The following is a 143563-nucleotide window of genomic DNA, read 5'->3' on the forward strand; positions in this document are numbered from 1 at the left end:
TCTGCTGGTTCAGGTACCCTTACTTTAGAACCAAACCACATATAGCGAGCCGTAAGAACCCACCGAGATAGAGCTATTCCAAACCCTAGTGCTTACCGAATAGATGCTTTATTTATTATTGTTTACTTTAAATCCTAGCTCTGATTTGCTTTGTCTGTGATTGCATGGCATTTTCATTTCAAAAGAGGTGTCGATTCACGTTCAGTATAGATAGAAAGCTTATCATGGAAAAGAGGTTTCTTGATAAAGTAGAAGACAATGCAGCTGTACGAGTGTGGGCTGAGACGATGTGGAGAGAGAAAGGCGATAGTCTTGCAGAAGGGTACGTATCAGAGTTATGGGACTTCACCCGTATCAGCATAATCCAAAATGATCTTCGAGAAATGAAGAAATATGGGATCAATGGGACGATGGGACCAAGCAGATGTTCTACTGTGACTATGGGGACTTGCCTTACCTACTTGGTGTCAAAGTGGACAAGCATTTATTCCGAGCCCTAGCCCAGTTTTGGAATCCTGCTTACAGTTGTTTCACTTTTGGAAAAGTGGACTTGGTGCCCACCGTGGAAGAATATACGACCTTGCTTCGGTGTCCAAAGATTCAAATTGACAAGGCCTATTCTAGAGCTGCTAGTGTCCCGACATTATTAAAAAAATTGATGAGCATTACAGGGATGAGCGAACAGTGGGTCGCTGCCCGAATCCAACAGAAAGGAGACAGTAAATGCGTTCCTTGGAAAAGCTTGCGAGATTTAGTATTAGTACACCCTGATGTGAAGAAAAGAGTGGATGTCTTCGCTCTAGGTATCTATGGATTGGTAATTTTCCCTAGAGCTTTAGGGCACATAGATGAGGCCGTCTCTGATTTGTTCGATCGGCTTAGTAAAGGAGTCACGCCCATCCCGGCAATCTTAGCAGAAACCTTCAGATCTCTAAGCGCATGTCGAAGAGCAGGGGAGGGAAGGTTCATCGGATGCGCACAGCTACTATTGGTGTGGTTCCATAGTCACTTTTGGAAGGTGGAAAATGTCTCCTATCGAGTCTTCTCAGAAGACTATTCCCCATTGAAGGAACAAGTTGCTACACCAAGACGAGACGACATCACGGAAGAGAAGTGGATGACGATTCTCCAAAATCTTCAGGAGGATGACGTTGAATGGAAAGCTCCTTGGATGGTACCCGACGAGATCCTGTATCGATGTGGGGATTTCGACTGGGTCCCTTTACTTGGAATTTGGGGAGCTGTCGGTTATGCCCTTTACTCGTATTAAGACAATATAGATCGAGACAGTTCATACCAGCAACACAAGGGCTGGCTCAATGTGAGTTTTCTTATAAGGATGAAAACTACAAGAGAAAAACTCGAGAAATATCTAACGCTTGGAAACAGGTTCACCGAATGAAAAGATTTACCGTAGGAGCGATGACAACTCCCGAATATTATGGGTGGTGGAGTAAAAGAGTCAATGACAACATCCCTAAGCCGAGGGAAGATTGGTTCAGTCTATAGAGGAGCATCTACAAGTAGCTCCGTCAGAATTAGAGATCATCAAACGAGACTTTGAGAAAAGAAATTCTGAGTTGGGAAAGAGGATAGAACAGCTAGAAGAAGAAAGAATGCATTTGGGATTAGACATCGATATCCACAAGCTAGAAGCCGAGAAATTAAGGAAGGGAAAGAACAAGGCTGAAGAGGATTTGGATAGTCTAAAACAGATTACAAGAAGCTGCGATTGTCAATGAGAACTGTCGGTTTGGGTAAAACGTCAGAGCAGTGGCGACAAGAGATCAATGAGGAAAAGAATAGGGCCGATCAGTGGGAAAAGAAATTTCAAGATGCTCGAGCTCGAGAAAACGCTTTGGAAAGGAGTTTGTTAGAGTGCCGAAATGAGAAGGCAGGATTAAAGGCCAAGGTGGCAGAGCTAGAAAAGTCACTTCACTCGTACCGTAGTCGCAACTCCATGATCGAATTAAGAGCAAGCTTAAATAAGATCGAAGAACTGAAAGGAAAGATAAGGGAGCTTGAGGACGCATTACACAATTCTGAGCTACGAATGGAGCTTCTTGAGAGGAGTAATGATCAATGGCAAGAGCAATTCCATCATTCTCAAAGTCAGATTAGAGATAGAGATTACGTTATGGGCGAAGCTGTGACTCAAGTGCGGGAAGTGGCTGATCATCTGCAAACATTAGCAGTTCAGGCCGAGGTATTGAGTTTAAAATATGAGTCAGAATCAAGCCGAGGTCGAGATTTAGCTTGGCTTCTTAGGAAGGTTAAGGCTTTGGGTATAAAGGCGAAGCCGTATATGTAATTTATTTTATGTAAAGAAATTTGCTTTCTAGTTGAGTTTTCTAATGAAATTGAATTCGAATCAATGCCTCTTTTTGCATTCATCTCATACATTTGCATTACATCATATGCAGTAAGTTTCATAAAATGACCCTAATAAAATTAAATTATGACAGTTACCCTGGAAACCAACAAAAATCTAATCAAATATCACTACGGTACTCGTCGCCAAACAAAAGCAATGGATCAAAGGTTGGAAAGATTGGAACAGTTGCAACGAGAGATGCAAGATCAGATGCATGAACGACTGGAAAAAATCCAGCAGGACATGTTAGAATCCCAGAACACTGTGATGAACCAATTAAAGCAGTTATTGGCTGGAGGGAATAACAAAGGAAAAGACCCCGTAGTTGATGCTGGGAGGATCACGATGACCCTGTTTATCCTCCAGGTTTCACCCCAACTAACATCCAAGCACAACCAGAGGTGTACCCACAGAGGGTACCGGTTACCATTGGACCTCAATATCTGGCTGGTGCCTCGGTACCAGTGCATTTTCAAATGGGCTCGGGTTCTAATCCCGGGGATAATCCCACTAATCCTGTGGTCCGGATCTCGATGACGTGGTAGAAACAGAAAAAACAAGAATGAACCTGCCAAAACAACTGGAGGACCGATGTAGATGGTTAGAGGAAAAATTTAGAGCCATGGAGAACATCGACTATCATCGCGGGGTTGACGCCAAGGATCTGAGTTTGGTCCCTGATTTAGTACTCCCACCTAAGTTCAAAATGCCGGAATTCGAAAAATATAATGGGACTAGTTGCCCTGAAGCTCATATAACTATGTTCTGTCGAAGAATGACAGGATACGTCAACAATGATCAGCTGTTAATCCACTGCTTCCAGGACAGTTTGATCGGATCTGCAGCCAAATGGTACAACCAACTGAGTCGTGCTAAAGTTGGTTCATGGAGAGACTTGGCGCAAGTTTTTATGAAGCAATACAGTCATGTAACGGATATAACACCCGATCGAATTACGTTACAAAACATGGAAAAAAAGCCTAGCGAGAATTTAGGCAATACGCCCAACGATGGAGAGAAGTGGCAACACAAGTCCAGCCACCCCTTTTGGAAAAAGAGGTCACCATGTTGTTTATCAACACTTTGAAAGCCCCGTTCATCAACCACATGTTGGGGAGTGCTACCAAGAGCTTCTCGGATATGGTAATGTCCGGTGAAATGATTGAGAACGCGGTAAGGAGCGGTAAAATTGACACGGGGGAAAACTTCAAAAGACCAGCCCCAAGGAAAAAAGAGGGCGAAGTAAACAACGTAAGCACATATAGCAAGAGCCATTCAAAACCGATTACTGTTGGCCCTCCAAAAATGATAACCACTAGTCACCAAGCCCCCTCAAGGCAGGAACCCAACACAAAGCCCAACACAAGGACTAACACAGAGAGACTTCAATTCACGCCCATTCCAATAACATACGGGGAACTGTATCAGAAGTTATTTGATGCACACATAGTATCTCCATTTTATCTAGAGCCCATGCAACCTCCATATCCAAATGGTATGACACGAATGCCCAATGTGAATACCATGCAGGGATACCAGGGCACTCAATTGAGAACTGCACTGGGTTTAAAAAGGCGGTGGAAAGGTTCATTAAGATGAGGATTGTGAAGTTTGACAACCCATTAGAACCAAACGTAGCAGCGAATCCGTTACCCAATCATGCTGATAAAGAGGTAAACACAATAATCGAAGGTGGGAGAAAGAGAATCAAAGCCAACATTGCAGAGATAAAAACCCCATTGAGTTGGGTTTGGAGACAAATGATAGAAGAGGTCTCATCAAACAAGATTCAAAGGAAAGGCCCGAAGGAACGAAGACGTACTGCAAGTTTCATGCTGAAGAAGACCATGACATTCAAAACTGCACTGAATTCAAGGCCATGGTACAAAATCTGATGAACAACAAAGAGCTAGAATTTTATGAAGAGATCAAAGGACTTGAAAAAGAGAAGTTTATGCCTCGGAGGAGGGGCCTACGGGAAAGGCCCAAAATCACCCGGTGGTGATTATTTCAAGGCCAACAAGCACAGGATCTGGAATACAACTGGCGCCAAGGGTCATAATCCAAAAACCTGTAGCCTTTCCTTACAAGGATAGCAAAAAGGTTCATTGGAATTATGACTGCAATGTGATGATCACGGGAGAGGAGAACCTGATAAATGCTTCAGAAGAGGGTAATGACGCAGGCTTCTATACGCGTAGTGGAAAACGTTACGACCCGGGAAATACAAAAAGGGAGCCTATAAAAGGAAAAGCCTTGGCGGTTGAACAAGATAAAACGAAGACGACTGGAATTGAACCGCATATTAACACACCGGTGACTGAAAATGAGGCTAGAGAATTCCTAAAATTCTTGAAGCATAGCGAGTATAGCGTGGTGGAACAACTGCATAAGCAACCGGCTCGCATCTCAGTACTCGAGTTACTTCTAAGTTCAGAGATACATCGTAATGCGTTGATAAAAGTGCTAAATGAGACTTATGTCGCTAAAGATATCTCAGTGAACAAATTGGATCGCCTGGTTAACAATATAAATGCCGATAACTTATCTTCTTCAACGATGATGAGATCCCGCCAGGTGGTATGGGATCTACCAAGGCCTTGCACATCACTGCCCGTTGCAAGGGGTGTATACTACCGGCGGTACTCGTTGACAATGGATCGGCCCTGAATGTTTTACCCCTGTCCACATTAAACAGGCTACCTGTGGATAGTTCTCACATGAAATCATGCCAAAATATAGTGAGAGCATTTGATGGCACTGAGAGAAAAGTGATGGGAAGAATCGAGATACCTCTATTGATTGGTCCAAATACATACGAGGTGGACTTTTTGGTAATGGATATTAAACCATCTTACAATTGCTTATTGGGGAGGCCTTGGATCCATTCTGCAGGGGCTGTACCATCGTCACTTCACCAAAAGTTAAAATTGGTGGTAAAGGGTCGATTGGTGACTATAGGTGCAGAAGAAGACATCATTGCATCAGTCACCGATGATATGCCATACATAGAGGCTGATAGTGAAGCGATAGAATGTTCATTCCGATCATTGGAATTCGTAAATGCCATATTTGTCATCGAGATGAGCAAAATCCCAGAGCCTAAGATATCCAAAGCTACGTCAATGAGCTTACAGCTAACGATGGGAAAGGGAGCATTGCCTGAAAGAGGATTTGGAAAATACCTCCAGGGAAGGGTCGAAGTACCGATCCTAGTTAACAAACAGGACCGTTATGGTTTGGGATATAAGCCTAATGCGAGGGAAAGGAAGAAGGAGATGGAGAAAAAGCAAGAAAAGAGAAGAGCACATTTGGGCGGGATAGAAGCCAAGTGGGGATCGATAACCTTTCCCCATATATCTAAGACTTTTGTTTCAGGGGGAATTGTCCACCCTGAAGAGAAGGATGAGGTTACAGAAGGAAGGATTGAGAGGTTGGACATCAATGCCATATCCGCGGAAGAAAGGGTGGAAAGGAATTTATCGGGCATTCGTCCTAACGAACCTGGAAGTGTTCTAAATAACTGGACTGCAGAAGAGATCCCTGTAACATTTAGAACTAATTCAGAGTAATATTCAGAACACTTGTTGCCCTAAGCCTGGGGGTGATAAGAATCTTTTGTAAAAGGCACATGTCCAAAATCCAATTTCAGTGAAAACTTATCATTCAGTTTCGTCTTGAGCAAATATTCTTTCATTCTTTTCATTCCGTTTATGATCATACTATGCATACAAGTATTCTTAGATTCTTTTATTTGGGCCTCCATTTGTTCCAATAACAGGTCTTCAGATATCAACGAGATGAGCGACGCTGTTACTAATTCAGAGTCTCTATTTGAACAAGACATGAGTATAGATGATCCTCAAGATTTTGAAGGTGACCAAGACAACGTTTTATCTCCGGATTTGTTAAGAATGATGGAAGAAGAAGAAAAACAAATTCTACCCTATAAGGAATCAGTAGAAGTTGTGATCTTAGAAGAGGGCAGAGAGGTAAAAATTGGCGCTTGCATTGCCAAGGAAACAAGGCAAGACCTTGTTGAGTTGCTTCAAGAGTTTAAAGATGTCTTCGCATGGTCCTACCAAGATATGCCAGGGTTAAGTACTGATATCGTGGTACACCGATTGCCTATAAAGGAAGAATGCAAACCAGTCCAACAAAAGCTCCGAAGGATGAGGCCTGATGTCTTGCTAAAAATAAAGGAAGAAGTTAAGAAGCAATTTGATGCTGGTTTCTTACAGCTGGTCAAGTACTCAAAATGGGTAGCCAATATAGTCCCTGTTCCTAAGAAAGATGGGAAGGTGCGAATGTGTGTGGACTACAGAGACTTGAATAAATCCAGCCCAAAAGATAATTTCCCACTGCCTCATATCGATACCTTGGTAGACAACACGGCCGGATACTCACTGTTCTCTTTCATGGATGGTTTCTCCGGGTACAACCAAATTAAGATGCTTTCTGAAGACAGGGAGAAGACCACATTCATAACGATGTGGGGGACGTTTTGTTATAAAGTGATGCCTTTTGGATTGAAAAATGCGGGAGCAACGTATCAGAGAGCCATGGTAGCATTATTCCATGATATGATGCATAAAGAGATAGAAGTTTATGTTGATGACATGATCGCAAAATCCAGAACAGAAGGGGAATACGTGCAAGTTCTGAGAAAACTGTTTCTAAGGTTAAGGAAGTTCCAGCTAAAACTTAACCCAGCCAAGTGTACTTTCGGGGCTATATCAGGAAAATTGCTAGGATTCTTAGTCAGCGAAAAGGGAATTGAAATTGACCCAGACAAAGTTAAGGCCATACAAGAATTACCTCCGCCAAGTACTCAAAAAGAAGTTCGGGGTTTCCTAGGAAGACTAAATTACATCGCTCGATTCATTCACAATTAACTAAGAAATGTGACCCCATATTCCGTCTTCTTAGGAAACACAATCCAGGTGTATGGGATAAGGAGTGCCAGAAAACTTTCGAAAGAGTTAAACATTACTTGTCCAACTCCCCAGTACTGATGCCACCTTGCCCTGACAAGCCACTGATACTATACTTGGCAGTATTTGAGAATTCCATGGGGTGCGTGCTCGGCCAACATGATGAGTCAGGACGAAAAGAAAGAGCGATCTATTATCTCAGTAAGAAGTTCACTGAATGCGAAACGAGATATTCGCCAATTGAAAAATTATGTTGCGCATTGGTTTGGACTACTCGGAGATTGAGACAATACATGTTGTACCATACGACTTAGTTAATCTCAAAGTTAGACCCTCTGAAATACATGATGGAGTCAACTGCTCTAAACGGAAGGATGGGCCGATGGCAAATTCTACTATCTGAATTTAACATAACCTATGTGAATCAAAAGGCTGTAAAAGGGAGCGCGATAGCAGATTTTCTAGCAAGTAGAGCCCTGGACGATTATGAGCCTTTGAACTTTGATTTCCCAAATGAGGATCTGATGTATGTGGCAACTACTGAAGCAAGCACACAAGAAGGCAATACTTGGAAATTAAATTTTGACGGAGCCTCAAATGCCATGGGCAACGGGATTGGGGCAGTCTTGGTATCTCCAAACGGTGATCATTATCCTTTCACCAGTAAACTAGATTTTGATTGTACAAATAACATGGCGGAATATGAAGCATGTATCATGGAATCCGCGCGGCTATAGAATGCAAAATCAAGGTACTTGAGGTATATGGGGATTCGGCATTGGTAATTTATCAGCTCAAAGGCGAATGGGAAACAAGAGACCCTAAGTTGATTAGTTACCGAAGGATAGTCCTAGAATTGATTGAGGAGTTTGACGACATCACTTTTTGTTATCTCCCACGAGACGAGAATCAGATGGCCGACGCTTTAGCTACATTGGCTTTCATGTCAAAGTAAATAGACCAGAGGATGTGAAGCCTATCCAAATGAGCATTTATGATGCTCCAGCCCACTGTTGTAACATTGACGAGGAAGAAGAAAAGGACGACAACCCTTGGTATCAGGACATATTGCGATACGTGAAAAATCGTGAATACCCAAACCAAGTAACTGAGAATGACAAGAGAATGTTGAGGAGGCTGGCCAGTGATTACGTCTTAGATGGAGAGATCCTGTACAAAAGAGGAAAAGATCAGGTGCTGTTAAGATGTGTGGACGCTGTGGAGGCCAAGCAGATCTTGGAAGAAGTCCATGATGGTATTTGTGGAACACACGCTAACGGTTTCACAATGGCCAGACAGATCATGAGATTTGGATATTATTGGTCTACCATGGAAGGAGACTGCATCAAATATGCTAAGAAGTGCCATAAATGCCAGATTTACGAAGACAAAATTCATGTGCCTCCATCACCTCTTCACGTCATGACTTCCCCATGGCCTTTCTCCATGTGGGGCATAGACGTCATTGGGCCGATATCGCCAAAGGCTTCAAACGGACATCGTTTCATTTTTGTAGTGATTGACTACTTTACTAAGTGGGTAGAGGCTACTTCTTACGCCAACGTCACAAAGGCAGCTGTCAGCAAGTTTTTAAAGAAGGAAATCATATGTCGGTATGGAATGCCCGAAAGGATTATATCTGACAACGCATTAAAATTTGAATAATAGCACGATAGCAGAGGTTTGTAGTCAATTCAAGATCAAGCACCACAACTCATCGCCATATCGTCCGAAGATGAATGGTGCGGTGGAGGCAGCCAATAAAATATCAAAAAGATTGTGGGGAAAATGACTGAGACCTATAGAGATTGGCACGAGAAGTTGCCATTTGCCCTCTATGCTTATCGAACGTCCGTCAGGACTTCTACCGGGACAACACCATTCTCTTTGGTTTATGGAATGGAGGCAGTGCTACCAATTGAGGTTGAAATTCTCTCTTCCGAGTTTTTTCAGAACTAGAGTTAGACGAAGCAGAATGGGTCCAATCCCGATATGATCAGCTGAACTTGATTGAAGAAAGGAGGTTAAGAGCTATCCGTCATGGTCAAATGTACCAGAAACGAATGATGCGAGCTTACAATAAGAAAGTTCGTCCTAGAAACTTCCATGAAGGGACTTGGTACTGAAGAAGATCCTTCCCATACAAAAGGACTTCAGAGGAAAGTGGATGCCAAACTGGAGGGACTTTATGTAGTAAAAAAGGCCTTTTCAGGAGGGGCATTAATTTTAACTGGGATGGATGGCAAAAGCTTGCCCAATCCTGTGAATTCGGATTCAGTGAAGAGGTACTTTGCCTAAAAAAAAAAAAGAGGAAGAGGCCAAGGCGAAAACCCGCAAAGGGCACCTTGAGACCAAAAGGGTTTTGAATTGAAAACCCAGGAATGGGCAATTCAAATTTTCGATCAAAGATGAGGCATAGAGTAGTTTTGTCTTCTCCGAATTAACAAGAAGGAGAGATGCTACATCTTGGGGCATCAACAAAGTCTTTTAGGACTTCTAAACACAGAGTTTGTGCAGAGAAGCTCATGCTGCGATATCTGGGGCACCTGTTTTTATCTTATTTACATCTTAGCAAAATTTGCTATTTGTTCATTTAGAGCTCTACTCTCAATAAAGTTCCATCTTATTCATTGTGATAATCTTTTTCATCATATCTCAGCAAAATTTGCTATCTTGATTGATTTATTCATTTCGAGCTTTGCTCTCAGCAAAATTTTATCTTGTCCATCTTGATAATCTTTTTCAAGCATTTTTCATTAAAATAATGATTACTGGACTGGTAATATTCAAGCAGAAGGAGTTCTACATATTACTCTGAAAGCTTCTAAATAGTACGAGGACCTGAAACAGGACTATTGTTTAGAACTGACCAAACTTAAGGGTTAGAAGCATTGGAGGAAGAATAGTCTAAATTGCAACTATTTCCTTGGTTTTTTCTGTCAAAGATACCAGCTGAACGAGAAGGGCGATGATAGAACCTTTAATAAATTTCGAGTAATGACAACCTAAGCATTTAAAAAGGGATCATTCTCATGACATTCTGCAAATATCATTCATACACATCTAGTTAGGAGCATTTGATCCACTCTGATCATGTCATCCTAAACACTAGGCGTAAATAGGTCCATAAAATTGATTTTATAGGTCATATTCCCCAGAGAACAGATCAAAGGAACAGATCCTATACCCTTGAAATTGCAATGGGATGGATTCAAGTCATTAAAGCAGATCTTGTCTTCATGTATTGGCATGAAGTAGATCGAGGATAGCAGGTCCTATCTTCCTATATTGGTAGGAAGTGGATCGAAGATGCAGATCTTGTCTTCCCATATTGGTGGCGAAGTAGATCGAAGAAAGCAAATCTTGTCTTCATGTATTGGCGTGAAGTGGATCGAAGATGCAGATCTTGTCTTCCCATATTGGTGGCGAAGTAGATCGAAGAAAGCAGATCTTGTCTCATGTATTGGCATGAAGTAGATCGAAGATGCAGATCTTGTCTTCCCATATTGGTGGCGAAGTAGATCGAAGAAAGCAGATCTTGTCTTCATGTATTGGCGTGAAGTAGATCGAAGGTAGCAGATCCTATCTTCCTATATTGGTAGGAAGTGGATCGAAGATGCAGATCTTGTCTTCCCATATTGGTGGCGAAGTAGATCGCAGAAAGCAGATCTTGTCTTCATGTATTGGCGTGAAGTAGATCGAAGATAGCAGGTCCTATCTTCCTATATTGATATGAAGTGGATCCAAGATACAGATCTTGCCTTCCCATACTGGTGGTGAAGTAGATCGAAGAAAGCAGATCTTGTCTTCATGTATTGGCGTGAAGTAGATCGAAGATAGCAGATCCTGCCTTCCTATATTGGTAGGAAGTGGATTGAAAAACAGATCCTATCTCCCTAAGCAGTTGTGGAGCAGATCGCATCCAGTCTTATCTCCCTAAGCAGTAGTGGAGTAGACTAAAATCACAAACCTCATCCTCATGGAGTTGCAGTAGAGTAGATTAAAGACGTATCTCTCTGAAGTGCAATAAAGTGGACTAAAGCAACGAGACACAGCAGAACAGAACGAGGCTACTTGAAGAAGAAAAGCACCAAAAGAAGCCAAGGCTCGGCAAGCCCGGGCAAATTTGGTCTTTCTTGGTCTTTGCTCTGTTTTCATTACTCGACAACGAGCAAAGAGGAGCAGCTGTAAAGCCCAAAATCTGCCCGGGCCCATACCAACAAGATAACCCAAATAATAAACCCAAAATTAACAGTCCATTTACAAACTCAAGCCCAAACCCAAATAATAAAAAAAACCTAGCCCAGGAAGCTAAAATTTTAGCAGCAGAAAACCTTGGCTTTTCTTTGCGCCGCATGCCGCCTCGTCTGCCACTCCCAGCGCCGCGTGCTCTGTCAGGCACCTCCTCGCATGCTCGCCGCCACCGTTCGCCTATCACTGGCCCTTCACACGTGTCAGACCTCCTGCAAGAACAAACAACAGTCCAAACAACAAAACGACAAAAGAAGAAATTTAAGTTTTTTTTAATCGGCTATAAAAGGCCGAATCAAACGATTGTATGGTTCTTCTACCTTTTTTATGAATACACAGATATTGAAAGAAAAGAAAATCAAGATTAAAGAACAAGGTTGATTTTGAATTGTCTTCTTCGTTTCTTTGTCTTTTCTTTCTTTTTTTTGATTTTGTTCATTTGTTCTATCTTTTTATTTTTATTTTTTATTTTTGCAAACCCATTCCAAATAACTAAAAATCTAAAGCCAAATAAAGGGGGAAGGGATCTCACCGGATGTGGCCTTGATTCCGTCGTCGGGGGGTCTCTCCTCTGTTGTCCAAATCGGGTCCAAGAGGCCGATAACCTCCTTTGTTTTCGACTCCCACGGGTGGAGAGAGTCTTGGCTCTCAAGGAGGCCGTGGGACGGTGGCTAACAGGCCCATTTTTCCAGCGCCGGTCGCTGGTTTTGTTGGTGGCGTGCCGGAGGTCTTAGGGCCATCGGTCATTTAAGAAAAAGGGGGAGTTGAGAAAGAAAGCTGAGGCTCCCCTGTTTTTTTTTAGAAAATCTGAAAAGTAAACTAAATAAAACCATTTTAGTTTTTATTATCCACTGAACGGCGCCATTTGATGGGGGAATATGCAAATGTTTTGCCCTAATAGGTAAATTGCGCAGTTAGTCCCCCATCTTGCATTGAGGTGCAATCTACCTTTTTCTTTTTTTTTCGATTTGGCCCGCGAGTTTTGTCTCTGCTTCAAGCAGGTCCTCTGACTATGTGCGATCACTCGCCTTGAAATGCCGCGTCTAAAGGGGTTTGGGATATTTTCTTCTTCGCTCCCTGATACTTTCAGCGCGTGGCGAATTGGTCCCTTTTTCCTCTTTGTTTTTTTATATTTATCCCCTTTGTTTTATTATGATTTCAATTGCACCCTTGATCCTTTTAACACTATTTTTGTATATTTTTAAACTGTCTTTTTTATTATTTAAGACTTTCTTTTATATATTTTATTTTAAACTATTTTAGATTAACTAGTATTTATCTCAAGTTTTTTATTTTATTTATTTATTTATTTGGTTTAAATTTATATGTCATCATCTTATATATTATTATATTAAAATATTTTAATATTCATAATTTCAAATTGTTGATACATTTTTATAATATATATTTACGTACATACTTTTCATTTATTATAAATATACTTTTTATATTTTTATATTTCATATTTTTATGTATACATAGATATAGGCATAAATACATACATCTTAATTCATATATATGTATATATACGTACTTATACATACTTAAATATATTTTTCATATTTCATAATTCTTATATACTTACATATATTTATACATATTTTACATCATATACATACTTATATATATATTCTTTATATTCTTAAAAATACTTTTTGTATATTTCACATATTTTATAATTCACATACATATATTTTATATTATCACAATTTGTAAATATATATAAACACATATTTACATTTTTATTTTTATAATACTTACCGATTTTTTATATATGTATATATTTATCTATGTTTTCATATTCTATAATTTATATGCATTTCTTATTTTTATGGCTTAAAATTATACATGCATATACATTTTTACATAATTGTATTTATTGTCATCATTGTTATTTGGTGTTTGTTTATTTATTCATGTACACTTGTGCTTTTTCTAAAATGTTAGTTCTATTTATTTATTTGTTTGCTTTGTTTATGTAATCGCCTCGTCATTTCATTTTGCCTATTGTATTGTTGTTACTCACTTTACTTTGCTTACCTTGTCGTATTCGTTATTGTTTTGTCAAGCATTAACACCAAACATCAAAAGGAAAATTTTTCTAAATAAGGCAATATTTCGCGTTTGGAAAATCGAGAAAACGTGCCCTAACGTGCTGGGTTTCGATTTCTCGTTCGACTAAATAGCCAAATATCCTCTTAAAGCTTCAAAGTATGGTTTCATTAAACTATAAGGTGATCTTGGTTTCGATGGTTTAGAGTATCGTGTCCTAACGTGCTGGATGTGATATTCCTTCGGAACTAGAGAATCTTATATTTCAATTCACGTTATCAGAGTTTCTTTTAAGGATCGTATTTTTAAAACTCTTCAAATTTTCAATTTTCGACACTAAGACACTAATTAATCAACTAGGTACCAATTTTGGGCGTATCGAGGGTGCTAATCCTTCCTCATGCGTAACCGACTCCCGAACCCGTTTTTTTTAATTTCATAGACCAAAATCTTTGTTTTAATAAAAATTAAATCGTTTATTAAAAACAACCACTTTTCGAGGTGACCCGATCACACCTTATCAAAAAAAAGATTGGTGGTGACTCCCGTTTTCATTCTATTTTTAAAATCCAAGTTGACCCCGTTTTCATCAAAGAAATGGTGTCAACACTTCTCATTTGAAACTTAGTGCTCAATTATCTCCGAAGACTGAAGATGAAAGAGAATATATGGCGAAAGTCCCATATGCTAATGCAGTTGGGAGTTTGATGTATGCGATGGTGTGTACGAGGCCTGACATTTCACAAGCTGTTGGAGTTGTGAGCAGGTATATGCATGATCCTGGAAAAGGACATTGGCAAGCTGTGAAATGGATTCTACGGTATCTTCGAAAAACCGTAGATGTTGGTTTAATTTTTGAACAGGATGGAGCACTTGGTCAGTTTGTAGTTGGATATGTTGATTCCGACTTTGCTGGTGATTTAGATAAACGTCGTTCAACTACGGGGTATCTGTTTACTCTTGCGAAAGCTCCAGTGAGTTGGAAGTCTACCTTACAGTCTACAGTAGCCGTGTCTACTACAGAGGCAGAATATATGGTAGTTACAGAAGCTATTAAGGAGGCTATTTGGCTTAATGGATTATTGAAAGACTTGGGAGTTGTTCAAAGTCACATTAGTCTATGTTGTGACAGTCACAGTGCTATTCATTTAGAGAAAAATCAAGTCTATCATTCAAGAACCAAGCATATCGACGTAAGATATCACTTTGTGCGGGAAGTCTTTGAAAAAGGAAAAATTCTACTTCAGAAGATTCCGACAACAGATAATCTCGCAGATATGATAACCAAAGTGGTAACAACAATCAAGTTTAATCATTGTTTGAACTTGATTAACATCCTGAGAATTTGAGCACCTACAGGTGTATGGCGCTCGAGAGCGCATTTAGAGGCACTACAAAAGATAACTTTATCGAATTTGGGGAGTTGAAGGAAGTGTGTGAAGATGTGATTATCCTAATCAAATCTTCAAGGTGGAGATTGTTGAAAGGTCAACAAAGGTAGGAAGCAACTTGTTAAAAAGGTTGAGCAAGTTGCACCGAATGTTGAAAAGTTGAATGGGATAATTGCAATTTTGGTCCCTAATTTTTTAGGCCATTTGCAAGTTAGTCCCTGAACTTCAACTATAAATAGGCCTTTTCATTTTTCATTTCAACCATCCCAACCAATCTTTCTCTCTTAGTTTTCTCTCTTCTCCCATTTGAGAATTCTTAAGGAATTCTATTTGTTTGTAATATTTTGGAGATAGTAAAGTTATCATCTGGTGTTAGTGCCCGAAGACGTAGGTATAATTTACCGAACCTCGTTAAAACTCTTATGTTCTTTTTGTCCTATTTTTCTTTCAATATTTGAGGGTATAATAGTAGTATTTAATTGTGCTATTAAATTACGTTAGAAGGAATATTCTGACTAAAGAAAGACTTGGTATTTAAGAGATCCTTGTGATGCACCTCTCTTCCCTGGGAATTGAACTTTGTGTGATTTTTTAGTACAATAATTTACACGCTTCCGACCCTTTTGGAACAACAATCTTCGCATTCTATAATTCTTTTTTCCAAAACATTGCCAGCATCCACATTCTATTTATTGAGAGCTCCCTTGAGTTTTCACAATTTGATAGCCATTTGCCCTTTTAAACTACCCATTCCTGACCATTCCTTCTTACAGTATTCCTTTTTAAACCATGCATTAACGAATTTGAAAGGTCTTGGTCCCTAGTCAATTGTTTCATTTACTTTATGTTATGTTAAGTACCTTATTTTTTAGAAGTTTAATAAAAGTATATAATCATAGTGAAATATTGGAGTTCACATCATCTTTCAAACATTAATCATACATTCAAAAATAATGTATTTCATAATTTGCTAAGCATCACCTCCTCTCTTCCCAATAACGATCTTGTAAAGAGGTCGTTCTATACTTTTCTACTAATCCCATAATTTCTCATACAATCAGCTATCATTCCTTTCTTTTTTCTTGCAAGGTGAAATAGCCTTGAAAATTCTTGTTTTAATGGACGATTACTACACCATATGTCCATCCAAAACATCGTCGTCCTACCATTCCCAATTCGCCAGCAAAAAGAATCCATCCCCACCCATTTAGACACATTGGCATCTTTAGAATTCTCAACAATACCTCTCTACACAGTTGACATTTCTTTTGGATGAGTCGCCCTAAAACACTACCCTTGCACTTTCGACCCATACTTAGCTAAGATGACCTTACACCACAATGCTTCTTTTTCGATCGCAAATCTCCAGCTCCATTAGCCAATAAAGCTCTGTTTTTTATTCCTAAATTTACCACACCCGCTCCTCCCTTCTCCTTTGGCTTACATACTATATTCCAATTTATCTTAGCCATCTTTTTTTTCCCTTCCGTATTCCCCCAAAGGAAATTCCTCCTTATCTTGTCAATCTTTTTTATTACTGTCACCGGAGCTTGGAATAATAACATGAAATAAATCGGTAAAGAAGTCAAAACAACGTTGATTAACACTATTTTCGCAGCCCATGAAAGCATACGACACTTCCATCCCGATAATTTCTTTCTGAATCTTTCTACAATAGGGTCCCAAGTGGTTATTCTCTTTGGGTTCGCTCCTAAAGGAATCCCCAAGTAATTGAAATGTAGAAATTCGATCTTGCATTTACAATTTGCTGCCATCCGAAATAACGTTTCTTATTTCACATCGTAGAATATACATCACATTGCTCACCTCTTTTTCATCCGCTCTCAAGAATAGAATAGTGTCATCCGCGAATTGTAGATGAGTAAAAATCAGACCAGAAATAACATTTTGAAAGCCTTCGATTAGCCTTATCTCCACAGCTTTGTCCAAAGCTAAATGAAGAACTTCTGTCACTAATGGAGATAGCGAATCTCCTTGACGAAGACCTCTACGGAAGCTGAATTCATTGGTAGTTGACCCATTAATGATTACTTCTGCTCGCATCGTAGATATGCATTCCATCACCCAACCTCTCCATTTTTCATCGAATCCCATCTGGAATAACACCAACTCTAGAAAATCCTATTGAACGCAATCATAAGCTTTAGAAAAACCTAATTTACAAATCAGATTGTCCTCTCTTCCATCTTTCTTCTTGATCGAGTGAATTATTTCATTTTCTATTAAAATCCCATCAAATATTTGTCTTCCTCTGATAAATGCACATTGTGTCGCTCACCACCTCTCCGACTACCTCCCTTATCCTTCGAGACAACACCTTTGACACAATCTTGTACAAAGAGCTCACCAAACAAATTGGCCTAAAATCTAATATTTCATTTGGATTTTCTACCTTGGGAATGAGTGTGATAAATGATGAATTGATACTCTTCTCAAGCTTTCCCGATATGAAAAAAATATCATGCATCAATCTAAATAGATCCTCCTTTAAAATCTCCCAACTTTTTCTAAAAGAACACAAATTAAAACCATCCGGTCCAGGTGCTTTTGATTCATCGCAACTCCAAACAGCCTCTTTAATCTCTTCCATCAAAAATGGTTCCTCCAATCTTAAAGCCATCTCCTCATTAAGCATTCTGAACTTCAGATCCAATTCCATTCTCCACTTTCTTGCAGGGCAATTAAAATAATTTTTGAAAAAATTGTACAGTCCCTCTTTAATCTCTTTAGGTTCCTTGTACCAATGACCCCCAATTTTCAAGCTATACACCATCTTTCTTTTAGCCTTGATTTTAACTTCTCCATGGAAAAAAGCACAATTAGCATCCCTTTCTTTTAACCATGTCATCCTTGATTTTTGACGCCAAATAGATTCTTTAAATTTTATTGCTTCCCAAAGTTCAACGTTCAACTTTTTCAATTCCTCCCTTTCCTGCTCGGTCAATTTTATGTGTTCGCTAGCTTCATCAATCTCCTTTATCCTACTCCGCTTTCTATAATTTTTTTTTCCAAAACATTGCCAGCATCCACATTCTATTTATTGAGAGCTCCCTTGAGTTTTCACAATTTTATTGCCATTTGCCCTTTTAAACTACCCATTCCTAACCATTCCTTCTTAATTAATCTCTTATAGTCTTCCTTTTTAAACCATGCATTAACGAACTTGAAAGGTCTTGGTCCCTAGTCTATTGTTTCATTTACTTTATGTTATGTTAAGTAACTTATTTTTTAGAAGTTTAATAAAAGTATATAATCATAGTGAAATATTGCAGTTCACATAAGAGGTGCTCATGGGTCGGGCGGCCCGGCCTGCCGGCCCTCCCGAAATATGGGAGGGTTCGGGTAAAAATATAGACCCAAAATATGGGTTTGGGCAAAAAAAATGAGGCCCGTTTAGAAAACGAGTCGTGCCTCGGATACCACTTTTTTGGCCCAGACCCGGCCCGAATATATAGTAAATATATATTTTTTATTTTTTAATTTTAAAATATTTTAAAATATTTTAAAATACTTTTTTTATTTTTTATTTTTAAAATAAATTTTTGGTGTTTATTAAAAAAATAGGCCAGGCCGGGCTCGAGCTTAAGAATTTTTTCCTGAGCCGGGCCTGGACAAAATTTTAGGCCCATAGTTTGGGCCGAGCTGGGCCCGAGCCTAGGACGCGGGCAGAAATTTTTTCTGGGCTCGACCCGAACCCGGTCTGGCCCATGAACACCTTTAGTTCACATCATCTTTCAAACATTAATCATACATTCAAAAACAATGTATTTCATAAAAACTTTTATATATAAAATACTTACGAGTAGATGTCAAGCTGAGCTAATTTGATTTTCCATAGAAAATTTTTAAATAATAATTCACAACAACCAATTAATAATATAAAAATCATAATACTTATCTCATCATTCAATTATTAATTAAGGGACAAAGGAAATAATAAAAATTAATTTCTCTACAGAACTATGAAGTTAGTGAAATATTAAAGAATTCATGATTTGTTTTCTATATATAGGGAGGGTTATTGCATATTGAGACCAAAAGTGTAGTCGAAGTTGATATCCAACTATCACTCTTTAGGTTTATTGCATTAAATAAATCATGAAATCTTTCCTTCCTTTCTTTGCATTCCTCTCACTTCTCCTGGTAAGCTCTTGCAATTTCGTATGTATTTGTACATACATATATTTATTGTTAATTTGTATGGTTAATTGCATATACTTTTATATGGATTCAGTTTGTAGACACCATTGCAGCAGCTAGGAAAGATGCTGGAGAGTACTGGGGAGCTGTAATGAAAGATCAGCCTATGCCTGAGGCACTCCAAGAGCTTGTTCGGATTGAGGCTGCCGTTGCCAACCCCGATGAGAAAACCAAGTGCCATACATCAGGTAACATTGAGCTTAAGGAAGAGAAGATTATTGTTAATGAGGAGTTCGAACCAAGGCCAAACATTTCAGCTTACGGTGATGACGCTAATCTAAAAGGAGATAAATCATCATCTTTTGCAGAAGATTTTGAACCGAGACCTAACATTTCGGCTTACGGGGGCGATGATGCTGGTCTTAAAGGACAGAAAGAATCATTCACTAAAGATTTCGATCCACAGCCAAATATCTCCGCTTACAATAACTAATTAAAAGCGAAACCCAAGTACCATTGGCTTAGACCCACATCTTCCATTAATTTCGTCATCAGATTGTGTGTGAAGCTTTATGTTTTATATTTGTGAAAAAAATAAGTGGGTTGTTATGAATATCTATGATTCTGTGACCACTATCATTACAGTAGAATGGCAAAGGAACTGTGACCACTATTGGGATCTTTGTGATGTTAACTCTTTGGAACATCAAATCAACTATTATTGCAACAATTATTCCATGCTGATTGTCAATAGAGACAGAGAGAATACTTTGCAGGTCTACAGGATATATAAAAGAATAAGTATAAAATAATAATATTTACAATACGATATTACATGTGATAATTAACATGGTATATTATTATATGTTTCAACTACTAAAACTTAGGTGAACTCTATCCATTATCGTTGTATATAATGGTAAGTTATATTATGCTCTCAAAAGAGATTATAAGTTCAAACTTTGGAGACAACATTATTAAGAATGATCATAAACTCCGGAATGAAAAATAGTAATAAAAAAATTGAGGTTTACTCTACCAACTCTTGCAATTAATGCCATCCTCTAGAAATGGTCGGGCTATCCGCTTAAATCCAAAAGTTTGTTCAAATTTTGGTAAAAATATTAAGTTAAAAAATGTGTTTGAGCAAAAAAATAAGCTCGTTTAAAATACGTGGAGGCTCGAGTCCGGCCCGACCAGACCTATTTTCTAAATTTATATTATATAATATTATTTTTATATATTAAGTAATTTCTACCACTTAAAAATTAAATTTATAGTAATAAACAATACTATAATGTAAACATGCTAAAAATGTTAAATTGCCTATATATATAATTTTAATTAATAAAAAATAAATTATTCAGTATTAAATTTAAAATAACATAAATATTTATAAAAAAAATTAAAAATAATATGGGTGGGCCTAAAATAGACTTGAGATAATCATTTACAAATATAAATAGCCTTGGTCAAAATTTAAGTCCATATTTCGAGTTAGGCCAAGTTTGGACAAATATAAAATATGCTAATATTATATTCAAAATGTAACACCCTATACCCAACCCGATCGTTAGGTCCGGGTACTAGATGCTACACTAACCTGAATGACTTAATAAGTACTTCTGTTTCTAATTTAATTACATACTTAAACAACTTAAAATTCTAAAATCTAACTACTATTAAAACTCGTACAAAACTGGTGAATAATTCTTACGACCTTGGTTCCAACGTCTATTTACAATATTTAGATTAAGACTCGAAAATGGATATAGTCAACTTAAACCCTAAGGCGTGGCCTTTACGAGTGCCCCTCTATATACTTGAACAGCTACCGCGCACCACTTAACTTTGGTGGAGTCTAACATGGTCTCTCTTGATTCTCAAGTCTTTTTCTAACATGCATTCAAGCAACAATTTTACAAGTTCCGCAAAACTTAGTGAGATTTGCACATAACTTTATGTAAATCTATATCCTTAATACTCATATTCATTACTCATGATTGGCGATGCTCAGTGTTTACCCAAATAATTGCCGTAAATGTGGGTCCTTACCCGAATACGATCTCTTTCTAATATTCTCTTTTCCTAGGGGAACGAGTACTTCCAATGCAACCCCCATAGCACCTGTTTTCTCAGTCTATTAACCTTAAAGAGACTATATTAGAATTACGGTTTCTACCTTTGGTAGATCAACAAGATCCTTACCATTTATCGTGGTCCTGATGGACCTCTATTTTTCATTATTATCTGATAGACTTTACTGGCCATTCAGCCCTAAACGGGCATTTTCTCCCACATCGATTCTGATTGGCCTACCCAATTTTTCGGCTGACCCTTTGTCGACTTACAAATTAGGATTTTATTCTTTCCATCCTCCTCTACATTTGCTTAACCAAAATGAATTTTGTGACTTCTTGGGCAGACTCTTATTAAAGAAAGTCATGATTACTATCTCGTTTAAGGAATTTCTCCCTCCTTTCACACGTGGCTAAGTTAGGACGCTTCTTAGGCTCCATTCGTCATTGCCCTTGGCGAATCCCCTAGGTATCCAGATATCTTGTGTTCCCAAATACGCCAGTCCATCTTGTTAAATGTTTGGTCACTCAAGTCCCTTTGCGACTCATCATTTATATCCTCGTAAATTTTTTGGTTAATGAGTTGCGGACTTTACATGTTGCCATAACTGAGTTATGTTCTTACTCAAGAATTCCCAAGTCCATCCTCTTAAATGCTTGGTCACTCAAGTCTCGTATTTTATATCTCGATGGACTATCTCGTGTTTATTGTCCCGATGGACTACCCCGTATTTACTATCCCAGTAGACTTTACTAGTTGCTATAATCGAACTATGGTTTTATACCTTATAATTCCCGTGTTTATTATTTCAAAGGACTCTATCGGTTGTCATAGCCGAGCTATGGTCTTACACTTTAAACCTCTTTGAGGTGTCACTCAAAAGACTTTACCGCCATCGCGATGTCGCCCCATAAAGCTTGTTGATTATCACCGCGGTGTTGCTCTATAGAACCTAATAACAGTTGTCACGGTGTCGCCCCGAAAGACCAGTCGATATCATTCCATTCCTTATTTAACCTTGATGCTCGAACACCATAGTGTCCACTCTGCAAGGCCAGGAGTTTCGCATATCACGACTTGCACCCAACAATAGCGTATGGTGGAATCTTAACGGAATTCCATTTCCTTGTCCATTTGCCCATTCCTCCAGTTTTCCATAACTACCTTAATGCTTGATCACCAAAGTGTCCCCTCTACAAAACCCAGAGCTTCGCACATTACAGTTTGCACCCAACAACACCCTATAGCAGTATACAGAGTGTCCATTCCTAGTCCTAACTTCATCTAACCCACCAATAATCTCTCCTTCATACCCCACCGTTCAAATATGCAATACATGACAATCATGAACGTATTATCATAGAGTACGTTACTTTTCAAACATAAAATCTCAACAATTTCATACATGCTGACACACTAACAGATACTCATATACCTACTCAACCTTATGCATGCTTAGCATTTACAACCAGTAGAGTTCATACATCATCACAATACTCAACACATAATCATGCCAGCATACAACATTTCAGGGATGGAGTACAAATACTCGCCTTGCTTTATTATCCTTGACAGTTTAGCTTGTCCTGGCAGCTAAGCATGACAACCATTTACAGGTTAAACTAAAGGTGTTCAACCTTTAAAACCTAGAATCCATAATTATTCAAAAGCTTTTAAGAGTTCTTACTTTACTTCTCTTTTCAATCTGCAAGTACAGAGAGGTAAGAAAACTTACTAGTTGTTTAATTTCTATACTACCAGACTTCAATTCACACGACTACTATGACATACGGTGCTTTCTTTCAGTTATATCATATTCTTCTTCAGAGCGATTGAAGAAGATGATGCTATGTTGAGATAAATTGGTAGATAGAATTGAGAAGATTATGTCTCCACACACACCTATTTATATACTCCTTTGGCACGATTTTCATTGACCGTCACAACATTTCATCCATAATAATTTTGTCTCCCACTATAGAACCAGAAGGTTCTCATCTAACTAAATCAGAATTGAAGTCCAACTAGTCACAATTCAACCCTTAAAAATTTTAAATTTCTCAATGGAGTTCAAAAATTTACTAATCCTTTCAATTTAGTCTTAACCTTCCTTAAATCTTGGGTTAATAGTGTAACTCCCCTTACCCGGTCCAATCACCGAACCTGAGTAATAAGATGCTATTAAAAACACCAAATAATTACATACAATTTGTAATTTAAAATCTCAATTAATTATCAAACAATTCATAAATAATCAAGTTAACATGTGATTCAAACAATTTCGGGTTAATATCGAACTTACAAAAGCTTAAAACCAACTCGATAACAAACAGGGACCATTTTGAAACTAAAACAAAAAGTTGGAAACAATCTATAAATAAAGGTCACACGGTTGTGTCCTCTGGCTGTGTGGAAATGCTAATGCCGTGTAGGATGAGACACATGGCCGTGTAGACAAACCATGTAACAAATTGATGTCATGTGGAGTTAAAGTCACATGGCCACGTGAACAACCGTGTACTCTAACTAAGGCCGTGTGGGTCAAAAGTCCAAATATTCTAAAATGTGTCACATAGCCGTGCCGTTGGGTCGTGTATCAGACTGTGTCCGTGTGCACCAAAATCACCTAAAAACTTATAAACAACACGGTCGTGCCATAGGTCCGTGTATGGTACTCGGCCGTGTGTACTTGGAATTACCTTTTAATGCAATATTTCTACCTTAGCTCACTTAAGCAACAAGTAATCATTCTAAACCACATTCAACCAAATCAAAAGCATCTAAATCAAACCAAAATTATCATTTAAAATAACTACCCTGAGTGCCTAACCAATATGCCACAATTGGCAACTCAATTCACAATTCAAAATCAACCAATTTATCACATTCATCCATACCAATATGCCTTCAAGGCACCTCAACAAGTTCGACCAAACGTAAGCCATTAAACCCTTTTTAATACATAATGAACCACTCAAGTTCAATCACAAATCATACACCAAAATTTACCAGTCAATACAAGATCAACAACAGCATACCATTATTCATCACTTTCAACTAAATACCAATCAACCACATCACCTAACATATTATCAAATCAACCTTTAAACCATGAATCACATATACCAAATTAATTTAGCAAGACATTAACAACATAACCTTTCTCATCATATACATAATCTCCAATTACCAATAAAATACAAAAGGATCATTATAGCCATAAAACATCCTAGGTACATGCCAAAACCAAAATGAACACATCAGTAACACTTGAGTTCAAGATTTCCGTTGGATGCTAAGTCGATGATCAAATCGTAAGGTACCTAACCTACGTACAAAAAAAAAACCAAACATTGAGTATAACTTAGTGGTATTTCTATAATCCAAACACTATAACATAACATAAGACATTTGAGTAGCATAAGTTAAAAATGCATGATGTTATTCCATTTAATATGTCATCTAACCATTTCTCATATTCTTGGATCAAAAAAATTATAACTTAGCAATATCTAAGCATGACCAACAACTTGAAATACCACAAATATACATTCATTTTCACATATCACTTCAAATTACTAACTATTTGTCATTTCAATATCAATTTCATATTTCTATTGATCATTCAATCACTTGAATTTTGAAGACTTATCCAACATCAACATTCCAATTATAAACCTTTCATTTTTATCATTTATGCAAATATATGATAGCATTGATCAACTCAACATGTATTCAATTTTTATTTATATAAATATACACATTTCTTCACATATGTTCAATTTAGTCCACATGAACATAAATCGATTCAAATTAATCTATTACATCTCATAATCACAAAGTGTCTCACCTTATGTTCTTACCATACACAAATAATTCAATATGCACTAATTTAGATGTAGTTCGGGTTGTAGAAACACAAACTGTAAACTCCAAGCTATTCGTTGACGACTTTGCCTTTTCCTTTCTTTTTCGAGAAATCTGGGTCGATGTTAATAAATTGAGGGACTAAGTATTGAAACCCTAGGAAAAACTCTCCCACCCGTTGAATTCCTTGAAGAATTTAGTGAAGGATAGATTTTGAAGAAGATAATGCCTTTTCTTTCTCTTTCTTTCCACTTTCAACATGTTTTACCTTATTTTAACTTATTTTATTATAATTTTTTTATATTTTCTTCAATTATAAGATACATTATTGTCCACTATAAATCCTACAATGGTTTAATTGCTTCATAGGTCCCTTAGTCTTTTTCTAATTAAAGATTCCTTAAAAATTACACTTTTGACACTTTTATGATTTAGTCCTTGTACCCTAATTAAGCACTAATTTGATAAAGTTACTTGACCAAAATTCAATTAACTTCTAATATACCTCCGTAAATATTAAATAAAAATATTTAAAGGTCTAATTTATGAAAACAGGGTCCCAAAGCCACACTTTCTGATACCACTGACTTTTGAGTCGTTACTCTTGTACCTTAATTAACTATCAATTAAAAAATTATTAAACAAAAATTTAATATATTTCTATTTTAGCCTTGTAAATATTAAATTTACGAACAAGTTTACAAAAATTACGTTTTGAAACTGGAGTTTCTGACACCACTAGAAATGGGGTTGTTACAAATAGAGATAGTCGGGTGTTACACAAAACCCGATTCAGTCTAACCCATGAACATCTTTACTTGGAAGTAATAGTTAAGGCACCCAGTCACAAAAAAAAGTTAGATTGAAAGAGGGAGATCCCTTTACCAATTATATTGTAACATCCGTGTTATGCCTCGGAGTTAGGTACAATGATATATCGGGTTAGGAAATAGTAGGAAATTTTTGAAATAGATAAAATAAGAATTTTAAGTGTCAATTTAGAAAACAGTTAGAGCCAATAAGAAATTAGGAAACGCTTATTAGATGAGAAAACTTGATTTAGGACATTGACTAAATTGTAGGAAAATAGAAATTGATGGGGCAAAAGTGAAAAAATCAAAAGTTTGAAATGATTACATGAAATTGGTGGAAAAGGAAGAAGGACTAGGGGTGAAATTTTACAAAATAAGGTGTGATTCACATATTATGAAAAAAGGTAAAAGACAAAATGGTAATTAGCTAAATTAGATAATTATGGAAACATATGATTAAATGATGAAATTTTTTTGAAATGGGATTGGTGGATTAATTTATAAATTAATAAAAAATGATTATTAAATTAAGAGATATTTTAGTGGAATTGTGTAGAAAATTGAAGAGAAAAGATGAAAATCATTCATCTTTCCCATTCCCATGCCACAACCATTTTTCTCCACCTTTTAGACTTTTATTTTTATTACATTTAGTTCCCTCTACCATTTTTGAACCTTTCTAAGTTTATTTCTTCAAGTTTCTTTCATGTTTCCTTAGCAAAATCAATATAGGAGTTTACTGGCTACCTTAATTTCATGAGAAGAGTCTTCATAAATGTATTGAAGGAGAGAGAAAGTAAGAATTAAGTTGTGATTTCAAGTGACTAAGGTAAGAGATGATGAAATCTTCATGACATACATGTTTATTTCAATAAATTAGCATAATAAAGTTATTTGATTGTGGTTTTAACATGAATGATTATATGTTTTGATATGAAATTGAAGAAAAAGAGAAGAAGTGTGAGGATCAAATTGAAGAAAAAGGAAAAAAGGTGATCAATGAATAAGAAGAAAGGAAACCTTATTATCTAAGCTTTGGTTGTAAGTACTTTAAGAATTTTGCCTTGTTTAGTTTTAATTTAGCTAAAAATTATGCTATTTAGACGTTTTAATTACTCATGTTATATGAATTTATGAAATAATTGTTGATGGAAATCTCTGTAAATTATGTATATTCTATTTTATGATGTGAAAATGAAGTAATTCATGCTACTGGTGAAAAAGAGACTAAATTGAAAAGAAAGAAAATATGTCATAAAAATTTGAAATGCTAAAAATAGGGTTTATATGAAAAATATTAAAGTTATGATGTTATGAATATTAATTATGTGATGAAATCTACAAGTTTGCATATATATGATCGAGGACTAAATGGTAAAAAGTGACAAATTACAGTGTATCTTTTGAAATGTATTAAATGCTACAATTCGTTGGAAGTAAAGCCCATGTAGACGAGATGTGAACTATTAGGATATAGATGACATGCCATTAAGGATATTTAGTGCGCCCTTTGTTCTATTAGCATTTCAGTGTCCTTTGTTTCGATTGCGCTACGGTGCCCTCCGCTCTGACATTACACTTCGATGCACATATGTTCTGTTAATGCACTTTGATGCAACTTTGCATTTATTTCCATATGTTCTAAATGTTCTATTTAGTCTACAGTGGGTTATTGAACAAAATGTGGTCTAAACGAACAGAAATGTAACACGGTAAGTTATTGTAAATGTTTGAAAGAAAAAGATTGAATTAATGATGGTGATGAACAAAACTTAATATATATAAATGCAATGTGTAGTAATTTATATAACTAATTTTTTTTAAATTCTTGATGTACTTACTAAGCTTTCACCGACTTAACGCGTTTATTTTTAACGCGTAGGTTGAAGATAGATTTGGAAAGTTAGAACTGAGGTCGTGATCAGCTCATCTCATCACATCGCCAAGCTTGGAGAAGAGTATGACACTAAATTTTGGTTTAGTTTGGCATGTAAATAGGCTAAATAGTGTGTGAATGTGATAAGTGTCAAAAGTAACATATTTTAGCCTAATTCTATGTATCTTTGGGTGATTACGTGGTGTTAGTTGTGAATTATATGCTCTTAATCCTTTAAGTTCATGTTTTGAAGCTTGATAGAGCATTTGGGAGCAATAAGAGCAAAAAAGGAGTGAAAATCAGAACATTGGAGAAGTCCGGAAGTTGCACATGGGCAATAGAGTTTTACACGACCATGTAGGCCACACAGGCGTGTAGAGCATGTGGATTTTGGGAACCATGTGTGTTGATAGCTAAAAGTTCTATTTTTTAGGTTTTTGGCACTTTAAGAAGGTATAAATAAGATAATAAAAAGGAAAGGCAGAAGCCGTCATAGAATAGCACAAAATTACCCAAAAGAACACCATTGAATGGGATTTCCAAGCAGTTCGCCATCAAGATTCAAGAGTCTAAGTTGATTTCTAATAGAGTTACATTGGTTGATTTTATTTTAGTGGTAATATTGTATTTTTGGTGTTTCTTCTTGCAAGTATGAACTAAATTTCTAAATACCTAAGGGAGATGAATCTTAGGATGTATTCTATTGTTTGATTTCTAGTTTTATGCAATAAAACATTAGTTCTTTGTTTTCAATTATGAATGCTTAATTGTTCTTGGGTTGATAATTCTAGGGTATTAATCCATGTTTTATGTGCATGAGTTTGAGGTTGAATAGACTCTTTTTATGATTAGATCTTGCATAATTGGATGGAGTTGCATGCAATCCTAGAAATAAGACGAGATAAATCTATCGGATTAGAGTCAAATCTAATATAGAGATCCATAGAGCTAATTAATGCAATAATAAGGGTTTTAATTAGAAAGAAATTTCAATTAATCAAGCTAGAGTTAGTTGCTCTTATGCTCGAAAAAGATATTAACATAAATTAGGGATTTCTATGGATCAAAGAACTAAGAACAAAAGTTGCATAAATTAGATAGAGAATTATATATGAAATCTAGGTAGATTCTTACCTAGGAATTGTTTTGTCACTTGATTGACATTTAATTATTTTTGTGATTTATTTCTTTGACGCACTTGTTAGTTAATTTAGTTAGTTAAGTTTAGTTTTAATTAATCTTTTGAATTATTAGGTTAAACGATAGGAAGACGATAAATACTGGTAATTGTAGTCCTTAAGGGAACAATATTTGTGCTCACCATAACTATACTATTAATTGATAGGTGCACTTGCCTTAGTCGATATATTAGTTAGTTTAGTGGACATTAAAATGGGTATGAAGGACTAAAATAAAAACTTTGCAAACTTTATAAATTCTGAGAACTTAAATAGAAACTCAATATGCTTGTGGTGTATAATAATAAGTGAGTGATATGAATAATTTATATGCTTAAATTTAAATTGGTTTGGTTGCATTTGAAAGTTGTATGCAGGGACTTAGAGGTAAAAGTTATAAAATTGGCAAAGAAAACTTAAATTTTCAAATAAGGACATGATTCTCGAAATTTACTCAGGCCAACCACACGGCAGTGTGGCAGACACGGGCTATGACATGGTCGTGTGAATACTGGAAGCAAATATTTTTGGAACCACACGGTTCCCGAGATCCACATAGCCCGAGGACACAACTGTGTGCCCTATTTTTCATAATAATCCTTATCTAACCTTAGAATATTATATTAAATGCAAATATGTTTTTAAAAGAAATTATTGAGCTCATCCCTAATCTTGGCAATTAATTAAAAATATTCAATAACTGATAATTTCACTTTGAACAAAAAATCAAAGTCTATTATTCTGACAATCAATGTAGCATTCCTATACTTGATTCGATTATAGTGCCGAGTATAAAGGTGTTATATATATGATGATTAAGAGATGTTCAATAATCTTAAGATATCGTTCAAAGAGAAACTATTGGGATCCATCGTTATGTCACAGACAACAAATGATTCTTATCATTGTGATTGGCGACACCATAAATAAGGTTATTAGGATTGATTATAATATTGATAGTGGCTCTAGAGGCCATTTTGCTCGAATGGAAATTTTCAAGAAGTGAAATATGAAGCTTTCAAAATTCAAATTAACAATAATGCACAACTTTATACAGGGTCTAATAGCAAAATTTGACCAAAACAATAACAATAATGGGCCACAGCTGAGCATTTCAAAATGCGGCCCAATTTATAACTACAATAATGCACACTATTATGCTTTCGGCTCAAATCAACCAAATTTTATACTGAACCGACTGAAAACCCTTTTCCCCATAGAACCAAACCCCGCGACCCGTGATGGAGGAGAAACGCCGGGATGCGGTTAACTCCCCGGCGGAACCGGAGCTGGCATCAACTCGCCGTCGGGGTGGAGCGCTGAAGAGAAAAGTTAATTCGCTTTCCGGGTCTAGTTCTTCATCAACTCCGTCGAAACGGGTTACTCGGGAGAAGTCAAACTTGATCTCCCACTCTCCCGTTAACCATTACGGTCCGTTAACCAGGGCTCGCCAAGGGGCCCCTAGTGGAAACCTAGCCTTGGGTTCGAGTTCGGGATCGGGTGGCGCAAAGCTTGAGGAGACGAATTTGGTGAAACAAAGTGTAAAGGCGGAAGATTTGGAAGAATTAAAGGCAAGTGAAGAGTTGGAGGCTTTGGAAGCTAAGATTGAGGCTGATTTTGAGGCTATTAGGTCTCGTGATAGTAATGCGCATGTTGTTCCTAATCATTGCGGTGAGTTTTTTCTTTTCCCCTTTTTCTTTTCCTTGTTTGGTTGATGGGAAAATGGGCAGGAAAGGGAATGAAGGGTGAACTTTTTGTTTTACAGCTTTAGTGATGTGAATTCTTTCTTGGGAGGTAGTGAATTGGAGAAATTATGTGGAATTTTTTTCGTTTTCTGTTGATTTAGAGTTCAATTTAGTTTGTATTGTAGTTTTTTTTGTCTCAATTGTGGAAAACAAGAAAAAAAATATTGGATGTGTTTTCTTGAATAGTTAATTTGAGAGTTTATTTCTTTATTTTTTTCTATATGCTATATGAATTCCAAGTCTTTTTTATGGTATTCACAATGAAATGGTACATAAGTATTCATCCAGTTTGTTCTGCTCATTTCTTATCAGCCATGCATGAGAATTAGACCTTGCAATATTAGACACGATATGCAAAACATAAGTAAAATATTACACAGAACCAAAAAAAAAAAAAAAAAATCCATACTACACAAATACATGAATGTCTCAGAATCCACTTAAACATGATTATGACATAGGAAAAAACACGATTAGGTCACAGTACTCAAGCTGCAATGAAAATGATGATCTTATTTTCATTAGCAGAGAGCAAACTAGGGCTAATAATTGACTTTATTGGAAGCATCTTATTTTGAAGCTATAAAGATTGAAAAAGAAGAAACTGAACTATTAGATTCTTTGGTGTTTCCTCATGTTGGTTTTTGTATTCATCTTCTCTTTGTATTTATAGGATGGTTTTCATGGACAAAAATTCACCATCTGGAAGAGAGTATCTTGCCTTCTTTCTTTAATGGGAAATCCCCAAATCGTACCCCTGATGCATACAAGGAGATTCGCAATTGGATTGTGAAGAAATTTCATGCAAATCCAAGCAAGCAGATTGAGTTGAAAGATCTGGAAGATCTTGAAGTCGGTGACTTGGATGCAAGGCAGGAGGTATTGGAGTTCCTGGACTACTGGGGTTTGATTAATTTTCATCCATTCCCTCCAGCTGGTTCTGCTGTGCCTAATCCCAATGGGGATGGGGATGGAGATGGGATGACAGAAAAGGATTCTTTGCTTGAAAATTTGTTTCACTTTGATGAAATTGAATCACGCCCACAAGTTGTTACCAAGCCTAACCTTTCAAGCCCATCTCTACCATCTGGGCTACTTCCAGAATCTGCGGTCGCTGAGGACTTGATGAATCCGGAGGGGCCATCTGTTGAGTACCATTGCAACTCTTGTTCAGCTGATTGCTCTAGGAAACGCTACCATTGCCAGAAGCAGGTTAGTTACTGAACACTGACTAATAAATAATTGTATGAGCCTCAAATTATTTAGATCACTATGAAGAGAAAAATAACTGCACTAATCTTTCTAAGTATCCTTATGGTGGTAGCCAATGTTTCTACATTTCCTGCATTGAACTCATACATGCTTACTTCTACGAAATCAATTTGTATGACATCTTCAGCTCAAGCCAAGTGATAAATAAAACTGGAAATCCACGAACTTTCTTTGCTATTGATCTTTGTCCAACAAATAAGAAATCAGCATAAATGGTTTGCGCCACCTGCACGATCTGATATGCATGGCTTTCAATCTTTGAATAATGTGAATGATTAAAATGGAAAGAATAACTAATTTAGTAAATCTGTTTTATTTATTGACTTATTGTTCCGTTCTTTATGATCCAAGTATGTTTGTATTTGGCAGGCAGATTTTGACTTATGTACTGATTGCTTTAACAATGGGACATTCGGTTCTGGCATGTCTTCATCGGATTTTATTCTCATGGAACCTGCTGACCCTGGTCTTAGTAGCAGCAAGTGGACAGATCAGGAAACCCTTCTCCTTCTTGAGGCACTTGAACTTTATAAAGAAAACTGGAATGAGATTGCAGAGCATGTTGCTACGAAAACAAAAGCACAATGCATACTGCATTTCGTTCAAATGCCAATTGCGGATGTATTTTTTAATTGTGATGATAATAACATAGACACGAATTCAAAAGAAACTGCTGGCCCAGCTGCCATGAATGATGAAACAACTGTCCCTAAAGATGTCTCGGAAACAACAGAGAGTAAGACTACTCAAGAAGATCAGGCCCAGACTATGCCGATGGAAACTTCAAAACCTGAAGATGAAAAAGAAGTCAGGGGTAGTGAGGAACCATCAGAAACCAAAACTGGAACTGATGCAAAAGGTGTTAAAGAAACATTAAAGCCAGAAGATATGAATGTACCAAAAGATGGACTAGAAGCAACTGAAAATTGTGCCCTTACAGCAATAAGGGAGGCATTTGAAGCTGTCGGTTATAATTTAACATCCGAAAGCAAACTTTCATTTGCTGATGTAGGAAATCCTGTCATGGCATTGGTAAGTTGAATGCGTAAGTATTTAGTTTAGGTTTTATTGATTGATGTATATGAAGGGAAAACTGAGTTCATTTACAGATCTAAATTTATCCATTTTGTACATGGCTTCTGAAATAGTATTCTCATCTTCGACTTATTTCACCATTCATCATTTACCTCATCTATTTGTTGGTGATATGGTACAAACATAGTGTTGCTCCATTTGCAGGCAGGATTCTTTGCACATCTGGTTGGACCCAACATTGCTGCTGCTTCATCCCAGAGTTCACTTAAATCATTATCTGGTACTTGTCCGAACATTCAACTGGCTGCCAGGAACTGCTTTGTTTTGGAAGATCCACCAGATGAGAAGGAACCAACATGTTCTAGGAGGTATGTTAACCTATGCCAAGCTTATATTTACTTAGCAATTTGTGAACGTTATCTGATGTCAGTTAGAGACACACAGTGTTGCCAATGATACGGGTAATCGGGGTGCTCAGAATGTGAAACACTCGGAAGACGAAAGCCTCAAGGGGGATCAGAAAAGTTCATTGAGCCACCATGGTGACGAAAACACTGAAGTCTCTCTTCGTGAAGAGAATGCGACATCGCCTTCACCCAATGACCTAACCACGGATAAAAAAGAGTCAAGCAATTTTGCCACTAATGAGGAAGATAAAAAAGCTAATTTGAATGAATCCAGCATTATTAATCAATCAAAGGATCATCAACCAAGTGTAACAAGGGTATCAAATAACTTAACATCCCAGGTTCTACCAAGTTCTCTAGAGGAGACAGATGGGAAGGAAACAGCTAAAGAACCTTCTCAGCCTCCAAAAGCAGTGAAGGAAGTAGATATGTCTGGTTCTGTTCAACTGAAAAAGAATGAGCCTTGTGATGCCGCTGCATCAAAGCCAGTGGGAGAGCTATCTGAACCAGCAAATGCATCAGAAAATCTAGAGACAGCTTCCTGCTCTCCATCCAGATCAAAGAATGAGCAAAAAACTGTTAAACCAATCTCTGATGGGGAATCTACGGAGCCTGCAGATGCATCAGATGATGTTCAACTGTTGTCTGTTTCACAACCATCTGAAAGGAGTGAACCTCCACAGCCAGTCACATCGAATTCAGTAAATGAAAATGGAGTAACGACAGGTTTCTCTCTTTTCTTCTATAAATATCTTGTTAGAAAGTGGAAGCCGCATTAACAGAATCTAACTCTACTGCAAATTGCTTAGCAATATCTTATGGGAATATGTAGGGATAGATAGCGTCTGATTTAAAATATACAAAGAAGGCTAAAAGGAACAGTTGGTTCTATAAGGTTGAGCGTTTGCTATCTTTATTGGTTTTACATAGAGCAGCTAGGAAAATTGAAACTTGATACATAATGTTGTTTCTACTAGGTTCTGTAGAGGTATGTATTCCAAGAACCACCTGCTGGCAAAATGCATAGATCAATTTTGGGTGTATCTTATTGTTCTTTGCAGACAAGATCGAAGAAGGTAAAAGCAAGAACCATGACTCTACAGAGAGAGAAGATAATAGTAGCATTGATAAATTAAAGAGAGCTGCAGTTACAGCACTCTCAGCAGCAGCAGTGAAGGCAAAACTTCTAGCAGACCAGGAAGAGGACCAAATCCGACAACTTACCACATCATTAATAGAAAAGCAGGTAGGTTAGTTGCTAAATATATGCACTCTGTTTTTCCTATGCACATCCAACTGGAGCAACGTCTAACGTTTTAGAAGCTTTAACTCAATCCAGTTACATAAGATGGAAGCCAAATTATCTTTCTTCAATGAGATGGAGGGAGTCGTAATGAGGGTGAAGGAGCAATTGGACAGGTCAAGGCAAAGGCTTTACCATGAGCGAACGCAGATAATTGCTGCTCGACTGGGCTTACCAGCTTCCTCCTCTAGAGCAATGCCGCCACCAAATGCTGCAAATAGAGTTGCAACAAACTTTGCAAACTCGGTTGCAAGGCCTCCAATGAGCATGAAAGCCCCAAGACCACCATTGTCGAGACCCATGGGTTCTATGACCCCTACCCCTTCCAACCCATATGTATCCAATACAGTTGCAGGGAGTTCAATTCGACCTGGTAGCCAAGACAATCTTTCCTCCGTTGGAACCAAGTAGTCTCTATTCATATTACTTGTGAATAGAATTTTTCAATCCATTCTTATACAAGGGTCATCCATCTTGAGATGCATCTGGTTAGTACCCCCTTTTTTTATTGTTGCAGTTTCTGTTCTTAACGCTGCCAGTCATCTTGGGTGCATTTAAGAACTTGAGAATATACTCAAGCTGAACTCATGGCATATTCATATCTGATGTTTTCTGCTAATTCCAGCCACACCACTGATTTATCTCCGGATACTGCGGCCTATATTACATAATTGACTGGCATCACATCATCATAGGAGGAAGGAGTAGATGGTTATTGTTCTCCCTTCAATCCTAATCTAGTCAACAACAGTCTATAGCCTATGTCTAACTTGGAATTTTCTTGAATGCTTTTGGGTTTTTGTAAGTCTAGTTTGTAGTTGATATTTTGAGACCTCAAATGATGAATTTAGGTACGGCAAAGTTAAACATCCGTAACCATACCAAATTCTTAGGTCATCTTTAAGGTCAGATATAACCAATGTATTCTATATTTATGGATGAACAGATGTGTTTTTGTTGTTACAAAATGGCGTAAATCTCTTGGTTTGAAGCTCCCTTTTCTCACCTGTAATGGCTTTCTTTAGTGTCATATATCCAACTACCCAAATTGCATAATATGCCTCTCCAAGAACACCACACAGCAGAGGCAGTAAAGTTATATCTGCTGAAATTAGGCTGCAAAATAATTTTAATTTTCTGAAAAACTGATATTTTCTTATGTTTGATTGTATGAAAAATATCCTTTGATAATTTTTTCTAAAATAATTTTTTAAATGTTTTTTTTGTAAAATAAAATCAACATAAGTATATTTGTTTTAGAAAATTGATTCTATAATAAGATAATATTTTGTAATAATTAATATATTATATAAATTTTAGAGAATGAATGGTGATAGTTTATTAATAAATATTTATAAAATGTAATATGTTTTTTTATTAAAATATTAATATAAATATCTTTCAATAACATATTAACGATTTAAAATTCAAAATTGTTGGTAAAATGTATTATTAAAATAAAATTTGTAATATTAAATAATTGATTAAAATATAAATTATATTAATTATATTATTGAATATAAATAATTTAATATGCATGTTTAATAATAATTGAATATTATACTATTTATATTAATATTTTAGTATTTTAAAAATTAAAAATTATATTAAATATATTAATAAAAGGCATGATTCAAGTAAACTATTATATAAAAATAAAATTACTTACAAATAAATTCTTTGCAAAAAATGACTTATGCTTTAAGTCAATTATCAAGAAAAATAGTTTATTTTCGTTGACTTGTAAATGATTTTTCTATTAATTAAGTTGTTTTCCATAAAAACAAATATATGAAAATAAAGAAAATATTTTACGTGAGTGAGTTATTTTTAATAAAACAAACGCATTCAAATTTTTACAATTAGATTAATGGTTGGATCCTGTCAAACCACGTATTCGACTAGTCTAACTAGTTGATTTGATTTAATTAAATAAATTATTAAAAACTCGTTAAAAATAAAAAAATAATAATTTAGTCGTCAAATCATGCTATAGGTCATCTTTTTCCAATGCCTTTTAGAGCTACAGTTTCCCAATCAAATAGAAACTTTTTCCAATATTGCTGAGTTAAAGGAGATGATTGTGTAAAGCAAGATGCATTGTTACAAATCTCAATTCTTCAACACAATCAATAACAGATTAACAGCTGAACCAACCTTTATATTCAAGCACAAGGAAAAATTATTTTAACTTAACACTAAATCAAATGTATAGCTTAGTACGAGACTCAACCTCTAAGGTAAAAAAAAAAAAAAACTCTACCTATAATTTTGAAATTATTTAAGAGAATACACATTTTAGTTTTTTTTATATTATTTATGTTCGTTTTATGATCTATATTCGAGGTTTATGGCTATATTTTTTAACAATATTGTCTTCAAAATTAAAACCTGTATCTTTTCCTTAAAAGTGCAACATATCTTTTCATTATACCTGACCACTTATCGCTCTTGTTTTGCTGAAAGTTATTAAAAAAATGTGTTTCGTTACTACGAATCAAAACTTCGTTTTAAGTGGTTATGTGTATCTCCTACTATTAAAAAAGTCTAGGCATTGTAATAGTACAAAATTTTATTTTTAATTATTAATTATAATAGTTTAATATTATTTTCAATAATGAATTAGGTTGCTGAACAGGTTTGGCTCAAATCTAGTTTATATTACCCTTAAAAGTAAATTAAATAATAGTTAAAATTCAATAATGTTGACGTTTATAATGATTTAAATTAGATGATGTCTCTATTTCATCTTCCTTGATAGTGACAACCCTCACCTTCTCCATTTTATAACCAATATGAATTACAGATGTTCATATATATATATATATAGTTAAACATACTTAAATATTATAATACTATTTATATTGATGGACTTAAATCTACGTAATTTATTACAATCAAGTCCCTAAAATCTGGCATGGTTCAAACTTAACGAAAGCAAAAAGGGAGCAACATTATTGATGGAATAAACAATCACTCGTAATCCATAGAAGAAGATAAAAAGCTAGCAAGATAATCATCTTAATCGTGAATTACAGTCACATTATACTCAACAATGGCATCGCCAGTCTTGAAATTCACGGAATAAGTCTTGAGTTGTGCATACCCTTTCGCCATCCTGAACTTCCCTTTCCCTCCGACCACCGCAAGCTCACGCTCCGATTCGGTAATTGGATTCCTCGACAAAACACTGATAGAGCTGCCGTTGAATTCACCTTTCGTAAACCCGATGTCCAAGTACGCCATCAGAGTCAAAACGTCTTTGCCTGTCGACACCCAGAGGCCTTGAGCGTTCCCTATGACCTCTGATGTTATGTCGGGGCCAACGGTGAGTGGATCATCGAAAGCTATCACGCCGCCGAAGCCCGTCGAGGTGGTGGTGTTTGGACTGACTATGGGGACTGCACTAGGATTGTTGCCGCTCCTAGTGTCGTGTAAAAAGAAGTGGAGATAGGTTACTTTTTGGGGAGGTGGAACGTATGGTCCGGCATGGGAGTAATAATCTTGGCAACGAGCTACTGCCATGGCGGTGCTGAGACTCAAAATCCAGGCTAATATCATATTTCTCTCCATTGGTAATGGTCAATGGGATTTCACTATTGTGTATATTGTATTATGGCACCTAATTCATAGGTTCCTAAGTTTATATAGAAAGATAAAATAAAACAAAACTAATATTTATATTTATATTTTTATCATTTTAATTTTTTAATTAAATTTAATCATTAATCTTTTAAAAAATAAGATAGTTTTCTTTTATCAAAAATACTAATTAAAACATTAATTTTTTAATCATGTCAGCATGATAACCAACATAATAGTTCACGTATATTTATCCTAATATGATACTATTGTTCTAATGAATAAAAATTTTAAAATTCAAAACAAATATAAAAAAGTTAAAAAAATTAGCATGATGTACGCGTTGATTACCATATGACTGTTATATTTAAATATTTAACAATTTAGTAAGTATTTATGTTTAAAAAAAGTAATTAGATTTAATGGTCAAATTAAACTCGTTTTAAAAGGTTTAGGATCAAATTTAATTAAAAGAGGATCAAAATTGATAAAAGAATATAAATATTAAAAAGTCTATAGGCCCTTCCGTTGGGTTAATTAAGATTCAGTAATACTAATGTATTTGTGCTATGTACAAAAATACAATTATAATATTATTGGTGGCAAAAAAAAAAGATAATACTAATGTATTTTATATAAAATTAATATAAAATAGATAAGTAAAATTTAGGATAAATTCATAAATCTATCAATTTTGAAAATAAAATAACTTCAATTTATGAGAAATAAGAATAATTAACAAATTATACTTCTAACTCAAACCAATCCGTACAATGCTAAGGCTGGTAGCTTTTGGTTATATTGCTTAAAAGCTTTCGCATTCTTAATCTGCATAAAACAACGAAGGATGAGAAGACTATCAGATCCTGCTTGATGGCTTAATCCAGCAACACGAGCCACGTTTAAAGTTTTTGCCACCTTTTCTAGTCCACCGTGTAAGTTAAAGATCTTGAAACTGTACTTGATGTCAAAAATCATACAACCAAAGTAATAAGTCAAATGTCGCATGAAAGACTTGAGATCAGGCGGTAATAGATTTTGAGTCAAAATCTTCAAAAAAAAACCCAAAATCATAAGCGCTGTGAAAAGTTACCAAAGTCAATTCACCGAAACCCAACCCGGAAATCAGAACCATCATGCCAAAATCTCTTGAACAGATGCCTTTTTCCTTATTCCTTGTAAAATCTATACCTTGTCGTTTAAGCAACTCAATAGACTCTTTATCGTAATGATCTTTTTCAATATCAAAATCTTTAAAATTAAACTCCCATATATAACAAAAAGGAGTTCCGAAATCTGGCAAATTACCTTCAGAATCAGAGAGTGTTAAACTGAGTTGAATGATCTTCAAAGCATCGACATTAACTTTCATGAACCTGTAATTGACTTCGGGATTTCCTAATTGAACAAATCTTTTGTCCGGTTTAAAAATTGTACCAGGAAATTCGGTATCCATAGAAACAAACGAATAGTTGTGGAGTGCACTTTGAATTAACATAAACTCGTATTCCAAATTATCAGCAAATACTTCCCTAACAATCACTGGTTTGTTGACAAAAATCGACATTTTTTTTTCTTGACTTATACTTTAAACTGAAACTATTGAACTCTAGATATACTTTTCGTGATCTTAAGTCAGTTCTAACTAAGATATATATATATATAATTTTCATAATCCTAATTCAATTCTAACTAATATAATTTTCGTAATCCTAATTAAGTTCTAAGATAGTGTATTAATATAAGGAGGGTACTCTGTTATATATAATTTCTTAATTTAATTTTTTTTACTAAATTCGTTTTAGGAAAGGAAAAAGAAAAACTTGTAGATTTTACTAATTTGCCCTTGAAAGTTACTGCAAGTTATATGTTTTGATGGGTGAGATTTAGGTTTAAGGTTTAGTGTTTACATTTTTAAGTTTATGTTTTATTATTAATAATAATATAAAAGGTGTCACAATTATATATTTCAAAAAATATAATTTAATATTTAGTTACACATTTAAAAATAATTATAATTTAATTAACCCCCAAGGCGGAATGATCAGTATCGAAAATATTCCATTGGTCGCGAAAACACGCGGACCTTAGGCCGGGTAGGGTCGGTCGGATTGAGTTGTATCAAAACGGCGCCGTTTTAGCATCGGAAATTAAAATTCAAAACGATGCCGTTTTACAACTCCTATTTAAGTAAAAAATTTTCAAAAAATATCATTTCAGCCTTCATTTAAAAAAAACGGAAACCTTCGTTTTTTTTCTCAAAGCTATCTCAGGCCGGTCATAGCTCTGGCGATCACCGTCATACCGGCCACCTGTCACCGGCGAGAGCTCCGCCATACACTGAGCCTTTAGTTTTTATTTATTTATTTGGGCTTGTTATTATTATTAATTTTTATTTTATTTCTTGGTTTATTTTTTGATGGGCCGGGCAAAAATGTCCCATTTCAGAGTAGAAGGTTATTGTTCTCCCTTCAATCCTAATTTAGTCAAAAACAGTCTATAGCCTACGTCTAACTTGGAATTTTCTTGAATGCTTTTGGGTTTTTGTAAGTCTAGTTTGTAGTTGATATTTTGAGACCTCAAATGATGAATTTAGGTACTGCAAAGTTAAACATCCGTAACCATACCAAATTCTTAGGTCATCTTTAAGGTCAGATATAACCAATGTATTCTATATTTATGGATGAACAGATGTGTTTTTGCTGTTACAAAATGGCGTAAACCTCTTGGTTTGAAGCTCCCTTTTCTCACCTGTATTGGCTTCCTTTAGTGTCATATATCCGACTACCCAAATTGCATTATATGCCTCTCGAGAACACACAGCACAGGCAGGAAAGTTAGATCAGCTGAAATCAGGCTGCAAAATAACTTCTAAAAATGGGTTAACTTTTAAATATTATAACAATTAAGTCCCTTAAGTCTGACACGTTTCAAACCTAACGAAAGCAACAGGGGGCCAACATTATTGGTGGAATAAACAATCACTCCTAATCCATAGAAGAAGAAAAAAAAACTAGCAAGATAATCATCTTAATAATGAATTACAGTCACATTATACTCAACAATGGCGTCGCCAGTCTTGAAATTTACGGAATAAGTCTTGAGTTGTGCATACCCTTTCGCCATCCTGAACTTCCCTTTCCCTCCGACCACCGCAAGCTCACGCTCCGATTCGGTAATTGGATTCCTCGACAAAACACTGATAGAGCTGCCGTTGAATTCACCTTTCGTAAACCCGATGTCCAGGTACGCCATCAGAGTCAAAACGTCTTTGCCTGTCGACACCCAGAGGCCTTGAGCGTTCCCTATGACCTCTGATGTTATGTCGGGGCCAACGGTGAGTGGATCATCGAAAGCTATCACGCCGCCGAACCCCGTCGAGGTGGTGATGTTTGGACTGACTATGGGGATTGCACTAGGGTTGTTGCCGCTCATAGTGTCGTGTAAAAAGAAGTGGAGATAGGTTACTTTTTGTGGAGGCGGAACATATGGTCCGGCATGGGAGTAAAAATCTTGGCAACGAGCTACTGCCATGGCGGAGCTGAGAATCAAAATCCAGGCTAATATCATATTTTTCTCCATTGGTAATGGTCAATGGGATTTCACTACTGTGATTATTGTATTATGGCAGCTAATCGATAGGTTCAATTTATCCTTTTTTTTAATTAATATTTTTCATTAAACTTTAAAAGGAAGTTAAATATTTTGTTTAACGAAGTACTACCTAAAATATTAATCTTTTAATTATGTTAGAGTCACAATTAATATGAAAATTTATGTGTATTTTATCTTATAAAAAAGTAAGTAAATTCTTTCTAAAATTTTAATAGTTAAATTAAATTATTTATAAAAAATTTAGGGCTAAATTTAAGTATAAAAAAAGGATAAATTAATAAAAGATATAAATATTAAAGAATAAATGGATGATTATGCAATTTAATTATAGAGAAGGCAATCTCTGCCCGAGCTCTCACTTAATGGAAGGCATCGTAATGACATTGTTATCGCAAAACGTAAGCAACCATCTATGGGCCTTCCCTAGGGTTAATTAAAATTCAATAATACTAATGTATTTGTGCTATGTACAAATATAAAATTATAATCTTATTGGTGGCCAAAATAAACGATAGTACTAATGTATTTTATATAAAATTAATATAAAGTAGATAAGTAAAATTTAGAATAAATTCATAAATCTATTAATTTTGAAAATAACATAACTTCAATGTATGAGAAACAAGAATAATTAACAAATTATATTTCTAACTCAAACTAGTCCGTACAATGCTAAGGCTGATAACTTTTGGTTACATTGCTTAAAAGCTTTCGCATTCTTAATCTGCATAAACGGAGGATGAGAAGACTATCAGATCCTGCTTGGTGGCTTAATCCAGCAACACGAGCCACATTTAAAGTTTTTGCCACCTTTTCTAGTCCACCGTGCAAGTTAAAGATCTTGAAACTGTACTTGATGTCAAAAATCATACAACCAAAGTAATAAGTCAAATGTCGCATGAAAGACTTGAGATCAGGCGGTAATAGATTTTGAGTCAAAATCTTCAAAAAAAACCCAAAATCATAAGCGCTGTGAAAAGTTACCAAAGTCAATTCACCGAAACTCAACCCGGAAATCAGAACCATCATGCCAAAATCTCTTGAACAGATGCCTTTTTCCTTATTCCTTGTAAAATCTATACCTTGTCGTTTAAGCAACTCAATAGACTCTTTATCGTAATGATCTTTTTCAATATCAAAATCTTTAAAATTAAACTCCCATATATAACAAAAAGGAGTTCCGAAATCTGGCAAATTACCTTCAGAATCAGAGAGTGTTAAACTGAGTTGAATGATCTTCAAAGCATCGACATTAACTTTCATGAACCTGTAATTGACTTCGGGATTTCCTAATTGAACAAATCTTTTGTCCGGTTTAAAAATTGTACCAGGAAATTCGGTATCCATAGAAACAAACGAATAGTTGTGGAGTGCACTTTGAATTAACATAAACTCGTATTCCAAATTATCAGCAAATACTTCCCTAACAATCACTGGTTTGTCGACAAAAATCGACATTTTTTTTCTGGACTTATACTTTAAACTGAAACTATTGAACTCTAGATATACTTTTCGTGATCTTAAGTCAGTTCTAACTAAGATATATATATAAATATAATTTTCATAATCCTAATTCAATTCTAACTAATATAATTTTCGTAATCCTAATTAAGTTCTAAGATAGTGTATTAATATAAGGAGGGTACTCTGTTATATATAATTTCTTAATTTAATTTTTTTTACTAAATTCGTTTTAGGAAAGGAAAAAGAAAAACTTGTGGATTTTACTAATTTGCCCTTGAAAGTTACGGCAAGTTTTATGTTTTGATGGGTGAGATTTAGGTTTAAGGTTTAGTGTTTACATTTTTAAGTTTATGTTTTATTATTAATAATAATATAAAAGGTGTCACAATTATATATTTTAAAAATATATAATTTAATATTTAGTTACACATTTAAAAATAATTATAATTTAATTCACAATTATTAATTAAAATAATTGTGTTAATTTTAAAACAAAGTTCTATCAGAATAAAATTTTAAACATAAAATGTAGGAAAAAAATTGCAATAATTATAATTATAAGTTAAATCACAATTATTAGTTAAAAAGAGTTTGACGTAAACAAAAAGTTGCACTAGCTTTATCGAAGTAGAATTCTAATAATCTTAATTATTACTTAAATTAATATTAGGGTTGTACAAGCCCAATTTCGCCCGGCCCATACCAACAAAACAAAAATGGCCCATTTACAAAATTTTAACCCAAATCAAAACAACCAACAGGCCCAACACCAATTTGCCTAACCCTAGGGCCTTCGTCCACCTGCTCTGCCACCACCAACTCACCTGCTCCACCTCGCCGCACGCCACCAACTCTCTGCCATCGCCCAACTGCCCACCTGCCAACAAGAGAAGAAAGCAGCAACAACAAGCAAGTAATAGAAAAATTGTAAAATGACTATTTAAAAGCCATTCGAGCATTACCAAAAGGGGGGAATCGGTTGTAAAAAACCGATCTTTGCATCTGTAAAAGCTCTCTCTTTCACGTTTTAAAAGAAATAAAAAAAGTAGATTCAAAACCCTTTTTCGGTATATCTATTTTCCTTTTCTGTTTTTTATTTCTTTTCTCTTTATTTTTTTCGAAGCTATTTGTATTTGATTTTGGCTTCTTTTATTTTTTTAAACTATATATATAACGTATAACATATAAAAAAAAGGGGCAAAAAAAAACCTTCTTTTGAACACGGTGGCCAGCGCGGCGGCGGCTCTCCTGGCCAGATCTCTGGCCGGCGTTTGGAAAATGGGGAGAGGGTTTGAGAGAATTTTGGTTTTTTTTAAGGAAAAGGGAGAAAATGAAATTTTAAGAAAAATGGATTTATATAGGATATTAAAACGGCGCCATTTTGGAGGAGTTCAGAAAGCCTCAAAACGACGTCGTTTTGACATGGATCAAACCGACCCAACCCGAACCGCCTAGGATCCGCGTGTTTCTAGATAAAAGGGGTTATTTGCGCTCCTGGTCCTTCCGCTTTTGAGGCTATTTACGATCGGGTCCTATTTTGTTTCTATTTTTCAATTTGGCCACAAAATTTCATTTTTCTCTCGATTTGGTCCTCAATGAAGTTGCGCGTTTTAGAGGAGAAGGGACAATTTCCCTTCCAGCCCCTCTAAGTTATTCGCGTGCTCAATATAACCCCTCCCCTTTGATTTTATTTGCGATTCAGCCTCAAGTTTTTTTATTTATTCAATTTAGTCTAACTCTTTTTATTATCTATTACCATGTTAATTTATATTTGTAGTTTATGTACATACCTATACATATATTATTTATTTCCTCTTGTTTTATTTTTTTATTTTTTTTATAAACGTAAATATATGTTTGAATTTATGCAATTATATATATATGTATATACATTTTTATGTTTCTTGTAACCATGCATATACATGTTCTTATATATGAATATATGCAATGTATGTTTTACAATTTATTTTATACACATGCACGTCTATATGTATATTACTACTTTATTTCTTTACACGTATCTATATACATATACATATCTAAATTTACGTACATGCATATGTATAAACGCATTTTTTTTATATTACATAATTTTTTTTATATATACATATACATATCTTTTATTTTCATGAATACACACATATATCTTTTATATTTTTATAGTTATACATTTTCTTTGTCTATTTCTTTATTCATATTTTCATTATTATTTTGAATGAATGCTTCAATTTTATTTCCCTATGTGTATTGCTATTTTGTATGTTATTTGTTTACCCTCTTATCTAATTTATTTTCATTGCTATTACTCATATTATTTATGCTACATCATCGTATTCATTTTTGTTCGCATTTTGACACCGTGTTTTATTTTGTGTTAAGATTAATTTTATTTGATGTATAAATTATGATTTTATTTGAATAAGCAAAATCTCGTGTTTAGATTTGTGAAGGTCGTACCCTAACTTACTGGGTTTCGATTTTCACAATAAATCTAAATACGTGAAAATTTTTTAAACTCAAGTTTTAAATGATCTCGGGAATTAAGAAAAGATCGTGTCCTAACTTACTGGGCATGATCCCTTTTCTAAACCCGAGATAATTAAATGTCTTTTTAAATAAGTAAATTTTTTGGCATGTATTCTCGTATCGGGAATTCGATACGTTGTGTCCTAATGCATTGGATATGACATGTCGTTTTCTCGATATGAGGATTTTCCTTTTAAAAAAATTTTTCAAAATAAGGCAATGTTTTGCGTTTGGAAATTCGAGAAACGTGCCCTAAGGTGTTGGGTTTCGATTTATCGTTTAACCAAATTGCCAAATATCCTCTTGAATTTTAATCCATGCCATTCGAGTTTTTTTTAAGGATCATATTTTAAATTTCTTTAAAGTTTTTAGTTTTTCGACACTAAGACATTAAGTAATCAACTAGGTACCAATTTTGGGCGTATCGAGGGTGCTAATCCTTCCTCGTGCGTAACCGACTCCCGAACCCATTTTTCTAAATTTCGTTGACCAAACCTATTGTTTTAATAAAATCAAATTGTTTATTAAAAACAACCATTTTTCGAGGTGATCCGATCACACCTCATCAAAAAGGATCGGTGGCGACTCCCATTTTCGTTTTTATTTTTTAAAACCCAATTCGATCCCGTTTTTATCCAAAAAATGGTGTCAACAAGGGTTAATTAGTTATTGTTTTGAATAATGTTATTTTAAATTAAGCGAAACTACGTTACATATTGAATATGTTAATAATGCTTTAATTATGATTTGGAAATTTTCTATTCTAATATTTGAACTGATAATTTTTTTTTGAAATAAAAGAAACACACATTTGGCAATAATGTAACTAAAAAAATAACATTATAATGGATCTGAATTTAACAAAATAATTCTAACAGTGTTAACAGTTGGACTTAAGTTTTGAAATCTAAAAAATAAATTCTAAATTCTAAATTTAGATTATTTAAACTCTAAAAAATAACATTGAACCAGTATTTGCAAACTATGTTTATTAGATACGAGCATGTGTCTAATACGAAAATAGTCAATTATTTAAACTCCGAGTGACAAAATGGGATTAAAATAGTATCAATTTTCTGCAAAGAAGTAACCCTTTTATGACCTTCATTTGCCTTATACTCTGCTATCGAATCCACCATCGGCATTGAATTGCATTTTTTCGTTTCATCCGTAAAATTCTAGTTAATAAAATTGCACTCCCCATGAAAGACCTTACGACATGGACCTCAATTGATAGTTTGTTCATCATGTTAGGATCGCCCCGATTAAGCAACAAGTAAAAACATAGCGGAATAAATTGAGAAATCGAACACACAAATTTAACGCGGTAAAACTCCTCCAAAGAGGATAAAAAAATCACGGATAAAGAGTATAAAAGATGGAAATAAAAACTAAACCCCGAAAACAAAGAACCCTCAAAACGTAAACACAAAATTCTCTAAATGTGTTATGAGTTCTAATCTCTAATGGGTGTATTTTCTAATATTGTAAAAGAACCTATTTATAAGGCTAAATTAGTAGCTCAAATAAACTATACTAATAAATGCTAAATATATTATACTAATAAATACTAAATCTTCTAGAAAGAAAATATATTTTGTTTAACTTGACTTGCAAACAATCTCTTAGAATTTAAGTCACACAACTCTAACACATAGCATTTTCACAATTCATGTTCCAAGTTCGGTCACTTCCAATTGGATCTTTAGTACAATTATTGAAGTCTATAACCCCATATAGTATAAGAGTATCCTTATTAAAAAGCCTTATATTATCTGTGCTCACAAAAATGGCTTCTTGGATCCTTTTATCAACCCGATCCCTTCGAAGAAGGGTCCATGTATCACCGTTTACTTCAAGAAATGCATTAGGAATTAATGGGACATGGTTGAGAGTGAGGTATTTGAGAATTGAAGTTGAATCATAGTTCTCAAACTCGTCTATATTGACATAGAAAACTCTTAAATCAAGCCAAGATAATGGCTTGTAAGGAGAGTGGGGATTGACCATTCAATGATGGTTCATAAACCCTATCCATCAAAGAGGTCTTAGAGATTATGAAATTGAAAAGAGAATCAGACAGCAAATTCAAGCATTGGGTTTATATAGACAATATATATATATATACATGATAGGTGTACAGAATTATATTAAAATAAAGTCATCAAAAACAAATTATGTGTAAGATAATTAAGGAAAGAGTGGAGTTTTTGGTGTCTGTTTTTGGAGAAAGGATCAAATGAAAACAATAATAACTCAATTCTTGGTCACAAATACACGAACGAAAACAAAACTTTAATAATAGAACTCTAATAACATGAGCAACTATGGAAAAAAAAAAAAAAACTAGAACACTGCTACAAACAAGACCATGTTTAACAAAATCCAATGCCAAGTAATACTGCATTTGACAGTAATAACAATCACAACAAAACATTAAAAAAAAAGTCTCATCTAAAACTCAACATCTGGAAGACATCCAAAAAAGTTCAAATGAAGCTCTTCTTCTCCCTTTCTATGGACCTATGCTTGGCATTTGTCAGTGTCTATCTTCAATTCTCTGCAACATGGCCATTCTCCGATTTCTCGGCACTGGATGTCATAAGGGAAACAAGATCATAATTAGCAATGTCATTTTGCTGAGACACACAATTGACAACTCAAGCAGAACTCAACAGAGGGATCTAACAGGCATGGTATTTCACGGGGTTGAAACCAAGCAACGTTTAGTTACTTTCTAATGCTTCGTGAATATAAAGTAAAATAACTACCAAGTTCTCAAACTCTTCCATATACAAGGGACTTTTGACACAAGAAGTTCTCGGACTCTTTCGCAAACCGCATTCTCCATACTTTGGACTTGGTCATGTAGGTCAAACAGTAAGAGCAGGCTGCAGGAGAGATGAAAAAGATGCATGGTTATTGCTCGAGTTAAATCACTATGGGGCCTGAACTAACTGTATCACATCGGGGGCTTGAACTTTCTTTTTGTCCAAGTTAATCCCTGAACTTGACAAATATATATAAACACTTTATAATGAATCAACATGAGAAAAACAACAAATAAAGCAATATTCTAAAATTAACCAAGCAATGAAAATCCAGTTAATTGAAGAGACCTTTGGGTTGATGATCAGCATCAGCTGTAGCTTCAACAGGGTCACTCTTCCTCAAGCTCTTGTCATGGCCATTACCGAAGCTTGCCTTTGCTCATCTCTCTTTCTCTGTAACAGCTACTGTCCCTTTAATCTTCATAGCTTCAAGCTTTTCATCAATCTCCTTCCAGTCTTTCCCCTTTTCCTTCAACACCTCCTCTCTCGGCCTTGCCTCGCCGAAAGAAGGGAAATCGGAGAGTAATTAAAGGCATCCTCAATTGGCGGAAAGAGAAAGCAATCTCTGCCCAAGGTCTCACTTAATTGAAGGCATTGTAATGACATTGTTATAGCAAAACGTAAGCAGCCATCTATAGGCCCCTTCCCAAGATTTAATTAAGATTCAGTAATACTAATGTATTTGTGCTATGTACAAAAATATACAATTATAATATTATTGGTGGCCAAAAAAATGATTATATTAATGTATTTTATATAAAAATAATGTAAATTTTAGTATTTGACAAATCTATCAAATTTGAAAATAATATAATTACAATATATGAGAAATAAGAATAGCTAACAAATTATACTTCTAACTCAAACCAATCCGTACAATGCTAAGGCCGGTAAATTTTGATTACATTGCTTAAAAGCTTTCATATTTTTAATCCGCATAAAACAATGGAGGATGAGAAGGCTATCAGATCCTGCTTGATGGCTTAATCCAGCAACACGAGCCACATTTAAAGTTTTTGCCACCTTTTCTAGCCCACCATGTAAGTTAAAGATCTTGAAATTGTACTTAATGTCAAAAATCCTACAACCGAAGTAATAAGTCATATGTCGCATGAAAGACTTGAGATCAGGCGGCAATGGATGTTGAGTCAAAATCTTCAACAAAAAAATCATAAGCGCTGTGAAAAGTTACCCAAGTCAATTCACCGAAACCCAACCCGGAAATAAGAAACATCATGCCGAAATCTCTCGAATAAATACCTTTTTCCTTATTCCTCGTCAAATCTATACCTTGTCGTTTAAGTAACTCAATAGACTCTTTATCGTACCGATCTTTTTCAATATCAAAATCTCTAAAATTAAACTCCCATATATAACAAAAAGGAGTTTCGAAATCTGGCAAATTACCTTCAGAATCAGAGAGTGTTAAACTGAGTTGAATGATCTTCAAAGCATCGACATTAACTTTCATGAACCTATAATTGATTTTAGGATTTCCTAGTTGAACGATATTTTTGTCTGGTTTGAAAATCGTACCAGGAAATTCGGTATCCATAGAAACAAAAGGATAATTGTTGAGTGCACTTTGAATTAACATAAACTCGTATTCCAAATTGTCAGCAAATACTTCCCTAACAATCACTGGTTTGTCGACAAAAATCGACATTTTTTTTCTGGACTTATACTTTAAACTGAAACTATTGAACTCTATATATAATTTTCGTGATCTTAATTCAGTTCTAACTAGAATATATATAAATATAATTTTCCTAATCCTAATTCAATTCTAGCTAATATATATTTATAAAATATAATTTTCATAATCCTAATTAAGTTATGCGTTCGGACTAAGATATATTGTGTATTAATACAAGGAGGGAACTACGTTATTTATAATTTTCTAATTTAAAATTTATTTTTTAATATTATTATTTTACTAAATTTTACAGGTGGACTCTAATCTTATTTGTATCCTTTAAAGAAATAAAAGATAATGGAGAGTGGGTCTTGACCGTTTGGCCCTTCAACGATGGCTCATAAACCCTTTCCATTAAAGAGAAACAAACAGCAAATCCAAGCATTTGAATAGGTTTTATCGACTTTTAAAAAATTAAATTAAATTTTTATCATTTTTAAGAAGACTAAAGTATAATTTTATCATTATTTATTTAAAATTTTAAAAAATTTAAAGAACCTAAATAAAAAAATTTTCATTTTAAAAGAGGTCGGGCCTGACACCCTCTCCCCCGGGGCTACAAAATTATATTAAAAACAAAAGGGCTGTGTAATATTTAAATAAAGCCATTGAAGACAAATTGTGTGTAAGATAATCAAGGAAAGAGTGGTGTTTTTTCGTGTCTGTTTTAACGGAAATTATTGTATGAAACAGTGATATTATTATTTTTCAATAGTTTAATGTCATGTCAGCAATTTCATCTTAAATTTCAAGATTTTCATTTCAGGATAAATATATTGATACGACATTAAACTATTAAAAAAAGATATAGATGACGTGGTATCCCAATTACATACAATAATTTCCCCTATTTTAGCAGTTTTCGTATAACACAGTATTAATCTTGTATTTGTGACTCTCAATGACTTGGCCAAAAGTGATCCATTGTCTTCTTTATGTTGCTTTATAGGACTTTTTGGAGTTCTCTTTGAGGAGTTGATAGGTTCATGTTGGATGATTTTGTATTGGTGCTTGTTTGCTGCAGCTGGCCTGATCAGACACAAGCCTTCAGGAGAGGCCACAACAGACGTGAAACCCAAGAGGAGACGTCGGAATCTCTATGGTGTCGAAGGCTGAATCATCACCCTTTAGACATTGATCATAAAAATAAAATTTTCAATCATAAAATTTAAACTCGAACTGTTTGAAGTAAACTAAATCCGAGCCTATAATGTTGTACAATAAGAGTTAGTCTTCACACATACGACATGAATATACCAACACCACACAAGCACACATTACATTCAAAGAGAACTACTTAAATAAAAACTTACCATTTACTCTCGAAAAATAATATGGAAGCACAAAAACACAAATAATGTCTACATTACCACGTGAAAAGCACATGCAGCAGCACTCCCTATTTACAAAACCCACATGTCGTCACTCTTCTTAAAGATAGACCCGTTGACAAGAATATTATTTAGTGGGATATATGTAAGGGACCAATTTCATCCGGTCCAACAAAAGTCAAACAAATAAATAAAAATAATAAAAAGTTCATTTACAAAAAAAATAATAGCCCAAATACAAAAAAAAATTCTAAATGTACGAGCCCATTTTGCCCGGGCCCATACCAGCAAACCAACCCAAACAAACCAGACTAATAAAACACTTCCAGTCCATTACAACAAAAATTAACCCAAAAATGCCCAAACCCAAATTCAAGCCCAAACCTAATAGCCCATAACAAACTTTCAGCAACAGCAAACCCTAGCCCCAACTACCCATGAGCGCCGCATGTGTGCCGCTCCACCTCCTCGTCTGCCACGCCTCCAGCCCACACCTCCACTCACACACTTCTGCCACCACTGTCGGCCATGGCCACCTGCAAGAAGCCAAATATCAAAGTGACAAAAAAATAGAAACTAAAAGGCTGTAAATCGGCTATAAAAGCCGAAAATCAGACGATTGTAAGGGGGCTTCCTCTCTTTTACGAACACTAGAAAATCAAAAGGAAACAAAGAAATATTGAAAGGTTGATTTTAATCTTCAAACTGCTTGCTATCCATTTATTTACTTATTCATTCTTTTTTATTTCTCAAGATCTCCATTTATTTACTTATTCACGCTTTTTTTTTATTTCTTAAGAATCAATCTCAATCAGACGATTGTTTTGTGAACAAGACATACCAAAAGCAGAACGATTTTTAGGGGATTTTTCCTTTTTGTTTTTTTTTTGCATTATAATTTCAGCATATTTTATTTCACCTTTTTTTCTCTTCTTGTGCATTCAAAAATGAAAAATGTAAGAAAAGAGAAATACGAGAAACTTACCTCTGTGGTCGCTTGTCGTCGGCCACCGGCGATAGTGGTGGTGCGGCGAAGTCGGCGACGGGGTTCGTAGTCTTGGAACCTTGGAACAGAAAAGGGAACCCCCTTCATTTTTTTGGGATTCTTAGATTGTCTGAAAGAAGAGAGAAAGAAGTGGGGGCTAATTTCTTTTTTAGGGTTCTATTTATTTATTTATTTTTTGTTTTCTATTTATAATATTCCATAGGGCGTCGTTAATGGAAGAAAGACCTGTGCACTATTGCCCTAATGGGTAATTTGTGCCTTTAGTCCCCCCAAATTCTGCGGCACCCTCAATGAAACCTTTTGTTTCCTTTAATTTTGGCCATCGAATTTTGCGCCCTTTTCAACCTGGTCCCGCGCAAAACGATGCGCATACGGGACGGGAATATTCGCAATCGATCCCCCATATCCTCAATGCCTTTTATTTCAGCCCTTAGCCACCTGTTATATTTATTTACAGTTTCAATCCCCAGATTCTGTTCCGTTTCCATTTTCATCCTTAGTTCTTTATTTCATAAATATATATATATTTACTTTTCTTTCAAATTATTTTGTTTATTATTATTAGTCTCCTTGTTCATTTTGATTTCATCTTATTTTCTTTTTTAAATTGTGTAGATTTTTATGTCATTTCATCTAAGCGGTTTTATTATTATTATTCTTTCTTTCTCGTATCATTTATATTAGATAATTTTATTTACATATATATATTATTTTAAGTTTACTGACATTTCAAATTTTTTTATATGTATATCGATTTGCTTTTATTATTGTTTGTTTTATTTTATGTTTAAGATGTATTATATATGTTAAATATTATAAACTGCTTTCTATTGTTTCCTTTTAAATTGTCATTTTTATCTTCATTTTGAACCCATTTTATGTATTATTTAGTTAAAATTGTTTTATTATTTACACTTGTTTTACATATCTTTTAAACGCAACTTATTTATTTAAAAATGTTTTATTTGTTTTTCGTTTCAAAGATTTTTCTTTTCCTTCGTATTACTTTATATACATTATTTGTTTTATCTTATATATATATATACCATTTTTTTGTGTACATTATTAACCTTAAATCTCTTGTTTTGCATTATCTATTTTAAACTCATCACTATCATTTTAACATCGTTGTTATTTTTATAATACTCACCGATTTTTTTTATATATGTATACATTTATCTATGTTCTCATATTCTGTAATTTACATGCATTTCTTATTTTATGGCTTTAAATCATACATGCATACACATTTTTACATAATTGTATTTATTGTCATCATTGTTATTTGGTGTTTGTTTATTTATTCATATACCCTTGTGCTTTTTCTAAAATGTTAGTTCTATTTATTTGTATGCTTTGTTTATGTAATCGCCTCGTCATTCCATTTTGCCTATTGTATTGTTGTTACTCACTTTATTTTGCTCACTTTGTCGCATTCGTTATTGTTTTGTCAAGCATTGACACTAAACACCAAAAGGAAAATTTTTCTAAATAAGGCAATATTTCGCGTTTGGAAAATCGAGATAACGTACCCTAACGTGCTGGGTTTCGATTTCTCGTTTGACTAAATAGCCAAATATCCTCTTAAAGCTTCAAAGTATGGTTTCATTAAACTATAAGGTGATCTTGGTTTCGATGGTTTAGAGTATCGTGTCCTAACGTGCTGGATGTGATATTCCTTCGGAACAAGAGAATCTTATATTTCAATTCATGTTATCAGAGTTTCTTTTAAGGATCGTATTTTTAAAACTCTTCAAATTTTCAATTTTCGACACTAAGACACTAATTAATCAACTAGGTACCAATTTTGGGCGTATCGAGGGTGCTAATCCTTCCTCGTGCGTAACCGACTCCCGAATTCATTTTTCTGAATTTCGTAGACCAAAATCGTTGTTTCAATAAAATTAAATCATTTATTAAAAACAATCACTTTTTGAGGTGACCCGATCACACCTCGTCAAAAAAGGATTGGTGGCGACTCCCGTTTTCATTCTTTTTTTTAAAATCCAAGTCGACCCCGTTTTTCAATCAAAAAAATTGTGTCAACACTAAAAATCAAAGCCCAACCCACGACCTAAACTCTTTTTTAGAAAAAAAAATCCTAGACCCCTACGTGACGTTGCTCCTAACCACGTCAATAGATGCATCGCCTGAGGATTGCCTCCCTTGCCATCGTTTCACCGAAATGGCAAGGGTGCGACTCCCATCGTCGTTGACCGCCATGAGTACCTTCAAAGAAGAAAGAAAAGCATAGAAATGGAAAGCAGAACAGAAACAAAAAGAAAAGAAAAAATGAAATACTGTAATGGCTGTAAAAGCCAAACTATTGTAAGATTCAAACAAGCAATCAAATAGAATACAAAAAAGGCTTAACTTTCAGACGCCAAAACGGCGTCGTTTCAAGCTAGACTTGCCGACCCAATCCGGATCCCCTAAGATCCGCGTGTTTTCACGAAAAGGGTCTAATTGCGACCCTAGTCCTTCCTCTTTTTAAACACTTTTCAATATAGTCCTATTTCAGTTTTTTTTCTTTCTTTTTTTTAAATTTATACCATTTAATTTTAGATTTTTTATTTTGGTCCCTCTTGGAAACGGTGCGTTTAATGGGTTTGGGAATAATTTCCCATTTGATCACTACTCCTTTTCGCGCGTTCTATTTTGGTCCTTTATTCTGCCTTATTAATTTATTTATTTATTTTATTATGATTTATGCTTTTAATTTCATTTAAATTCCAATTCAATCCTTTATTTATTTAATTTCACCCTTTTATGAACTGTTTTTATTTATTTATGTATTATTTCTTTACCTTTTTTAATACTTAAAATTTATGTTATTCATATTTCCTTTTTATTGTGCATTTTTTGCCCTCATTATTATTATTATTTCATTATTCACATTAATATTATGATAGTAATCATGACATGATATTGTTACCACAAATTGAAGTTTTTACTTTCATTATATTTGTATTATTATTGCTCATTAGCATGGCACTTCTATTTTACCTTTTATTCGTTTTTCTCTTTATTCATTTATTTTTTTATTATTCTAATATTATTTTGCTTTATTTTCATTAATTATCATGCCATCATGTTAAAATAGATTTATTCATTTTTACACTATGCCTAAATAAATTAAATGTATATCGTTTTAAAAAGTTACCTTCGTTTTATTTAACATATAGAAAACACTTAAAACCGAGGCAATGTTCATTATTTTTGGAATTCGAGCAGTTGTGCTCTTAACTTACGGAGTATGACATCTTCCTAAAACCGAAGTAATCAAATATCCTATTTAAAATAACGAGAAGCAAGATTCAGGTAACAATCAAATGGCGATTATTCTGATTTTTGAGAATTAGAGGCATCGTCTCCTAACTCACGGGGCATGGTCCTTTTTCTCGATTAACTCAAAATAAGGCCTTTTCCATTGAATTTAATTTAGTTAAGTAATATCTTAATCAAATGATATTATACAAAGAGGGATCGTGTTTTAAATTCTCTTCAAATTTTCAGTTCTCGACACTAAGATATCAAGTAATCAATTAGGTACCAATTTTGGGCGTTATAAGGGTGCTAATCCTTCCTCATATGTAACTGACTCCCGAACCTATTTCCTGGATTTTGTAAGACTGAAAATAATTTTAATAAATCTAACATTTTATTAAAATGATAAAGTTTTGAGGTGATCCAATCACACCTAATTAAAAAGGATTGATGACGACTCTATTTTCGTTTTTTGAAAATAAAAGTCGATTTCACAAAAGGTTGCACAATATACATGCACTAATTAATACCTACCATACACAGATTTATTGTCACAATTTGACATAAAATCAATGACAATATGGAACCGAAATAGGATAGTAAAACTCAAACATTTTATAAATTTTCGAATCAATCCGTTTCGAGTGGAGTAATTTTTTTCTTTTTGAAAATGAATCTGGGATAAGGTGGATTTTTTTTAATAGTGAGTATGGAGCGGTTATGGTAATAACTTGTCTCACCCCGCTCCATTATATGAAATTACAAATTTATCATTGTATTTACAATTATTAAAAGAGTAAAAATGTACTAATGTATTATAGAAAAACCCATATTTTTATGTTCAAATATGTTTTTAAGAATTATGTTTAAATAATTATTTACCTCAAAAAAGCTTGAAAATATTAAAGATAAGTATAAAAAATTAGATTGAAGCGGAGTGAAGATGGATGCATCCAACATTCATGAACTGGTAGTGATTTTTAAAATTCTACATCCATGATAGATCGGAGTAGATGGTGGAGCAAGGCATGCCAACTATGGAGTAAACATAAGTTTCGCAAAATAATCTATGACTTTTTTTATCACTATAATGAAATCTCGAACATGTATGTTTATGTTTTCTACAGCTAAATCAAAATCAAACCTTGCAAATTTTGATACTAGTAAAAATGATCACATAAATAATTTATAAAAATTATTAATAAATGCGGAATTAAAATAAACCAACTTATTGATAATGAAGTTGTTTGTGGTAATTCTTGTGACTACATGGCTGATTAGGTTTCTGTCTTAGTTTCGTGAGTAATACGTTAAAATAATAAATTTGTATTACTCATATGATAATATATTTACCGCATCCAAATTTATAAAGTAAGTCTTAGTTTGTATGTACCCTTTTCCATCTTGAATTTCCCTCTCCCTCCAATCACCGCAAGCTCACGCACCCGTTTCGGCAGTTGGATTCCTCGAGAATATATTCATAGAGTAGCCATTGAGCTCCCCTTTCGTGAACCCCCGAAGTCCATGTAGAGTACCAGTGTTAAAACATCTTGGTCGGTCGACACCCAGAGGCCCCGAGCATTCCTAACAACCTTCGATGTTAAGTTGGGACCGACGGTGACTGGGTATCGGGATGTCATTGAAGGCAGTCATCATGTTGGCACGGGCTACAACGACTGCACTAGAGTTTCCGCCGCTCATTGTGCCGTGTAAAAGAAGCGGAGATTGGTTCTTTTTGTGGAGGTGGAACATATGGCTTACTTTGGGAGTAATAAGTTTATAGCAAACCTTGAAATTTAGTTTAAATTTTATAGCAAACCTTCCCCAAATCTAACTTTTTTAAATAAAAAAATTTATTCATAAATATATAAATAAAGACAACATATAATATAAATGAATGATGAATATATATTATTCAATCAATAAGTGTAGAGTGAATGGTAAGACATTATATTTTTAAGGAGAGAATTTGAGTAGGAAATTGTTGAGAAGAACAATTACAAACTCTAAAAGAACGAGTATTTTATGAATCATAAAACATATATATATGGAGGATACATTGATTCACAATAAAAAAGAATATATTCAGTTTTCAGACTTTAAATATGTTATTTTCAAAATATGTTCTTTTTAAGAATATCTTGATACCCATGATTGTTGAGTTTGGTGTGTATGTTAACGCCGCCAAGTTTCCTTCTTGCCTTTTGAATGAAGGTAATTATTATGATATGATTATTGTACCTCAACATCTATAGGTGTCAAGTTTATTGTGAAATATTTGAAAATCAAACAATAATAATTTTTAATAAATATATTTGTTACACAATTTAATAAATATATATATATTCTCCCATATCATGACATGAGTATGATACAATCTAATATACTAATATTTAATTGAAAAAAAATGTTGATGGAAGCAGTCTCTTTAGGAGAAGTATTCGAAATGTTGCCTATCAAGTAGTCAACGATCCCCTAACAATCGAAGGTATTGTCTCTCGAGAGATTATCCCCTGTACTTTATTGAGAGCCAGCATGTTGTGAATAGCTTTCCTAAGAGCTTGGTTAACAGAACCGACAGTGCTTCAGCCATACGTTAGCATACAATCATCCACCAACAGAACGTTTACATCGAAACTAAATTTATTATTATGTCAATCAAATTTATGTAAAATTGATAATAATAATAATAATAATAATAATAATAATAAAATATTAACATTGTAATTAAACGATCTCTAATTGCCCACTTTCAAAATTTCCCATTCCTTTTAGAGGGATCAAATTGATCTGTTAAAATTGAGATGGATCGAAAAAGTCTTTCACTTAAATATTATTATAAGTTAAAATATGTCACAAGTCGATGTATTCTTCAAAATGTTGATTCTTGTACCTTTATTTACATTTAGTCCTTCTATTTTTCATGTTTCAGAAATTCAAATTCAACTGTTAACACTATTAAAATTATTTTGTTAAATTTAAGTTCGTTACATTATTTTTTAATTACATAACTACTAATATTTTTTTATTTCAAAATATTACACCAACAAATTTAACAAACAGAACAATAAGATTAATAATTAAAAGTATTCAAAGTACAAAAACCTGTAACATATTTTAATCATTATTAAATAAATAAAATCCATGCAAATTGATTTTGCAATACAATTTAAAGAAGAGAGATGTTAACACCAAAACTAAAACCCTAGACATTGTATTAAGTAATCAATAAACATAAATGTATTATATCATGTCATGCTTGTATTAAGTAATCAATAATCACACTTGCATGTATCCTCCCCCAAAAAATTGCCATATCACAATCATACTTGTATTATGTTATTGCGTCCGTGTTCGCGTGTATCCGTTTAATTGGTCACCGATACAAACAATTCTTGGTCACAAATGAATGAACACAAAACTTTAACAATAAAAAATTAATAATAAAACTCTAAGAAAATGAGCAACTATGAAAAAAATAACAAAAACACTGCTACAAACAAGACCATGTTTAACAAAAGCCAATGCCAACTCATTCAAGGCCTATCAAAATTGTTCAAATACTGCATTTGACAGTAATAACAATCACAACAAAACATTAAAAAAACACAAGTCTCATCTAAAACTCAACATCTGAAAGACATCCAAAAAAGTTCAAATGAAGCTCTTCTTCTCCCTTTCTATGGACCTATGCTTCGCATTTGTCAGTGTCTATCTTCAATTCTCTGCAACATGGCCATTCTCCGATTCCTCAGCACTGGATTTCATAACGGAAACAAGATCACAATTAGCAACGTCTTTTTGCTGAGACACACAATTAACAACTCAAGCAGAACTCAACAGAGGGATCTAACACGCATAGTATTTCACCAGGTTGAAACCAAGCAACGTTTAGTTAATTTCTAATGCTTCGTGAATATAAAGTAAAATAACTACCAAGTTCTCAAACTCTTCCATACACAGGGGACTTTTGAGACAAGAAGTTCTCGGACTCTTGCGCAAACCACATTCTCCATAATTTGGACTTTGTCATGTATGCCAGTGGTCAAACGGTAGGAGCAGGAGAGATGAAAAGATGCATACTTATTGTTCGAGTTAAATCACTATCGGGCCAAAACTTGACAATTACTACTACATTTGACAACAACTCCAACATTGGGGCCTAAACTTTTTTTGTCCAAGTTAGTCCCTGAACTTGGTAATTATTCCCAAATTGAGGCCTAAACTAACTGTTATCACATTGGGACTTGAACTTTCCTTTTGTCCAAGTTAGTCCCTGAACTTGGCAATTGTTCCCATATTGAGACCGAATAATATCAGGGCTAACTTGGACCAAAAATTAGTTTAAGCCCCAATGTGGAAATAGTTGCCGAGTTCAGGCCCCAAAAAGTGATTTAACCCTATTTATTCTTTAGCTAATTAAAGCCTCTATTCCATTCCCTATAATCCCTAGCCTAAATGAATTCAAATACTGCTATATGCATAAGGAAATTTGTTCTATAATGCAATTGTGGAAAGCAAAAGAATTCACATACACTACTATTCTGTTTCTAAAGAACCAAGCATATATATAAACACTTTATAGTGAATCAACATGAGAAAAGCAACAAATAAAGCAATATTCTAAAATTAACCAAGCATGAAAATCCAGTTAATTGAAGAGACCTTTGGGGTTGATGATCAGCATCAGCTGTAGCTTCAACAGGTTCACTCTTCCTCCAGCTCTTGTCAGCCGGGATATGGCCATTACCGAAGCTTGCCTTTGCCCCTCTCTCTTTCTCTGTAACAGCTACTGCCTCTTTAATCTTCATAGCTTCAAGCTTTTCATCGATCTCCTTCCAGTCTTTCCCCTTTTCCTTCAACACCTCCTCTCTCGGCCTTGCCTGGCCGAAAGGATTTGCCCCTTTGGGCTTGGCCACCGTCGAGTCCTTTTTACACTCCTCCATCACGGGAACCGTACGTGGTTGAAGCACAAGCTTTGGCCTCACCCCACCACCACCAGCACTGTTGATCTCTTCCTTTTTCTTTCCCCAGTTATCCAAATCCCTTGGGGAATCCCTGGATTGAAGTGAATCGAAACTGCTTCTTTTCTCAAAACCCCCACCAAATCTCCGAGGCGGCGGTGCTCCATTAGGGCTTTTATTACTCTTACTAGCTGCCCAGTTATCTACTTCATCTGCTTTCGATTGAGAATCGAAAAACCCTCCTTCACCTCTCTCTCGCCTCTCAAACCCACCGCGGAATCCATTCCCGGTAGGAGCCGATTTCTTAACCGACGCCCAATTATCGATCTCATCAGCGCGTGAGGGAGCAATTTCTCTATTCGAATCTCTATTCGAAACCCTAGAAGATCCCCATCTACTATTGCTCGACGAATCATCCCCGTTAGAATTGTACCTGTTCGACCCGTACGATTTAAAACCGCCGCCGAGCTGGTTACGATCGAGCTCCTCGGCGGAACGCTGGCGAGGACCGGTCGGTAGAACGAGCAGGTCCTCATGAGTGCGCCCTGTCGGCTCGCTCGGCTTAGCCGAACCGTGAGTAAATTCAGCAAGAGATACGGTTTGGCCCTTCTTTTTCTTGGTTTTGGTGGCCGCGGCGGCGGATAAAGAAGGGAAATCGGCGAGCTTTCCGGTCGAAGAATCTACGCCGCTTTCCTGTTCTTGTTGGAGTTCAGCTTCGTGCTCTTCGGCGTCTAGAGCCCACGCGCCGGCTTTGCCCCAAGGTGACGAGACAGTTGCCGCCATGATCTTTTGTTTCTTTTGCCTTTTTAGTGCTTTGGCGCCGTTTCGAAGCTTACGTTTTCAGTTGTGCAGCGAAAGGAGAGGGAAGGGTTTTTTTATATAGTGATATGATCGGCCTTCATCGGACGGTGTAGAATAATTCATAAATAAAAGAAGTTTTAACTTAAAAAATATACTCAACTAAGAGTTGGATTGTATTTTATCTTCTCTATTAAAAAAATTAGAAAATTAATCCTTATATTTTAGACCAAATAGCAAACTAGTCATCCACTTTTAATGTTAAAAACGGGTCATCGTACTTCAGCATAACACGGCATGTGTCACTGTTTGGTTATACTATTAATCACGCTAGTTTTTAACCGTACAAGCAAATGAAATTTTTAACAAAAATAACCAATTTACTCTTTAATCTAACATGCATAGACTAATTTACTTATTTTTAAATGGAGGGATAAAATACAATCTGACTCCTAACACAAAGACCTCTATGATAGTTTTACCAAAACTATATTATAACTTATAAGAGTCACTAGTAAAAATTTATCAATTTATTTATTATATCTAAATTTATTTTAATAAATATATAGACAATAAATATATGAAGTACTTGATAAATAATCAATTTTTTATTAATTTAATAAAAGATAATAAACTAAATATAAATAAAATGTTTTTTTTATATCATTGAAGAGGAGAACTGATTACTTAGGATACTTGATATCGAATCCGAACTCTTTCGTATCCACAACATAATACTCTTATCATTGAGTTAAAAAAATTGTTTACATAAAATATATTATTTTATTTACAAATTTTAATATTTATCTGATAAATGATATAAAGGTAGTCTTATATCTTTCAAAAATAGTATACTTAATAACCATTTAGGTATTATCATTTTACCAAAAATAATATATATACATATATGTTTATCTGTATTTTGCGATAAAAGTACTATGAAACCTTTATGGTAAGAGGTGGATTGCATCATGTCTATTTACTTAAAAAAATGGGTAATTAGTCTTTGCATGTTAGATTAAAGAGCAAACTGATCGTTTTTTTTTAAATTTAATTTATTTCTACGGTTAAAAATTAGTCTATATACATTAGAATAAGGTACATGGAACACCACATGTAACTATTTGGTTGTTTTATCAATCACATCGGTTTTTAACAATAGAAATAGATGAAAATTTTAATCGAAATGATCAGTTTACTCTTTGATCTACTAATTTAAATATTTTTTAATTATTTATTTAACATCATTTTATTGTTGATAAAAATAAATTTTGAATTATTTGGAAACATATTCAATTATATATTTATAAATGTATTAGTTTAATTTAATGGATATAAACATAATTTTAGAAATTTTAAAGAGAAATTAAAAATAATCCTAAATTTTAATCATATAATAATAACAATGAAAATGAAAATTCTGATTCGGTAAAAAGGTCATAGCAGTTGGTTCTAAGCCACTCTTTTGAAAAAGCTGCTTATTACTAAAGCTGAATCCAAAGGTCTGAACTTTGCAACGTTATGGACAACGTAACCAAACATAACCAAGATATTCATGGGATTCCAAAATCCAAATAGCTTTAAAAAATAATAATAATAAACAGGTCAAGTTTCGAGTAAGGCTTTTTACTACTGGCCCAACTCGATTTTGCAAAACCAAAAAGTTATGTTGTTTTCTTCTTGTTTTCTGCTACTTTGTTGTTGTTTTCTTACTACTTTCTCACTGGCTTCTGTCATTTCACTATTATGTTGTTACTATTTTGTTATTATTGTTTGAATGTTGTATAACTCTTATTTTATTTTAATTTTGCTACTATTTTAAAGACATTTACTTGTTAAGTTGCACATATCTTAGTGTTATTTAGTGAAATATATATATTTTTAAAAATTCAATTTATTGGAAAAACATTTATTTTAATGTTTTTAGTGATTTTGATATATTATATATATTTTTAAAATCATATAAAAATTTAATATGGGTGGGTCAGGCCAAGTTGTTGCATACTTTCGGGTCAGGCTTGGGCAAAATTTTAAGCCCATTTTTTGGGCTAAGTCGAGCCTGGGCCTATCAAACGAACCTAAATTTTGTCAAGGCTCAACCCATGGACAAGTATATAAATTTATTTCAACATATAAAATTTACTTATTAATAAATTGTAACACATCTAACCCGAATCCATCGCCGGGGTTACAGAGCATTACCGGAGTTTATAAATCAAACAAACAGAAAATGCAAACATTTCATGGCATATAGCATTCAAGTCAAAAACCAATCAAAATCATACATATTATCCTTTATACGAGCCCTCAGGTCCCAAAATACACATTAGAAACAAATCGGGACTAAATTGGAAACTCAAAAAAAATTTCGAAAAACTTTTAAATTTTTTCAAAGGTGCGGAGGACACACGCCCATGTGACCAGGCTGTGTGTCTCACACGGTCAAGAGACACGCCCGTGTCTCAGGCCATGTGGATATTCGAAGTAGGGACACACGGCCGTGTCCCAATCTGTGTCCAAAATTAGGTGCTTACTGACTTAGGTCACACGGACAAGCCACACGCTCGTCTGCTAGGTCGTGTGAACATTCTGTTTTGCTCAATTTAATAGATACAGAGGACACACGATCATGTCACCTGGTCGTGTGTCACACACGACTGAGACACACACCCATGCCTTTGCCCAAGTGGACGAAATTAGGTCATTTTTAGGCCACATTTCTCACCCCATTTGTCATCAACCTAACTCAACACTTTTACACATCAACAGTCTATATCATAGCATTCAAATCAAGCTAAATCCAAGTTTTATACATATATTATCATCACATGTACTCTAGTATTCAAACTTATCAAATTGACCAAATTCACATGTATGCATACTTGTACTAAGTATTAACAAATCTATAAGATTATCATCATTCAACTATACCAAACACTCACATCTAACATGATATAGCCTCTTATATGCACATCAAAACATGTTCATCACAAGTCATCCCTATGGCTAGATATAACAAAACATTAATAAGCCAACATTGGCCAAATTAACTTATACATGCCATTATAATCAGAATCAAATCATCCAAAATTACCAATAGAACCAATGGATAATGTGATATAACTCCGACAAGCTTCCAACCAGTTCGAGCTTCCCATAATCTGTAAGGTAAATAAAAACAAATACGTAAGCAATGAATGCTTAGTAAACTCATGTAATCTTTAATCATATTAATTCATTTCAAATATGAAATCTATACATATCAAGAATAATCCAATTTTGATACCACAATATTCATGAAATTATATTCATCAACTCACAAGGTGAATAAATCCACAACATCACTTATACATATTATCCCAAGCTTAGTAGGATTTTATATAACTTTAACTCTTCCAAATTTCTTTATTTTCATTTGCATTTCTTTACTTTCCACACTTATTCCATATGCATGACACACAAGTCATAAACATATTATTCAACCATGGCCAGCATTTAACCAAAGCCTTTTTCGAATTAATCACATGATAAGTCATTTTATAAGAAATTGCATAATTTAAACCTTACCACTATTTCATGAGCACTAGCATATTTTCGCTTAAATACTTACCAATTCAATGCATCATATAAATAAACATATTACCATTCAACCAATAGCTTGGCACTTGCCTAAGCATCAAGCAACAACACTGGTTAGCGTAATTGCACATATTACATATAAATTCAACATTGTTAAACTTATTTTCTCGACATGTCACATTTGAGTTTATTACCCATCTCAACATACATAATTTCCTTATATCAACAAAACAAAGATAGTCACATATTTACATATCATGATACATATCATTCTCTTGCCGTTTCTTCATAAATATATATCATTCATTTCATTATATGAATATTTCATGTACCATCATTTTCATGAATTTCGTGAATATTTATTCTGGTAACAGTTCATAATCATGAATATTGATGCAATCGGGCCCCATGAGTTATCAAATGCGAATGATGTTTCCCTCGAGCTGCCTAAAGGACCTATTACCAGAGCTAGGGCTAAGAAGTTTAAAGACACAATTTCAGCTTTGGTTGATCGGGTTTGGGGTGAATCCGTGGCCAGTCTACTTGAAAACTCATGGACCAGCAAGATGAGCAAACCGTGCACTTTACTTCAAGCTCTTCCAGCTTAATTTTTAACAAGCTCGTTTTTAGCTTATTCATTTTTTTTTGAAATAATTAATTAAATTGTCTTAGTTGCTGTTAAGTTTAATTTGAGTCTTAGTTAAATATTTCTTGGTTCAGCCGAATTAATGTGTGAGATTTAAGCTAAGTAAATTTGTTGAATTTGCTAGGACAATGTACATGGACGGCAAAGAAGAGGTGGACAACATCATGCATAATTTGTGGAACAAATTAAGGAAGCATTTGACCAACATCATGCATAATTCATGGAAGAATTTGAGGAAGCATTTGACCAATATCATGCATAATTCATGGAAGAATTTGAGGAAGCATTTGGCCAACATCATGCATAATTCATGGAAGAATTTGAGGAAGCATTTGACCAACATCATGCATAATTCATGGAAGAATTTAAGGAAGCATTTGGCCAACATCATGCATAATTTAAGGAACAAATTGAGGAAGCACCCTGGCCGAATTTGGCTTCCAATTTTACCCATTCGGCTACCCTTTTGTTTTGCCTATAAATATGTGTTAAATTTCATTGTAAGGAGAAGAACCTTGAATTAATGTTTTTTACATTTTGTGAGATTGTTTACAACTCTCATTGTTCTCCAAAGACTCGTTTGACTTATCAAGTAACCCTTGTGGCGTCAACCCATTCTTCTTATCCGAACTTATCACTTTGCATCCAAAGTGTGGCGTTCAAGTTATACCGAGGTTCCTATCATCTTTGATAGTGGGTCAAGGTTCCATTTTATTCGTTTTCCATCCATACAACATTTAACCTTTCCTAAGTATTCGTATAAGTCCCGGGTTAACACACTTATATTGTGTTGGTTCAACTTGAATACTTGGTTTTCATTCACCTATCATCCTCAATACACTTCATAACCCCTTTTGAACTAAATTTGAGCATTTATCCCTTCTTTCTTAACCTATCTTCGACAAACCTTGATATTACTCCAATTCACGATCGGGTACATCAATGACTCGACTCTCATCACCGAGGCCAGGGCGTATCATCTGGTATCAGAGCTAGCCGAATCGGAGTAAGAATCATCATCTTTGATATTATGGTTTTGTAAAAAAAATCAAAAAAAAAAATTTGCCTACGGTCTAGGCGCGGACAAAAAGAACGTGAAAGATCCGTAAAAAAAAAAGAGTCTGGAAACCCTTCAACAATTTTTTTTTTGAATCATAATCTACACTCCTTTATACCCCTTTGAATGAATTTTCACGTTTTCAAAAAAAAAATTATCCAATTTATTATTTTTTCTTTCTTCTTTTGTATTCGGTATTAAAAAAAGAGAAATTCAAAAAAAAATTCGGAATTAAAAAAAAAGTGATTGAAATTCATTTTAAGTTTTGTTTGATAGCCTACAATTTCCGACATCATTGCCCACCAAGCCAACTCAATTTTGTAAGCCGACGACAAACGGTATTGATTCGTCTATCTAGTTTGCGGAGAACTTCGAGAGGCGAAAATCGAGTGGTAAAAGGCAAGAGCGATTGGTGAGACCATTAGAGAGGAGTAAAAGCCAAATTGTGTGAAATTTTCTTTGTGAGGAATTGGTGAGAATTTTGTGGTGAGGTATTTAATTTTCTGTTATTATTATTATTTTAACATTTCTTCTTTTAGTATATAATCATGTCTCAAGATACCGAGCAAAACGTGGTGGGAAGAGAAGGAGTTCCCGATTTAGGCCAACAAGCCCTCTTAAGAGAATTTCAACGAATGCTCCGTAACGAGCTTGAATCCATCAATGAGAGGCTAGATCGAGTGGAAGGAGGGCCAACACGAGAAGGAACCCCTCAAGGACTGAGAAGGGAGCGAGGGGGAGCAAGACCTTTTGTGGATGATCCCTTCGAGCCAAGCGAGGAGGAAAGTGACCAAGCATTGGATCAAAACGAAAGACGACGAGGTCAAAGGAATAGGGGTCCTAGAGATCGAGGCCAAGTTGATGGTGATTTAAAAGGTATTAAACTATCCATTCCTCCCTTTCATGGGAAATCTGATCCGGAAGCCTATCTAGAATGGGAGAGAAAAATAGAGGTGATCTTCGAGTGTCACAACTACTCGGAGAGCAAAAAGGTGAAATTGGCGGCAATCGAGTTCTCCGATTACGCAATGGTATGGTGGGATCAACTCACAACGAGTCGAAGAAGGAACGGGGAGCGGCCAATCTCATCTTGGACCGAAATGAAAGACGTAATGCGTAAGCGATTTATACCCTCTTACTATTATCGTGAACTTTATCAAAAATTGCAGAATCTTACGCAAGGAAATCGAAGTGTGGAGGACTACTTCAAAGAAATGGAAATTGCCATGATTCGAGCAAACGTGGATGAAGATCGTGAAGCAACCATGGCTCGATTCTTAGCCGGCCTTAATCGTGACATAGCTAACGTGGTGGAACTTCAACACTATGTTGAAGTTGTTGATATGGTACATGTTGCCATCAAAGTCGAAAAACAATTGAAGAGAAAAGGACCTAGCCGAACCTTTCCTAGCACTAATAATTTTCAAAGGTGGAACCAAGGCACGGGTAAGAAAGACTTCTCTAATCGCACTAAAGATCACCCTTTGTCTTCTAAGGTGAGCAAACCCGTTGGTGAAACAAGCAAAGGTAAAGAAGTTGTCATGCCGAATCGATCACGAGAAATAAAGTGTTTCAAGTGTTTAGGGAGGGGCCATATTGCAAGTCAATGCCCTAACCGAACTAACATGATATTGCGGGCTAATGGAGAGATCGAATCGGAGGAAGACGATGATGAAAACCCCGATGAAGCCGCCGAAGAAGAAGACGAACTTGAATATGCTGTTGATGGCGAAATCCTCGTCATTAAACGAAGTCTTAGTCTTCAAAGCGTTGAAAACGAACAGCAAAGGGAGAACATTTTCCATACACGTTGCCATGTCCAAGGCAAGGTGTGCAGCTTGATCGTTGATGGCGGGAGTTGTACAAATGTGGCCAGCACCTTAATGGTTGAAAAACTCGGCTTGCCAACAACTAAGCACCCTCAACCTTACAAACTTCAATGGCTTAATGATGGAGGGGAGTTGAAGATAACTAAGCAAGTTTTGGTGCCGTTCACTATCGGAAAATATTCCGACAAAGTTTTATGCGACGTAGTACCTATGCATGCTGGTCATATGTTATTGGGTCGTCCATGGCAATTCGACCGTAAAGCTACTCATAATGGTTTTACAAACCGCTACACTTTCAAGTTTGAAGGCAAGAATGTCACCTTAGTCCCGATAACACCGAGGCAGGTTTATGAAGACCAATTGAAGTTAAGAGAGTCTTTTGAAAAATTTCGAGAGAATGAAAAAGAAAGCGAAAAACACACTGAGAAAAAAAAGAAAAACTTTTGAAAAGTGTGAGAGAAAATAATAAATCGATTGAACAAAAAAATAGAGAAGAAAAAGAGCAAAAGAAAATGAGTGTTTCTGCGAAAGAGAGTGATTTTAGAAAGTCTTATTTGATGCAGCAATCGGTTCTTATACTTATGTACAAGGAAACTCTTTTGAATACTAACGAGTTGGATCCAAATCTGCCCTCTTCGATTGTTTCTCTTTTGCAGGAATTTGAGGACGTGTTTCCGGAAGACATTCCTAATGGGTTACCGCCCATTCAAAGAATAGAACATCAAATTGATTTCATTCCCGGAGCCTCCATTCCCAATCGACCAGCTTATCATACAAATCTCGAAGAGACCAAAGAATTGCAAAAACAAGTCAATGAACTTATGGAGAAGGGATATATACGAGAAAGTCTTAGTCCTTGCGCCGTACCGATTTTATTGGTACCAAAAAAGGATGGAACATGGCGTATGTGCGTAGATTGTCGCGCGGTAAATAAGATCACTATTAAGTATCGACATCCGATACCGCGACTCGATGATATGTTGGATGAATTGAGTGGTGCTCGAATATTTTCTAAAATTGATCTAAAGAGCGGATACCACCAAATTCGGATGCGTGAGGGGGACGAGTGGAAAACCGCTTTTAAGATGAAACATGGACTCTACGAGTGGTTGGTTATGCCATTCGGGCTTACCAATGCGCCTAGCACTTTCTTGCGGTTGATGAACCATGTTCTTCGTTCTTTTATTGAAAAATTTTGCGTTGTCTATTTTGATGATATACTTATCTATAGCAATTCCTTAGAAGATCATTTGTTGCATTTAAAATCTGTTTTGGATGTGCTTAGAAAAGAATCCTTGTTTGCTAATCTTAAGAAATGTACTTTTTATACTAACAAGGTTATTTTCTTAGGATTCGTGGTCAGCTCGGAAGGATTGGAGGTTGATCAAGAAAAGGTGAAAGCCATTCAAGAATGGCCTAGACCCACGAGCATTAGCCAAGTGAGGAGCTTCCACGAATTGGCAAGCTTCTATCGACGATTTGTTCCAAATTTTAGCACCTTGGCAGCACCTTTAACTAGTGTGATCAAGAAGTCTTCTGCCTTCTATTGGAATGAGGAACAAGAAAAATCTTTCATTGCTCTTAAACCTTGCTTAACTAATGCTCCCTTACTTGTGTTACCTGATTTTGCTAAAATGTTTGAAGTTGAATGTGATGCATCAGGTGTCGGAATTGGAGCCGTTCTAATGCAAGATGGAAGGCCCGTGGCATACTTTAGTGAGAAGTTAAATGGATCCGTTCTCAACTATCCGACGTATGACAAAGAAATGTATGCTCTAATTCGAGCTCTCGAGACTTGGCAGCACTACTTATGGCCAAAAGAGTTTGTCATACACTCGGATCATGAGGCATTGAAGCATATCAAGGGACAAGCAAAATTAAATAAACGACACGCCAAATGGGTAGAGTATTTAGAATCTTTTCCTTACCTCATCAAATATAAAAAGGGTAAGGAAAACATTGTGGCTGACGCGTTATCTCGACGATATACTTTGCTATCATATTTAGATTCAAAATTGCTCGGATTTGCCTTTTTGAAGGAATTGTATAATGATGATGTTAATTTTGGTGATATTTATAAATCTTGTGAAAACAAAGCTGTTGATAAGTTTTACAGGTTTGATGGATTTCTTTTTCGCGAAGGTAAGCTTTGTATTCCGCAAAGTTCAATACGGAAATTGTTGGTGATCGAGGCACATGGTGGTAGACTCATGGGCCATTTTGGGGTGGCTAAGACGTTTTCAACCCTCCAAGAACATTTCTTTTGGCCTGGAATGAGAAAAGAAGTTGAACAAATTTGTAGTCACTGCATAACTTGCAAGAAGGCCAAGTCCAAGATTAATCCACATGGGCTCTACAAACCGTTGCCCATACCTGACGCACCATGGGTCGATCTTTCTATGGATTTTATCCTAGGACTTCTAAGGACTAAAACGGGGAAGGATTCAATTTTTGTTGTTGTAGATAGATTCTCCAAAATGTCACATTTTATAGCTTGTTCTAAAACTGACGATGCCGTTCATATTGCTAATTTGTTCTTTAGGGAGGTTGTACGACTTCACGGAATTCCAAAAACCATCGTATCCGATCGAGACGCAAAGTTCCTAAGTCATTTTTGGAGGTCTCTATGGGGAAAGCTAGGAACGAAACTGTTGTTTTCAACAACCTGTCATCCCCAAACGGATGGACAAACGGAGGTTGTGAATCACGTGCTATCAACCTTATTACGAGCAATTATTCAAAAGAATCTCAAAGCGTGGGAGGAATGTTTACCGCATGTGGAATTCGCTTACAATAGATCCGTCCATTCTGCTACTAAACATTCACCATTTGAGGTTGTGTATGGATTCAATCCTCTAACTCCATTAGATTTGCTTCCTTTGCCCCGTGATCAACTTGTTCATACCGATGCAAAACGAAAAGCCGATTATGTGAAGCAACTTCATCAAAAGGTGAGAACCAACATTGAAGTGCGAACCGAACAATATATGCGAGCTGCAAACAAAGGAAGGAAGCAAATAGTGTTTGAACCCGGAGATTGGGTTTGGGTTCACATGAGGAAGGAAAGGTTCCCGGCCCAACGAAGGTCAAAGCTGTTGCCAAGAGGAGACGGACCCTTTCAAGTGTTGGAACGAATTAATGAGAACTCTTACAAGCTTGATCTCCTAGGTAATTACAATATTAGCGCAAGCTTTAATGTGGCTGATTTATCTCCCTTTGATGCAGGTAGCGATTTGGGGACAAATCGCCTCGAAGAGGGAGGGAATGATGCAATCGGGCCCCATGAGTTATCAAATGCGAATGATGTTTCCCTCGAGCTGCCTAAAGGACCTATTACCAGAGCTAGGGCTAAGAAGTTTAAAGACACAATTTCAGCTTTGGTTGATCGGGTTTGGGGTGAATCCGTGGCCAGTCTACTTGAAAACTCATGGACCAGCAAGATGAGCAAACCGTGCACTTTACTTCAAGCTCTTCCAGCTTAATTTTTAACAAGCTCGTTTTTAGCTTATTCATTTTTTTTTGAAATAATTAATTAAATTGTCTTAGTTGCTGTTAAGTTTAATTTGAGTCTTAGTTAAATATTTCTTGGTTCAGCCGAATTAATGTGTGAGATTTAAGCTAAGTAAATTTGTTGAATTTGCTAGGACAATGTACATGGACGGCAAAGAAGAGGTGGACAACATCATGCATAATTTGTGGAACAAATTAAGGAAGCATTTGACCAACATCATGCATAATTCATGGAAGAATTTGAGGAAGCATTTGACCAACATCATGCATAATTCATGGAAAAATTTGAGGAAGCATTTGGCCAACATCATGCATAATTCATGGAAGAATTTGAGGAAGCATTTGACCAACATCATGCATAATTCATGGAAGAATTTAAGGAAGCATTTGGCCAACATCATGCATAATTTAAGGAACAAATTGAGGAAGCACCATGGCCGAATTTGGCTTCCAATTTTACCCATTCGGCTACCCTTTTGTTTTGCCTATAAATATGTGTTAAATTTCATTGTAAGGAGAAGAACCTTGAATTAATGTTTTTTTACATTTTGTGAGATTGTTTACAACTCTCATTGTTCTCCAAAGACTCGTTTGACTTATCAAGTAACCCTTGTGGCGTCAACCCATTCTTCTTATCCGAACTTATCACTTTGCATCCAAAGTGTGGCATTCAAGTTATACCGAGGTTCCTATCATCTTTGATAGTGGGTCAAGGTTCCATTTTATTCGTTTTCCATCCATACAACATTTAACCTTTCCTAAGTATTAGTATAAGTCTCGGGTTAACACACTTATATTGTGTTGGTTCAACTTGAATACTTGGTTTTCATTCACCTATCATCCTCAATACACTTCATAACCCCTTTTGAACTAAATTTGAGCCTTTATCCCTTCTTTCTTAACCTATCTTCGACAAACCTTGATATTACTCCAATTCACGATCGGGTACATCAACGACTCGACTCTCATCACCGAGGCCGGGGCGTATCAAATATACATAATTATCAGGCAAGTTTCATATACATGTATTTTCTATGTTATGTTTCAATATATCAAATAAATATCATTTCCATGTATTTCAGGTATACATCGGTAATAGTTCATTTCAAACTCATGTTATCTCATATTAGAACTTTACCCGTTGAATCATTTAAAATATCGATGGATACAAGGGTAGTACACATGAAGTGTAAGAATTCGGAATTCGTCAATTCATATTCAAGGGTACTCCTTAGAGCACATAATTGGGAAGCCATCTCTCGAGCCATATAACGGGAAGCTCATGTGAGCCATGTAACTGGAAGCTTATCCGGGCTGTATAACGGGAAGCTCATAAGAGTCATATTCATGAAGCTCATACGAGTCAATAACGGGTAGCTCAGAAAAGAGCCATTAACGGGAAGCTCCGGATAGCCATTAATTAGGAAGCTCACAAAGAGCCTTTAATCGGGAAGCTCACGAAGAGCCATATAACGGGACGCTCATAAGAGCTGCGGTGTGCCCACAACACATGCAGGATCACAACCGATCCGGATGCTCCGAAGAGCTATTAACGAGAAGCTCATAAGAACCATATAACGGGAAGCTCGAGAGGGCTAATATAGGGAAACTCTTTTGAACTGTGGTGTGTCCGCAACATATGCAGGACCACAACAAATACGGGAAATCTGGTATCCATCGAATTTCATTTATTCAAACGGGACTTGACATTTATCGGGTTTATCGGATATGTGATTGTTTTTATATGCATGGCACATATACATTTCAAATACATAAAATTCAATTTAAAACATATAAATAGACAATTTAGTTACACGAACTTACTTGGCTAAATTGCAGAAATACCAGGATTTAGGGGCATTTTGGTAATTCTCTATTTTCCTATATTTTCCACCCGATCTTGATCTAAATTAATAATTTCATTCAGTTTATTAATTTATATAATAAAATAATCCATTTCATGCAATTTGGTCTTTTTTACATTTTTACAAAATTACCTCTAAAGTTTTACTTTTATTCAATTTAATCCCTAAACTCAAAACATGCAAATTAACCATTTTTTATACAAATTCAAGCTATACAAATATTCATGGCATTAAATACAGCCCATTTTTACAATAAATTCACAACAAACTCTTGTATTTTTATTATTTCAACAATTTAATCCTTAATCGAAAAATTCATCAAAATCACTTAACAAAATATTTTTAAATAACAACTAATATATCAAATTCATAATTTAACATCAAGAATCATAATATTCATCAATGCCAACATCCAAAACCTTTAACAAAATAAAAAACAAAGATAAAATTTAATTGGACTAAATTGTAATAATCTCAAAAATATAAAAATTACAATAATCGAGTAAAAATTAAACTTACATGAAGCAAAATTAAAAGCCCTAACTTAAGCTCTCTTCCATGGCGTTTTTGGGAAGAGAATTGAGGAAAGAAATGTCTAGAAATCTTTATATTTAATTTGTTTCCTTTTAATTTTGCCGAAATTACAATTTTGCCACCCATGGCTTTATTTTATTATTTTTCTCTTATTATGCAGCCTCATCCATTAAATTTAGGCATATTTGCTTCTTAAGTCCTCTCTCATTTATTAATCAAGTCATTTAATTACTTAAATATTATAATTAGTAAGTTTTACACCTTTTCAATTTAGTTCTTTTTAATTAATTAACTATCGAAATGTTAAAATTTTTCAACGAAACTTTAATACTACCTTAATGACACTCTGTAAATATTTATAAAAATATTTACGGCTCGGTTTAATAGAAACGAGGTCTAGATACCTCATTTTTAAAACCACTTAACCGAATAATTTTTTATAAAATACAAATTACTAATTCAAAAACCTTTCTAAAACTATATTTGACTCTTAAATATTAAATAATAATATTTACAAACTTACTTGCCGAATTTGGTGGCCTCGAACCACTATTTTTGGTACCACTGAAAATCAGGTTGTTACATAAATAAATTGTAATAAAAATAAAATAATTATTATAGTTTAACATAATTTTATAGAAATTGAGATTAAAAAAAAATATTAAAGTAATTGAACTTTAAAAAAAAAATATTCTATAACAATAACAATTTAGTAAAATATGTCATAGATCCTTATAGTCTTCACAAATTTAAATTTTAGTCTCTGTATTTTTATTTCCAATAATTGAAACCCTTTAATTTTTAGATTAAAATACAGAAAATACAGAGACTTATGACATTATATAGAAAGTTTTTTTTTTTTGAATAATCTCCCTCCCCAACCCATAAATAGGAGATCAATGCGCTTCAGCGCACTCGAACTCACATCCTCTTATATTGACAACAATGTTCATACCAATCGAGTTAAAATTCAATTAGCGAAAATTTTGTTTTTTAAAAGAAAATAAAAAGTTTACCCTTGACTTGTCCTTTATTACTAGTTTAGTTCTTATCCATATCCAATGTTTTAATTACCAAGTGTGCAACTGGTTTTTTCCCCCACAATTGAATATGACATTACAAACATAGCTTATAGCACCCGTTCGGCGTTCGGTGTTCGGTGACCCAAAATCAACACCACCGATCGAGTAGTCTATAGAACATGCGTTGATATTCCACTATAACACGGCCAAGATTTAGATTACGTAGCCAGGAGAGAGCTTCTCTGGTAACATATGCCTTGTCTGAATGAGGTGCCACCCTGATAAAATTTTATGGTTATAATCAGAATGTAAAATAGTAGTATAAGAAGTAGGGTCTAGGATGTGTGATGGGCAGTTTTCATGTCTACGACGCCTGATAATTTGTACGATAAATAAAAAAGGATTAAATCTGGCTATAATAAAATAAATAAATAAGCGGTAGAATAAGTAAAACGAAATTAAATTGAGTAAATTGATAAGACAATGGTCTAGCTTCAGAGCTGATTTTGGTTCCAATTTCGAACTAATCCCGGACAATAGATTTTTTCCTCCAATCAATAAGTCAGTTGTAGCCTCAAACCATCAGCCTGTCTGTATGTAAATTAATTGTAGGAACAGTCCAACAATTAACCCTTACCAAACGAACAATCTTGAAATCAGCTCCCATAATTTAATTCCTTATCAGCCTTGAAAACTAAAAGGACTCGACTAGAATCAACGACCATAATTGCGCGAGTCGTTTAAGCTCAATCATTAATTTCTTTGACAAATCCAACCACTCATGCAATTTGTCATGTCAATTTGTTATTCGATAGACTGAATACAGCAATTATGGATCATATCGGTTTTCCAATTATACGTCGCAAGAACTCTTTTTAATTTGATGCTATAATGACATTGTGAGACAACTAAGTTTATCTCCTAAATCGAAAAATTAATAAATACCGAAATGAAGAATTTAAGTACAAAAAAAGAAAATTCAATTAATGATAATGAAATTTTTAATTCACTCTAATGCCAAAGAAAATTGTGAAAATTTTAATTTAGTAGTCGCATTTGGGTAATATATATTGTAGTTATAGATATATAATAAATATTGAGTTTATATATAATATTAGACTTATAGCAATATAATATATATTATTAATTTCAATTAATCCGTTGGTTCAATTAATTATCTGTTTTTGAACTAAATTAATCAATAGTTAATTTAATTAATCAAACTAACTTAATTTGATTGGTTAATTTGATTTTAATAGAGCTATACACACCTTTTTTTTGGTCTTCTTATAAGTTATCCAAAGTGTGTACATATATAGGGAAACATGTCAATTTTGATGTAAATTAAAAAAATTTAAATATTTGTTTTAAATAAAAAAATTCAACCGTTACATACATGACAAGTAAAATCATATTAATAAATCTAACGGTTGCATCGTTAAAATAGTAATAGCAATTATATTGATAAATCCAACAGTGTAAATAGATCCCTCCCGATATATATTATATTGACTTTTTTACCTAAATAATACAAAAAATAAAATTAATAACTGAAATGGCATGCCCATTAGATTATTTACCAAAATAGTATGGTTTTACTGGCGGCACCGAACTGAAATGTAATGATCTAAAGTATTCAGGGACCTGATATGCAAATTTACCATGTTGATTGACTGCTGAAAAAAGAGTGAAAGGGTGCCGCCTGACAGTTTGGCGGCACCAAAGCTTAAATATGGCTATTGCCTTCTAAGCCCTCATTATTTATTATTTTATTTTTATTCCCATTCATCTCACTACATTGTGTTTAAACAAGCCCTCAACTTATTTTTGTAGTTAAACACAATGTAGTAAGTTGAAGAGGAATAAAAATAAAATAATAAATAAGGAGGGTTTAGAAGGCAATTAGCCACATTTAAGCTTTGGTGCCGCTACACTGTCAAGCTGCACTTTTCACTTTTTTTTTCAGCAGTCACTCAACATGGTAAATTTGCATATCAGGTCCCTAAATACTTTAGATCATTATATTTTAGTACGGTGCCGCCAATTTGACAGGCAACACCAATAAAATCATACCATTTTGGTAAATAATCTTATGGACATCTCATTTCAGTTATTAATTTTATTTTTTGTATTATTTACCTATTATATTTATATAAGTAAAATGGGAGGATTTTGGTTTTGAGATATGTAAGGCCCAATTTTATGCCCAGGCCCGAATATTAAAACAATATAAACAACAGTCCAATTACGAAGGAAAATAACAAGCCCAATGTAGCCCATGGCCCGAAACAAAAATTAAAACCCAGCCCAGACAGCATTAACATTTTCGGCAGAAAGATGCCCCCAAACCCTAGCGCCGCATGCCTCGCGTGGCCTCCTCGTCTGCCACGCCCAGCTCTCCATGCCACCATGTCGGCCACCTGCTCCTCCTGCACTACCAGCACCTCCATACCCTGCAAGATCAAGACAAAAAACAGGATAGAATAATAGAAAAAGGATGTAAAAATGGGTTATAAAACCCGAAATGAAGGACGGAAACGGGGGTTTTTTTTTGTGTTTGTTTTCGGGTATTTTAGAAAACAGAAGCTAGAACTAAAAGAAACATAGATCTCAGTACTGAGATAGCAAGCATTCGGGAAAAAGGAAAGGCAAACGAAAAGGTTATCTTTTTTCATACATTTTCTTTCGATTTCTATAAACATATCTATACCTTTCTATTAATATAAACCTAAGATCTATACATTTTAAGACCAAGAATAAATAACAAAAAAATATAAAAAATTTTACGCGGTGGCCGGCGCCGGCGCCGGCGAGCCTCCGGTGGCCGTCCGGTGACCCCCTCCCTTGGCCGGAAATCGCTCCGAGCTCCCCTCTCCTCTCTCCCTTTTCTTTTTTTTTTCCTTTCAGCTCTACAAATGTTTTTTTTGAAAATTTTTTTGACTTTTATAGGGGGTCAAAACGCACCGTTTTGGACCCCCAGTTTAAACAAATAAAACGACGTCGTTTTGAACGCGGGTCGGGTCGACCCGACCCGCACCAGGGAGGATCCGCGTGTTTTTCTTTGAAAGGGCTAATTACGCTTTTAGCCCTTCCGCTTTTTCGGGAGTTTACAATCAAGCTTTTTCTTTATTTTTAATTTGGCTCCATGGTTTCGCCCCGAATTCATTCTGGCCCCCCATGCTGCGCAGCGTTTTAATACTTGGGTTTATTGCGCTTTTGACCCTCCAAGTTGCACGCGCGTTACAATTAAGTCCCTTTCCTTTGTTTTCATTTTAAATTGGCCCTACAACTTTGTTTTTAATTCGATTTTAATCCTTTTTTTCGTTTATTTTTGTATCTTTATCAAATACCCTTATTATTTTAATATTATTAGTATTATTAGTATTACTATTATTATAATTATGTGCTAGTGTATATTTTTATTACGTATGTGTATACACATATATTTTTTTGTATTTAATATTTTTCATTTCACTTTATTTTAATATTTTATTAATTTTATGTACGTTTCTTTTATATTCCAATGTTATTATTATTATTATTATTATTATTATTATTATTATTAGTTTATGCTTTGTCATATATTTATATATTTATAATATGTATATATACGTACTTATACATACTTAAATATATTTTTTCACATTTCATAATTCTTATATACTTACATATATTTATGCATATTTTACATCATATACATACTTATATATTTTATACTCTTAAAAATGCTTTTCGTATATTTCACATATTTTATAATTCACATACATATATTTTATATAATCACGATTTGTAAATATATAAATACACATTTACATTTTTTATAATGTTTACCGATTATATATATATGTACATACTTATCTATGTTTTCATATTCTGTAATTTATATATTTCTTATTTTATGGCTTTAAATTATACATGCATATATATATATATATATATTTACATAATTGTATTTATTGTCATCATTGTTATTTGGTGTATGTTTATTTATCCATGTACACTAGTGCTTTTTTTCTAAAATGTTAGTTCTATTTATTTAGTTGTATGCTTTGTTTATGTAATCGCCTCGTCATTTCATTTTGCCTATTGCATTGTTGTTACTCATTTTACTTTGCTCACCTTGTTGTATTCGTTATTGTTTTGTCAAGCATCGACACTAAACACCAAAAGGAAAATTTTTCTAAATAAGGCAATATTTCGCGTTTGGAAACTCGAGAAAACGTGCCCTAACGTGCTGGGTTTCGATTTCTCGTTTGACTAAATAGCCAAATATCCTCTTAAAGCTTCAAAGTATGGTTTCATTAAACTATAAGGTGATCTTGGTTTCGATGGTTAGAGTATCGTGTCCTAACGTGCTGGATGTGATATTCCTTCGGAGCAAGAGAATCTTATGTTTCAATTCACGATATCAGATTTTCTTTTCAGGATCGCATTTTTTAAAACTCTTCAAATTTTCAATTTTCGACACTAAGACACTAATTAATCAACTAGGTACCAATTTTGGGCGTATCGAGGGTGCTAATCCTTCCTCGTGCGTAACCGGCTCCCGAACTCATTTTTCTGAATTTCGTAGACCAAAATCGTTGTTTTAATAAAATTAAATCATTTATTAAAAACAATCACTTTTTGAGGTGACCCGATCACACCTCGTCAAAAAAGGATTGGTGGCGACTCCCGTTTTCATTCTTTTTTAAATCCAAGTCGACCCCATTTTCATCCAAAAAATGGTGTCAACAAGATAAATATACAAGTTTTTTAAAGTAAATTATTATATCCTTTTTTAAAGTTTTTTTAATATAGTATATTCATAAATATAATATAAGTATAAATATATATTTAAGTAATTTAAATTAGAGGTGTTTATGAGTCGGGTCGGGCCGAACTTAAACATGATAGTAACATATTTTATGCTTGTCTAAGTTTGACTCGACCCGAAATCTGTTTCTAAATTTTTGCCCAATCCTACCCATATTTTCAAAAGACTAACTCAAGCCCATTTTAGACCCAACTATATTATTTTTTTAATTTTTAAAAAATACTTATATTATTTTGTTTTAATATTTAGTAATTTTATACCTTTTTTATTTATTGAAAATTTTTATATAGGCATCTTAACATTTTTTTAATGTTTACATTAGAATAGTATTATATATTTAATATAGTTTTATTTTTTTAATGTGTTCTAAATTACATAATATAAAATATTATAAACTTAAAACGGGCTGGGTCAGGCTGGACTCGGGGCCTAATTTTTTGCCCAAACCCATTTTTTGAGCCAAATATTTTTACCTAAACCCTCTCGAATTTCGAACAAGCCTTCAAATCTAGACAAATAGCCCGACCCATAAATAGGTCTAATTTAAATATAAAATACCATCAATGAAGAATAGAAAATAATCAAATAAAATTCATCCATAATATATCCATATACTAAGATCGGACACCCATACATCATGATTATATATATATAAACTAAATATTAAAATCCACCTAGGTAGTCTTCTTTCTCTTGCAAGGAAGCTTCATATCTCCAATTACATAGAGGAATAAACTAAATTCCCAATGTAATTATCAAAGGCTTTTTTAATTTTCTTTTTAGGGTTGGATTGAAATCCTTGTTAAAAATCAAGAAATCCCATGAGATCAAATGTTTTTTTTTATTGGAAATTGTTTTCTTTTCAACCTTGGGTTGCATTTTTCTTCAATTTAATCCTTAAATATAATACGTTTTTCTCAGTTTTAGTTATGTGATGGCGTGGCACGTTAATATTATGTCACATTATAATCAAAACAACCATAATTTTTAATGAAAATTTTAAGTAATGATGCGACACAATAACATAATATTGTTTATTTTCAATTAAAAAATGTTAACTATTTTTTTTAATCATTCAATAAGAACTCACACACACAATTATATTACACGTAAGTTAAATTTGCGAATCGATAGCATATGTTAAAGATCGGGTGAACTCAATGTTAAAATTCAAATGTTAACAATCTCAATTCATTTAAAATATAATTTAGTATAAAATTAGAGTAAAATAAATAATTTATTAACTTCAAATTTTATTTATTTAAAATTATATATTTATTAAACATAAAAAAGTATATGTATATATATATATAAATCCACAAATATGACATACATCGTATTTTGTTTTTACTAAATAAGAATATTCTTAGTAAATTATGTTTTATAAAAATAGTGGATTGCGATTAGATTTGTTTATGGGTTGGGCTGAGTCGGGCCTTGAGAAAAATTTTAGGCCCATTTGATATGTTCGGGTTCGATCCAAAAAATTGGTCTAAAATTTTGCTCAGCCGGGCCCGCCTATATTAAAAAAATGTATATAATTTTTTTAAAAATATAATACATCAAAAACATTAAAATTAATGTTTCCCAAAAAATTTAACATAAATTTTAAAAAAAAATTATACTTAAATAACACTAACATAAGTACAACTTGACAAAACAAATGCCTCTAAAATAGTAACGAAATTAATAATAAAATAAGAGTTATATAATATCCAAATAATAACAACAAAATAATAGCAACATAATAGTGAAATGACAACAAAATAGTAAAAAAAATAAAAAGAAACATCAAAAAAGCAACAAGATAACAACAGGAAAACAATAGCTTTTTTTTTTTGCAAATTTGGGTCAAGTCCAGGCCAAAAAAGTCTTATCCGAGTCCCAACCCATTTTCTAAACGGGCCTTATTTTTTTATCCAAGCTCATTTTTTGAATATCCCAACCCATGGATAAATCTAATTGCAATTTAATTTTCTTAGTTGTTTATGTTTTATTACACGTAAAACCTCTTTTTATTTACAAATAGATAATTATGTTTTATTACAAGTAAAACCTAATTAACATGACTTTAGAAACATAGCTGAATACTAAGGAATACATATAAATGAAATTTTAAGACATGAAACACATTCAAGACCAAAGGCAAACATAAGCAAATTCCTACTTTTTGTTGTTGTTTTTTAAGTACTCTGTCCACAATCGGCAATAACAACCGGCTTCGTAGTCTTTCCACGGCTAGAGCCAACTTTCTCAATGTCTCTAACTACCTTCATGCCTTCGACCACTCGTCCGAAAACAACGTGCTTTCCATCGAGCCACTCGGCTTTAGTGGTGCAGATGAAGAACTGAGATTTGTTAGTACCCGGTCCAGCATTCGCCATGGATAGTACGCCGGGTCCAATATGTTTCTTGATGAAGTTCTCGTCGGCGAAGTTGGATCCGTATATAGATTCACCTCCGGTGCCGTTTCCAGCTGTGAAGTCACCTCCTTGGCAAATAAAATTAGGGATCACACGATGGAACTTCGAGCCTTTGTAGTGGAGTGGTTTACCGGAACGACCTACGCCTTTCTCGCCGGTACATAGTGCACGGAAGTTCTCGGCAGTGCGAGGGGTAACATCGGCAAAAAGCTCCATCATGATCCGACCAGCCGGTTCGCCTCCGATCGTCACGTCGAAGAATACTTTAGGATTGGAAACCATTGCTGAATATTGGATTTTGTATTGTTTTGATAGGTCAATAGGGTACGTAAAGGGGAGGGACTATGTTTATATAGGATAAGGGGAGGCTCGAAAGTTGACGGGATAGATTCTAAATCTAATTCTTTCGGTTTAAAATGATCAAATGCGAGTTAAAATTGAATTCCATTCACATTTTGTGATAAATACGAATATATATAACATTTTAAAATGATAAAACAAAGGTGGCTGTTTCTGCCAAATCTATTGGCTGTCTCTAGCACCATATTTAGTATTTAAAGTGTGTTTCTGTTTGAGACACTTTCTGCTTTTCTCTATGTATACTATGAAAAGTTATTCTTTGCTTAAAGGAGCTTACATAGATGGAATATGGTATAATAATTTTTTATGCAAGATGTAGGGCAGGTAAAGTGATGTTCACATTGTAGGTGGTGTGCACAGCTATTAACCATGAAGGTTTTGAATTTGTATTTGAATAGAGTGAGGGTTGTATTATATATCTCGTGCCTTTACGTTGGTGCTGGAGGATATTATTTATAAACGAAGGTTGGTTTGGTATGGGTTTCAATCATCTATTGTTGTATTCTATAGATGTAGGTAGTAGAATGATCAACTAGGAACACTTTTGGAGTTGATATGAGGGGACTTTGTGAGGTGACTGGTTATAATATTATCAGTTCGAAGAGGTGATAGATAGATGGGTGTTGATAGGAACACTTATCCATGTATATTCTAGGGATTGTGTGGGATCATCTCATTTAATGCGGTGTTTGGTGAAGCGAGATTGGGACTATGCTTCTAGCAAGGCCGAGCTTCATCAAATTTTACCTTCAAGTATAAGCATCAGGTGGTTCGATGAGAGGTGATATGGTGAGGGTATAATAATTGCCCCTAAATGAAATGCAGGTTATAAAGTGACCTACCTTGAGTGAAATATCTAGTGAAACACTAAAACGACTTTTGAAATGTCATGCTTAATATCCAATCATTGTGCCCTTTCATTAATTACTCTATGCTAGCTTTGATTTATAAAACTTTTTATATAATAACATTTAAGATATTTTTTTTTCATATTATTGCTTAAGTCATTTATGTTTTAAAACAAAATAAATATTTTAGAAAATATTTTCTAATCCAAAGCAAGCTTAAAGAATGCTGGTTTAAATTGATTTTACTCATATCTTGTGCTCTTAAGTTAACTGAAAAGCTTTGAAAATATTTTAAAGTGTGTTTTTGAAACAAAAATAACCATTTTAATAGCTAAGTGTCGATACCCCTAGGCTAGTATCCATAGGCCTTTCTAGAGGGGTAAGATAATACTTGTTCTTGAGGTACCGATACACACCCAAGTATCGTATTTTACGTAAAGTATCAGCCTTGAAATGTCAATAGCCAAAACTTTTTTTCTAGATGGGCAAGGTATCGATACCTTGATACCTGTTATTGAGGTATCGATACCTAACCCAAAAAGTATCAATACCTCATTATTTATAATGACTATTTTTTTTAGAAGTATGGATACCCTCTTCATAGGTAATGATACATTAGGATGTAGGGTTGTTTCAACTTGAATTTTTAATGCTTCTAACGGCTCTTTTTCATCCCCTACGACCATAAATAGCTAGAATTCACTTCATTGACATAAAGAGAGGTCGATGAATGAAGAGATATCATGTAACACCCCTAACCCGTATCCGTCACCGAATTAGGGTTACGAGGCATTACCGAACAAATTCAACATTTTTAAAACCAAACTGATCACAACGTAAAAATTTAATTACTTTCGCATAGCTATTATAATTTACAATCAAAATGTAATTAACATCGTACTCAAACCTATACATGCCATAAGATTGAGTTCAAATATTTAACAAAATACCAAAAGAAGTCGATAGTGTGATGGACTATGCTAATGATCCCCGAGCTCGTAACGCGTCTCCAAAATCTATAAAAGCAAATGGACGAAAACAAACAAAATAAGCTTTTATAGCTTAGTAAGTCTACAGCATAACTAAATGTATATAAATATATAAATAAAGTTACTTTTTAATCTATTTCACTGAGATTTCAATTAACACGAATAACTAATATTTATATGTTATTGTACTCAGCCCATTTCATTTATAGACAGATATGCATACCTGTCGAAAGCGATCAATTGAATATATATTTTTATACCAAACACATTACAACGAATGTATACAACCGCTCATATATATATTATACACATATCATAATCGAATGTGTATGAATACTCATTTTAAACTTTAAACCAATACAAATCTAATACATATGAACGAATGCATTTATTTTCATCAAATACTTATAAACCAAGGTATATATATATATCTCGATTGCATATATAGTTACTAATCAAATATGTGTACCGAATATTTAAAAGTATATATTTATCAAATGCATAATCCCAGAGCATATATATATTTCTCAATTGTATAAGCCGGATATATATAATCATCAAACGCACTTAGCCAATTGTATATATATAAATATACTTATCAATTAAATATATCCAAAATCATATAATTGTACACCTAATCACATACTTAAAACAGATTCACCGGCATTTAGCCTGCTAGGCTTTAAGCCTGATTCAGTACACCGGCACTTAGCCTGCTAGACATATAGTCTGAAATATTTCACCGGCATTAAGTCTGCTAGACATATAGTCTGAAGTGTTTCACTGGCAATAAGCCTGCTAAGCGCTATGCTTGAAAATCTCAATTTTCCCATATACAGAATAATTTCCTCAAATACTTATTAACAGCAAACACACATTCATTGTAGTCCATATTCAATCACAAAAGAGTTTGCGAATCATACATTCGATTCAATTCAAGAATCTGTACACAAATATACATTTAGATATATTCAAACTCCCAAGTACGTTTTTAACATTTATACCTTAAAATATAATCAAGACTTATTCATATATATATATAGATGTTCCAACTCCATATACTTACTTATTCGAAATTATATGTACAATTACAACATACATACTTTTAATCAAACCCAAATGTTTTTACATACATCTATATGTTCGAAACTTATGTATACATATGTATTATACATATCTTTAATTTAAGCAAGAATTTATACATGTATTTACTTACATATATTTGAATCTTAAGTGCACATATATATAACTCTCATACAACCAACCAAATTCAAGTATATGTATACATATAGATACATATATAATTATTTGAATTTATATATATAACTTTATACTATTCATACTTTAAATTAGTTCAAAAATTTATATAAGCATATACCTATATATTTGAACGTTGTATATACATATTTATACCATTTATAATTTGAATTTATTCAATTAAATTACTTTTAACTATAGCTCAACAACAACATAATAGATATTCATGCATATATATATATTGATTTAATAACATTAAATAGCTAATAGACTTACCTCGGACGATGGAAAATCGAAGTCGGACGATTATTCGACTAATTTGGCTTTTCCCCGATCTAACTCCAATTTCTTTGGTTCTCGATCTTGAATTAAGCTTGTTAATGACCGAATACCTCAAAGCTTTTAAACCCTATTTGTTTTTCTAAGTTTTGGCAAAGGAAGAAAGAAAATAATGGCTTCAATTGATTTATTATATCATATGTTTATTTAATTATTAGTTTACTATATTAACCTTTAATACAAAATATATAAACCTTATAATATAAGGTCATTTTTGACCATTATCACCCACTCACTACTTTATGGTCTTATTGCATCATAAATCCTTCCATTTAAAAAGACAACAACAATTAGGTGCTTTTATAATTAACCCCTAAATTTTTATTTTTCGCGATTTAGTCCTTTTATTTAATCGGACACTCAAACAACAAAATTAAAATACGAAAATTTCACACAATCAAATGCACACAAATTAAACACACAAAATAATATTGAAATATTTTTAGGACTCGGATTTGTGGTCCCGAAACCACTATTCCGATTAGAGTCAAACCGGGTTGTAACATATCAACGCATTCAAGCAAGCAAATTTTTAGTTCATTTCTTTCCTCTTTTCTTGTTTATTATTTATTGAGCTTTATTGAAAATCATTATACAAGGGTTTATTGTACTTTTAAGAGCTTAATTTTGTAAACACTCACTTACTAGAGGTTGATCATGTGTTTCCTCAAATATTCTCTTTCTATTAAAAAGCGAACTTTAAGGTTTTTATGCAGAAAGCATTAATGGATTAGAGGTTCTTGTTTAGCCTTGAATGCTAGGAGAAGGCTTTTGTCTAAGCCTTGCTAGATAGAGAGTTTTAAAGGTTATACTTGTCTTTGAAACGTATCAATTCAAGTTAATGAATTTGGAAAATTCTTGTCGGCAAAAGATAAAGGAGGTAGCCAATTAAGGCCAAACCATTGAGTCAATATTTTCTATCCTTTCTCACCTTAGTGAAAACAAGTTAGATTACCAATTCACTCCTCCTCTCGGTAGAATTCGATTCGTTAAGACTTTACACTCCCTAAACAAGCGTTGATTTTTTATTAGGGCTTTTCTATTTCTTGATTTCCTACTTAGATACTGATAAGTAGGGCTCTTTTGTGATTTCTGAGCTTGTATCTTCTTCTTCTTCAAGGATAACCGCTTAGTAAAGCAAAAAACCCAACCTCTTGGCATGGAACAAAATGTTGCTCAACAATCAGTGGGTGAAGGAGGTGACAAGAACAAAGGCAAAATGCCTTTCAAGAAAGAAGGTGCACGAGCTTTGTAGGAAAAATAAAAAACCGGGGTACCTCTATACACATTTCTCTCAAGACAAAGGGAGAATACTCTGCCAATGCTAAGAAAAGTGACGTCATGTTAGGCACATGAAAAAGCCAAGGCACCAGGAGGAAACATCGCGATAGATTCCCTCTTTAAATCTCCTTACTGGAACAAGAATGCCTAATAGTGCTTTGGGAAGTGATTTAGTGGGATAAAAGATAATCAAAAGTGAAGTCAGCTTTCTCGATACAATAAAATGAAGGCCTTCCTTGAATAGGAGGCAATAAAAGGGTCCATTGATGATTACGTTTTTCTAGACATGGTGGCTCTTCAGATCTACTTACTGTCTGTACTTGTCACAAACACTACATCTTATCATCGCCAATTAGAATGACATGAGAAGAACCAACTAGGTGGAAGCAAGACAGCAGTTAAAATAAGAAGAAGAACAACTTGTCTTACTAAAAGTTTCATCCCGTATCAAGTTCGCATATGCAACCATTTGACACAATATCTTATTCTTGCAAGAGCGAGTAGAAAAGTTTCAAAAAGTTGGCGTATGACCAAATTGCCATACTGTACTTTTTACCCCTAGTCAATTATTTAGGGTTTCTTGGTGACAAATGGTACTGTACTTTTTAGATTGAAAGAACCATGGAACCTGTCTTACTATCCCCACAATCGAGGACAAGTTGGAGGTTTATTTTTATCCTCAAGTGGGTTATTCCTTCATCCCTTTAGCTTGTTTCAGGCCGCGATAGGGAGCCATTCTGTTTGAGGATAGAACTAGTGAAGTTTAGCGAGATATGGTCCCTACATGGTTTTTGGCGATTATATTTCGAAGGGCATAACCTAAATGGTGCAACTCTAGCAGAAATAGCATTGTTTTGTTATGTGACGAGTTTTGGTGCTTGGTCTTCATCATACAATGCTTGGCCTTGGAAGAGTGGAGATCCTTTAGCAAAGTTAATGCTCGAAGAGGAGCGGTAACCTCCATATTTCGTTTGCCAATATGTGCATAAACATTTGAATGCTAAACTTCCTGTCACTCAGCCCAAAGAATGAGGGAAACACGTCACTAAAAGCCTTACGAAGACCCTTGATACATGTATATGTAGGCCTTTCTCTTGTTTGCAACATTTCGTGCCTTCTATTATTCTGACATCTTTCTTATTAATGCTTCCTATGCCTTAGTGCTGATGGAACCGTCTTCATACCAAATTATGAGGCTTGTACAACTATCAGCAAAGGCTAAGCGGTTGAAGCAAATCAATTAGAGGCTCTCTGAGGGATCAAAAGCAAAGAGTTGCTAGTTGGAAGGAGGGATAATGCTAATAGCTATGCTTATGTGAAGGAAGCTCACCTGGTTGAAAATTAGGTTCCATATCTAGAGGTCGAGATAAAAAATTTGAAAGGCAATCTCATGAAGTTGCTAGAAAAATTGAAAGTAAAGGAATCTTAGAAGTATGACTGAAGGTCTAAATTTTTGAATACTTAAAAGTTAAAATCTCACCATACACAAATATATATATAAATAGAAAAAGATAGAATAGAATTCGCATCTATTATATCATGTCAATGGCAATATAAAAATAGAATTGAGATCTAGATGGAATATATTGGTCATGGGTTGAGAACGGAAGTTATAATTACGATATATGAATTTTCAATCTCATAAATGTGCATACATCATGTGTGAATTTTGTCTGATTCTTTCTAATCATTTGTCATATATTTTTACTTGCACTGATAATATTGAAATCACTTATACAATCCTTTTCTCCAAATATAGACAATACTTTTTTTTGAACAATCTCAAGTTTAGGCCTTTCTCAACTCGTGCTTCAATATATTTGAATTCACTTATATTAATAACAATACACATATCCCTAAACCATAAATTCAATCGGTTACACAAAACCTTTTCTTTATCAGTATTTAAGAAGAATAAAATTATTCAGCAGTTTTCTTTTTGACTTTTCCTTGTAATAAAACAAGAAATATAGATTGTATTGCAAAAACAACAAAAAGGGTATGTAATAACTCAATTATATGGTCAAATATGATGATAAATAGCGTACATTATTTATGGCAGTCATGTTCTTAGAGAACAACCTAAGCCAAATCCAGTAACCAGCAAAAGAAAACACATAAAAATGATAAATTTCAGACATGAATCACCATTCATAGACCAGAGTCAACATTATTCCATTTCTTGTTCTTGTTCTTGTTCTTAACAAAGCTGTCCACAATCTGCAATAACGACAGGCTTAGCAGTCCTTCCACTGCTAGACCCAACTTTTTCAATGGCTTTAACCACATCCATACCTTCAACAACTTGACCAAACACCACATGCATCCCATCGAGCCACTCGGTCTTAGCGGTACAAATAAAGAACTGAGATCCATTCGTTCCGGGACCGGCGTTCGCCATGGATAGTATGCCGGGTCCGGTGTGCTTCTTGATGAAGTTCTCGTCGGCGAACTTAGACCCGTATATCGATTCACCTCCGGTTCCGTTTCCGGCTGTGAAATCACCTCCTTGGCACATGAAATCAGGGATCACGCGGTGGAACTTAGAGCCTTTGTAGTGGAGTGGTTTACCGGAACGACCGACGCCTTTCTCGCCGGTACAGAGTGCCCGGAAGTTCTCGGCGGTACGAGGAGTGACGTCTGCGAAAAGCTCCATCACGATCCGGCCGGCCGGTTGACCTCCGATCGTCATGTCGAAGAAAACCTTGGGATTTGAAGCCATAGTTAAAAAAATTGAAAATTGGCTTATTTTTGGATTTTGTTTTGGTGGGTTAGTGTGAGATTTAAGCTAAAGAGAGACTGGTTTATATAGAGAAGATGAATGAGGGTTGACCTGCAAACGGGTCGGGTTGATTTTTTAATGGATCTAATTCGGGTTGAATTGTGATCATCCATTTTCTTTTTAGTCCTTCAGTTTTACTTTAATGTTCAATTTGGTACTTATGTATTTTTTTGTACTTAACTAAGACAAGAAAAAATCAATTTTAAGTACTTAATTTGAATAAACAAAAGCCAAATTCAAGAATCAAACTCATCAGAAAAATTTAGATACCAAATTAAACATTAAAATGAAACTCATGTACCAAATAATATATTAACTCTTTTGTAGTCAAGCTAAAAATTTAGGTAGGTTCTTTTTATAGAAAAAAATAGGTAAATCAATTGAGTCTTAACTCGATTAGCATGGTGTTAATGTAAGAAAACGTAAGTTCGAGTGGGCTAACTTTTTTTTTTAAAAACTAAATATAATTAGAACCTATTTATGGGTTGGAGAGGGACTATGGGTAGTTTTAAACATTATGTCAAAAAAAAACAGATATGATCAAAATCTATAACGAGATTAATAAAAAAATTGAGTAAAGCTTGAAAATTATTATATAACTTAATTTTATTGGAAAATTATTATATGATATTTAAATTATTTTTAAATATCAATTAAAAATATATCATAATTATTTAATTCATATATAGAATTAAAATATTTTCCTATTGATGTACCAAATAATTAGGTTATACTATTATCTCTTTAAAAATGACAAATTTAATTAACATTAAATATAAGATAAATACCTTAAAAAACTCTCCTACGAAATAATTATATTTTATATTTAAAAAATTAAATGATAAAAATGTGGGTCAAAATTGGATTCGATTCACATTAAATTTGAAATAAATTCTATATACGAAAAATAAGAATAATTATTTTTTAGAAAAAAAAAAGAAGTATCAGATGCGATACGGCAGAGTTTTGTTGGACCATTTTTCCACTATAAAATAATTTTAATAATAAAGTAAGTTATAATTATTGTTAAAATGCATAAATAAAGTTACATAAATGTTGATTAAGACCGAGATGCCCCTTCTATTCTAGCGTTATACACACGCACGCTAAATGCGGTCCATTTTTTTTTTTTTGAGATTTTTTTTTTGTTTTTACTCCACGTTGAATATTATAGAAATTCGAGCCAAATTTAAATAAAATTGATCATGACCCACGTAGAGTTAAGCTCAATCAAAATCTTAGGTTCATTTGTTAGGTTTGTGTTCGGCTTGGGCCCGAAAAATGGGCTTGAAAGAATTTGCTTAAGTTCAATCTAAATAAAAAATATTAATTTTTTTAAAAAAATATAATACATCAAAAATACTAAAAGTATTAAAATATACGTTTCCTAATAAATTGATAATAAATTAAAATATATATACACTTAAATAACACTAATATAGGTACAACTTAACAAGTAAATGCCTCTGAAATCAGAGGTGAAGCTAAGGTGTTGACAGGGGCCCGACCCCCCTAAAATGAAAAAATATTATTTAGGCCCTTCAAAAAATTTTAAAATTTTTAATTAATAAAGGTAAAATTACACTTTAGTTCCCCTAAAATTATAAAAATTTAATTTAATCCTTTAAAATTTATAAAGATATATTATAGACTATAAAAAACTAAAATTTCATTCGGCCCCCTAAAAAATTGTTCTGCCTTCGCCCCTGTCTAAAATAGTGACAAAATTAACAATAAACCAATAATTATACAATATCCAAATAATAACAACAAAATAGTTACAACATGATAGGGAAACAATAACAAAATAGTAAGAAAATAATAGCAAAATAGTAAAAAACAACAACAAGAAGAAAACAACAAAAACACAACAGTTTTTTTTTTTTTTACAAATTCGGGCTAGGTCGAGTCGAGTTCAAGCCAAAAAAGCATTACTCGAGACTCAACCCATTTTCTAAACAATGCCTTATTTTTTGTTGCCCAAGCCTATTTTTTGAGCCTATATATTTATTCAAACCCTCCCACTTTTTGAGTCGGGCCACAAGTCTAGGACCAAGCTACTTTGTTTAATTTTTTTTCTCTAGTATAATGATTTATTTTACCTTTTAATTTAATTTTAGTCCTTTATTTTATTTTTTACTTTTTAATTTTTTTTAGCCTTTAAACTTGTATTATTTGTTAAATCACCCAAAATAGATGAAAAATTAACATCAATTAAAATTTTAAGTTTTAAATATTTCAAAAAAAATTAGTAAAATTATTAAAAATATATAAAACATCTTTATTTAAAAAAACTAATTGCTAACATGGCAATCCACGTGTTTGCCACATTAGCAAAGTTAACAAACGTTAACTTTTCCATACATTTTTGGGTGATTTGACAAATAATAAAAAATGAAGTGCTAAAATGATTTTTTTTTGTAAAGTTAAAGGGTCAAATAAGTTATTATGTCTTTTTAAAAAAAATTAAATAGAGTAAACAACCTTACTTGTTAACTCAATCCTTAAGGCACTTTCATTTGGATCATATAAAAAAAAATTCTTTCAGTTTCATAACGGTTGTTAGAGAAAATTTTTATTTTAGTCACTCAACCATTAACTTTATTACAACTTCCGACTTAACCCTTAATAATTGAGTGAATAAAATAAAATAAAAATTCTAAAGGGGATGACGAAATCGAAAGGATTTATTTATGAGTGGCTAAAATGAAAGTGCCTAATATATCTTAAAATTATTTTTAACACATAATATTAATACATTTTATTGGATTATAGTAGTTTTTTTTTTTGAATAATCTCATTATAGGTTCTGATAATATCTGTTCTTTTAGACATAATACCAAGAACTACTCATACTCCTTCCCCAACCCATAAATAGGAGGATAATGAGCTTGGCTACACTCGAATTCACTTTCTCTTACATTGACAATAATACACATATCAATCGAATTAAGCCTCAATCGGTATTTATATTGGCCCTAACATAATATTATTATTGCAATAAAAATGACAGTTTTATAATCAGCAAGTAAAGAAAAAGATTCAACAAACACGTCCAACTTAATTAATTTAAACATTTACTTAATTTATCTCCCCTACGAAGATAGACCTTTTTTATTGCATGCAATGCTTCATTAAATATTGCATATAACACTTCATTTTACAGTACACCCTACGTACTTCAAGGATGATGTGGAGCAAACGGCGGCAACGGCGGCCATTTTCCGAACTTGGGGTGGTGGAAATACTTGGGAGGAAGCTTGGGAAGCGGAGGGCACGGCTTCTTCGTAAATGGAGGAATCTTCGGAAGAGGAGGAAGTGGCTTGTGAGGAATAGGAGGGAAGGGTTTCGGTTTGTAAATAGGAACCGGCGGTGGAAGCGGCTTCTTATAAACCGGCACCGGATGAGGCTTATAAACCGGTGGTTTGTAGACAGGAACCGGCGGTGGAAGCGGCTTCTTGTAGACCGGCACCGGATGAGGCTTATAAACCGGTGGTTTGTAGACAGGAACCGGCGGAGGGAGTGGTTTCTTGTAGACCGGCACCGGGTGAGGCTTATAAACCGGTGGTGGAAGAGGTTTCTTGTAGATGGGAGGGTGAGGGTAATGATGGTGGAAGCTTTTCAATGGCGGAAGTGGTGGAAGCTTAGGCAATGGAGGGAAGTTGTGGTGGTGGTGAGGCCAAAAGGAGGCTGAGACACATGTTATTGGTGAGAATTTGAGGTTCTCTTTTAACCCAAACTGGTGTTTCTGGTCGGTGGTGGATTTGAAAACTAGCTTAGAGGATTCTAAGCCATTAATGGAAGGGCAAGGTTGAGGTGATGATACAGTGCGAAGCTGTGCGTAGCAATGTTCATTCAATTTGCCATCTTTGAACAAGTGTTGTGGAAGAGAGACTTTGAAATTGCCTTGTTTGTCAAGCTTTCCAGACCCTCTGGTTTTGAAATGGTCACCATTTTCTGGCTTGCAATCTATGGTTACACGAAGACCTAGAAAGAGAAAACGCCATTATCATAACATCATAAATATTGCTTCAAATTAAAGAAAGGGAGAATACACCATTAACATAACATCATAAAGTTTAATTCTCTAATGTTAACAAAATGTTAGTGTGATGGTTCACTGGTAGATTTATACACTAATAATGACTCAAACAAAAACCTCTTTTTACTATTTTTTAGAGCTTTTGCCTTACTCGTGACTAAAATTTTTAAATTTTTGGGGAGAAGTGTATCTTTATTTAAGCAGCTTTTTGTTTTATGTATAAGGTGTAATGCAGATTTATCCCTATCATGAGTGCTTGAGTATCAACTCTTTAATTGACCATCGTCAATACAAAAGTATGTACATATAATTGAGTTTGAACTTGGATATGTATGTATATCAATCTTAGTGTAATAATATGTGTGTTGAGGAGAGGTCGCGCTTTGGGCCAATCTTGGACCCTCAATGAAGGTATTGTTCTCTGGATTTCTATACTCGGTTTTAACTTTGAGTTTTTGTCTCATAACTTTGAAGGGAGTCCAAAAGGGTTCGCGAAATTTGATGGAGCGCCTACTCCACCAAAGAAATGTTTAACATTTGGCCTTAATGGGTTTTGAACTCATGCCCTTATATGGCATTAGTGGGTAAGAACTAGATCTATTCATGGGTCGGGTTATCCGCTTAAGCCTAAAGGCCCATCAGAAATTTGAAAGGGTTTGAGTAAAAAATTAGGCCTGAAAAATAGATTTGGACAAAAAAATAGGCCAATTTATAATATGGGTCGGGCTCGAGGCTTGAACATTCAAGGCCTGAGCCTGACCCGACCCATTTTTAAGTTTATAATATTTTATATTATGTTATTTTTATATATTATATAATTTAGAACACATTAAAAAAAATAAACCTATACTAAATATATAATACTACTCTAATGTAAATATTAAAATAAAGTTCAGATGACTATATAAAAATTTTCAATAAATTAAAAAAAGTATAAAATTATTAAATATTAAAATAATATAATATAAATATTTTTAAAAAATTTAAAAAATAATATGGGTGGACCTAAAATAGGCTTGGGTTAGTCTTTTGCAAATATGGGCTTGTTTGAGTAAAATTTTAAGCCTATATTCCGGGTCGGACCAGGCTTGGACAAGCATAAAGTATGTTAATATCATGCCTAAGCCCGACTCGAACCTATGAACACCTCTAATAAGAACATTACCGTGAACTTTCTTAGGCTCTCCTTAAAATACAAGTGACAAAACTCAGATAATCAAACATAAACACCCACAAACAATACTTCTGAGGATCCGGAACCGACCCAAACAACTAACTCCCCCCAGCAATATAGGCCACTACAACATGCAAGGAATGGCCTCGAAATTAATTGAGCAGCTTAGATGAAAACAATACCTGAAAATGCTTGGGTGGAGTCCAAGTTATTCTCTTTGCAATCTGTGCATTCACCAACCCCGACCACTTCAACTGTTTTACCATCACCGTTAGCATTGCAAAATGTGGTCACAAATAATAATGACCATACTGTGAACGCCACAAGTGCTCTTCCTCGAAACTCGAGGTTCTCCATTGTTATTGCTTCTGAGGTAGTGATATGATATCAGAGATTGGATACCAAAGCCTTATTATATAATGGTGTTCAAAAGGGATCATGGGATCACCATTTTCAATGGCTTACCGACACCACACTTAAATGCCTCACATAAGGTTAGGGAACGGGACCCTCACCACCTCTTTGAGATGACTTTGGTGTAGACACGTAGTTTAAACTTTGGTTTGATATGATCATCATAAAAAAAATTAATAATTTAAATTTGAAATGATTTTGTTGAGTATTTTTATTGTGTATTTTCTTAATGGGTGAAACAGATATTTATTTGATATGGTTACTGTTCATGGAATTGACGTTCTAGGTAAGCTCCATGCATATCGACACGTATTCTACTCTAGACTTAACACGTGTTTGTTGGTCCAGGTGCTCGCCAGTTCATTCATTTAGCTTTGTACCCTGTGCGAACTGTGCTCGCAAGCCCTCCCCGTGAGCCCCTTAACGACTCCACCTGGTGGGGTCCAAACTCGGGTCGTAGGTCGGCAGCTCGGGTTATATTCGAGTTTCAGGTTGGCAATTGGATATCCCACAATAGATCTAATTCGAAAATTGAGCTTCAAATTTAAATGATTTGAACCTAAAACAACCCGAAATTGAAATGGCTCGAACTTAAAACAAGTTAAACTCAAAATGATTCAAACCCAGAATTAATTTGAAAAATCGAGATAACTCAATCTAGACTGATTGGTCTAAAACTGATCCAACCCACTCAATTTATAAGTGAATTCGGTGTAATGGTTTGAAAAAGATTGTGATGTTACCTGAATGACCCGAACCCAAAATAACTGGAAATTAAAATGGCTCGAACTTAAAATTGTTCGAATCTAAAATTGATTCAAACCCAAAATTAACATGAACTGAAATAATTTTAAAATTTTAAAATTCGAATTAACCCGATCTGAATTTGCTTTGATCTAAAACTAATTCAACCCACTTAAATTACAAGTGAATTTAGTGTAATAGTTTGAAACCAAAACAACTTTAAATTAAAATGATTTGGACCTAAAATAATTCGAATTCAAAGTAATTTAAACTCAAAATTAATCTGAAAATTGATACGATTTAAATTAATTTGATCCAAAACTAACCCGACCCACCTAATTGACAGTGTTTAGTGTAATGGTTTGAAAAAGATAGTAATGTGCCACAACCCCACAACCCCACAACCATTTGTTGAATTAAGCTAATGATAGTATCTTTCATTGAATGAGCCCTCAACTGCACAACGAACAGCTAAATTATGCTTTGTGTTTTCTCATCTGCATTTTAAAACCTACTTACTAACTTTCATAAATAATTTTTTCTATATTTACACAATTCTTTGTTGAATTACAAAAATGGTCCTTCAATATTCATCTTAATTTGAATTATTTAAATTGTGCAACATATGAATTTCGAATAAATCAACCACACAAATGCCAACCAATTTAATTATTACTCAAAAAAACCACTTGCTTTCTAAGTTGTTCTTAGTCATCACTATCATAATTAAGCTCATTTTGTGAGACAACCCTTTGACTATTTTTCATCTAATAAATATGGGGTTCATCCATGTGGCCATGAATTTGCAAGTCCCCCCCCCTCCCCGCCTTTGATCCAAACTTGGGCCAAACCCTAATCCTTGAATTTTACTTTTATTATTGAAAGCACATGGTGGAGGTGGACCCTTTCTTTGACCATCAAAGATAATCTAGTAACTTTGCCAAAAGAGGTCTCTAGAAATGAAACCATTTGTTGTAGATTGAAGGTAGATAGGGTAACCTCAGATAATATTATAATTCACCCTAATGGTTTAAAGAAAATCATTCTTCTTGAATTTGATTTTCAAAGCATACTCCGAAGTTTAAGTGAGAGTCGGAGAGAGATAAGAAACAAACTAACTAGTGCCGGTACGTTTAATATCGTCTTATTTTTTTGTGAACCGTCTCATTTTACTCTAAAACATAATGTCAACTAATAAGGATGTGACACGTAGCACGTTTACATTGGACGTCATACACTTTTAGGGTAAAATGAAAAGAAATTGATAGTTTAGATATCACTTTTGATTAAAAAAAATTAGGTACTTAACTGAGGAAAACGATATAAATTGAGAGTCAATTTTGTAATTAAGCAAAAAGAAAAATATCTTTCACATAAATTAATGGCAATGCTGGATTTAGTTACACTTCTTTTTCACAAATCGGTTTTCAAGTGATGTGATTACCATGTGATTAAAAGGAAAAACAAAATCAATCATGGATTTAAATGTTGAAAATGTAGTTATAGGTCACATACAAAAATGTAGGGTCAAACATTACTTAAATATTTTTCAATTAAGGACAACATTATGCACCTTAATATTTGGTGAGATGGAGTTTCCCTATCAAGCTTGCTAATTAGTAGGGTAAAGGTGTATTCATGTAATCTTATATTTTAACAAAAGTTGTGAATATAGACCAATAAATCTATTTATAAATTGAGTTGGGTCAAATTTCGTAATAAAATCTTGATGAAAGTTATTACTTATAGGTTTTCATACCAAGGGCACAATCAAATTAAGCTCGTAAGGTCTACCAATTTCGTTATTAAGATCTCATTAAGATACCTTTCTCCCTCCTTTCCCCTCCTTTCATTTGTTTACTTTCTTTTGTTTATTTATTGGCTTTGTTTTGATGTGAAACTGTTGAATTTAGTAGATATAGATACAGATTCTTATATCGAAGGGTCTTTACCTATTTTGTTTTGTTTGTTTATCATCTTTCGTCCCTATCAGAGACCCATATTTATTTTTATTTGGTCCAATCAGAAAACATTTTATCATTTCTGTATTCGCAATTCAATATAGATAGATATTCCATAACATATCTATGTCCCTCTTACTCTCAATTTTCTCAGGCAATTTGGTGGAATACTCGAACGGTCGATTTTTTTTTTTCGTCTTAGCTTCTGTCTTTATGATCTGGATTTCATTTCTATGGGTTGCAATTTTTTTTCTTTAATGTCATTTTTATTCTTATATATAACCATAACAAGAATAGGATAACTAAAAAAAATAAAAATAAAAATTGAATTTATTATTATTTCTTTATTTCTTTATAGTATAATAGCTAGAACTAATTATTTATATTTAATAAATACAACTAATTATCCATTCATTTCTATTTCAAATTCGAAAATAATTCAAATTTTTTAGTTTAAAAAGAGTTCCCATTCTAATTATCTATACTTATAACGTATCATTTTATTTATATAATGATAATATATATAAATACATAAAAATATTTGGACTCTAATTATATCTATGCAGAACTCTAAGCTAAATAAAAATAAATTTAATCTATATTAAATCTATTAAATTGATCGATTAAATAAATTCTATATAATTTAGAAAATAAGAATAGAGTCAGTAATATTAGGAATAATTAATATAGAATATACTAATAGAACCAAGATATCATTTGTTTCTAAATTTAAATGGAATTTGAGATTTAATATTTGTAATTAAAATTTAAAAAAAATTAAATCATCCCATTTTTTACTAAAAATATTTGTAATTCAATAATTGACGTGGACAATATTTTCTATTTAAATTTTAAATTCAAAAAATATATACTTGATAGTAAATATTAATAATGTGAATGATTGAAGTGAGACTAGCCACATATTTTAAAATTTAAGTTGATATTAATATTTATACATTTTAAATAATTAATAATAATTGGACGGAGGAAGTCTAGTGACTAGTCTTTTGAGTTTTGACTTATAGATCTGCCCCTTAAGGGGGGGTTTTAATGTATGACTAATATAATGCCGAAAAGTTAGGTGATAAGAAAAAAGAATTTCTTTTAGCCCAACTTATTGTCTAATTCAATACAAATAAATCAATATATTTCAGATAAAAATATTAATATATTTGGAATTTAGATAAGGCTTAGTGACATGGATAAAGCTAGAAAATTGTTTCAAGAGGAATTAGAGATGAATAGTAAATTATTAAAGGGTTAAGATGTAATTTTATCATTATAATAATATGTAATTTTTATAAAAAAAAATTTTGAAGGGATTAAATGACAAAGGCCTCTTCGTCCTGCTGGAACTTAAATTCAGATTAATCTAAAAGAGAATCTAGGCCAGACATTTGTATCAGATGATATTCGAATCTAAACCACCGACTTCAACCTGACCAACTATGACACATTATTCGTATGTCTATAAATTGGAGTGGTAATAAAGTTGAAAATTATGTGTTGTGATTGGACCTATCTTTGGGGTTGCTTTTTTTGCCTACGTGAGGGAATCCTTAATAGAGAAAGCTTCGGGCAGTATTCGGGTATAAGGTGGGGATTGTTTTGGTACTTTTGCTTCGTAGGGTTCACGGTGGATTTCAGAACATGATTTAATTTGCCTGATTTGAATGATTTTTCTAAAATAAAATAATGACTTTTTGCTGTTTCGGTATAAGTATTTTTCTTTTTTTCTTTTTCTTTGAGTTGATTTAGAATTAGATGAAATTGATTTTGAATTTAAATCTATTTCTAATTTAAATTTAAAAAGGTTCAAACTGTTTCGAATTCAATTTAAGACTTGCTTTTTCGGATCAATTCAAATCCATTTGAGTTCAAGTTCAATAGGTTCTAATTTGTTGATTTTTTTTTATCACTAAATTGATTGTGAAATTTAGGTTCAAATTCCAAATTCGATAATTGATCACTAGAAATGTAAGTTAAAAAATCAACATGTTTAAACCTGAAATCGATTACAAAAGGAACATAACAAGGGAATTTAATGTATACTTCCCAATAGCAGTGAAAACGTGACAGCGGCTGTGACCAAGGTTTCTAACACACCACCACCACACTGATAATACTTAAGTTTAACCCAGAAACCAAAAATCTGAAATCCGATGAACAAAGAAACCGAGAAAAAAAAAAGAAGTAAAATTAGTCCTGCCTCGTATCACAGTTAGTTTCGCTTCTACAAGCCTCGATTTAAGCATCCTCAAGAAAAGATGTAGTGAAAACCGAAAAAGTTCAAATGCTACAACAGCAAAGGTATATATGTCTATTTTCCTGGCCTAATTCTCAGAACTACCTGCGCCCTCACTTACAATTTTTCCAAATGCCTTGGCAAGAGTTACAATAGCCCGAATTTAGCGATCACTTTTCTCATCTACTTCTTCTTTGATTTGGAAGCCGACTGAGTGTAAGCAGTTCCCTGAAAATTATGACGACCAAAACCAGAAATTGTCAGTAACACTCCTATATAGATCATTATTTGATGAAGTCCCATGGTGAACTCATGAATAACCTCAATCATATCCATTGAATAAACAGATAACGAGCTCTTGGGGACAAGAGCAGTGAAAAGAAAATCTAGCTAAAATAGAAAGAATGGGAAGTGATGATGATGATGATGTGATGCATAAGCCAAGACATAACCTGAAGCCATTCATCCAGTGAAGCATCGGGAGCCCTGGTCCCAACTTCCACCTTTGGAGCCCTCTTAGTTTTCTAGCAAAATAAATAAGTCAAAACACATTAGCTTTATTCCACAAAAAGAAGCATAAAACACATAAAGTAACACTGCAAATTGAAGCTTTCTTCAATTTAAGAACAAAATATCACGGATATTTAACATTTTCACAGCAAAACAGCTTGCTGAAAACTTGAAATAGGTCATGAATGCTAGAAACCTAGAACAATGTTGATTTCCCTACATGTATGCATGGATGTGCTCTTTTAATTTCTATCAGCAAAAGCCTTGTTTCATCGATCTTATAATAACTGGATACTGCAGTGAATTAATATAACAATAGCAAGGTAGCACAACTACAATACCTTGGTGATACGCTGAAATTGACCGTGAAGCCACAAACCAAGGAGAACAAGAAGTGCAATCCCAAGGGTAACAAGGAAAACGGACTCAACACTGAGGAAACCACCAGCCTCAACAACTTCAATGGTACCATTATAGAATGTACTTTGGTATGGTTGCTGATCAATATCATAGATAATCGAACCCACAAGATCAAAAGTTCCAGGCTGCAGCAAAATTCTGGATGTGTAAGCTCTACCGCAACTGTACTTCTCACAGAGAATTTATATACGGTACCAAGGCATAAATCTCACGGAGTAATCATTTACCTGTAAGTACTTGCTAACAGCAAATACGTAAGGGAAAGTAGCTTGAACTGAAGGGGGTACAGTTGCATTGTTGAAAGCCTACATTAACACAGACATATTCAGTTCTAGAATCTACAAGGAAACATCACAAGGCAGCTTTCATGCAACAACATAAGCTGTAAAACTCCAAAATTACAAGGAGCATGACCAACTTTGTACCAACAGAGAGCCTTGAGATCTTTTTCAAATAAAGCAGCAAAGATTTGATAATGAAGTAGGCAAAAAAAAAAAAAAAAAAACAGCGCAGCATTATTATTGCAAAACGACCAGTTAGAGCATGAATGCCTTACATGCTCAATTTCATATCTGAAAATCATTGTAAGGTCTACAATTAAAAGTTAAAGATACAGCAAAATCTACACTAGTACCAAACCCTCTGCTAAAGTTTCTTAAACTGAGATATATAACTTCTCAGTGCAAGTTCAACATCCCTCCACCATATTAACAAGCACTGGTTAAAATAATTGACTCTACTATAAGACTATAACTGTTATAGCCTATTAGTGTAGGGAAGCAGTTACAAATGAAACACAAACTAGTGTCGCAATGCATAAAACTCATATTATTGACCATATGTTTGACAATGGATATTTAAAACATCCAATAAGATATCATATCAACATGAGAGCATGCATGTTTCAATGCTCATGGGGTTAAGCTGGCTTGTCAAGCCTCAAGTAATGAAGGCTTAAATAGAGAATAACTCTTTAGTTATTATTAGGTATCCTATAGGCAATGATCTAGTAGTATGAAGATTGGGGCACCTAATAACTGAAATTAAAACCCTTTCTGTGCTAGCTTTGCTAGGTTAGGAAGAGATAATGTTTCTACTTGGTGGCAAACAACCACTGAATTGTACTGGTCGCTGGCTTTGTACTGATGACGGTATTATTAATAAATGACCATACAACCGCACTCTTTTTCCACTCTTCATTTAGAATAGTGGTTTTTTAGTGGGGCACATTTTTCATTAAAAAATCAATGAATGCTAAATTGTATTTTATAAAACAAACTCACTGAATGATTAATTTTATTTATCAAAACTAAAGGGCTAGATACTAAATTATGCAAAGCTCTTCAGTTAGGAAATAATAGAAATTAATCAAAATGAAAACTGAACTAACTAATGTATCAGGAGTATTTGAAAATGTTAAACCAGAACAATATCAAGAAACTCTATGATTACCACTGCTGTAAGATTTTGAACAAGCATACGGTGATCAAAAGGGAGATGAACACTGGCTTTGATAGCAATGACATTCACAGGTGACTCCCCTGCAATTTAAAGAAGTAAGCTATGCATAAGAGTGAAGGAAACCTCAAATGGCTAACAGAAAAGACTAAGCATTTAAGCATAGTCAACTACGGAAAGATAAACTGTGTGTTGCTATCTCAACACAGTAAAAACAAACATCATTGTAAAATATATATCAGTAAGGTAGTGAAGGCAAATTATTACCAATATTTTCCATCCCAACAAGGAGCTCAGTCTGTTCTCCAGCCAGAACCACTGTCCAAGATTAGCCAAAAAGACAATAGACATCACTCTCAAAATCATAAAACATTGAAATCAGAGATGCGGCACCAAAAAGTTCTTACATTTGGCGCTATTTTTGGGGAAAACGCAAACAGTTTTAACTTCAGGAGCTGAACTGTAATTAGGATCACCAAAATCCTGAACATCCTCCCCAACAATACCGAGATCACCTCCTTCAACAGCTTCTGCAACATCTGCCTCTGCTTCTGATTGACACCTAGCAACTATCACAGAAAAGAAAACTCATGTGAAGCCATAATTTTAAAACAAAATGAAAATTTATTTAGTAATTTACCAAAAAAAATTAAAAAGTACACAAAAATTAATACAACAAACAGATCCGACATCCGGAAATAACTGCTTCAATAATGTTATTGAAAAGGACACCAAACTCCAAAGTACTTGCCAAGGCCCTAGTACTCTTTCCTTTCATTTTCCAAGAGCAAACCTAAACTGTATTTCTAAAACAGCCACTAAAATGCCAGTAAGAACAGATATCAAGAAGATACCTAAGCTTCTTTCAAAAAAATTCAATCGAACTTTCATAATCACAGCCATGCAACGCAACAATGAATTTAAACACAAAGAAATCACTTCAAAATCCCACTACCAAATCATAAATCTAGAAAGAAAAAAAAAACAAACCAATCTCACATGGATGTTAAAAAAAAGCGAAAGAAATGATACTAAAGGAAAACAAATCGAATTGCTTCTCATTTAACCAGATCAAAGCAATCGCAGTAAGCAACTAAGCATGAAATCCAAAAAGCAACATAGAAACTCCACAAAATGAAACGAATCGGTAAGCATAAATACCTAATTACAGATCTTAAATATAAAAAAGCAAGTAAAAACAGATCAAGAAAAAAAAATTTACAAACCTTGAAGGAAAGGAGATGCGAGGAAGAGGAGAGCAAAGAAGAAAACGCTGAAAATTTTCATCGCCATTTCAGAGAGTTTTTTTTTTCCGTCAAATGAGAAATAAGAAAAATAAATTAATCGGTGTTAGAAATGACAAATAGATGGAGGAGGGACGGCGGGTTTTAATCCAACGGCTATAAATGACAGAGAGCTCGGCCGAACGAACATTCTCCGTTGGATCTTTGGTCAATTGTGTGCTTTTAAATAATATACAACTACTTCTCCACTACCCTTTTGTTCATTTGCGCTTGCAGAAAAATCAAATATAGCACGGCGCCGTTTTGGTCCTGACTTATATTTTCTTTTATAATTTATTTTATTTTTATTATCGATAAAATTGAAATTTAAATATCTTGATATTTTAGGTTGAAATCTCATAATTTATGAATTTATTTTACGTTTTAATTATTTTTATAAATTTTAAATGAAATATAAAATGAATTTTTAAATCATTTCTTAACTGAGTTGATGTTAAGTTAATTGCATTTTAAATTAGTAAAAATTATTATTACTAAATTATTGCGGGTAAAAGAATTTGTTTAGAAAATGTATTTATAAAAATTTTATATTAAATGCAAAAGAAGGTTTAGTTAAAATGGTAATAGATTTGATTATGGATTGAATTGGATTCGGATCAGATCGATGTAAAATTTTAGACTCGAGTTTAAATTGATTCAAAAAATGGGTCTAAATTTTTTTTTCAAATCCAGTCTAGATAAAAAATACTAAACTCGAGTTCAATTCGACCAACCTGTATTAAAAATTTTATATTATTTTTATATAAAAATAAATTTTAAAAAATAATACATCAATACTTTAAAATTATTAAAATAAATGTTTTCCAACAAATGTATTATAGTTGTAACTTAACAAACAAATGTATCTAAAGTAGTAGCAAATTTAATACTAAAACAAGAGTTATACAATATCCAAATAATAACAATAAAATAGTACCAATATAATAGCAAAATAGCAACAAAACAAGCAGTAGAAAAAATTTAGCTAGATTTAGACCGACTCGGGCAAAAAAAATCATACTCGAGGCTCGACCAATTTAGAAGATGGGCCTTATTTTTTGTCCAAGCTTATTTTTCGAGCCTATATTTTTCTTAAACCCTCTCACTTTTTGATTGGACCTTCAAGCGTAGACAGGTGACCCGGCTCATGATCAGGTCTAAATGGTAACGTTTGGGTGCATATGATCATCTTGACAAACTTTGTCTAGGATTTATCCAAAGATCTACTTCTGACACGAGGAGAGTGAAACTTGTAAATTGGGATACTATTTGCTTGCCGTTGGATTGAAAGCAATGCTTGACAAGAATTTGGTGTTGCTTGTGAAACTTGGATGGAGGTTAGTTACAAAAGTTGAAAGTTTAGTGGCACTAGTTTATAAGATCTAGTTTAGGAATGCTTCTCAAAAATACTTTTGAGACAAAAGCATTCCCAACAAGGTATTTTTTTAGAGAGAAATAGCTTCTCCCAAATAAAAAATTGGCCAAAAATTGCTTATGCAATTGCTCTACAACACTATACTCACTGTGTTTTAGAAATTTCAAGCATTCAGTGGCTTCTTTTTCCTTTATTGGCTCATTAACCAATGGCCTAGATTCAACTATCTTCTCTTCTTTTTGCTCTGCCTCTAAAACCTTCCCTTTCACCGATTTTGCTTAAGCTTTTATCAAATCGCAGTGCTCCTCACTATACGTATAAGAACCCGTCTCTCGGCTTTCTTTTACAATACTAACCAAAGCTTCCTTCCCCGAGACTGTTACATTGCACTCATAATTCCAAGGGACCTTTTTACTATCCTTATACAAAAAATTTATTGGCTTCCGGATTACAATCTTCGGTGTCATATATGCCCTAACCTTATCAAACTTAGGGCGCGAGATAATAATTACAGGATGATTAACCTTCAGAATCTTTGATGTTGACTTTGATGCACATATACTTCCTTTTTTCTCCACCTCTTCGAAAAACTCCACCTCTCTATTATCCATCATGCTTTGGACCAGAGCTTTGAATTCTCCACATCTCTAAATTTCGTGTCCCACCTCATGATGGAACTCACAATAATTTGAGGTCTCACAACCTCCTTCTAAACTCGAAACAATTAACCCTCTTCTCACTATTTCTTTTTAAACCCACATCAAAGGGATTTTTACTTCAGCAACACTCCCATTGACCCTTTTCCCCTCATTTTCACTCATCATGTTTACCCCACTATCAGTGTGATTGGGTAACGGATTCCCTGTGCCAAATGAATCATCTACCTTGACAACGCCCATCGTAATGAGCCTTTCAACAAGCTTTTTAAAAGCAGTACAATGTTCTATGGAATGCCCCGTAACTCCTGCATGGTAATCGCATTGTGCATTCGCATTATACCATTCAGGATACGAAAGCTGTAAAGGGGTCAAGTAAAATGGGGCAACAACATGCGCGTTGAATAAATTCTGATACAACTCCTTATATGACATAGGAATGGGTGTGAACTGGGGCCTCTCAGTACTCGGCCTCCCACCAGATTCCTGTTTTGATGAACCCTGCTGATTTGCCACTACTTTTCTGCGTTGATTCACAGTAACCGATTTGTTGTATGCACTTACATTGTTCACCTCACCTTCTTTTTTCTTTGAAGCTTGTCTTTTGTTGTTCTCTTCGACATCAATATTTCCGCTCCTTATAGCACTTTCAATCATCTCACTACACATGACTATATCAGAAAAGCTTTTTGTAGCACTTCCTAACATATGCGTGATGAATGGGGCTTTCAGCGCATTTATGAAAAGCATCGTCATTTCTCTTTCAAGGAGCAGTGGTTGGACCTGCACTGCCACCTCCCTCCACCTCTGAGCGTACTGCCTAAAACCTTCATTCAACTTTTTCTCCATGTTCTGCAAGGTAATCCTATCAGGAACCATTTCCGCCATATGACCGTACTGCTTCATAAAAGCCTGTGCTAAATCCCTCAAAGAGCTAATCTTAGCACGACTTAATTGATTATACCATTTAGACGCTGCCCCCATGAGGTTATCTTGAAAACAGTGTATCAATAACTGTTCACTATTGACATACCCGGTCATTCGTCCACAAAACATGGTAATGTGGGCCTCAGGGCAAGTGGTCCCATTATACTTCTCGAATTCCGGTATTTTAAACTTGTAAGGGAGCACCAAAACAGGTATCAAACTTAAATCTTTAGCATCAATCCTATGACATATCTCAATAGTTTCTAATGCTTTGAATCTCTCTTCGATCCACTTCCATCTTTCCTCTAATTGCTTTAGTAGTTCTTCTTTTGTTTTTTCTTTTTCAACTGCCTCATCAAAATCAAGAACAACAGGAGTGACAAGATTATTCTCAGGGCTAGAGCCTGATCTAGCTTGGTAATTCATTGACCTTGAAATATCGGCCTGAAACTGTTGAGGCCTAATCGTAACAGAAGATTTACGCGGGTACATTTTCACTTGGGGCTGCACATGTAGGGGAATGAAGCTTGGAGGATACAGGGGTCCGTCATCACCTTCTTCTTCGACGTTAACCATAGGGCTCTTTCCTTTATCTTTTCCTTCAGTCAACAATTGCGTTAACTTGGTCATCATGCTCCCTTGAGATTCCATCATTTTATCCATCATTTTCTGCTGAATCTTCTCGATCTGCATCTGCTGCTGAAGCTGATCCTGCATTTCTTTTTGGAACTGCTCGAGTTTTTCCAATCTTTAGTCCTTATTTTTTGATTTCGCTCTTGTACCGTAACGGTGTTGGATTGGCTGATTGGTTTCCAGGTTAACTGAGGCATGATTTTGATTAATCAGAACCTTTTAATAGTTTTTAATGCACATCATGCGATGTATAAAACTGAATGCAAAACGCGTTAATTATAAATTCAATTACTTTCAAGAAACTTTATTAGAAAATAAATCTCTTTACATAGAATGGGCGACAAATAAAGCTTTGCCCTAATACTTAAGACCTTAATCTTTTTAAGTAACGAGGCCAACTCTTGTCCTCAGTCTGACTCCAATTCATACTTCACGCTCAACGCATCAGCCTAAACTGTCAAAGCTTGTAAGTAATTTGCTACCTCTCGAATCTGAACCACAGCTTCTCCCATAACATGATTCCTGTCTCTAACTTGATTTTGGAAATACTGAAGTTGCTCATTCTGACGACCTTCTTTTGCTTCTAGATGCTCAATTCGAACCTCACAATTTCGCAATGCTGCTTCTAACCCTTCTATTTTGCTCTTCATCTTTTCAATCTTGCTTAGACTTGCCTTTACCTCCACTACAGAGTTTCGACTTCTATGTTGATGAAGAGACCCTTCTAACTCAACCACCCTGTCCTTTAACTCGCCATTTTCCTTTTGGCTCTCTGACAAGCACTTTTCTAATGCTTCATTCCGTGCTTGAACCTCTTGAAATTTTCTTTCCCACCAGTCTGACTTGTTTTTTTCTTCACGAATCTCTTCACTCCACTGCTCTGAAGTTTTTCCAAGCCCGGCAGTTCTCATTGACAGACGCAGCTTCTTGTAATCTGTCTTCAAGCTATCTAGCTCTTCCTTGGCCTTATTCTTCCCCTTCCTTAATTTATCAGCCTCGAGCTTCTGAACATCCACATCCAATCTCAAATTCATCCTTTCTTCCTCCATTTACTCTATTTTCTTCTCTAATTCTACATTTCTTTTTTCGAAATCCTGCTTTATGATTTCCAGCTCAATAGGGACGACACGCAAATGCTCCTCCATCGACTGATTATTTTCTGAATTTGGCTCAAAAATATTATCGTTAATCCTCTTAGCCCACCACTCGTTATACTCAGGAGTTGTCATGGGACCCACAGCTAATCCCTTCATTCGGCGAGCCTGATTCCATGCACTGACCATCTCACAAACTCTCCTTTTGTAACCATCGCCCCTATACGAAAATTCACACTCAGCCAGTCCCTGAGTTGCAAGCACAAACTACCTAGACCTGTATTGCCTGAGCATTAGCAATAGGGCATAACCAATAGCTCCCCAAATTCCAATCAAAGGAACCCAGTCAAAATCCCCACACCGATATAGGATCTCATCTTGAAGCAACCACGAAGCTCTCCACTCGATATCCTCTTCTTGCAAATTCTGAAAAATTACCATCCATTTCTCTTCGAAAATGTCATCCCTCATTGGTGTAGCCACTATCTCTTTCAATAGTGAATAACTTTCGAAAAAAACTCGATATGAAACTTTATCAACCTTCTAAAAGTGACTGTAGAACCATGCAAGTAGGAGCTGCGCACATCTAATGAATCTACCCTCTCCCGCTCTCTGGTATGCACTCAGTGACCTGAAGGTTTCTGCTAAAATTGTCGGGACTAGTGTAACTCTCTTTTCAAGCCGATCAAATAAGTCAGTGACCGCCTCATCAACATGTCCCAAAGTCTTAGGGAACACAACCAAACCATATATACTTAGAGCAAAAACATCTATCTTCTTCATCGCATCTGGGTGCGCTAGAATGAGATCCTTCAAATTTTTCCAGGGAATACACTTGCTATCTCCCTTTTGCTTGATCCGAGCTGTAACCCACTACTCACTCATCCCCGTTATATTCATCAACCTCTTCAAAAAGGTCAGTGTATTTACAGCTTTCGAGTAGACCTTGTCCACTAGAATCTTCGAACACCGAAGCAAAGCCATGTATTCTTCAATTGTAGGCACTAAATCAACATTCCCAAATGTGAAGCAACTGTAGGCCGGGTTCCAAAACTGGGCAAAAGCTTGAAACAGACGCTTATCTACCTTCATATTAAGTAAATAAGGTAAATCCCCATAATTTGAAAAGAATAACTGTCTAACCTCGTTATTCCATTGATCCCAAATCTCCTTCAACTCCTGCAAGTTGTTTTGGGTTACGCTAACATGGGTGAAGTCCCATAATTCTAATACGTATCCTTTGACCAAACTATTACCTTTTTCACGCTGCGTCATCTCAGCCCAAGTTCGGACAGCCGCATTATCCTCCACTCTATCAAGAAACCCTTTTTCCATAATAAGCTTTCTATCTAGCAACCGAATACGAACCAACGCCTTTCTATAATGAGATGCCATGTAATTGAAATGCCATGCAATCAAAGTAAAACACAAAAAGTCAGTATCAATTAAATACAATACAACCAATAAATAGTAAACTCCTAATTAGGTATCTACTAAGGTTTAAGAGTAATTCTATCTAGGGTGAGTTCCTAAGTTTCACTATATGAGGTTTGGCTTCTAGAGCAAAGGTACCCGAACCAGCAGATTCCTCGATCCTCACCCATTATAGGCTCATATAGACCAAGTTCGGTTCAGGGAAATACATTTCTCTATGGCTACACGAAGATGAAAATCTCACGAAGACATAGGTACGGATGTATCCCGAAAGTGATCCACTATCATGCACGGAGGTGAAAACCTCACGAAGGAGTAGTTTCTCACTCCCACTTAGAGGGGTAAAGTCGTCCATGTAATGCAAAATGCAAACACACCAACAAACTTAGACCAATTAAACAAACATATCATGATAAAAACCAATGAATGCAAAAGAGGAAATCGTGATTTAAAACAAATTTGAAACCTTTCCGACAAAAAGACAAAACTAATCAATTTATGGCTCGACTCGCGAAAGTCCCCAGTGGAGTCGCCAAGTTGTCGAAACCATTTTTGAAAACAAAAATAAAGTTGTCGACTTTAAAAACAAAGATTGGAGTCGCCACCGATCCTTAATTGAGGTGTGATCAGCTCACATTGAAAACGGTTTTGGTCTACGAAATTTGAGAAAACAGGTTCGGGAGTCAGTTACGCACGAGGAAAGGTTAGCACCATCGTAACGCCCAAAATCGGTACCAAATTGATTGTTTAATGTCTTAGTGTCAAGGATTAAAAAGATTTTTTTAAACTCAAATAATGAATTCTGAAAAGGATAATCAAATGTTTAAGTCAAACGAAGAAATCGAGACCCAATGCGTTAGGGTACAATTTCTCAAAATCCCCAAACTTTGAATACCACTTTTATTTTAGGGAAAATCATCATCTCGAGAAAACAATACGTCATACCCAATGCGTTAGGACATAACATGTTGAATTTCCGAAAATGATTTTTGTTTATGCATTTTGAAAAAATATTCTCGATTATTTAGGATTAATAAAAAAAATCGGAACCCAATACGTTAGGGCTCAATTTCCTCAAAAATCCCGAATATCAAATATTGCAATATTTTAAAAGCCTTTAAATCAAAAGAAAATAATTTTAATGTTTTGACAAAACCAAAATATATTTTCTAAAAGGTATGTTTTAAAAAAGTTATTGTACAATATGAAATAAACACTTGAATTTAAATTACATGTGTATATGTTTACAAAATATGTATATATATGTATGATATATAAGTGAATTTTGCAAATATGTGTATGGATATGAAATAAAAAAAATGCATAAGTATTATAAAATGTTGATGCATATATACATATATGAATACCAAAAAGTCATGAAAATAAAATAATAAAATACATATAAAATATATTCGTGCATTTACAAAAAAATGTATAAGTATAACATATTGGTAAATATAAAAAAATGGAAAATATATTTATAATAAGTTTTGAATAGAGTATAAATATATATGTACATATTATAAAAAATGTATAAACATTTATAAATTACAAAATATGGAAAACGTATAAATATTATGAAATATAAATGTATATATATATACATATATATGTATAAAAACTATGAAAATAAAATAATAATAAAATATGTACATAATATATATATTTAAAAAAATGTCTAAAATATATAAATATATGTATTAACGTGCATATGCGCACATATATGTAAGATAATAATCATATAATAGAACAATAATAATAACAATATTAATAACATAAACTAAAAAACCTAAAATGAAAAAATTAAGGATTAAATTGAAAATCAACAGAATTTGAAAGCTAAATTCAAAAATAGAAAACGAGAAAGGGAGCAAACTAAAACACTCGCAACAGGAGGAGGACCGAAAAATCAATTTACCCAAACCTCCCAAAACGCTGCGCAGCGTTGGACAAATTTGAAACAGAAATAAAATATTTTGCAAAATTTAAAAGAAATAAAAAAAACAATTTAAAAGCATTGTAAAAACAGGGGGACCAATTACGCAAATGGCCCATTTTGAAGAAATTTGCGGATCCTCTCCCGGCCGGATCGGGTTGTGCACAGGTATAGGCTATACGACGCCGTTTTGGGGCCACTGAAACAGGCCCTAAACGACGACGTTTAATGCCCTATAAAAGTCAATTTTGAAACCCTAAAAATCATTTCCTCTTTGCCATTCCCAAAATGCGCCTCTTCCCTCTGCCGTTTCAAACTTCTCCCCCTTGCTCTGATGGCGACGAAACGAAGGGAGCCTTCAACGACACCACGCCGGTAAGTTTCTCCTCTACTCCCTTTCCTTATTTTGTTTTTGGTTTAAGACAACAAGGTAAAAAAATAAAAAAAAATCAGTAAAAAGAAAAACAACAGGAAAAGAACAATCACCTTCAAAATTTTGCCTTTTTGATTCCTTATTTCGTATTTTTCTTTAATGTTTTCATACAATATTTTTGCTAACCCTTTTTACAGAAATCGATTGGCCTTTTATAACCAAAATCCTTTTACAACTTGCTATATTTTTCCTCTTTCCTTGCTTGTTGCTCGTGGTTCTTTTTGCTGCAGATATGTACGTGTGTGGGGGTTACTGTGACGTGGGGCGTGCACGGCGCTGGAGGTTGCTGCGACGTGGGGTGGCTGCTTCTAACTGCTGCTTAGGGTTAGGCTAGGGTTAGATTTGGGTTTGGGGTAGTGACTTGGGCCTTATTGGGCCAAATGTAATTGGGTCAGATTAGTTAATTTGGGCCCCGGGCAACAATTGGGTATTACACATGTATTTGTGGCTTATGATATGAGAGAGACATTCTAGGATCGTGTATATATTACATATGTTCCCCTTGGGTGAAAGTACTAGAGGTGCTCATGGGCCGGGTGGCCCGGCCCAGCCTAACGGCCCGCCCGAAATATGGGAGGGTTTGGGTAAAAATATAGGCCCGAAATATGGGCTTGGGCAAAAAAACGAGGCCCGTTTAGAAAATGGGCCGGGCCTCGGGCACCACTTTTTTGGCCCGGGCCCGGCCTTTAATTTTAAAATATTTTTTACATACTTTTTAAATTTTTTAAATTTTAAAATATTTTTAAAATACTTTTTTTAAATTTTTTTAATTTTAAAATATTTTTAAAATATTTGTAATTTTTTAAAAATTTTAAAATAAAAATAGGCCAGGCCGGGTCGGGCCCGAGCTTATGATTTTTTTCCCGGGCCAGGCCTGGGCAAAATCTTAGGCCCATATTTTGGGCCGGGCCGGGCCCGGGCCTAGGACTCGGGTCAAAATTTTTTTAGGAACCCGGCCCGGCCCGGCCCATGAGCACCTCTAGAAAGTACTAGAAGCTCTTATATTAGGAGTTAGATTTCATTTTGTCCTTTTTACTAAAAAATGAGCAAATTAGTCCTTGTATATTGAATCAAAGAGCAAACTAGTCCTTCTGTTAAAAATTCCATCCATTTCTACTGTTAAAAATTCATCCATGTACGTCAACATGAGGTATACGTGACATATTACATGTAACTGTCCGATTAATTTGTCAGCTACATTAGTTTTTAACAGGAAAAATGGATGAAATTTTAATAGAAATGACCAGTTTGCTCTTTAATTAAACATACAGAGACTAATTTGCCCATTTTTTGAGTAAAGTGGGTAAAATGTAATCTAACTCCTAATACAGGAATCTCCATGATGCTTTTATTGTTCCCTTGCTATGATCTTAGTACAGGGGACGGTCTATAAGAAGATAGTACTAGAACACATGAAAAAACTTGTAAGAGCATACTATATCTCTTTTTGGCTGGGTCTGTTAATGGAAGCAACTGTGCTGAGCTTGCAAAGTAGGAAGATATCGACGGGTTTCTCGTAGGTGGTGCTTCCTTGAAGGTATTATTCACTCTGTTCCATTATTAATAAAATGTACCGAAATATTATTCGGTTATGGCATTGCTGACGATTGGATTCAAAATATTTGTTGATGCAGGGGCCGGGGTTTGCTACAATTGTCAACTCCGTAACATCCAAAAAGGTGGCTGCCTAAATATATATTAAGCTGATTGAAAGTAAGAAATAAAGGACCTAAATTAGAGGTGTCCATGGACGGCCCGCCCGAAATATGGGAGGGTTCGGGTAAAAATATAGGTCCGAAATATGGACTTGGGTAAAAAATGAAGCCAGTTTAGAAAACAGGCCGGGCCCCCGAAAATATATTAAATATATATTTTTATTTTTAAAATATAATAGTTTTAGTTTTATTTTAAGTTTCATTTACTTTGACAGAGTCACCCAAAATCCCTAACCCTATTGTGCTATATGCTGTGCCTTCCTCCCCTTTTTTTCCTATTTCCAAAATCAAGTTGTCTGCCTGTCTCCAGTACCGATCCACCTCCACCGTCAAGACCTCCACCGATCCACCTTCAGTCCTCCACCCAATTCCAGAATCCAGCATTTAAGGGTTTGTTTATTCCCGAATCGCCAAGTAGAAGCAAGCATACAAGAACGAGGAGTTTGGTACAGGTATGGGTTTGCTCATCTTCTTCGGTTTCCTCATTTTCATTCTGTTTAACATACTTCATTTCTTCTGATTATTCTTCTTCAGGTTACTCTTTTCTTTCTTTTATCAATTACCCTTCTTTTTCGCCAATTCAATTCAACAAAAAATGTATTGTACTTCTTTTCGTGATCTTTTTGCCTGCACATTCAATTAACCGCAACTCTTTTACTCTTTCAAAATCTGAGACATTGATTTTTTTTCTAGAGATTGTGTTCTTAGGTATTTTGAATCAATGGTTACGATTATGTTATCTTCCTTGTTAATGACACTTTGGGAAGGAAATTATTTCTAACATTGTTTTTGTTTGCTGCGTACACTTTATATTTAAACAAATATACGCAATAGGGGAATGTGGTGATTATAATTTTACTCCTGGGGATAAGTTAGATTCAATTGATTCAAATATGGTTAATCGAATTATATTAATGTTGTTGTTGATGAATCCTTGTGATTGCATGATCAAATACACGTTTATTTTACTCATACAAAACTCTTAGAATTTGGTTCTTATAGAAGACTGGAGTTGTTAATGGTCTTGGAGCTCCCATTTTGTTTTAAGTTAAATTGTATTTTGGACTGGTATGATTTTGTCAGTTTGAAAAACCCTTGGTAGTTCAATCTTTGAACACACACACACACATATATATATGTATATAAGCCTCCTTTCAATAATTTATTTGCTTTTATAAGAACCAAATGACTAATCTTCTCTGAGACTACATGTATAGGCTTGAGGAGGGTCTTATTTTGTTTTATGTATATAATATTGGGAGAGGGTTAGGGGAAGACAGGGTTTGAAATGATGTCATTTAAGTGCTTTGTTTTCTGCTTGTTTGTATATTTTATATGGTTGACTAATTCACATTCAAAGTTTAAATTTCCTTCGTCAAGTCCCTTGGGGCATCCTTTTGCTGAATGTTAACCAATGTTGACTATTCTAGAACTATACCACATCGACATATAAGAATGTTAAATTAGATAAAGCAGGTTTTGAGAAATTCATTATAGATTGAATTCACGTTAGAGGTTAGCTTTTTGGCCTCTTGAATTGCGAATTGGGTTTAGTTTATTCCTTTAAATAGGGTAACATATGCAGATAACATGTGCCAATACTCTGCACGTATTTTGTGTACAATATTCTGGTTGAAATTAAAAATGGTTACATTCACAGATCATGCCCCAGCTTTTGGGTTTAATTCCATTATGAATATTTTTCCATTATGAGGGTCTTATTTTCTGTCTGTTTGTTTCTAGTTAATCTAAGTTTATAAAAGTGTATAATAGAAGTGTTGTTGAAATATATATATTCCCTTCCATTTTCTGTCTGTTGGTTTCTGGTTAATCCGGGTAACTTCATTGCCTTCTTCTTCTTCTTCTTCTTTTATGAAATGAAATTTGTCAATTAGCTTTCTGTTAATCTATGATTCAATCAAATAATTAAGTGGTAAATGTTTGTTTATATGTTTATATCTGGAAATAAAGTTCTCAGAATTTTGAAATTGCATGGGATTCGAGTTTAATGAATTTATTATAATGTTTACTAAGATCACAAGCTTAGTTTCTTCATTTAATCTCATCTTCTTCTTTTTTTTTTGCTTTGTTTTATTGCAGAAACAATCGACATTGAAATCGATTTGGCTTACCTTAGTTTCCTTTCCTATAAGCTTTCATTTACATTTTCTTTTTACAATTTAATTTAATTTGATTTTCCTTTATTTTACTTTGTACAACATTTTGCAGATTAGCAGATTTTCCCATAAGCTAAACTTGCTTATCTACTAGTAGGAAAATAATGGGATTGAGAAATAGAGATGCTTCTATTTAAGATTTTGGATTGGATTTATGCAATTTGAATTTCATTAATTTCTTTTTTGGTACATAAGTAATTTAGCTTATAGAATAAGTATGAATATCTCAATTGTTTTCTAGTTTAGGTTTATATTATATATTTAATAATTTGCCTATTGTTTATATATAAATTTGAAATCTAATAAATGTTTTTGTTCCATTCAATTCTTATTCATTTTTTGTTTGCATTTTAATATTGTTTGCATTTTCCTCTACATAACGGTAACGGACTTTCAAAGTTAAATTATTTTATCTAGTTTTCATTTGTAGACCATGATATCTTTTTAAAATTATTTCAAAATTTTTTTATACAAGGTAATTTTAAAGATAATTGATTGTAGCTTAAAATTATTTCCAAAGTTAGTATGAATTTTATTAAAAAAATATTTAATAATAAATTATATATTTGTAATTTTTAAAAGATTAAATTAATTTTTTATAAAAGTAAGCATTTAAAGAGTTCAAAGTATGCATCTAAGCTACAATTTTTAACCTATTTGTATATTTAATAAAATATAAACCTATTTGTATGAAAGTATGCATATAAGCTACAATTTAAACAGCAAGTATGCATTTTGTTTTAACCTATTTGTATATTTAATAAAATATTTGTATATATATTCAGTAACCGAGTTATAAATAAGTTATTTTTGGATTCCAGGACTTCAATTTTTATGACTATGGCTAGTTCGAACACTCCTATACCTGTGGACGATGGGTTTAATGAGTACGAAAGTGCTGTCAAATGTCAAAAGTCTACCACTTCAAAGGTGTGGGATGAAATGACAGTTTAAATGCGAGAACAAAAATGAATTGAAGGCACAATATAATCACTGTAAGACTATCTTCTTTGCTAAGTCTTCTAGTGGAACCTCTCATTTAAGACGTCATCTAAATAGCTGTTTGAAAAAAGTTAGGACATCACTCCATACACCATAGCCACTCAACCATCACCAGAAGGTGTTCCATCTATAAAAAACTACAAGTTTGATGCTGATGAGTGTCGTCAAACTATTTCTACTTTTCTTGTGTGTGGCAAGCATTCATTTAGGACAGTTGAAGAACCGGGATTTAGATACATGATGAGAATTGCTAGTCCTAATTTTAAGAATATAAGTAGACAAACAGCTACTAGGGATGTCCTAAAGTATTATGCAAAAGATAGAGATCATGTGGCTAAAGCACCTGGTTTAATTTGTCTAACTTCTGATAATTGGAATTCGGAGCATACTAATGATGAATAAATTTGCATTACTGCTCATTGGGTTGACAAAGATTGGAAGCTACAAAAAAGAATCATAAGGTTTAGAGCTTTATTTCCTCCGTATGATGGTTTGAACATAGCGGATGAACTTGTTTTATGTTTATCTCAATGGGGTATAGATAAGAAAATTTTAGCATCAGTTTGGATAATGCTTCTTATAATGATGTTATGGTTTCTTGTCTTAAAAATCGTTTTCGTGCAAACCGAGCTATTTTGTGTGATGGTGCTTTTTTTCAAGTTAGATGTTGTGCACATATGTTGAATCTTATAGTTAAAGTTGGTTTAGAACTTGTCGATGATGTTGTTTGTAAGATTCGAAATGGGATTAGGTACATAAAAAAGACAAGAATTCGTAGGAAAAGATTTTATGATGTGGCCGACAAAAGTTTTCATTTGAATGTGACCAAAAAGTTGCGTCAAGATGTGTGTGTGAGATGGAATTTTACTTATTTGATGCTTGAATCTTCTCTTTACTATAAAGATGTGCTAGATTATTGGGGCCAACGGGATAAAGATTATCAAATGTTTGCACTTTCTAGCGAGGAGTGGAGCAATGTTGCAATTCTTTGCAAATTTTTGAAAGTATTTTATGATGTGACATGTGTTTTTTCTGGTTCTAATTATCCAACGGCTAATCTTTATTTTAGAGGGGTTTGGAAGGTTCACAAGCTCTTGGTTGATACAGTTAAAGGCCCTTATTCGTTTTTAACTCCAATGGTTAAGCAAATGCAAGAGAAATTTAATAAGTATTGGGCTGAGTATTCGTTGATGTTGTCATGTGCTGCAATTTTAGATCCTCGTTACAAGTTGAATTATGTGCAGTATTGCTTTAAAGCAATCTATGGTATTCATGCTTCAGATTTTGTTGAGACCATTCTTAGCAATTTTAGACTCTTGTTTGATGAGTATGTTAAGAAATCCAAATCCATGTCTTCCTCTTTGGCTGGGAGTTCTAATGTTTCGAATAAAAATCATGTTGATTCTGGTTTGGATGAACACAATGATAATAGTTGTGACAGCCTGATTTTGACCCTAATCGGAACAGTGGTTTCGGGACCACAAATCCGAGTCTAAAAAATATTTTAATATTATTTTTTTGTTAATTATGTGTGAATTTACATATGTGAAAGTTTTGTGAATTTATTTTATTGTTTGTCTGCTAAATTTGAAAAAAGGGCTTAATCGCGTAAAATAAAAATTTAATAGTTAAATATGAAAGTGCCTAATTGTTGTTGTCTTTATAATTTGGAGGTTCTATGATGCAATTAGCCCACTATATAAGTTAGTGGATGAAAATGGTCAAGAATGACCTTATATTATATGTTATATATTAACTTATAAAGGTTAAATTAGTAAATAAAATATTATAATGTATTTATAATAAAACAAAACATAAATTAAAAGCATTATCATGTTCATCTTGCCGAAAGTTGCTAAAGAAAAAGAAAAGAAAAGAGCTTTGAAGCATTCGGCCATTACTAAGCTCAATCAAGGTATATTTCGGTTTCGATTTTTGATGATTTTTATGTTTTTGAGATCGTTGCTTCGAGTACTACAAAGCCCATGCTTGAATTTTTGAATTAGTTGTGTATTTTGTGATATGCCATTGAAGAGAGCTTGTTGTTTTTGTTGTTAGATGATGGAAAATAAATATATGTTGTTAGATTTTCATGTTTTAATTAATAATTTTTGATAAAAAATGTGTATTAAGGACTAAATTAAGAAAAGTGTAAATTGAGGGGTCAAAATGTGAAATAAATGAAATGTGTAGACTTAGATGGACTATAGGAATATTCGGCCCTGGCATGATAAATGCAAATTTTGTGTATTTTGTGTTTTATGCAATAGGGACTAAATTGTAAAAAGTGTAAAATGTCAGGGGCAAAATGGTAATTTTCCTATTTATGTGTTTTTGGATTAAATTAAATGGAATTATGTTTAAATAAGTTTAATTTCAATATGTTTAGATCATGAACCAAAGAAAATGGATTTGGATCGAGGAAAAACAAAAATAATCGAATAGTCGTCTATTCCGTCCGTCGATATCCGAGGTAAGTTTATAAGCAAATAGATGTTATAATTTTTAATTAAATGTGAATTATATGTGCTGAAATGAATATGTTAATAAATATATGTATTAGCCGAATGTGTACAAGCTTGGCAGTTATGTTTATGAATTTGTTTCGACTGAGTTACGACGTCCGAAAGCCCCGTATGAGCCTTAGGAATAGTTAGGATACATATGTCATGACATAGGATTTCGATATGTATTTTCGTGTAAGATCACGTCTGGGACGTTGGCATCGAATTGTTTATACGTATAAGACCATGTCTGGGACATTGGCATCGTATTTGATTTGTGTAAGACCCTGTCTAGGACAGTGGCATCGATATGTGATTATATGTAAGACCACGTCTGGGACGTTGGCATTGTACGAGCCTTCCGACTATCCGAGTATCCTTTTTAATTCCGAATGGTTCAACGGGTAAAGATAAGTTGTGTACGAATGTTTAAATCAGGCTAAGTGACCAGGTATGTGATAATTGATTATCTATTTGAAAATAAGATAAGTTGTATACTTGAATTGATGATATGAAGTTATGTGAAATATGAATTATGTGGTTGCATATTTGAATATATATGTATTCGGCCTTTGATGTATATGTGTATTGAGGAAAATGATGATTAGTTATATTATCAATTAATTATTTGGTAAAGAGGGAAGTTATTACAAATTATATAAGTTTTGATATATAATTTGATAAATTGAATTATATGTGAAATTATAATGGTTTATTACTAATTGTCTAGCTTAATTTACGTAAATGATTAAATGTTTATTTGCTTATGACTTACTAAGCTTTGATAGCTTACTGTGTGTAATCGCTTTCTGTTTTATAGATTTGGAAGTTGGTTATGAGCTCGGCGATCGTCAGAGAAGTCTATCACACTATCGAGTACTGTTTTCGATATTTTACTAAGTTTGAAATTGAACTTATGGCATGTATAGTCTAGTTAATATGTTTGATTTTGGGTATGTTAATATGAGCCATGCGAAAATGGCTTATTTATTTTGTGCTTTTGAACAAGTGTTAGATATGTTGATTTTGGTATCTCGGCTATGGCATATTTATTTATGTGAATTATGTTTGATATGTTTTGTTAAGAATGTGGTAAATAATTCGGCATAGGTGAGCTTAGATGAAGCATATAAGTGAAGTGAGTTTGGTATATATATGTTATGGTGTTTTAGTCATGTGCTTCGGCAATGAGGTAAATGATATTCAAGCTTAATTAATCTTGGTTATGTGTTATATATATATATATATATGATATGTGTGATATGTTTAGTTTTGGTATTGGTGTTTCGACTATGGTTTATTTATAAGTAAATATATGTGAATCTTGTTTGATATGCTTTGTTAAGGTATTGTTATGTAATTTAGTAACTAAGAGAACTCGGTTATGGCATATAGGTGAAATGCTAAGTAAATCATAGATGAAATGATAGTTAAATTTGGTTTGTAATAGTATATTTACATTAATAAATTGATTTGAAAGAAACTAGTAATGTGCATGTGTATGTACGGTTATAAGGTATGGAAGAACATGTGTATATTTGGTCATGATCTAGACCTATTTTGGAAGTGTGTTTTATGCTATAAATTGGTGTATGGATATAGGTTTGGAAAATGTGAAGTGATATGTATGATTTTATTATTTGAATCGATATGGTTTGATTAGGAAATGGCATATTTTGACTTATGATTTAATGGCTAAATCTTGTACAATTTATTAGGTTATTTATGGATGCCAATTTGTTATGAAATAAATTAGGAACGTGGAGTATTTAATAAAGTTACGATTTGCTCATGCAAGTGGACTTAATATTCGATTTTGTATTTGTAAAATGATATGAATTGTATGGATTTTTGGATATGGCTAAAATGGTGTATTCATATGCGCAAACTTGTAATAGATAAATATGCATGTTTTTGGTCTTTTAAATGATATATATAAATGATTTTTAAAGTAGGCTTAAAATTTATGAATAAGATACATACAAATTCGGGTAATGATAGTTAAGTGAGTAATACAAGTTTGAATTTAACTTTTATAAATTTATTGGATTAGTCGATTAAAGGATAAGTTGATTTGTATTGAGTGTGTATAGTTTATGATTGAATGATTTCATTGAAATGGGCATATGTGTATAATATAATGACATTAAAGGTATGTAAGGCTAAAATATAATGTTACTAATGTTGCATTTGTGATTAGACATTAAGTTGTATACATATTGGTTTCATTATGTACATATGCAGAAGTTATGAAATGAAAAGTGTGATATTTAGATAATGAAATTATGTACGTACATATTCCCTGTATATGAAAAGTGAGGATATATGCTTGAATATGATTTAATTATGAAAATGTCGTTAATACGATGGATTTAGGGAAATCGAATATTGAAAATATTATATACTTGAACATGACTCTGATATATACAAGTTTGGTTCGAATTTGTTAATTATAGAATATGTTCGATTGAGCTTTGATGTATGTTTAAATTGAATTAATTTGAATTTTGTAATGTGTTTATTTCTAATACATGCTTAGTAAGGTATGATTGATTTGAATTGTAATTATCATATATATATTTGAATTTAAAATACTTGAATTAAGGACATTCAAGTTTGATAATGTTATAAATGTATCGTTATTCTTTGATGTATGAAAGGTGATAAATGACTGTGCTAAATTGTGTCTTGTATGGTAATGCTTCGAAACCCTAATCTGGCAACGGATACGGGTTAGGGGTATTACAATAGTGCTGATTTTAGGGGATATTTTGATGAGAGTGATGATTATAAACGGTATTTAAATGAATCTAGCACTAGGAGTGAAAAGTCACAGTTGGACATTTATTTGGAAGAACCGGAGCTTGAGTTGAATAGTCAAATAGATGTTTTAGATTATTGGAGCAAAAGTTCAGTTCGATACAATGAGCTTTCATTATTGGCTCGTGATATTTTGGCAATTCCAATATCGACTGTAGCTTCCGAATCGGCTTTTAGCATAGGTAAGAAAGTTATCACACCTGTCAGGAGTTCACTTAAGCCAAAAACGGTTCAAGCCGTTGTTTGCTTGGATGATTGGATGAGAGCTAAGGGATTTTCAGCAGGTAATTATTATTCTCGTTTTATTGTTGTAATTTTATATTATTTTTTCATCAATTTGATTATCTAATTATTTATTCTTATTTCATGTTAGCAAAAAGGACGACGACGACGATGACGACGAGGTTTCTTCAGTTGCTTTTTAAGATACTTTTTTTTTTCTAAATGTTTAAATTTTAATTTAGCTAACAATTTATATTTCGTTATAAAATTAAATATGTTAATGGATTAATGTATGAATACTATGGTTTGTTGTTTATTGCTATAAAATTATGTTTAAATATTTTGTTATAAAATTTAGGTGACAGGATAGAATTGGAAGTGATAACATTGGACTTATAGCAATGAACTGCCTATGGGAGATTTGAGAGTATTGTTATTAATATTACAAAGGTTTGTTCAAGACTCTCCTACCAAATTTTGATTTCTATAGTTCTTTATTTGTCCAACTAATTTATGTATAAGAAATAGAACAGATTTGCTTATTGGCCAGGAAATATCAAATTAGAAATAGAAATGGAATAAATAAATCCATGTATGCGTGGCCGTATTCGACACCTCTTTCTCAGCTTACTAACATTGTGGGCTCTTGTAAAGGGACTTGGAAGACATTTTTGACTTGTCAGTCTCTAAAACCACACATTATTGGTAATTGGTAAATCCTGCACATGTAATATTGGTTGGTTTTAAGATAAAAAAAATGTAAACTTATTTGTTTACAAAAATACTTTTTAACAGCACTGACAAATACGAACTGTAAATAAAAAGGAATAAAAAGAAATCTGTTACAAAATAATAATAAAACAACATCAGGCTTGTTTTACTAATCAAATGTTAGATTTTGTTACAACAATTAATACAATTAATAATTTGATAATTTTACTAATCAAATGTTAGATTTTGTTACAACAATTAATACAATTAACAATTAATAATTTGATAATTTTACTAACAATTAGTTTTAATTTTATTAAAAATATAATTTTAATTTTAATTAAAAACGAGCCAGGTTGGGCCGAGCTTGGGCTCCATTTTTTTCTCAGGCCGGGCCGGGCTCGGGCTTGGGAAGCGGGCTAAAATTTTTTCTTGGGCCTGGCCCAAACCCAGCCCGGCCTGGCCCATGGACACCTTTAGGTATTGTCGGTTGAACTGCTGGGCCTGGTGACTGTGTCGGTGTTGTTGTTGTTGTTGGGCCTGATGAAGTTATGGGCACTGATGATGGGCCAGGTAAATTTTTGAGCCTCGTTGATGGGCCTACGTCGTCGTCCCTTCTTCTTGGATTTAAAGAGCCACGTTGTTCCCTTTGGACACACAATTGTCGCTGCCTCTCCTCTGGCGAGAGTAAATACGGCTTGCCATGGTTCCTAAACCATGGCATGTATTCCGGCACGCACGCTAACTCTGGAACGATGATCAGTTCCCAAGTAGATATATAGTCATACCGATCTTCTCACATCTGGATGTAGTGTGACCAGAATCTCGGCCAATTCGTATGTAATTGTCGTAGGTTAATTTTGTGATGATAATCCAACACCTCAGCTGACATGGGAATCGGTTATCGGAATCCAAATTGCCGTAATACTCTGTCTGATTGGTGCATCTCCACTGTCGCAAAGTTGACCAATGGGACTTTCACATGCCAACTATTTGGATTTTGCAAGTACTCATCCGGAATTACTGCCCGAATTGCCGGATCCTCGTATGGTGTCCATTCAAACTATATGACCATGATGGAAATATTAGTTATGTACTAAATACTAAATACCAATCGACTATCTCATTATGGAAATGTATATTTTATTTAATACTTACTTGTGCTTCTGACTGTTGGTCCAATAGAAGCCATATATCTTCAAGAGAGGTAGGTAATCGAGCATAACTTGCCGGATGGTTCCACCTAATTAAATAAATTTTTAGCATTCGATTATATTTTAAATCTACGTAATAATTGTAAAATCTAATATAAAATTTACCCCGTTATAAGTGGGAACGTATACGGGTGGTCCACTTGAGGACGTAAAAATGGAAAACGAAACTGTGCTCATGACTGCAGTAGTGACAAGCAACCTCCGATTTTCGCTTTATTCGGTCGCGTCGCCCCGCACATCTCTCGGTACAATTTTGCCAACACGACAGACCCCCAGCTAAATTCACCAACTGCTCGAAAATCAACGAGTTTCAGCAGCCATCTTAGATGCACGAGGTTCCGTGACAAGTCCGGCATCAGATATCCTCCAATTATCTGAAGAATGTATGCATGAGAATATCTGATTCTTTCTATTTCAGTAGAATCATCATCCGGATCCGGGAATGTGTCTCGTAACCAGCCCATCTCGATTCGACCTCTGCTAATATTCTCCGGAATAGCGCCCAACAGCTCGTAGCTACCGCTCCCCAATCACCAGATTGAACAGACTCGGTGACTGCGTACCCGTTTATTGGCAACCCCAATTGCAAATTGATATCTTCCAAAGTGATAGTGCACTGTCTACATGGAAGATGGAATATGAGCGTCTCGGGTCTCCACCTCTCAATCAATGCACTGATGAGTTTCGGGTCTAACTTGCATCCCCGACCTACCGTCGCCACATGCCAAAAACTCGCCTCCCGCAGGTAATTCTCTACCAACGGTGATGGAGGACCATGCATATTGCGGATATAACATTGCAATATCCAATCTACATACTTTTATAAAAATAATAAAATAATAATTATTTAAAATTGCATAAATAAAAAAATCCTAAATAATATTTAAAAATTAAATTTAACACTTACCATTTTCATTTGTTCCACGGATATATGCTTGTCATCAAGACGAATCAATTCCCCGGCCATTGCTAAATTGGTAAAAAATTTTACGATTTAAAAAAAGAATTCAAAAAAAATAAAAAATAAAAATATTTTAAAAATAATTAAAAATTTGAAGCTATTTTAAATAGGAATTTAAGAGGAATTTGAGAGAATACTAGAGAGAAATTGAGAGAAAGGATTTAGTTGTGAAATTGGGGGGATTTTTATATTTTCTTTTTTACTGTTGGGGTGTCACCAACGGTCAAACAAATAGCTGTTGCTATTGTTCACACGCAGGCAAAACGCGTCCCCAGGGGAGCGCTTACGTGGCAGCAAAACGCGCTATTGAGGAAGCGATTTATGTCCACGTAAGCAAAGCGCGCCCTCAAGGACGCGTTTTTCTGTCACGTCTCCTGACATCGCGCTGATGTGGACGCGCTTTCGGGGAAAATGGGCCATTCCGATAAATAATAAAATACCGAGCCCATTTCTTTAAATTTAAAAAAAAGAATCTTTTTCTTGTATTTTGCCCTATTCTTTCATTAGTTTTTTTAGTAATAACTATTGGTTACTTACAGTACCCCAACAAAAGCTAAGTATGATACAAATAGATGGATTTCTTCTCCAGCGAGGTAATATCTCATCTTGAAATCAACTCTAAAACATAAATTAACATTAAAAAGTTTTAACACTTATATCCACACTAAACATTTGAACATAATACAAAATATGCTGCGTATTTATTCCCAATATTTTAGTTAAATCAGATGTGTATAAGGTAAACACGGTAAAATACTCAATTATCTATTGTTATTGTTATTATTATTATACCAATTATTAGACCTAAGAAGGGAATGAAGTTCTGGGGTAAGTAATAAGATGGATTAAACCTGCAAAACTTCCAGCTGAAAATTGAAGTTATCAAACTTTCAATACATCAACTTACGCTTGCCTACTGAATCAGATGTTAAACAGAATCGTGATATGGCGAAAGAAACAAGAAGGAAAAAAAAAAAACCTAAACGGGGTATCCATCAAATCTTGCCATTTTGAACGATGATATTGTTCTTAGGTACAGGTTACAGTCTGGAGCAGGCTTTGACAATTGGTAAGGCACTAAAAGGTTTCTTACAAACTCTGTTACATATGCAAGCGTCTAGGAGGGGTAGGAACGGTAGGGTGATTGGGTATTGTGTCGTTTGGTCCCAGATCATCTATGGGGGGCCGCTGCTTATGATGATTTGTTGCAGACTGGTAAGCCATTGCTAAGGCTAATGCCTGCAGTGAGAAAATGGGAGGAATAAAATGAGACACAAAACAGTTGCATTCTGAGATTTCTGATGATTATAGTTACTTTCTATATCCACTGTATGTTACAATCCACATTAGAACTAAAAGTGGATCAAGTCCATGGCTCACGGATCCGGAAACTTACGATGTGATCATGGTTAGGAGGAGCGTATATGCCCGTGTTGACTGTGGTTCGTCTCCGAGTACCAGTTGGAGGTGGATTAGGTATGTTTTTGAAGCCAGTCGGAACAACAATTACTGGCAAACCTACGAGATTTCCGATGCATACTCGCTCCCAATCCGTTGCATTTCCAATGAATGCATCAACATTGAAGTTTTCTTTCACTTCTTGGATTAACTTTCCACGAGCTCTTTGTGCCTGTGGAACATTATAAAAATAGTGAAAATAGAGGGAAAAAACATCACGAGAAAAAATTAAAAATGATTCTATCTTTTCTCTCTAGATTTCGGATTAAGCGCTATCCACTCCAGTGCTAAATGACTAGACGGGCTACTTTTAGACCTAAATCCCCGATTTCCATGCATTCCTGCTGATGTTCCACATCCTAAATCTCCATATCTTTGAAGACTGTTTCCGGTTTTCCTACTCAAAAATTGGAAGTAAAAGAAGTATGTGTCTTCTACTAGCTCATTAGAAAATGTTTTCAAAAGTTATATGATTTCATCCAAACTATAATATCAACCAATAATTAGAGAGCATAAAACAGACCTGCAAATAATCTACAGCTGAAACTACACGTGCAAGACGTAACTCAACAGGCCATTGATCTTGAGCTTCATAATCATCATCCTTCCCAGATCGTTGCCATTCATCAAAATGTGCTAACATGTCAACATCCATCGTGAAATTTAGGATGCCTTGAACAGAATCGACAGTGTAATTCAGTTTGAAAGGAACCACCTTAACACCTTTTGATTCAAGCACATGAACAACCTGGTTTTAGAAAAAAGTCAGACCTTAAGAGTTACTTCGATAGTTACTTTATATCAAAGTTATCTCTAAGAGAAAAAGATATAATATTTCAGTTCAATCAATTAATTCATAGCAATTCTGACATATGTTGTTTTTATTTATTTATTTATTATTGTGCATCTGTTGCGGTTGCATAACAAACTCAAGCTTTAGCCAGATGTTTATGAAATCTAACCTCCATGTCAGCATCGTCAAGATAACCAACTGTAAGCTTTGTGATATCAACAGAAAATGGGTCACCAAAGGGAATGTCTCTTGAAGAAAGATCATCTGGATCTTTCCCTCGGATGGCATCTAGAATAACTGCACAATCAGCAGCATTTCGACAGAATGGACCAAGCTTGTCCTGTTAAAAGGAGAGCATAGACAGTTATTGGAACATCACACCCAGAGGCTGGAGCAAAAATGGGGGCTGGATAATTAAACACTTTCAGTCAAAGAAGATTCCTCTCCCTAATGGTATTACCAAGCTTTCTGATAGGCTCATCACACCAGTTCGTCCAACTGAACCAAAAGTTGGCCGCAATGCTGTCACACCACACCGAGATGCAGGGTAAGTAATGGAGCCGGCTGTTTCTGAACCAATTGCAAATGGAATCATACCTGTAATGAAAATTTAATTTCTTAGACGAAGCAATGTGCATCTGGTTTAGGTTCAATACTAGGTCAACATGTTTGATCATGAAAAAGATTGTTAGACCTAAAAATACTATGGCTTATTTCATGTTTAGGATAAATACTAGAGGACATGTATGATAAATTGAACTTAAAATAAAAAATACCAGCTGAGGTGCAGGCAGCAGGCCCAGCTGATGAGCCTGTAGAGAATTCCTCAATGTTCCAAGGGTTCCTAGTCCTACCACCGAACCAGATGTCATCATATGCCAGTGATCCAGTAACAAGCTTTGCAACAAGAACTGCCCCTGCAGATTTTAACCTGCATTGACAATTCATAAGAGTGAATAATGTCATCTAACTAAAAAAAATTTCCATGAGATCTCAATGATTTCAGTTTTCAGTGATGCATAATACCTCTTATACACCCATGCTTCAATATTAAGCACTTGATTTTTGAAAGTTGTTGAACCCCAAGTTGTCTTGTAGAGAGGTACTGAGATTATATCCTTCAATCCATAAGGGATGCCATGTAGTGGTCCTAAAATACCAAGTAATATATAACTCTCAAACCAATAAAAAAATTGACAATAAACTAATACAAAAAGAGCTATTTTTTTTAACTTCGTTAAGCAGGCAAGCATTTGCCACCATTCTAAAAAGTTGGATAAAATAATGTAACCTGAACAAGAACAAATTGTGAGCGAAAGAAGTAGAAAATTGCAGCAAATTTATTCTGACAAAAAGTTTTTAACATTATGGCCGAAGGTGATAATCGTATAGTGCAGCAAGTTGTTTAAAAGGTACCTAAATGCACTCCTTGAGAGAGCAACTTGTCAGCTTCTTTCGCTTGCTGGTAAGCTAAATCTTCAGTATAAGTAACTACAGATTCAAGTACAGGATTGTACCTGGTATTTTAGCAATAAAGAATCAATGTGTTTGAGGGACAAAAAGGGTATTAGACATTATAAATGCATAAACATAACCGGATTTTTTATTTCTACCTTCTCAATCTCTTAAGAAAAATTCCCGTAAGCTCCTCAGAAGTAATCTGTTTTTTCTTTATGAGTTCTCCTAGTTCGAGAACCTGATAATAAAGACCAGGAAAGTCGCATACAATAATCAGGTCAAAGCCATTTGTTTTATTTTATAAAGGCTATATCAATTGACTCACACTCATAAAGGCTATATCTTCTTCATTAATTGGCCTTTGAATGCCGGAAGCTGAAGGATGATTAAACCTGCTGGCCTTGCCTTGTGATTGCTCCTTGCTCCACTCGGGGTTAAAAACCAGAGGAGAAGGGTTATGCAGCCCTCCATTAATAGAAGCAACTAACTTCCTGTTGGTTCTTATTATAGGAATATTGAACTCTTTTGCACCCTTTGCAATCTCAAGAACCTGAAAGAATTAATCAAATTAAAGATGATAATATTAGATAAAGCATACCCACTTCAAGCAGGATTATCTGAAATGAAGTCATAATGCTAAAATTCATCACCTTTATATCGTTAAAGAAATCAGCATCCAATAAAGTCAACCCATGTCTAATTTGTGAAGCTTCAGTAATGTTTTTCGGACATTCATTGCCATTTTTACTGTCCTGACAAAAGCACGAGTGAAATGTCCATAAAAATAAGGTTAGGAAATAAAGCAGACCCACAATGCCTTGCATTTGCTTGTGATGTTTCAATACCTGGGTGCAAGGCTACGAGAATGAATCATAAGGTCCATAACTTTCTGACAAAACATATCCCAGATTTTTTTATAGTTTTTCACCTGTTTTACAGATGTTAGGTAAAAGGGGAAAATATCTCCTATAAAAGAATGTGACTGAAGAGGAAAAAAAGCATAGCACATATGATCATGATCTATGTTTCTCGGACTAAGGTCCAAGTGTTCGACATGAATACGTTTCTAACATTGGTATGCTCAGTTTTTCATGACTTCCCCTATATTTCTTTAGTTCATTTTTTGGGTTAAAGTATCTAGGATGGACATATATTCAAAAAGGCTTGATTCTCGAAATGCTTAATAGATCATGGAACCCAGATAAAATAGTAAATTCAGACGTGCCTAAAAGAAGATTCTGACAGTAACTATAGCTCCTTCAACTATAAGGATTATGTTCAAATATCAATCATATGCTTTAAAATTGTAAGGCAGAATTTATGTTCATAATGGGAATAAATTTGAAGTATCAAATTCAAAGCACGCATTCATCAAGCGGCCTCTCCTCTACAAGTAGATAGACATTGACTAGCTTATGACAACAGATGTAGGAGGAGATGGCGAGGGTTTGTACCATTTCTAGGAGAGTGGCAGCTCGACGGCAAGGACAAGTTGGTAAAATAGTTGACTTGTTGATGTCGGTCAACTCTTGTTGGGCTTGAAACTGTGAAGGCAGATCTGCAAAAGAATCGGCCAAGGAATAGAAGAGTAGTAAAAGGAGGGAGGCCATGAAACGTGTCGAAGGCCGAGATGACATGTTCCGACACTTGTCGAGAAACCAAGTCGCTGTGTTCCCGGCGGGTGTAGGGCTTTGCCTCTTCAATGACCGACTGACCGTCATGCCACTGAATTGGAATCTACATAACTCACTATAAAAGGGACCTTCCATTTTGTCCACACGTGGCAGATATTTATTTAGTTTTTACATTTTAGGTCTCTTAGGTCTAAATTTATATTTAATCTTTATATATTAATTTATAATATAATTTAGTCTTTATATTTTTATGATATTATTAATTAATCTAGATAATTAATATCGTTAAACTTTTTATTAAAATCTTATAAAATTATTGAAATCAGAGATGCGGCACCAAAAAGTTCTTACATTTGGCGCTATTTTTGGGGAAAACGCAAACAGTTTTAACTTCGGGAGCTGAACTGTAATTAGGATCACCAAAATCCTGAACATCCTCCCCAACAATACCGAGATCACCTCGTTCAACAGCTTCTGCAACATCTGCCTCTGCTTCTGATTGACACCTAGCAACTATCACAGAAAAGAAAACTCATGTGAAGCCATAATTTTAAAACAAAATGAAAATTTATTTATTTATTTAGTAATTTACCAAAAATAAAATAAAAAAGTAAACAAAATTTAATACAACAAACAGATCCGACATCCGGAAATAACTGCTTCAATAATGTAATTGAAAAGGACACCAAACTCCAAAGTACTTGCCAAGGCCCTAGTACTCTTTCCTTTCATTTTCCAAGAGCAAACCTAAACTGTATTTCTAAAACAGCCACTAAAATGCCAGTAAGAACAGATATCAAGAAGATACCTAAGCTTCTTTCAAAAAAATTCAATCGAACTTTCATAATCACAGCCATGCAACGCAACAATGAATTTAAAAACAAAGAAATCACTTCAAAATCTCACTACCAAATCATAAATCTAGAAAAAAAAACAAACCAATCTCACATGGATGTTAAAAAAAAGCGAAAGAAATGATACTAAAGGAAAACAAATCGAATTGCTTCTCATTTAAACAGATCAAAGCAATCGCAGTAAGCATAAATACCTAATTACAGATCTTAAATATAACAAAGCAAGTAAAAACAAAGAAAAAAAAATTACAAACCTTGAAGGAAAGGAGATGCGAGGAAGAGGAGAGCAAAGAAGAAAACGCTGAAAATTTTCATCCCCATTTCAGAGAGTTTTTTTTTTCCGTCAAATGAGAAATAAGAAAAATAAATTAATCGGTGTTAGAAATGACAAATAGATGGAGGGACGGCGGGTTTTAATCCAACGGCTATAAATGACAGAGAGCTCCGCCGGACGAACACTCTCCGTTGGATCTTTGGTCAATTGTGTGCTTTTAAATAATATACAACTACTTCTCCACTACCCTTCTGTTCAGTTGCGCTTGCAGAAAAATCAAATATAGCACGGCGCCGTTTTGGTCCTGACTTATATTTTCTTTTATAATTTATTTTATTTTTATTATCGATAAAATTGAAATTTAAATATCTTGATATTTTAGGTTGAAATCTCATAATTTATGAATTTATTTTACGTTTTAATTATTTTTTTATAAATTTTAAATAAAATATAAAATGAGTTTTTAAATCATTTCTTAACTGAGTTGATGTTAAGTTAATTGCATTTTAAATTAGTAAAAATTATTATTATTAAATTATTGAGGGTAAAAGAATTTGTTTAGCAAATGTATTTATAAAAATTTTATATTAAATACAAAAGAAGGATGGTAATAGATTTGATCGATTGAATTGGATTCGGGTCAGATCGATGTAAAATTCTAGACTCGGGTTCAGATTGATTCGAAAAATGGGTCTAAATTTTTTTTAAATTCAGTCTAGATAAAAAATACTAAACTCGAGTTCGATCCGGCCAACCCGTATTAAAAATTTTATATTATTTTTATATAAAAATAAATTTAAAAAATATAATACATCAAATACTTTAAAATTATTAAAAATAAATGTTTTCCAACAAATGTATTATAGTTGTAACTTAGCAAACAAATGTATCTAAATAGTAGCAAAATTAATACTAAAACAAGAGTTATACAATATCTAAATAATAACAACAAAATAGTACTAATATAATATCAAAATGGCAGCAAAAAAGCAGTAGAAAAAATTTAGCCAAATTTAGACCGACTCGGGCAAAAAAAAATCATACTCGAGGCTCGACCAATTTAGAAATGGGTCTTATTTTTTGTCCAAGCCTATTTTTCGAGCCTATATTTTTCTTAAACCCTCCCACTTTTTAAGTGGACCTTCAAGCCTAGGCGGGTGACCCGGCTCATGATCAGATCTAAATGGTAACGTTTGGGTGCATATGATCATCTTGACAAGCTTTGTCTGGGATTTATCCAAAGATCTACTTCTGACACGAGGAGAGTGAAACTTGTAAATTGGGATACTATTTGCTTGTCGTTGGATTGAAAGCAATGCTTGACAAGAACTTGGTGTTGCTTGCGAAACTTGGATGGAGGTTGGTTACAAAAGTTGAAAGTTTAGTGGTGCTAGTTTATAAGAATTAGTTTAGGAACGCTTATCAAAAATACTTTTGAGACAAAAACATTTCAAATAAGGTATTTTTTAGAGAAAAATAGCTTCTCTCAAATCAAAAATTGGTCAAAAAATATTTTTTTCCGAAGCTAAAAATTTTAACTTCTCCCCAAAAGCACTTTTGAGGAGCATTTCTAACTTAGGCCTAAATCAAACTAGAATTTGTTTAAGGTTGAATCCTCTCCTCAATCCTATCACTTATAGTTTAGTGTCTTAGCATGTAGGACATTTACACAACCTTTCTGATTTCGTTATGTCTTAAGGGACTAGTGCATGGCCAAATATGTTTGGAGAAATCTGTTAGGAACTGATCTATATTCCTTACTCTTTTCTTTAACAACTGACGAATGTTGGAAGTTCAACTTGGTTGATTGCAGGTAAAAACTGGTTGGACATTGCAGCTAGCCAGTGTTCTTTGCAACTGTTTGCTGGGGAGTCTAGAGGTGGTGAAATGAGTTAGTGACATTAAACAATCGATTGCCGGTGGATGTTAAAATGAAGTTGACCTATCACAACTTGAATGAAAATGTGGTTGTTGGTTTATGCAAGTGGAAAGTTCAAAAGGAGGTGCTACTTTGGGAGAAACTAGCTGCGAGTTGGATGAAATTGAATACCGATGGCAAGAATAAAGTTGCAGGTGCTGGTGTGGGGGATATTGCTCTCTTCTAACAAGCCTTGTATACCCCAATTCTTGAGGGATATTGATCATGATTCCTAATTTTTTTTTTTATATACAATACTTAGAATTTTTCATAGCCTATTCTCAATGCGTTTCAGCATACTCGAAGCCACATACTCTTGCACTAGCAACAATACCGATACCAACTGAGCTAAAAGTCAATAACTTATAAAACTCATTTTTGTTGGCCTTAATTTGCTATTGTATTATTAAAAAGAAAAAAAAAAACTAAGCTGCATTTGAATTTAAGCTTTAATAGTTTTGATACTAGAATTATCCTTATTTAAATTATTTAGCATATTAGGAATAATATTAATTTTTTTTAAAATTAGTTTAATTGGTTGAAATATAAATTTTGTTTCCGGATGATATAATATTTGGTCACTGAATTTGGTAATTAGGTTCACCTTGGTATTTATATATATATTTTTGTTTAATTTGGTATTTAAACTTGACAACTAGGTTCATCTGGGTACCTGAACTTGAAAAATATAAAAGTTCAATTATGTAACACAATCTCAAAGTGTCACATTCGGTGTTTTAATAATTGAACCAATGGTTGAGCAGGTTAGACCATCGGTTCCATATTCAACTAGTTTGATTGATTCAACTGCTTGACAAATAATAATTAAAAATTCAAAAAATCTAGAAATATTCAAAAAATAAAAAATTTGTCAAATTGGTTCAACCTATTTAATTGTCAATTTTTGTCTCGATTTTCAATTTTTACTAATTTCAAGTAGTTTTAGAGTTAATCAATTCAAGCTCTTTGTTCGAACTATTTTATCGATCAATTTTAAATCCGTCCAATTCTATCATGTTCTAGTAAAATTGGTCATATCATCAAATCTTGAAAAAAAATCTCAATTCAGGGACTAAATTTGATCTAGTTACTAAGTTCAATAACCAAAGTAGACCCAAAAAAGTACAGATACCAAAATAGACTTACTTACTATGTTCAGGTGTCAAGAATTATATTATCCTTTTGTTTATTTGGTTGAATGAATATAAGGTAATAGTACTATTTTACTAATTAATTAATTTTTAATTATAAATAAAAATAAAAAAATTATAAAATTATACTAAGAGTGAAAGCTATGAAAATAGCACAATAATAATGTATAAAATGTTAAAATTTATTAACTAATAAATAATTAAATAATAAAAACCTATTTATATTAATTAATTAATTAAAAATAAAGGCTATACAATTGACGGAATGAAATATAATAGACACAATATTAAATTTCTTCACTAATAATTCTATCATACACGTATATTCGTGGAAACCACACAATACTAAACAAAAATTTATTGATCTGGACGTAGTAAATGATAACGAAATCATACATTACTAATGATAATGTAAGATAACTTGATCCAAATGTTATATAAGGCTATATTTGATAAATTGGAAAATTAAGTGTTGCATTTAAGTTATAAAGTCCGTTTGAATATAATTTGATTATTTGATGGAGGACAATATAATCTTAAATGAAATAGAAATAATAAAAAATAATTGATTTTATTATCTATATCTACTTATCATTTTCTGTATTTTTTAGTAGTGGTTATCAAATGTGTTTAAAAAAAATTAAGTTGCTGAAAATATTAATTAGGCATAATATCTTATTTGACCCTCTAGCTTTATAAAGAAGTTATTTTAGCCATTCGTTTAATTTTTCGCCTTTTTTTAACCATTGAACTTGCGTTGTTTGTCTAATCACCCTAATATAAATGAAAAAGTTTGCTAATGTGGCGTATGCCACATCAACAATTAAAAATTTAAAATAAAAAATATATAAAAATTCAAAAAAAAAAGACATAAAAGTTACTAAAAACATAAAACTTATTTAACCATAAAAATTATAATAATATTCTATGATTTTTAGAATTTTAAAAAATTAATTAATTACTTACGTGGCATATATATAGATCTTGGTGTCTTTTGATAAAAAAGCATTAGTTTAAGGGTTAAAATGATTTTTTCTATAAAGTTAGAAAGTCAAATAAATCATTATACCTTATAATTATTTATCTAATTATAATTAATTCCCATTAAATTCCTAAAAATAAAAGTATAAAAAGTAAATCTTATATTTTGACAAAGTATAAGGACCAAGAGCAAAATTAGACCTTAATATTATCAAGTCTAAATGTACGGTCCACAATTTGTCACCACAGATTCAGGGAAGATTCAGATCAGTTTCTTCATCTCACATTATTCATCACTTGTGTTAAACCACGTGGCAGGATTCTACTATGGTAGGTACAAAGATAGCTAAAGAAAATCTAGCCAGCACAACTGAAACAACATCGTTTGTCCCTTAGCCGTTATCGACTCCTTGTAGGGCAAAGTCAGGGACATTTATGGAAAACGGAACCACGACGTTCAGATAAATGTCAACCCCAGCGGTCCTCATTCGCGTGACAACACGCTCCTTTTGTTTAAAAGGGTTAATATGTAATTTACCTCCTAAATTTATCCAAAAGTACTTAGTTGGTACCTATTTTTTTGTACCTATTTGGTAACTGAATTTGTATTCCATCACACACATTGCCCCAATTTGTTAAACAAAGTTAATTTTTTAAGTGTTAACATATAGTTTCCCCTTAAACTAGTCCAAACGTACCTAGTTGGTATCTAAACTTTTCAAAGGAGTACCTAATTGGTACTTGAACTTGTCCAAAAAGTTTTACTTTTTAAATTGATGAGTTAATACATAGTTTGTCCTCTGAACTTGTCCAAAAGTACTTAGTTGATACCTGAACATATTGTCGAAACCATTTTTTAAAAACAAAAAATTTAGGTTGTCGACTTAAAAAAAATGAAAATTGGGAGTCGCAACCAATCTTTTATTAAGGTGTGATTGGATCACCTAAAAAATAGCTTTGGTCTACGAGTTTTAGAAAAACGGATCCGGGAGTCAGTTACGTACAAGGAATGATTAGCACCCTCGTAACCGCCAAAATTGATACCTAGTTAATTAATTAGTGTCTTAATGTCGAAAATTTGAAAAATATAATCCTTAGCAAAAACTTTAAAACGTTACTTATTATGACCCTTATCATTTCGAAGAAAGAAAATGTCACACCCAATGCGTTAGGGCACAACATTCTAATTTCCTCAAAAATGAATTAGTCTAAAACTCGTGTAATAAAAATTTAAAAGAATATTCATTGTTTAAGATTTAAGAAATCGCGGCCCAATACGTCAGGGCACAATTCCTCAAAATCCCAAACTTGAAATATTTCCTTTATTATTATTTTTTCAAAAAATCTTTGTCTCGAGAAATCAATACGTCACATCCAATATGTTAGGATACAACATATTTAACTCCCCAATAACAAGCTTTTTATTTTATATATTTTTTATTAATGAGCAACCCTCGATCGTTGGATTTAACGAAGAAAATCGGAACCCAATACGTTAGGGCTCAATTTCCTTGAAAATCCTAAATACGAGTATTATCTCAATTTTGAAAATTTTTAAAAAAATGATGTGATGCTACATTAAATATAAAATGTAATAATAAATACAACAATGGCATAGAAATAAACGAAATTAATGTACATAAACAACGACATGTAAAATATCAAATGAATATAAATGAAAACATAAATCAATAAGCAAATGAATGAAATATACAAAAAAATATAAAGAGAAAAAGGTACAAAATATATATACATTTGAAATTATGAAGAATAAAAGATATAACATAAAATTTTGGGTTATAAAACTTATATATATATAAAATACATAATGCATTTATGAAAACAAGAAAAATATAAATATATACATATAAAATATATTCGTGCATTTACAAAAAAATGAAATATATATGTATAATATAAAACGTGGAAAATATTTATAATAAATTTTGAATGGAGTATAAATATATGTGTATATATTACAAAAATGCATAAACATATAAAAATCATAGAATATGGGTAAACGTATAAATATTATGAAATATAAATGTGTATATATATATGTATAAAAAACTATGAAAATAAAATAAAAATAAAGTATGTATATAATATGTATATATATTAAAACGTTTAAAATATATATGTATATATATTAACATGCATATGCGCACATATATGTAGGTATAATAATAATATATAATATAATAATAAAAATAATAATAACAAAATTAATAAAATAGACTAAAAACCTAAAATGAAAGATTAAAGATTAAATTGAAAATCAACATAATTTTAAAAAAAATGAAGGGCCCAATTAAAAGGCGCGAATAACTCATAGGGCTTGAATGGAAAAATATTTCTATCCTTTGAAACGCGCCACTTTATTAGGGCTAAATAAAATAAATAAATAAAATTCGCAGTGGTATCACATTCTCCCTTTTTTAAAATCGTAAATAAGTAAAAAATAATCAAAAAAGAAAAAAAAAAGAAAACAGTAAGCCACCTTTAAAAAACTGTCAATCGTTCTCCCTTTTTTATTCATTCTCTTTTATTTTTCAATGAAGGGAGAGGCCTCTATTTATAGCTGAGCCTCCCTAAATCCAACGGTACAGATCAATTACATCAACAGCGAAGATTAAAGGGTATCTACAAATTAAATCTCTAAGATTACAAAATCATACCTTCTAAGATTACATATCATATCTAAGATTGCATATATCATATCTAAGATTGCATATCCTTGAAGATTATGTTTCCATATGTGAGTCTGGGCAAAAATTGGGTATTACACATATATTCCATCACCTAGGTTGGTACCTCCGCACTAATATCGTTAATTTGTGCTAACGTGACACTGATAACAAATCTTATAACAACACATGGTAGCCTCTTAAGCTCGAACTTGAATATATACAAGCTTAATCAAGCTCAAGTACGAAAATTGATAAACGAGCTTAATCAAGCTCAATCTTAAAAATAGATGTTCAATCAAGTTCAAACTGAGTTTTGAACTCAAAATTTTGAGTCAAGATTGAGCTTACCCATTTTTTAACTTAGCTTGGCTCAACTACACCCCGAGTTTTAACATTTTTCTTTTGAGTAAACTACACCCGAGATCACTTAACTATTAGTAAGTTTACGTTTTGCTCACTGAACTTCAAAAAGTTACAAACTGGTCACCGAACTATTCAAAAGTTTTTATTTAAGTCATTGAGCTATTAAAATCACTGATGTATAGCATTCTCTATTCACTTTGCGTTGCCTACACCAATCAAAAGCTCTTATTCCCCTTCTATTCTATAGTTCATTTTTTTTTCAAGAAACAACTTTGAATGTCATGAACCTACGAACCAAAATCTAAACAACTTTCTTTTCTGGTCTCCGACACTAACTGTCAAATTGACTTAGATCTAAGGTATGTTCGTCTATTTGTTGATGGGTACTGATCACTATACTTGGGGTTCACTAGCTCAATGACTTAAATAAAAACTTCCGAATAGTTCAACAACTTAAATGAAAACTTACGAATAGTTTAGTGACCATTTTGTAATTTTTAAAGATAAATGACCAAAACATAAAATTATTAATAGTTTAATGACATAGGTATAGTTTACTATTGCAGAACGTGCATTGACGTTTCCTAAAAACCGCGTGACTAAAACCGATCTCAATCCTCGACAAGCCTGCGATTAAGGCCAGTTCTTTATTGCTTTTGAAAAGTGCTCTGGAAAAGTGCTTTTGAGAAATATTTTTGAAAAGTTTGGTTTAAAATTTGAGTGTTTAGTATTATTATCAAAAAGTACTTTTGAGAAATAAAATGTCCATTTTAGACATGTTATTATCAAGTAACAAATATGCATTTAAATAATATTTAAATTAGTTAATATTATTATATTTTAGTAAGAATATAAATAAATTATTATAACTTGTTGTTAATATTTTAATATATGAAATATAAATTTTAAATATTTTTAAGCAATAAATATTAATTATTTATAAAATTTAATTATAATATATAAACTATATTTTAAATATTTAAATATAACCAATAAATATTTGTAATTAGTATTTTAAAATTTTTTTATTTTTAATTAATGATTTTAACACATTTGTAATTAAGCACAAAAAAATACTATCTTATTGGAGGAATGAAAAAGTAATTAAGTACAAAAAAAAAATACTTTTAAGAGAGAAAAAGCAAAAATTTTAGCTAAAAAGTATTTTTGAAAAACTAAGAATTTCAACTAAAAATAACTATAGGTAATTTTTCTTCCAAAAGTAATTTTGGATTCAGAAGTTTTTTTTTTTTTTCAAGCAATGAGTAACTCCAACATAAAACATAAATCCTAAGCAAACGGTCGCAACCTCACCCTCACTTCACTTTACTAACCAACAGCCACCACCACATACCCTTCTGAAACCTCACCCACACCAAACTCCAGAACCAGCCTCCGTTATCAATGGCGATGATATCTACATATTGCCCACATTTCAACGGACTTCGCCGATCATCTCCCAAGCTCGACAGTTCTCAATCTCAATCTTTCCTTCAACACATCAACTCTCAGCTTCGCCTTGCTTCGTCTCGTAAACCTTGCAGAGCTGTTACTGCCATGGCCGGTTCCGGAAAGGTAAAGATCAACTGTTACTTGATTTGAAGGCTCTAGAATTAACCTACCAACCCCCTTTTTTAATACATTTTAAACCATTTTTGTGACGTCGGTAGTTTTTCTAGTTTTGATGTTTTTCAGTCAATACTTAGCAATTAAAAGGAAAAAAAGGGAAAGTTTTAGATGCTGAATCTAGAAATGAATTGCTGATCTTTGGGATCTTGTCTCTTTGTTTAAGTAGTGTATTAAGCATTAAGCTTTAAGCAAGAGGGTTTTCACAATGATATTTGCCAATTTCACTGTTTTTTTTTGGGGGGGTGTCTTTTATTAATGCTTTTGGTAAGTACTGACCTTTCTATTTTTTCTTGAACTTGCAGTTCTTTGTTGGGGGTAACTGGAAATGTGTAAGTACCCTTTTCTCACAGATATGGTGTTAGTCTATGTTCTCTATATTTGGTCTTGGTTTTCTTCTATTGTTAGCTCTTTGTGCCAAATATGTTGCACTACACTCCATGATTCCGTTAGCATCTCCGTTTACGAAAGTAATGAAGTCCTTTTAGAGTTCTCTTTGTGGTTGTTTGATGTGGAATCTTTCTTGCTAATCTTGTTTAATTGTGTTGAGGATCGGTTGGCTCCTTTGGGAGAAGTCTTTGAAGTGTCATCCCTTGGGAGGGTTTTGTCCCCAGCCTCCATGGAGAGCCAGCGTGCTGTGAGCAGCTGCCCTAAGGGTCTGGTTAATGGAGGGGGGTACCTCGACCGTACGCCCACCAAGGTGACGTGAGCATCTCACCCTTGGTGGGGTTTGAACCCCTGACGTATGGCATATAGGTTGCCTTGGTGGGGGTCCAGTTGGTTGCCGGGCGGACGGCACTACGAAGACTTCTTCCAAAGGAGCCAACCAACCCTCAACAAAATGATACTTATCACATTGGTTTTTGTTATGACATTAGTGTGAAGTTGACTCTTGCAAGTATTTTGTTCTCATGGTGGTTCTGGTTACTACCCTCCCCCATTTTTATTTATTTTATCATTGCAATTATTATAAATAGAAATGATCTCCTGCTGTTGTTAATTTTGTGCCTTTTCTAGTGATCTATACCTTTCAAAAGTTTCTTTTTCTGACTTCAGATTCTTCAAGTTCGTCACGCCCTGCTAACCCCTTTTCTGAAAGTACTGTTGCAGTTTTTTCCGTCAATACGATTTCACACCCTATTAGTTGTTATGCCGGGATCTTTTTTATTATGGAACAACTCATGTATGCCTATTTGTTTCATTCTCTAGTTCTATTTCCTTCACTGATGATGTTATTTTTCTTCGTATAGAATGGAACAAAAGACTCCATCACAAAGCTTGTTTCTGACTTGAACAGCGCAAAGTTGGAGACTGATGTTGGTAATTTAGTGCCTTAAATCTTGC

The 143563-nt window shown here is 33.9% G+C and overlaps 18 protein-coding genes and 1 long non-coding RNA gene across 26 annotated transcripts in view; 5 read left to right on the top strand and 14 right to left on the bottom strand.

Annotated features, from left to right (window-relative positions):
* The first annotated feature begins 14493 nt into the window (after positions 1 to 14493).
* Positions 14494 to 19893, top strand: LOC107898594 (organ-specific protein P4). Of its 3 annotated transcripts, XM_016824098.2 has the most exons (4): positions 14494 to 14507; positions 15117 to 15122; positions 19084 to 19166; positions 19258 to 19893. In XM_016824098.2, exons 3-4 carry the CDS (start codon positions 19122 to 19124, stop codon positions 19654 to 19656), a joined length of 444 nt encoding a protein of 147 aa, XP_016679587.1. In that variant the 5' UTR covers positions 14494 to 14507; positions 15117 to 15122; positions 19084 to 19121; the 3' UTR covers positions 19657 to 19893. The 3 variants fall into 3 exon arrangements, with proteins under 3 accessions (XP_016679587.1, XP_016679588.1, XP_040946911.1); XM_016824099.2 differs by lacking the exons at positions 14494 to 14507; positions 15117 to 15122 and having other exon boundaries at positions 19011 to 19166; positions 19258 to 19411; positions 19532 to 19893; XM_041090977.1 differs by lacking the exons at positions 14494 to 14507; positions 15117 to 15122 and having other exon boundaries at positions 19012 to 19166.
* On the bottom strand, positions 16761 to 17682 carry LOC121216138 (uncharacterized). The gene is made up of 2 exons (XM_041091448.1): positions 17302 to 17682; positions 16761 to 17144 (listed from the first exon to the last, which is right to left on the bottom strand). The coding sequence occupies exons 1-2, from the start codon at positions 17680 to 17682 to the stop codon at positions 16761 to 16763; spliced, it is 765 nt and encodes a 254-aa protein (XP_040947382.1).
* A 10246-nt stretch (positions 19894 to 30139) lies between the features above and the next one.
* Positions 30140 to 35728, top strand: LOC107898593 (SWI/SNF complex subunit SWI3D). 3 transcript variants are annotated; one of them, XR_001684455.2, is made up of 8 exons: positions 30140 to 30646; positions 31394 to 31932; positions 32362 to 33024; positions 33232 to 33395; positions 33472 to 34160; positions 34496 to 34680; positions 34774 to 35225; positions 35363 to 35728. XR_001684455.2 is itself a non-coding variant. In XM_016824096.2 (7 exons), exons 1-7 carry the CDS (start codon positions 30217 to 30219, stop codon positions 35146 to 35148), a joined length of 3045 nt encoding a protein of 1014 aa, XP_016679585.2. In that variant the 5' UTR covers positions 30140 to 30216; the 3' UTR covers positions 35149 to 35728. The 3 variants fall into 3 exon arrangements, 2 of the variants coding, with proteins under 2 accessions (XP_016679585.2, XP_016679586.2); XM_016824096.2 differs by having other exon boundaries at positions 34774 to 35728; XM_016824097.2 differs by lacking the exons at positions 34774 to 35225; positions 35363 to 35728 and having other exon boundaries at positions 34412 to 34562.
* Positions 35729 to 37582: 1854 nt separating this feature from the next.
* On the bottom strand, positions 37583 to 38353 carry LOC107898592 (dirigent protein 4). Its single transcript, XM_016824095.2, has one exon. The coding sequence runs from the start codon at positions 38308 to 38310 to the stop codon at positions 37759 to 37761; it is 552 nt and encodes a 183-aa protein (XP_016679584.1). The 5' UTR covers positions 38311 to 38353; the 3' UTR covers positions 37583 to 37758.
* Positions 38354 to 39075: 722 nt separating this feature from the next.
* On the bottom strand, positions 39076 to 39886 carry LOC107898018 (probable CCR4-associated factor 1 homolog 11). The gene is made up of 2 exons (XM_041091449.1): positions 39413 to 39886; positions 39076 to 39369 (listed from the first exon to the last, which is right to left on the bottom strand). Exons 1-2 carry the CDS (start codon positions 39884 to 39886, stop codon positions 39076 to 39078), a joined length of 768 nt encoding a protein of 255 aa, XP_040947383.1.
* A 1291-nt stretch (positions 39887 to 41177) lies between these two features.
* LOC107898591 (dirigent protein 4) lies at positions 41178 to 42038 on the bottom strand. The gene has a single exon (XM_016824093.2). It carries the CDS (start codon positions 41899 to 41901, stop codon positions 41350 to 41352), a length of 552 nt encoding a protein of 183 aa, XP_016679582.1. The 5' UTR covers positions 41902 to 42038; the 3' UTR covers positions 41178 to 41349.
* Positions 42039 to 42606: 568 nt separating this feature from the next.
* LOC107898017 (probable CCR4-associated factor 1 homolog 11) lies at positions 42607 to 43404 on the bottom strand. The gene has a single exon (XM_016823578.2). The coding sequence runs from the start codon at positions 43390 to 43392 to the stop codon at positions 42607 to 42609; it is 786 nt and encodes a 261-aa protein (XP_016679067.1). The 5' UTR covers positions 43393 to 43404.
* Positions 43405 to 49881: 6477 nt separating this feature from the next.
* LOC121216139 (probable CCR4-associated factor 1 homolog 11) lies at positions 49882 to 50421 on the bottom strand. The gene has a single exon (XM_041091450.1). The coding sequence runs from the start codon at positions 50419 to 50421 to the stop codon at positions 49882 to 49884; it is 540 nt and encodes a 179-aa protein (XP_040947384.1).
* A 9144-nt stretch (positions 50422 to 59565) lies between these two features.
* Positions 59566 to 61877, bottom strand: LOC107898589 (eukaryotic translation initiation factor 4B3). The gene is made up of 2 exons (XM_016824092.2): positions 60721 to 61877; positions 59566 to 59812 (listed from the first exon to the last, which is right to left on the bottom strand). The coding sequence occupies exons 1-2, from the start codon at positions 61800 to 61802 to the stop codon at positions 59773 to 59775; spliced, it is 1122 nt and encodes a 373-aa protein (XP_016679581.1). The 5' UTR covers positions 61803 to 61877; the 3' UTR covers positions 59566 to 59772.
* A 5770-nt stretch (positions 61878 to 67647) lies between these two features.
* On the top strand, positions 67648 to 69375 carry LOC121216140 (uncharacterized). The gene has a single exon (XM_041091451.1). It carries the CDS (start codon positions 67648 to 67650, stop codon positions 69373 to 69375), a length of 1728 nt encoding a protein of 575 aa, XP_040947385.1.
* Positions 69376 to 82648: 13273 nt separating this feature from the next.
* On the bottom strand, positions 82649 to 83444 carry LOC107898588 (peptidyl-prolyl cis-trans isomerase 1). The gene has a single exon (XM_016824091.2). The coding sequence runs from the start codon at positions 83378 to 83380 to the stop codon at positions 82859 to 82861; it is 522 nt and encodes a 173-aa protein (XP_016679580.1). The 5' UTR covers positions 83381 to 83444; the 3' UTR covers positions 82649 to 82858.
* A 6730-nt stretch (positions 83445 to 90174) lies between these two features.
* On the bottom strand, positions 90175 to 90997 carry LOC107898587 (peptidyl-prolyl cis-trans isomerase). Its single transcript, XM_016824090.2, has one exon. The coding sequence runs from the start codon at positions 90892 to 90894 to the stop codon at positions 90373 to 90375; it is 522 nt and encodes a 173-aa protein (XP_016679579.1). The 5' UTR covers positions 90895 to 90997; the 3' UTR covers positions 90175 to 90372.
* Positions 90998 to 93995: 2998 nt separating this feature from the next.
* LOC107898586 (proline-rich protein 2) lies at positions 93996 to 96694 on the bottom strand. The gene is made up of 2 exons (XM_016824089.2): positions 96353 to 96694; positions 93996 to 94941 (listed from the first exon to the last, which is right to left on the bottom strand). The coding sequence occupies exons 1-2, from the start codon at positions 96525 to 96527 to the stop codon at positions 94136 to 94138; spliced, it is 981 nt and encodes a 326-aa protein (XP_016679578.2). The 5' UTR covers positions 96528 to 96694; the 3' UTR covers positions 93996 to 94135.
* Positions 96695 to 101267: 4573 nt separating this feature from the next.
* Positions 101268 to 105455, bottom strand: LOC107898585 (translocon-associated protein subunit alpha). Its single transcript, XM_016824088.2, has 8 exons — positions 105149 to 105455; positions 104330 to 104491; positions 104190 to 104240; positions 103917 to 104005; positions 102692 to 102769; positions 102386 to 102589; positions 101987 to 102058; positions 101268 to 101762 (listed from the first exon to the last, which is right to left on the bottom strand). The coding sequence occupies exons 1-8, from the start codon at positions 105213 to 105215 to the stop codon at positions 101718 to 101720; spliced, it is 768 nt and encodes a 255-aa protein (XP_016679577.1). The 5' UTR covers positions 105216 to 105455; the 3' UTR covers positions 101268 to 101717.
* A 1874-nt stretch (positions 105456 to 107329) lies between these two features.
* On the bottom strand, positions 107330 to 108880 carry LOC107898016 (uncharacterized). Its single transcript, XM_016823577.1, has one exon. It carries the CDS (start codon positions 108878 to 108880, stop codon positions 107330 to 107332), a length of 1551 nt encoding a protein of 516 aa, XP_016679066.1.
* Positions 108881 to 109245: 365 nt separating this feature from the next.
* Positions 109246 to 109845, bottom strand: LOC107898015 (G kinase-anchoring protein 1-like). The gene has a single exon (XM_016823575.1). The coding sequence runs from the start codon at positions 109843 to 109845 to the stop codon at positions 109246 to 109248; it is 600 nt and encodes a 199-aa protein (XP_016679064.1).
* Positions 109846 to 115146: 5301 nt separating this feature from the next.
* Positions 115147 to 115428, top strand: LOC107898318 (uncharacterized). The gene is made up of 2 exons (XR_001684365.2): positions 115147 to 115230; positions 115328 to 115428. It is a non-coding gene; the product is annotated as an uncharacterized lncRNA (long non-coding RNA).
* A 12582-nt stretch (positions 115429 to 128010) lies between these two features.
* On the bottom strand, positions 128011 to 133763 carry LOC107898014 (glutamyl-tRNA(Gln) amidotransferase subunit A). 4 transcript variants are annotated; one of them, XM_016823574.2, is made up of 15 exons: positions 133471 to 133763; positions 132714 to 132875; positions 132183 to 132286; positions 131574 to 131656; positions 131379 to 131475; positions 131054 to 131278; positions 130884 to 130966; positions 130687 to 130787; positions 130297 to 130420; positions 130047 to 130201; positions 129731 to 129867; positions 129440 to 129610; positions 129001 to 129225; positions 128416 to 128649; positions 128011 to 128258 (listed from the first exon to the last, which is right to left on the bottom strand). In XM_016823574.2, exons 1-15 carry the CDS (start codon positions 133535 to 133537, stop codon positions 128121 to 128123), a joined length of 2106 nt encoding a protein of 701 aa, XP_016679063.2. In that variant the 5' UTR covers positions 133538 to 133763; the 3' UTR covers positions 128011 to 128120. The 4 variants fall into 4 exon arrangements, with proteins under 4 accessions (XP_016679063.2, XP_040946912.1, XP_040946914.1 ...); XM_041090978.1 differs by having other exon boundaries at positions 132183 to 132490; XM_041090980.1 differs by lacking the exon at positions 131574 to 131656 and having other exon boundaries at positions 131379 to 131480.
* An 8059-nt stretch (positions 133764 to 141822) lies between these two features.
* Positions 141823 to 143563, top strand: part of LOC107898584 (triosephosphate isomerase, chloroplastic) — a 4085-nt gene continuing 2344 nt past the window's right edge. The window contains exons 1-3 of the mRNA XM_016824086.2: positions 141823 to 142168; positions 142525 to 142551; positions 143470 to 143539. Of these exons, the coding sequence (XP_016679575.1) occupies positions 141998 to 142168; positions 142525 to 142551; positions 143470 to 143539 (268 nt within the window). The 5' untranslated portion in view covers positions 141823 to 141997. The remainder of the gene's footprint in view (positions 142169 to 142524; positions 142552 to 143469; positions 143540 to 143563) is intronic.

Source organism: Gossypium hirsutum, chromosome D04 (genome assembly GCF_007990345.1).
Source record: "Gossypium hirsutum isolate 1008001.06 chromosome D04, Gossypium_hirsutum_v2.1, whole genome shotgun sequence".
Lineage (NCBI taxonomy): Eukaryota > Viridiplantae > Streptophyta > Magnoliopsida > Malvales > Malvaceae > Gossypium > Gossypium hirsutum.

What these genes read in the sequence shown, in the direction of transcription:
- LOC107898016 (XM_016823577.1), bottom strand. Translation starts at nt 108,880, where the DNA reads ATGCAGGATCAGCTTCAGCAGCAGATGCAGATCGAGAAGATTCAGCAG.
- LOC107898594 (XM_016824098.2), top strand. Translation starts at nt 19,122, where the DNA reads ATGAAATCTTTCCTTCCTTTCTTTGCATTCCTCTCACTTCTCCTG. An exon ending in CATTCCTCTCACTTCTCCTG is followed by an intron (nt 19,167 to 19,257) that starts GTAAGCTCTTGC and finishes ATATGGATTCAG; the next exon opens with TTTGTAGACACCATTGCAGC.
- LOC107898591 (XM_016824093.2), bottom strand. Translation starts at nt 41,901, where the DNA reads ATGGAGAAAAATATGATATTAGCCTGGATTTTGATTCTCAGCTCCGCC.
- LOC107898592 (XM_016824095.2), bottom strand. Translation starts at nt 38,310, where the DNA reads ATGGAGAGAAATATGATATTAGCCTGGATTTTGAGTCTCAGCACCGCC.
- LOC107898593 (XM_016824096.2), top strand. Translation starts at nt 30,217, where the DNA reads ATGGAGGAGAAACGCCGGGATGCGGTTAACTCCCCGGCGGAACCGGAG. An exon ending in TGTTGTTCCTAATCATTGCG is followed by an intron (nt 30,647 to 31,393) that starts GTGAGTTTTTTC and finishes TTGTATTTATAG; the next exon opens with GATGGTTTTCATGGACAAAA. An exon ending in TGAAAATGGAGTAACGACAG is followed by an intron (nt 34,161 to 34,495) that starts GTTTCTCTCTTT and finishes TGTTCTTTGCAG; the next exon opens with ACAAGATCGAAGAAGGTAAA.
- LOC121216139 (XM_041091450.1), bottom strand. Translation starts at nt 50,421, where the DNA reads ATGTCGATTTTTGTCGACAAACCAGTGATTGTTAGGGAAGTATTTGCT.
- LOC107898588 (XM_016824091.2), bottom strand. Translation starts at nt 83,380, where the DNA reads ATGGTTTCCAATCCTAAAGTATTCTTCGACGTGACGATCGGAGGCGAA.
- LOC107898585 (XM_016824088.2), bottom strand. Translation starts at nt 105,215, where the DNA reads ATGGCGATGAAAATTTTCAGCGTTTTCTTCTTTGCTCTCCTCTTCCTC. An exon ending in CGCATCTCCTTTCCTTCAAG is followed by an intron (nt 104,492 to 105,148) that starts GTTTGTAAATTT and finishes TTTCTGTGATAG; the next exon opens with TTGCTAGGTGTCAATCAGAA. An exon ending in AATTTCAGCGTATCACCAAG is followed by an intron (nt 102,059 to 102,385) that starts GTATTGTAGTTG and finishes TTATTTTGCTAG; the next exon opens with AAAACTAAGAGGGCTCCAAA.
- LOC121216140 (XM_041091451.1), top strand. Translation starts at nt 67,648, where the DNA reads ATGTCTCAAGATACCGAGCAAAACGTGGTGGGAAGAGAAGGAGTTCCC.
- LOC107898017 (XM_016823578.2), bottom strand. Translation starts at nt 43,392, where the DNA reads ATGTCGATTTTTGTCGACAAACCAGTGATTGTTAGGGAAGTATTTGCT.
- LOC107898586 (XM_016824089.2), bottom strand. Translation starts at nt 96,527, where the DNA reads ATGGAGAACCTCGAGTTTCGAGGAAGAGCACTTGTGGCGTTCACAGTA. An exon ending in CTCCACCCAAGCATTTTCAG is followed by an intron (nt 94,942 to 96,352) that starts GTATTGTTTTCA and finishes TTCTCTTTCTAG; the next exon opens with GTCTTCGTGTAACCATAGAT.
- LOC107898015 (XM_016823575.1), bottom strand. Translation starts at nt 109,845, where the DNA reads ATGGAGGAAGAAAGGATGAATTTGAGATTGGATGTGGATGTTCAGAAG.
- LOC107898587 (XM_016824090.2), bottom strand. Translation starts at nt 90,894, where the DNA reads ATGGCTTCAAATCCCAAGGTTTTCTTCGACATGACGATCGGAGGTCAA.
- LOC121216138 (XM_041091448.1), bottom strand. Translation starts at nt 17,682, where the DNA reads ATGGAATTGGATCTGAAGTTCAGAATGCTTAATGAGGAGATGGCTTTA. An exon ending in GGGAGGTAGTCGGAGAGGTG is followed by an intron (nt 17,145 to 17,301) that starts GTGAGCGACACA and finishes TGCGTTCAATAG; the next exon opens with GATTTTCTAGAGTTGGTGTT.
- LOC107898018 (XM_041091449.1), bottom strand. Translation starts at nt 39,886, where the DNA reads ATGTCGATTTTTGTCAACAAACCAGTGATTGTTAGGGAAGTATTTGCT. An exon ending in GTTTCGGTGAATTGACTTTG is followed by an intron (nt 39,370 to 39,412) that starts GTAACTTTTCAC and finishes TTTTTTTTGAAG; the next exon opens with ATTTTGACTCAAAATCTATT.
- LOC107898589 (XM_016824092.2), bottom strand. Translation starts at nt 61,802, where the DNA reads ATGGCGGCAACTGTCTCGTCACCTTGGGGCAAAGCCGGCGCGTGGGCT. An exon ending in GCTGATCATCAACCCCAAAG is followed by an intron (nt 59,813 to 60,720) that starts GTCTCTTCAATT and finishes TATGAAATCCAG; the next exon opens with TGCTGAGGAATCGGAGAATG.
- LOC107898014 (XM_041090978.1), bottom strand. Translation starts at nt 133,537, where the DNA reads ATGGGGATGAAAATTTTCAGCGTTTTCTTCTTTGCTCTCCTCTTCCTC. An exon ending in TTGACGATGCTGACATGGAG is followed by an intron (nt 129,226 to 129,439) that starts GTTAGATTTCAT and finishes TTCTAAAACCAG; the next exon opens with GTTGTTCATGTGCTTGAATC. An exon ending in CTCCTAACCATGATCACATC is followed by an intron (nt 128,259 to 128,415) that starts GTAAGTTTCCGG and finishes TTCTCACTGCAG; the next exon opens with GCATTAGCCTTAGCAATGGC.